Source organism: Astyanax mexicanus, chromosome 2, assembly GCF_023375975.1.
Source record: "Astyanax mexicanus isolate ESR-SI-001 chromosome 2, AstMex3_surface, whole genome shotgun sequence".
NCBI classification, from domain to species: Eukaryota; Metazoa; Chordata; class Actinopteri; order Characiformes; family Acestrorhamphidae; genus Astyanax; species Astyanax mexicanus.
The window spans coordinates 58,282,334-58,384,928 of record NC_064409.1 but is presented as its reverse complement, the minus strand read 5'-3'; the positions used below and the strand labels follow the sequence as shown (position 1 = coordinate 58,384,928).

Here is a 102,595-nt window from a genome sequence, read left to right as displayed (position 1 = left end):
GGAGTCTGACTTATTTAAACCTTTAGTTTTAGACATTTAGTTTGGTTTGCTCTTGACTGTTAAAGTGAGTGGATAATTGTGGCCATATCGCAGCCAGATCAATAAAAAATAGCTTGTAGATGCAGATTGTAGATGTTTAGATCCTGGATCAGGATTTAAAAAGATCTTAGAACAATTAGAAATCAGCTGTTTCACTGTCTGCCTAATCATTTAAAAGTGGAGAACACTTAAAACAACTACCAACCTGGCCATGGCCACAAGATGAGTAAATAAGTCTCCAGCAATCCTAAAACATCATTACAGGACCTACAGGTAACTCTTGACAATATCAAGGTACATGAATCACCAAACAAGTTCACTTTTCATGTGAGGCATGAACGAGTAAACACTTGCTGCCAAAATGAAAAAAAAAAAAAAACAGGGAAAGGCAAAATTTACCAGGCTATATTTATAACAGATAAATGCAAAGTTAAATTATCTGAGTACAGTAACAGAAATAAGAACCTGAAACCTACTGTGAAGCATGGTGAAGGAGGTGTCAAGCTCTGCGGTTGCTTTGCTTTTAAATTCATTATGAATTCATATCAGAAGGTGCTTGAGGAAATTGTGTGACCATTCATACAACCTCTGAAAAGGTAGAATCAAACAGCTGAAAGAATTCTGCATGGAGGAGTGGGAAAATGTCTCTCAGTCGATCTCAGAGATGTTATAGGACGTTGTAGACAGTCATAGTAAACTACTAATTAAGATTATTTTAGCCAAAGAGGGAAATACAAGTTTTTAGAGCATAATAAGTGCAAACTTTTTTTTTCATAAGAATTTGCAATTTATGTTTAAAAGTTATTTACTTTTTAAGTTTTATTTGTTTATTTATATAAGCTCCATCTCTCAATACTGGTCAAAAGAAGGTCAGATGTCAGTATGATTAAATGTGTTTCAAAAAACAAGGTTTTCATGGGGTGACCAGAGGTAGAGGTGGGCATATGAGCTGGGCAGTGTGAACAGAGGACTGTACAAGGTCACACACACACTCAATGACAGAGGCTTGAGAAGAAGTGACACGTGAGCCCCATCACACACACAAAAACACACACACGTGTCCCTCACACACACACAAACACGCACACACAATCACGTTCATCCTTATAGACAGACATGACATTAGCTTAAATCATGTGGGCAGTGCTGCGCCAAATGGCCACCAATACCAGCGTCACAGGGGAGAAGAGAGGGAGGGAGGGGGCTGAGAAACTGAGGGAATGAGTGAGGAAAGTCATAGCATGAAAGAGAGAGAGAGAGAGAGAGAGAGAGAAAGAGATAATAATGCAACCATGTCCCATGTTATTATTCTGAGTAATCCTATCCTCTGTGCATTTAACCTTAGCAAAGCTGTGCTAAACCCCCCCCCCCCCCTCTATATATATATATGTATGCCCACCACATCCACAGGCCTAAATACCATCTGTTTCCCCTCCACACAGTGGGGCATCTCCTCCATCCCCTGCTGCCCCCCACTCTCAGAGCCCCAGGAGGGTCTGCTGTCCTCCTGTCCAACTATTTGTCCAGCCTCTGGAGGTTAGCTCTGCCTCACCTTCACCCCACACCACAGTCATTACCAGTACAATGTGTGTGTGTGTGTGTGTGTGTGTACATTCAGTAAACACCACTCAACACCTCAGAACAGGTTATTATGAATAGGTGATTCCTGCCCCTATGTGATGTTTAGCTCTTGCGGGTTGTTTTGAGAGATGTAGGTCAGATGACTTTTGCTGCAGTATGGGATCTTACAGTGTGCTAATACTGCCACCTTGTGTTCACATTGAAAGGGCGTCACACTAATCACACGTTTTTAGTGCAGTACTGCATTTGTCAACCTGGGATAGCAATTATATATTATAAACAGTACCAGTCAGTTTGGGCACACCTTAAATTCAGTGTTTTTTAATTAATTATAGATTTTCTATGGCATTCAAACTTATAATTAAAAACATTTAATAAACAAAAAACTGTTAAACAAACCAGAATATGCTTTATATTTTAGATTCTTAGATTAGAGTTTAGCACATCTTGGCTGTATTTTATCAGTCAGTTTTATAAGGTAGAGTCCCTGATGTGGTTTTCAGTTAACAGCTGTGCTGAACTAATAACTTGTAATAATATGTGTATATATTAAATAATAACGTTCTACTTCCCTACTCTCCATATATATATATATATATACATATATATGTGTATATATAAAATAATAACTTACTACTTCCCTACTCTCCTTTTATATATGTGTATTTATCTTGCTATCTATTTCATTCATATTATTTTCTATCCTTATTTTATTCTTATTTTACATATATATATATATGTAATATATATATATAATATATATATATATATATATATATATTTTACATAATAAATGCTCTTGGGTGTAACTAGACCGTGAGATTACGATTACAATTTCGTTCCACCTCATGAACCACATGTGATGCAAATGACAATAATGTGTTTGAGAGCATCAGTTAGAGTAGACTTGGTATACAGTGAATAGCTCTATTATCTGCACAATGTTCTAATTCATATTATTGCAAGAACTACTCAACTAAGTAAAGGAAAAAATACTTAAAATAAAATGAAGCTCAGTCAATCCGAAAACGTTTAAGAACTTTAAAAGTATCCTCAAGAGCAGTCGAAAAAAGACAATCAAAAACATTATGATGAAACTGGCTCTCATCAGGACCGCCCCAGTAAAGGAAGGCTTGCCTCAGATGCGGCAAGTTAACAGCATCCCTAATAAGACCCACTTAAATGCTTCACAAAGTATTTCGCTCTTTAACACTTTTAAGTTACTAAATTATTTCTTATGTGTTCCTTCATAGTCTGGATGACTTTAGTATCAATTTACAATGAAGGAAAATAAATGTATAAATAAATAATATGCAAAATTAAATGCAAAGTGTGTCTAAATTTTTGACTGGTACTGTATACTTATATTACACGTTATTCCTTAAACATCTTGTAAATGTGTATTCATATTGTTTATACGTTTTTACATTGTGTTAATATTTCACATTGAATGCAGCAATTAAAAAATGCCTCTGAAAATACAGAAAAAAAATTAGAAGGTCTCTAAATTTTGACATTTTGGATATTTAATATGGAAAATTATGCAAATATTGTTAGGCCATATTACATTTTCTTATTCTATGTTCTCATTTTATCCTCCAATCAAATATAACTTGAATATATACTGACATGCCAAAAATCATAGGACACCAATAAGTAAATTGATCATGAAATGTTACCAATGTTTTTTGACAGGTCCATTTGACCAGGTTGTTTAGCTGTATAAAACACAAAAACACATTTGTGCTCAATAATATTACGAGGACGCGACAACACAACACTTGTAGAAAAATGCCTGCTACATTAACTTTGTTAACATGTTTAATTCTAATATTTTTTGAAGGTTGATAATAGATAATTTTCTTTGTGTATAACAGGAGCATTATCAACAGACAAGTCAACAGAGAATGTAAAAGAACACAGTAAAACTAAGAAAAATTAATTCACATTTGAATAATAATGAATAAAATCAAAATAATGTGTAATATCAAACACATCATTGCTGTTTTGTTTTCTGATGTAATATAAAACCTAATAAAAAACCCTGAACAAAAAAAACACATTATTTTCTGTAATATTTATCTTTAAAATTAAAACTTTACAAGGAAGGAACAAAAACATGGAAGTCAAGATCAAGTCATTTTAAAGCATTTTTATTTCTAACTATTAGTCAAAGTTTAAATCTTAAGAAATGTGTTAAATAACCTTACAGAAAACTGACATTAACCTTAAAATGAGACACAGCAGATTTACAGTTCAGTTTTATCTACAAAGTATCTCACTGACAGTGTGTAATTATTTAGTTCCATCATTGTCTTTTAAGCTCCCCATGAAAATGAACTATTACATGGTGTCAGGAAGCTCAAGAAGACACTGAGCTCATTTTCCTCTGCAGTCATTTTCCTGTGCAGTTCAGAAGATGTAGAAAGGTGAGAGGTTAACTGACATGGTCAGTGATTTTCTAAAGCCAGGCTAATCTTACACGCCTCATACATGTTTAATAGGTCTCAGGATCTCCGCCTCTTTCAGTTATGTGACACTAATGGAGTACAGCAGACACCCTGCTTTAATTCAGCAACAAATCCCTTGATCATTCATAGATAACATGAATTAATAAAGAACTGCATTTGTTTCTGCTGCTGAAATATTTACTACCTGATTATATCAATTTTCCTACAACAAAACCGTTGGCACAGGCACATGAAAAGCTCTTCTTAGTTTGACGCCAGATTGTTTGTGAGTTCTGGAAGCTCATCAAGGGCTAATCAGTTCACCAATGCGGACGTGCCTGGAAGACTGAAACCATCCTTTTGTCAAATTCCAATAGAATTGAAAAAGCTATACAGAGTTTTGTTATATATCTGTTATATACACCTCTTTGTCACATTTTTATTTGTATTGTTGTATTTTTGTATTGGAGCTAATCTTTTGGTTGTTGCTTGTAACCCTGATGATAGGGAAACTATAAACCATTCCTAGACACTTATGACTGAAGAACATATTCTTCTGATGATGTTTTAGCAGCAGGGAGTCTGATAGAATGGAACTATTTTATCTTACAGACTGTTGATATACAAACAAATATTTTTTTCTGGTCTCCTTATCTTAAAATCTAACATGAAAACAGTGATAGAGGAAATAATATGGTAATGTGGTATATTCACAGTAATTCATCTAGATGTCAGTTTATGGCACTTCACATTTGTGTCTTGTTGCTTAACCTTTGTGTGGTGTTCATATTTTTGTTACTCGTTTACTTTGTTACTTGAATTTAATTCAGCAAAATTAAGCAATTTTACATTAAAATGCTTTACACATGCTTGCTTCACCTAAATTGCAAGCAATATAAACAGCTTACATGGTTAATATTTGCCCTTTACCTTTCTTATGTTACATTTCTTTTAAAAAGTACTACTCTTTTTTTTATTAGTTTTTTGATAAAATGTAAAAGAAAATGAATTCAACTCAAGATATGAGTAGAAAATTTGTTAAGTTTCAAATGAAGCAATGTTTATTAGCCCTTGGCCAAACATACTGTATGTAATATAAATGTGTGTGTGTGTTGGGGGGGGGGGGCACAGTGTGTGTTTATCGAAAATGTGTTTTGATATATGTTTTTCACAAATGAGCCAATGCCAATGAGTTTGAGTTAGAAAAAATATATTTTTTTGTATCATTTGATGAAAAATGAAAACGGGTCCCACAGACCCGAACACCACACAAGGGTTAATATGCAATTATGTAATTTAAAGGAGAGGAGAGGAGTTAAAGTAGAGCACATTCAGAGCTTTAAGAAATCTGAATCTGTTTATATGTGGTTGCTGTATGTTATCAATACAACATAGATTTCTAAGAGCAGTTTCCACTTAAAGTGACAGTGTGTAATTTTGGGGGATTTGGGGATTTAGAGACCTCTGTGGTGAGAATGTCTAATCGCACAAAACATGTGAAAGAGTAGTTTTTAATGCAGGATAATATACATAAATTGCTGAAATTCTAAAATTATATGTTTTGAGCATACTGTTTTGTTAATTTTGTTATTTATTAAAATACTGAAAATGTTCAGAAAATGAAATTACATCCAATAAACCTACCAGACCACTATGTTTTTAGAATAAATGTACTAAAATGGGCAGAGATTGTTGTGCCAGTACACTAAAGCTATTACTTAGGGCATTTTATAACCACCCAACTCAGGAACAATGCTGCTTTTTTTTAAGAATCTTAGGGACTACTGCTTTAAGGTGATTACTTTCCGCCTTGAATCAAACTTTTAAGAATTGATTTCCCAAGAGATTCAAAGGATATGCTCATCGATTAGTGGCTTTCACCTTCCGCCCTGTGATGATTTATCTACTAAGGGCTATCGCACAGCATAACACACCTAATCTGATTTGTCTAAACAGCTTCATGATGAATAAAGTTCAGGTTCAGATAGCGCATCATCAGCAGAAGCTGTGATACAGGAAAACAGGCCATAATGGAGCACCTCTCCTCTAACCTTCTGATGGCTCTATGCCTGGACTTCCGCCTGTTTCCAAACAGAAGCGCAGAGATGCTCTGGCTCGTGCGAGTCACAGTCCGGTGCATTAAGCATCCCTTTGACCTCAGCCACAACAGCAAGCATGTTTACATTATGTAAGTACAATACTATTTTCTTGCAGGCCAGCCTTGTTATAATGACCGCCCGGGGCTTAAGCCGTCAAAACTGGCCGTCCATAAATAGCTGACGTGTACATGCCTGTCATACTGGCTGAGAGTGGACAGCGTCCCACTGATGCCCACATCTGCATCCGGCCCCGTCCGGCTCTCATCAGCCAGGGCAATCCGAGCATCCACAAATAAACGAACAAAACTTCTGAATCAGCTTCTATTTTTTTATGTTCTTTAGCTAAAGAATTTAATTATAAAGCGAGTGACCTGGTCTACAAAGCTATTTTAGATGCCCTCATTATTATAAACATATAAATAAATAAAGCAAGGCAGGCTAGTCTTCAGAACTATAATGAGATAATGAGTAAACTCTTCACAGTCATAAAGAGTGACACTAGAGAACATCCTCTGCATTAGGCTGGTCGATGGACTCTCAAACCTCCTGACATATCGATTATTTAATATAACATAATCTCCGTCCACTAAACTCTGCACACAAACACACCTGCAGCTTCACATCCATAGGCAGGGCCTGACTTCCATGGAAAATCTGTTTTTTAAGAAATTATGAATATTTTATGTAGGTTACAAAAGTGTATGGTTTGTTGGAATAAAAAATGCTAGTAATTCATAGTATTAATTCTTCATTGACTTAATGTACTTGACCTATTTTTATTATTTTTATGGTTTGCTTAAATTATGTTTTGTTAACGTACAGTACCTTATTTGCATTATATTAAATAAATTCCTATTTTTTTAATCTATATTATATGTATCAGCTCAGCTTAATTGTAATTGATTGTCACCCTCCTTAAATAAAAGTACAAATATTTTCTCATGTTTATTATATATATATATCAAGATTCCTGTATAAATATGTAATTTTTTGTATTTTTCCTAACACTTCTATTCTGTCCCTTGCACTGCTATAATATTGCTAATTTCTCTGTTGCTGGGCTAATAAGGATTACTTAACTGTCTCTCCTGTCGAGGGAAAGCTTTGTTCAAAATTTTGAAGCACAGGATTTGATTGGATTCACAACAAGAGTATTAGTGAGATCAGGATGTTGGATGATCACAACCGCACCTCATCCCCATCTCCCCAAACTCATCCCAAAAGTACTGGATTTAGCACCATCATTCCAGAGAAAACAGTTGCTCCACAGCTCCTCAGCTCAAAAATTCTAGTTTTAAGCATACATGTAAGTGGCAGCAGGTTCACTATATAAAAAAAACACAACTTAAAATTGTTTTCCCTATTATGATTTTTAAGTCAGCTAAACAAAAAATATAAAACTATAGCAAATTAACTTCCTTAACTAACATTATTAAGTGTTTTGTTAAAAGTTGCTCTAACTATAAATGTACAAAATTTAGTTGAACCCTAGTTCAATCCAACTACTTTTGCACATGCTCAGTTGAATTTGGGGGCAGTTGAACGGGGTCTACTTAGCAAATATGCAGGGGCTTTCACCTGATGTTGTCTGTTTATCTGCTCCAGAGAGTCCTATTCTATAGGCTGTACTTTTCTACTGAGACTAGACTGTGTGAAACACAAAGTAGCTGAAAACATTCATTAGATGCACAAAAACATGTGGACGCAGTGTTTACAATTTAACACACACACATAAAGACTAACTATTCTGTGTGTAAAGAGCTCTCACTTTTACACTAAACAGACGATGTTCCTGAGAAACGTCACACTGAATCAGGCAAAAACACTATCGCTCTCGTCCAGGCTTAGAGCACTTCCTCTCGTCTGTTAAATACCATATCTAACCAGTGAACAGACTAAAACACACACTCCTCTACAGGATAAACACAACGGACACATCCTTCACATAAAAAATGATGCAGCATTACTAACATTGCAATACATGCAACCTTACTGATAAAGTCTTTAAGGAACTTAATTCTGTTACATTACATTTACATTACATTACATTACATTACATTACATTTGGCAGACGCTTTTGTCCAAAGCGACTTATAATATTGAAGTGCAAATAATAGAAGAGGTTAAGTACAAAAATAATAGAAGTTAAAAATAAAACATCTATAGATAGGGCCTTAAGGAGGTCAGAGGGAAATAATGGGATAGAGGAGTAGAGAAGAGGAAGAAGGAAATGGGGTTAGAAGTAGTTAGTGTGTTAGAGGTGTTAGGAGAGTAAGTGCTCTTTGTAGAGCTCTGTCTTCAGGAGTTTATTAAAGATAGCGAGAGATTCTCCTGATCTGGTAGTGGAAGGTAGTTTGTTCCACCATTGGGGAACTCTGTATGAGAACAGTCTGGATTGCTTTGTGTGAGTGTTTGGCAAAGCGAGGCGACGTTCATTGGAGGAGCGCAGCGGCCGGGAGGTAGCGTAAGCCTTCAGGAGCGAGTGCAGGTAGAAAGGAGCCTGTACTGTCATCACCTTGTAGGCGATTGTAAGCGCTTTGAATTTGATGCGAGCAGCAACCGGTAGCCAGTGGAGCTCAATGAGCAGCGGAATGACATGTGCCCGTTTTGGTTGGTTGAAGACCAGACGTGCTGCTGCATTCTGAATCATCTGTAGTGGTTTTACTACACAGGCCGGGAGGCCAGTTAGTACGGCATTGCAGTAGTCGAGTCGTGAGATTACTACAGCTTGTACCAGGAGTTGGGTGGCCTGTTGCGTGAGAAACGGTCGAATTGTTCCGATGTTGTAAAGCGCAAAGCGGCAGGATCGAGCAACCGAGGCCACATGGTGCGTGAAGAGAAGCTGGTCATCAACCATAACACCCAGGTTCCTAGCAACCTTTGTCGGTGAGAGAGAGAGAGAGTCGATGGTTATGGCAAAGTTGTGTTGAATAGAAGGTTTTGCTGGTATGACCAGAAGTTCAGTCTTTGAGAGGTTTAGTTGGAGGTGATGTTCCTTCATCCATGTGGATATGTCTGAGAGACACTGTGATATTCGTGCAGAGATTGAGTGATCATCGGGTGAGAACGACAGGTATAGCTGAGTGTCGTCAGCAAAGCAGTGGTAGGAAAAACCATGTGAGCGGATAACCCGACCTAGAGAGGTGGTGTATATTGAGAAGAGAAGAGGTCCCAGTACCGAACCCTGGGGAACCCCAGTGGATAAGGAGTGGGCTGGGGACAGCCGTCCTTGCCATGACACCCTGAACGAGCACCCAGTGAGGTACGATCTGAACCATCACAGCGCATTGTCTGAGATCCCCATGTTCGAGAGTATAGTTAGGAGGAAGTCATGGTTGACTGTGTCGAAAGCAGCCGAGAGGTCCAGCAGAATGAGCAAAATAAAACTTTTGGCTGAAGGCTGAATATCGGATGACAAAGACGTTGTTTGCACAGGTTTTTATTTATTTTGCCACTTTTTTCATTATTAAATAAGAAAAAGCGATTAAAAAAAACACAATTAAAAAATATTTATTGGACACAAAACATTATTAACATCCCAGCAGACATCAAACAAAGCACAACGCTGTTCAGTACAAATTATTTTCTTTTCACTTATTTAGCGGAACAATGAATGATGATTTTAAGTTGCTGAATATTCAGTGCATCCCTAATTTCTCCATTTGTTGTGCCCTAACATCTATTACAGAGCTTTACTTTAAGCTAATAGCCAATTTGCTATCTTCCTGATAAATAATTAATATTAATTAAATTTTAAATAGACAAAGACGTTGTTTAGCGTGTTTAGTCAAGAGAGGGTTGATGTCAGAATTTTTTTAGCTTATTTAGCACTGCACTGAAGTACATGTGTACTAATTACTAATACTATTAGTAATTATTAATACTAATGAATTTTTGGTATGAAATGTGTAGTATTAATAAAAGTGTAAAAGTTGAATACACGCTGCAATCCATGTTACATACCCTGTACTGGTCATTTCTGAGAGTGGCTACGATGGACATTATTATCACCATCCAATGAAAAATGGAGAGGAGGGGCTAATTAAATTTAAAACAATATTAGAGAAAAAATGGAGGATATAGATGCAATTGCAGCAGCAATGGCAGCGGGAGATTCTGCACTGAATTATGTGGGCATAATAATTGGTAATCAGTAGCTTTTAGTAAAAAAAAAACAGTTTAGAACATTAATACTGTATTTATGTACTAATCTGCCAAACCTATACTAGTATGAATAATATATAGTCTATATACCATGTCATATTAGTGGTTAGCACACAGTTGGGATGTAGCCTATAAATATATTTATGTCACGCAAAATGTTATTCACATATTTGTATTATCATACCTTCAGTGCAAAATTAAAAGATGTAAGCAGTAGTACAGTAATACATTATCTTAGGTGACTACATTTTGTAAAAAGGCTAAATGCATTTCATTCATTCATTAATTTAAGCAGTGATCATCAGTGAGACGACATGGGAGAGAACAAGCATCTGATGGGTAAAAGGACACGGGTATTTTGGCACTCTGGTGATGTCTCCGACACTTGCGTGAACTGTGAGTCATGGAGCTTTAGTGGCTATTCGCTGGGACGTCCTCTGTTAGGCGTTGATTAGGCCACAAGTTTATGACATGACAAGACCCTGAGTCATAAAATAGCATGATAGGAATAGCTGAATACTGCACAACATCATGCAGCGGAGGATTATGTGAGCGGAGATGGTAATGCATAGTGTCACGGCCCACTCAATCACATTAACTCGCCTGGAAGTTTTTATTTACCAGCAGAGCTCTGTGAGGTTCCACATTTCTCCCAGGCAGAAAGTCAAAAGCTTAAGAGTGAGAGCACTATTTTCTGGCATACAGTGCACACTGCTTAATTCATTTTTTTTTAGTTTTTTCATTAAACATTACAATTATAATACTACATGAAAACTCATTAGTCTAACCAGACCCAATGCAGAAAACATGCTAGGCAATGTTGTGATTCCACTGGGATGTGAGTAATAGCTGTAAAAGTGTTAAGGAGCTTCAAACTCTCAGTACTCTTCCGGTCTCCTCTCAAACTTTATAGCACTTTAACTACGCTGAGTCTAATAGAGAGTGTGTAGTGAAGGTAAGAATCATGTGAGTGCATTAAAAACACACTATTTAAAATTTACTTAGTATTCTGTTCAGTGACAAAACATTAAATAGGGCACCCTAGATCCAACCCAGATCCAATCTTGGCATACAGTTGTGTCTCTGGCAAATATGCCAATGATTACATGTGTAATTTTATTAATTCTATTTCAAATATTTTCCTATTTTCTCCCCAATTTTCACAGACAAATTCTAGTAACCGATGGCAACCTACATAAACAGGATTCAAACCAGCGATCTCCTGATCATAGCGGCAGCGCTTAGCCTACTGGACCACTCAGAGCCCTACAGATGATGTAATTTAGTGGCAGACTGCTGTCCCAGTATATATATATCACTCAGGCTATAAGTCTGACTTCACTCAGCCCAGCAAACTAAAGACTCTGTGACACTTTTTTATTCTGGCAACTCTGGACACTCTATTGACACACCCCATTTTTAGACACACTCTCAGTCTTGCTGATTACATTAACATTATTTTTTACCCTATTTTGCAATAGTGGTTTATTCACTGTTTATCTGCTGTTTACATATCTACAAGTTTGCACTGCTAAATTATTATATAACTGTATATAATATTATGTATATAATATTCTCTTTGGCTGACATCAGTCATCCTCACTTTATGCACATCAACTGGTGCTCATTGTCTACTGTGTTCAACTGCATTCTTTATATTTTATTTTATGGGTATCAATAAAGTATCTATCTATCTATCTATCTATCTATCTGTCTGTCTGTCTGTCTGTCTGTTCTTAAAGATTGATGCGGTATAAAACATCTCACAGAGGTGTAGTGTACCTCTTGATGCAAGATCATTACCTGCCACTATGACACACTTGAAGACATGTTGTTCACATTGGAGATTTTGACAGGGGGCACATCATTGAACTGAAAGATGCAGGATGGTCTTTTTGACCAATACCCTGCTGTCTAGGCTGTCTGCCATCCAGCCACCATAGTCTTTGTTTTTAGTGGTGTTGTGAATAAAGAGCCCAGACTGCTACAGACTGAAACCATATCAAATATTTGCCTCTTGGTGAGCGTTTCAATTATGCCTTTACTATGGAGTAACACTGCCCCAACTGTTGGCATGATGATGTGGGGAGCTATTGCATATTACAGTTGGCATACCTGTCAAGTTTTGGACTTAAAAATAAGGGATTTTTTCCGCCGCCCCAACAGCCCAAACGAGGGAAAAAAAAAAAAAAAAAAAAAAAAAAAAAAATATATATATATATATATATATATATATATATATATATATATATATATATATACACACATATATATATATATATATATATATATATATATATATATATATATATATATATATATATTATATATATTTTTTTTATTTAATAGATTTAAAATTGAAATTGAAGGGTGCACAAATTTACAAAAAGGACATGGATCAGATATATTCCATAAGTAAATAATAGTCCTAAGGGGCCTACACAATTAATAATCTTTCATTAATACTTCTTTCTATCGTTCAGCCCACTCCTGATCAGTTCAGTTAATTTCAGCCCTCTCCACATTTTCTCTCTCTCCAGCTCAACCATCTCTTCTACCCCTTCTAAATAATACATTACATTACATTATAATACATTACACCACAATACTTGAGATTTAAACAAATTCTAACAAACCCTAAAACTAGCCCTGAACTAATAGAGTTTGGAAATGATAGTTATTGGCTGATCAGGCACATCAGGGCAGGGCATTATTTATATATATGTAGATTTTTCTCAAACCCTGAATATCTATCTAGCTAATTCTAAAGTTAAGCTAACTGAGTCACAAGCTGTATTTTATTAAACACACAGTGGGTTTAATTTATGTTTTGATTCAGAGAAGAGTCTTTTTAACCAGCTATCAGAAACAATCTCATCACAGTTTACATGGTTAATTACCTTTCTTTTAGAAAAATCTCCGTATATCCAGGTTAGTTTTAACGACAGCTGCTCCGACTAGCTGCCTGAATTCACAGCGAGGGGAGGGGCGGGGCTTCCCGCACACTAAACTGCGCTCCGCAAAACCAGCTAGCTGATTGGCTGTTTCTCCTGAAAGGCGGGACTTTCTCCTTGAACCGGCACCACGATTGGTTAAGAGACACACAGCGGTCAGTGCATTGTCGCCTGTGGCCTATATATTTTTTTTATTTAGTATAATACGGGAAATTTACGGGAAAATACTAATACGGGAGGACGGCGGGAAAGAGGAGTAAAATACGGTAGTTTCCCGGCCAAAACGGGAGACTTGACAGGTATGCAGTTGGTCACCCCTAGAAGTGATACGAGGAAAACTAACAGCTCGCTGATATGTGTATCACATATGTTACCTCTAGTGGCAGGGATTCCAGTTGTACTTTTCAGCAGGATAATGCTCACCCAGACACAGCAAGGGTTTGTCTGCTACATTTCCTCGCCCTGCCGAGGTGCAATACGTCCAGCAGATTCAGCAACCTCTGGGGAGTGCAAAATCTGTGGCTGAATGTGCCTGAGGTTCTCATACAGAAATGTTCTGCCTTATGCCTCCATGCCGTTCCTTATTTTGAGTTGAGGCTAGAGGGTACGAGAGAATAATTGTATAATTGTGTAGATTTCCTAATAAACATATCCTTTCACACTAGGATTGTAAGACTTTATTTTTTATCATCATTACATTTATACATATTTTGATTCAATCAACTCCATCTTGTTTTCCTATTTGTTTTCCTATTAAGTGTACATAAGATTGACTAACTGGAGAATGCAATTGGGATGTGGGTAATAGCAGTAAAACGTGTTGAAGAGCAATAAACTCTCAGTTCTTATCTGATCTCATTTTAAGGTTTATCCTGAGAGAAAAGTTAGCTAAATAGTACTCTGCCAATACACTGACTGAGTCTAATAGAGAATGTTTAATGAAGGCAAGCATCATATTAGTGAAATAAAAACATACTATTTTAGAAAATGTCCAATACCACAGACATTTCTACAGGTTTCCTACATTAATCGTACAGTTAATAATTAATATTACTTACTTACTGTCAACTACAGACTGTTTGTGAGTAACAGGAATAGTAGCAAATACTATATTACATGTAGAAATTTAAATACAAAACAATGACTCTGACAACTGAATTTACTGGAAAACAACCAAAATGATTAACAAAAAAAGCTTTGCATGAAATACAGGACCAATATCTTCACAATTCTTAGTGTTACGTTGTTTAATACAACTTTTAGACCACCTACTAAACCAAAGCATCTACTGACCAACTGAGCCTAGCCAAATCTCCTAGTGCATCACAGTTTGAGAACCAGTATAGTAGCAGACGTGTCAATTAGCCTACCTGAAAGTTGTGGTGCTGCTCTCGGCCAGAGCTCGGGTCTGGACTCCAGCTCATGGTGTGGAAGTGTGGAGGACTGCTCTCTGGGGTCTGGAGGAACAGGCTGCAGCTCCAGCTCCATCCCAACCGGAGACTGACACTGACATGGAGGAGTGAAGCGCTGCAGCAGCATACAAACACTAGCGGACACACACACACTCTCTCTCTTTCTCTCTCTCTCTCTCTTTCACGGGGTGGGGTTTCATGAGCTTTAGAATAAACTTTCCGCGGGGCGGTCTTCCTCAGACAACACACCTATTGATTTTAAGTTCTCATGTTAATAATGCATCTGATGAAGTGCTGTATCTCCAGCGTCTGGTTTTACTACTGGTGTCTGTTTTAGTCAGAAACCTTCAGCAATCATACACGAGTTATACTTCAGATACAGTGGTGCTTAAAAGTTTGTGAACCCTGTAGAATTTTCTATATTTTAAATATGACTTAAAACATCATAAAAAAAGTCCTAAAAGTAGATAAAAAGAAATCCAAAGAAGATAAACATAGTACATTTGGTGGTTTATTTATTGAGGAAAATGATCCAATATATCTGTAAGTGAAAAAGGTGCTGTGACACAATAACTGCAACTAAACGTTTCCGGTCACTGTTTTATCAGTTTAGTTACTGTTATTCAGGCTTGGAGGAATTTTAGAACATTCCTGTGGGATGTTTTTGGGTTTCTCCACATTAACTGCTCTTTTCAGGTCCTTCCACAACATTACCATTGGATTAAAGTCAGTACTTTGACTTGGCCATTCCATTCCTTAACCATTCTTTTGTAGAAAGGCTTGAGTGGTTTGGGTCATTGTCTTGCTGTGTGATCCACCTTCTCTTGAGATTCAGTTCATGGACATTCTCTGATATAACTCCTTGCTTTTGGCGTGATCTTTGTTGGTAGACCACTCCTGGGATAACAATGGTAATGAATTTCCTCCATTTGTACACAATCTGAGTCCAAACTCTTTAGCGATGGTTATGTAACCTTTTCCAGTAATTATCCAATAGGAGGCTCTAACCTATATGCCTAGTTAAATTCAAGTGGTGGCACAGGTTTTCAGTGATGGATTTTATTAAGACCTACACTACACCACCATTAGCAAAAATCAATACACAGCCTCACCGTCACTATTAACCTCTGTACACTGAATTTAAAAACATTAAAAACATTAAAAGTGTCAATTGTCTTGTAAACATCACTGATAAAATCAGAAACGGCCCACAAATGTCACTGCCATTCTGTCGCTCGTCATTTTTATGGCACATATAAAAGCAGCACACATGCGATTCAAGTGTAGGGTGTGATTAAAAGCATTTTCTGTGGTGTATTTTTTTCTGATGCTGATACAAGTTATCTTTAATCTTAAAAGTCCTGCCACAGTCTGAGCATCCAAAAGGCCTTGCTTCTGAATGGAGAACCACGTGTTTGGAGAGGGTGCGGCTGTGGCGGAAGCCTTTCCTGCACACAGGGCACTGGAAAGGTTTCTCTCCAGTATGAATGTTGCGGTGCTCCAGTAATCCTCGTTCCTGAGCAAACGATGAGCCGCAGTCAGTGCAGATGTGAGGACGCTCACCTGCAGAAGCCAACAGGTAGGAGTTAGGATGCTGAGAAATTGTTGTAGGGGACCTTTACATGTTTATGAGCAGGCAACAAATAAATATAGGACACTAAAAGGGCACTAAAACTACATGCTGGGACTAAAACCTTTACTAACACATTTACCTATGCTAAGGGAATATAAGCTAATTATTAGCACTAATTCACTTCACGCATTATTAATAATAAGAACTGAAATATAGTGGCACCAGTCCAAAAGCACAGAATATGCTCAGGATGAGTTACAATTTATTTTACAAAATATTTTTCCTAGCTTCAAAGCTTTTTGAGATTAAAATGTACACACACATAGGTAAAACATGCACAAGTTTAATAAAGTCAAATATTGGAGTAATACAATATACATAAAGCAAAGCAAAAACAACATAAAATAAAAACTATAAATAGATCAAAATGTACCTGCCTTATTGTAACACTAAAAAGTATAAACCAGTAATTAAATAAATAAATAAAAAAATCACAATATCCTGGGTTATTCATTCCTCATTGAAAAATAAAAAACAGGACACTGTTTTTATATTTACAGTCAAGACCATAAGCATTTGGACAGAGACATTTTTTGTAATTCTGCATCTGCACACCAGCTTAGCTGATTAGAAACTAACCAATCAAGATGTGACTGAAATAGTACTATATCTCAATAGGTAATTTTAGTAATTGCTGCCTCTTAACGTACTCCCTCCTCCATGTTTTCAGGATTAACACTAATAAGAAGTATCACAACTGCTTACTAATAAGTAAGTAAGTAAATAAGTAACTTGCATGTTTACGAGCAAGAAATGCCTTCATTAATTTAAATACAGAGCCAGATGAGACTGAGAGAAAACATAAACAAACATATCTAAGAGTTTTGAAAAGAGCAACATTAATTTAGTATGTAGAAGGAAATTATGAGTTCATGATCTGAAGCAATACACCATCATCTGCCAAACATAGGAGCAGCAGCATAATGCTTCCCAGTACATTTCACCCTCCCATGGCCTCGTATGACATTTGGATCATGTCCACATGCATTCAGTGTATTATAAGCATTTATAACTCACAATTCATTCCAACAAATTACACAAGCTTGCTTTTCATTTAACACAAAACCTTTATACAGTACCAGTCAAAATTTGTAAATTTAATATTAAAGACATTAAAGCTATACAGCAACTATTTTGTGAACAAAAAGTGTTTAACCAAAATATATTTAGCTTTGAAGACAGATTTGCACACTTTTGGCATTTTAATCTCAATGTCTTCATGAGGTAGAGTCACCTGGAACAGTTTTCTCAGCATCTTGAAGGAGTTCCTGGAGGTGCTGAACAATAGTTGCTGCTTTTCCTTCATGCTGTGAAGCTCCAGCTCATCCCAAATCACCATCTCAGCTGGGTTTAGATCACTATGTAATAATTATACATACATTTTAAAGAAAAAAAAAACATCAAATGAGAAGGTGTGTCCAAACTTTTGACTGGTACTCTATATGAAACAACAATACCGCTGGTATTATGTGATTTTGTTTTCCTTTTTTTGCAGTTTTAAATCACTTTCTTGTTAATTCTGCCTTTCCTGCTCTTCAACAGCTTACAGGTGTTGCTGCTCAAGGAAAAGTGGTTTTATAAATCCAGTAGGACATGAGTTTAATGTTACAACTGTTGGGATGTTTTTCAAAGTCAGGACAGCGATATATCCTGCGGTGATTGATATTCTATCCAATTTACTTGTACTATTTTTTAAAAATAACCTCTGCGACTTTGAAGAAACTCTTTTTACATGACAAGTGTCTAAGCATCTTTAACACAAAACACTAACACTCACTTTTTTTTGTCTATGTTTAAGGTATGGGAGTAAGGTTATGTTTCTATGTATATTCTTTCATTTATTTTTTTGAAAGGCAATTAGTTTTGGAAAGGCATGTTTTCAATATTACTTTAGGCTCTCCTGATGTCTTTAGTCTACATAATAAGAAATAAAACGAGAGTAGTATTTTGTTTATCGTGTGACTGATCTGCAGGGTCGGTGTTGGGAAGTTTACGTTTATGTTGCAGTCTATTCTAGACAGGTCAACTGGTCCTGAATAAAAAGGTTACTCGACGTCTGGTTTTATTAATTGTTTAGAACCAATAATCATCAAAGACAAAACTATAACTGAATATCTTAGACTTTATATAAACACAAAAGAAACAGCCTTATTATTATCTATCTGAGCACTATTTGCAGTGAATGTGAATTCAGATTTCTGTCAGATTTGCTTGTCTGTGTGCACAGACAATTCTAACCAGACACCACTGGTCCCGATCATTTAACTGCTTCCATAACATATTCCTGGTACATGTGACACTGAGGTTTGAATGCCCACAAAACTTTGAAAATAGTATGCCCCGTCCATTTGGGACCCACAAACAGACCACACTTAATCATAATTAATTTATGTCACAATGCGAAACAAAAAATGTGGTCATATGACAATTATGATTTTGTTTTATGTTGGTTTTTTTTTTATAATGTTCTTTAGCCCTTATTGAAACTTTGGCATTGTAACAACCCTTTTCAACTTCTCTTCCATACCTGTGTGTGTGCGTTGATGGCAGCGGAGATTGAAGCGGTCGCGGAAGGTTTTGTTGCATACAGGGCAGCGCAGCATTTTCCGGTGGATGCGGAGGTGGTTGGTCAGCTGGGTGAGTGTAGGGAAGCGGAGATCACAGTGCTTACAGCCCAGGCTCTGTCCAGGAGTGCACCTGTGTCTCTGCAGGTAGTCAAACCTCTTAAACTTACTACCACATGTGGGACACTCTAACGCATGTTTCACTGGCGCTTCTGGCTTGTGGTGCTGGACTTGTCTGTCACAGTTCTTATAGGCTGACCTGAGTGAAGGCGTAGTTGATTTGTTACCGTAACAGGTACCAGGAAGTGACATTTCATTAACGATTGGATGTACAACTTCAAGATTCAGAACAGGCTTGGTGTCTACGAGCATAGGGTTAAACACAGCTTCAGAAAACTGCTCCTCTTGATAATGCTCATTCCCACCACTGACTTCCAGGCTGAAACCAACTGGATGGAAGATGGTTTCTGTATCCTGTTTCAGACACAGCTCATTAAAGCTGACTGGTTGATGCTCCCTGAAATGAATTTAATACAAAGAATTATAAAACAATACTTTATAATAACTAATATAAGACAAAATTGTAAAAAAGCTCATTTTGTGAACACAGTGGACAGAAACTTAAATCACACTTGATTTTAAAACAGTAAATATATACTGTCGTATTTAAAATGTTCTGCACCTGCACCAAATTAAAATGCACAGTATAGACAAAAGTATTTGGACACCTACACATGCACTGCTTCTTATTTAGCTATGGGTAATTATAAAAATAAAATTCTAAATTCTCTGTTGGGGGGATTGCTGTTTTTTTCCTACATTTTGTAGGATTTTATTGTACTGAGTGACAAAAGCATTAGTGAGGTCAGGATGTTGATTGATCAGCACACCACCTCAAACCCAACTGATCCCAAAGTATTAGAGGGTGCATCATCATTTCAGAGGACACAGTTCCACTGCTCCACAGCTCAATGATCAGGGTTTACACTGTACCCCTCTAGCCAACTCCAATAGGGTTATGCTTAGCTAGCCCAGGGTCTCCTATTCTGTTGGCATCACTTTGAAGTGGGTTCAGGTGGGGACAGGACTGGAAAGTCACTAGTCCAATTCCTTGGACTGGCAGGAAGTGGGGAGAATAATTGGATATTCTGTCCAATACACAGATTTCTGACTACCAAGTGTAAATGCATGTGCTTAAATTTTCATCCAGCAACAATCCAAGTACTAGTCACATGAAGTATCAAGGTGTAAAACAGGGTCCAAGAGTAAATTTGGCCAGAGATGCAACTATTAGTGTAAAAAAAAAAAAAAAAAAAAAAAAATCATTGTTTAAAAAAATGTTCTAAAAAAAGGTTCCACTAACAAACCAATAAATCTTCATACACTATGTGGCACACTAATCTGTGTAGGTGAGTATGGAAATAGGACATCTTTCTTATGGTAACAGAACAGAGATCAGTAGAAAAAAATTGGGCATCACTATCGCACACAAACTGCCAAATAGGCCTGTCACGATAAGATTCCTTTTGAGGGCGATATATTGTCTCAGTTAGTCCACAGTGTGTATGGAGGCACAGTTATTGAAGCATGACTGACTAAAATACTATTCACTTTTCTATATATGAACAAACATACAAATAAACACAATAGACGATATCACGATTATCAAAAATTATTGGTCATATTCATTTACTGTATGATAAATCGATATTGCAATTATTGTGACAGGCCTACTGCCAAATAATCACTGCCAATTTTCTGATGCTACCATGCAAGACGCTACCATGCAAGACGCTACCATGCAGCCTTACCCTGAGTATCCATGACCAGTCTCGGTCTGTGTTTCGCAGACTTGTCTGTCTCTCTCTGGTTCTTCTTGTTCAACCCTGTTATCTTCCATAAAGCATGCAGCCATGATCAAAGCCTCCTCCAAGTTCTGTGGCTGTTGTTTTCGTGTTTTTTCCTGTGCACCTGGCGGGAGCAGAGAAAGGAACTTCTGAAGGCTCACTCTTCTCACCACCTCCTCAGAGCTGCACCTTTCAGGCTGGAGCCACGTCTTGGCTGCCTCCTCCACCTGAAGCTTTAGGTCCCGCAGACTCTTGTGGGGATCATACTGGACTTCACTAAAGTCCCTCCACTTCTGAAGCTCCGAGGCCCATGCCTGCTTCCTCACATCTGCTTTCAAAACTTCATAATTGAGCAGACTGGATGGATCATGTCCCTCTTCACGCAGTGTCTTCACGCACAGGAGCTGTGCTAGCCGAGAGCCCCACTGCTCCTTCGGCAGTTTGCTGCTGTCCAGAGCTCTTTCAAATACGGACAGAGAGAGCTCCAGATCATCTCCTCTCACGTCCAGACATGGCCGGGGCAGCTGAGGCAGGTCAGAACGGTCTGGTTGTAAAAGGTGAGCAAGAAACTGGGCCTGGATATCTCCCTGAAGAGCTACAGCTTTTTGGAGCTGAACATGGAGGTCCAGTAAAGACCGCAGACACCGGATAATATCCATAGGTTCTTCGCTTGGACACTTGGAGCAGAAAGAAAAGAGGAAAAGCTGATGAAGTGAACTGGAAAGACAAAAACTGTGAACAAAGAAATGTGCATTTTTATGTACAGCTCTGGAAAACAATTAAGAGACCACTTCAGTTCCTGAACCAGTTTATCTAATTTTGCTATTTATATGTGTATGTTTGAGTAAAAAGAACATGGTTGTTTTATTCTATAAGCTACAGACAACTTCCCTTCTTAATTCAAGATTTAAAAAATGTCATTTAGAGCATTGATTTACAGAAAACGAGAAATGGCTGAAATAGAAAAAAAATATGCAGAGCTTTCTGACCTCAAATAATGCAAAGAAAACAAGTTCATATTTAGAAAGTTTTATGGGTTTTGAAATCAATATTTGATGGAACAACCCTGTTATTAATCACAGCTTTCATGCATCTTGGCATTTTCCCCTCCACCAATCTTACACACTGCTTTTGGATAACTTAATGCCACTCTTGGTACAAACATTCAAGCAGTTCAGCTTGGTATTACAGCTTGTGATCATCCATCTTCCTCTTGATTATATTCCAGAGGTTTTCAATTTGATAAAATCAAAGAAACGCACAATTTTTAAGTGGTCTTTTACAACAGGCAGCTTCTCCAAGTGTCCTGTAGGAGATTTTAAAGCCCTCAAATTTTCAGAATGTAAATATGTTATTTTATTAAAGAGAAAACGGGTTTTGTATCACCTACACCTGTAGTCTGTATACAGGACAAGGCATTTAAAGAGGTCGTAATATTTCTAGAATACATTTATAATATTAAAAATAAAAAGAGCATTAATAAACTCTAATATTAGAACTAACGTAACTAGCTGGTTAACCAGGTCTTTCTCTGCAAAGTTTATAACTACGGCCTTTTGTTCAAAATCTAAACAGGTTAACCAGTTTTAACAGCTTCACCAGCCTAAGCTGGCCGTGCTGTTTGTTCAGCAGGTACAACAGGACTGCAACGGTTTTCTAGCTACTGTAGATTACTCTACTGTAAATATCCTTTTCACACGATGTAAATTAAAACGGGTAATCCCGTTTCAGATCAGATCCTAACGCAGCTTATGAAGGAAGCTAAAGGTCGCAGTTATGTCGCTAAAACATGGAACAACAGCAGTGAGGTGAGGTTAACGTTAGCTAGATTAGGTTAGCAAAGGTGAACCAACCTGTCTCAGACAGAAAGTGGGAAAACTCCACAGCAACAGAATTCAGAGGCGCAGAGAAAGACGACTGTAGAAGCGTAAATGCTGATGATGATGAATTACGCCTGCATTAGTAGAAACAGTCCAGATAATTCCGGTAACGTTACACCTTTATTAACCACACACGCAGCTCTGCTGCTTATTCTCCGCCTTTCTCTCTCTCTCTCTCTCTCTCTCTCTCTGTCTCTGTTTTTTTCTGGACCGAAAGTGTAGTACTGCCCTCTACCGACAGACTGCCAGAGAATGGCGGCTGATAAACAGGGGAGAACAGAGGTGGTGCTGTTTCCCAGTTTAAACCATAGATATCTTATATATCTTGTATAATAAGATGTCTATGGTTAATCAGTCTGTTGAGGAGTTAATTTATTTGGAGTGTTTTGTCCATTGGTTTGGTTTCTCACAGGCACAGACCTAAAGCTCCGTGAAATGAAAAAAAAGAAAAGAAATGAATTCGTTGTCGAAATGATTATAGATTTTAAAAAAACACTTATTAGGTTTTAGGTAATTTTACAGAAAACTCGCAAAATTTACTGATGGTCAGTGATGGTTTGGAGAGCCATATGTCATCTGCTGGTGTTGGTCCACAGTTTTATATCAAGTCCAGTGCAGTGTTTTCCCGAAGAAATCTTACAGCACTTCATGCCTCCCTCTGCTGACAACTTTTATGGAGATGCGGATTTCATTTTCCAGCAGGACTTGGCAAACTGCCAACACTGCCAAAAGTGCCAATTGGTCTTATTTAATATTCCAATTTTCTGAGAAACTGATTTTTGGGTTTTCATTGGCTGTAACCCATAATCATCAACAGTAAAAGAAATAAAAAGCTTAAAATAGATCACTCTGTGTGTAATACACATTTTGAACTAAATTACTGAGGTAAAGTAACTTTTTTTAATGATATTCTAAGTTTTTGAGTTACTGGTAGTGAACGGTCCCGTTGCTCCTCCCGCCGCTGTGTGGCGATGTCTCTCTGCGACCCGCTGGTGTAACGGGACCACCAGCTGTCTAACAAGTGTCGACGGTTCACCTCATAAACAAACGCTGTTATCTAAGTTCAGCTTCAGTAACTGCGACTGGAGTACAGTTCAGATGCCGGGCCGTGTTCAGAAGAGGTGTGCTGATGGTTTAAATGTAGTGTTGGTGTAGGTGGACAGTGTGTTATTTAGTGTGGGGTATTAGGTGTAGTCAGTTAGGGTTAGTTGGAGCTGCTGTTTACATTTCTGGCTAATCCTGTAGCTGTAGCAGCAGCAGTCCCTCCCCACCCCGCTTTACTGCTCTTCTGGATTTGCTTTACATACTGTGGCACAATACTGTAGCTGGTAGCCGCCCCTGTTACTTAGCTGAGCGCTGTCATTAACTTTGGTGGCTGTTAAAACTTGTCTGACTGTCTGATCCGCTGCTGCTGCTGGAAACTGTGGGATATTATCGGAATACCAAGTATGGGGATGTGCTTGCCCTGTCTGGGTGGAGCAGCAGACGACGTTGTGGTAACGCCGGATCCTGTGAGTACAGTTATAAAACCCTGTGTGTGTGTATTAATGCAATATATTACCTAGCTAGCTTTATATTTCGCATCTGTATGTATTTCGAATCAAACTGCACATTTTATGGGTCATTTCCATATTTTTATGTAGAATTAAACTAAATTTCTTCGTATATTTTGATGTGTTTGTAGCCAACCCTTGTATTGTATTATTGTATTATTTTCCATTGCATTATTTCTATTTGTATTGCTGTCTGTAATGTGTGAAGGCAATTGGGATAACTAATGACAAAAAAGGAATGTGTCTCACTCTCTCTTTCTGTCTCGATCATTCTGTCTAGTTTATTTCTTTCTGTTTATCTATCTGTCTGTCTTTCTATCTACCTTTCTTTCTGTCTGTCCGTTTGTCTTTCTGTTTATCTGTCTATACAGCAAATCGTCCATACACCAATCAATTTCTATAATTGAGTGGACCTCCCTGATAAAACTTTTTTTTTTTAAATATATACAAAAAAATTGAATATCATTAAAAAGTTACTTTATTTTTGTAACTTTTTGTTTTTATGTATAGATGTATTACACACAGAGTGATCTACTTTATATTTGATAATTATGGCTTACAACCCAAATTTTAAAATCTCATAAAATTAGAATATTATATAAGACCAATTGGTACTTTTGGCAGTGTGGGCAGTGTGCCAAGTCCTGCTGTAAAATGAAATCTGCATCTCCATAAAAGTTGTCAGCAGAGGGAAGCATGAAGTGCAGTAAAATTTTTCGGGATTTTTTGAGATGCTTAAATTAGCAATAGACAATAGTGAGAGTAAACGTTGACTCTCATTATTTTGTATATTTGTATCATGTAATGTTACCTTAATGTGTTAAATATTGGTCAGATCATTTATTGAGATAAAATACTAATACTATAATAATAATAATAAATTATAATATCAAAAAAATCTTTTTTTTTAAATGTGCTTGCATATCTATCTTGCTTGCATTGTAGCATATGGAGTTGTAAAATATCAGCTCTGTTACTGTCAAGTGTAATAATAACATTAACAATTTTATGTAACATAATGGCTAAACCATAACATTTGTAGACCACATGTCATAACTACAACTATTAATATCACTTGCTTTTCTCGTGTTATTGCTGAGTCATTTTCATTCTCTCAACTGTTACAGGAAACCAGAAGACATCAGTTGGCAGAAGCTGCAGAAAAAAGACAGAAAGAGGTAAATGCAAATGCAATACAACCTGCAGCTCTGAAAGTGTTAAAAGTGAGCAGAGAATCTAAAAGGCTGACATGCTTGTTACTAAATCATTATCTTTTTATATTAATTTCATATATTGTTTGTTTAATTTTACATGCTTGACACTGCTTACACATACACCCAAAACATCATGTTAACCAAAGAACAAGTACTTTGCTCCAATGGAAAACATTGTGCTCTTACCTTGGTTATTGTTATGGCCATGGAACTGGTGCCATCATCCAATAGGCATAGTTTACATGTACTTTGTCTGTGATGAAAAATAATTATTAAAACTTGTAAGGGAATTTTAATTAAGGAAATATAGCACTGTATAAATTGTACATGTAAATTCCACATGTAACTCTGTTTTACACACATTGAAAAGAATAGCTATTCTTTTTCAACCAAGTCTCAACCAACCCTGAATCATAATCACTAAAACAGGTAATAGGGAATTAGGAAAAATGTTCAGCACGTAGGGGTCCTCAAATACTAAAAAAACTCCTCAGAGATTTACATTTTACAGATGTCTTCTAAGAAGCACAAAGCTCAAATTCACATTATCCATCACATATCCTGTTAGAAAACTTGAGAGATTGCCTTTGGTTTGCCCCTCATATACATTGTGGACCCCCTAGAGATTTTCATCAGTGCTCGCTGCTCGTCGAGCTGCTAAAAAAGCAGAACGGTAAGTAGAGCACCATCTTTTAATCCCTCCACATTTTTGGAGTCTGTGCCTCAGGCAGTCAATTCACATTGATTTTCTACACTGGCTGAAATTAACCTGGCTGCTTCTGTGATATTGTCATACTAATGCTTGTAATAATGGATTTCGTTTTCATTTTCACACTTGTTAAAGATACGTGTAAACAACAAGGTGATTTTTGTTGTTGTGTAAGTGAGTAGATATGCTCAGCAGTTTTACAACTTATTGCAATATGATGTAATATCATAGTGGACCAAGTACACAGCTGTTTGTTGTTTTGTGCTGCTGTAACAAAAAATAGCATTCTACCACACAAAATTTCCCAAGCTGTGTTCCTTGCACACAAAATGCATCGCTTTCATCAGCCACACCCTCAGCTTGCTTCTGATGAGCACAAAACACTGAGCTGCTGAATGTCAAGCACTGGCTAACAAGATTTTAGAAAGGGTTATGATGGGAATTTTATTAAATTTGTTTTAATAACATCCCCTTTGTTTAAAAGAACAACTGTACATTCTTACATTTCAAGGGCATCCCTTGAATGTGAAGAACCTTTAAACTAAAAAAAAAAAATCATACACACTATAGACTTACAAAAATGTTTACGTCTATTTTATACATCTTAACTGTCGCTCCCAATGTAAGTTACTTTTATTTGATCTTTACTGTGGCATAGATCTACTGTAAACGTTTATTCACATTATTTTGTATACAATTTTGAGAAGTTAAATCAACAGTTAATGTGATTGTGTTAATTATTGGTCAGATCCTTTATTTAAGTTTTTTATGTGTTCTTTACTGGGGCATCCACTAGAGGGCAGTTTAGAACCAAACATTTCTGAAAAAGCGAACATGGCGATGGTGGAAAAGGTTTCGTTCATTTCCTTCACAATTCACAATGATACTGATTTGTTCAGTCCATATCCATAAGCTTTCAGAGAACGTACACAAATATGGACAGACACAAATAAAAGCAGAGTATGAGCAGAAGACTCCGTCAGAAAAGTGTTTCTTTTATTCTTAAAAAAAAAAAGCTTTATAAGGGAAATGTAATCTTGTTTACAGTACCAGCTGTGGCCTGAGGAATTTCATCAAGTACCGTCCTATGTCTTTCTCTGTCCCTGCAGAGCACATACAGAGGCATTAAAAACCCAGAAGCCGTGGAAAGGAAAAAGAAAAAACAGGAGGAGATGGAAAAACAGGCGATGAGCACATCCCCCTCAGGAGGTGGGGGGCTTAAGGTAAGCCATGTCAAAAAGTGTTCTATGATACATTTTGGATTTTATTCTACTGTATACTTAATACTTTTTGTAAAATGAACATAATTTAGAACAGCCCAAAAGTAGCAACTAAAAAACTTTCTTAACTTTTAATTTAAATCAATTTTAAATTTTAGAGTATTTCTATTTGTACTTTCATCATGAATTTTTTACACCATGCAAAGGACTACTGCTCGATTGAACAATAAGTCAAAGCTAAAAAAACATAATATAAACATTTTGTATTACAGCGACTGTAATTATTATGTATTATTTGTAATTCTTCTTTTCTCACTCTTTTCGCAGTGGCAGGTTGGCTAACAAAAGGTGAAGAGAAGACATCTAGTGTGTGTCAGCTTTGAGTCCGACTGCCTGAGCAGCAAATCCATCAAAACAAGAAGGCTTTTTTTTTTCTCTTTTTAAATACTTTCTTATAAAGCAAGCTAGATAAGACTGAGAGTGTAGCATCTAGAATTGTTTTGCCAAGCTTTCTGCAAGGTACATCATTTCAGGTCTCCTTGTTGGCCAGAGCTCTTTGCAAGACATGCCTTCTTCTCTAACACGCCAACATGTGCCAGCCAATGGATTATGTGTGAGAACTAAGGGCAGTAATGCTTGGGTTTTAATACACTCAATGTTTATTTATATATTATGACTACTGAGAGAGCATTCAGTCACTACAACAGTTTTCTCCAGCTCAGAAGCTCACGCACCACAGTGCTTTCTTTACATATAGAATTTTCTCATGCTTGACTTCAGCTTACCAGTTTTTTAAGCAATGGTTCCAGATGAATGTAATTTTGAAATATGTTTATATCACCTAAAAAAACACGTTTTGTAATACATTTTTCTACTGTTTGTTCGGCACATTCAGATACGTTGGCGTTCAGTTTTCTTCTGCAGTGGTTTGGTTGAAGCATGGCAGTGCAATATAAGTTATTGGTTGTGTTTGTTTTGTACAGCATGTGAAAGTGTGATTTCTAATTTAACAGAGTGAAGGTGACAGTGTGGATAGAGGATTTTGATGGTTTAAACTGGTCAGTCTGAAATTATAGCAAACACTTTGTGTGACAGTAAATGAAGTGATGATGGTTATACTTGATTACTTTAAAGGTTTTTTTTCTGTTGAATACAGCACATGGATTTTCAGCATTTTATGATTTTGTTCAACTCATTTTGGAAGATATGAGACCTGCTTCTTAGTTAGGTGAGCTGTGCTCTAGGTCTAAGTGCAAAGACTTGTGTACTACAACACAGCAAGACTGCAGCTGAGATGGAGCTGTTCTATTAATGTTAAATGGTATTCTTCACAAGATTGCTTTTTCACGTGTATTCAACAAAAATATGGCTTGTGGGACTTTTTACCCCTCAATTCCAAACCATGCTGCCGTTGTCAATACTTAGAGAGGTCCTTACTCTTCAATTAAAAACAAGATGCTGTGCCACTTTAATACTTTCATGGGTCTGAATAAATCCCTTTTATTTTACTCTTATTCTCATGTTTTCTTTAATGGTGCTGCACAAATTAGTGTTTTACACACTCATCCACACACAATAAAAAAATCTATATAAAACATGTTGGGACGGTTTTGAAAATGCAATTTATTTGTTTGCAGACAGCGTGAACCCAAAACATTTCATGTTTTGTCTGGTCAACTTTTTATTTGTTAATATATATGGATTCTGCAACAAATTCCAAAATCAGTTGGGCCAATAAAGCATTTACTAATTTAGAATGTTGGGCTTCAGTTTCACAACACTTATTAGACATTTTGACACAGAGAACACTAAGCAGTGCAGTGTTACAGGTGTTATTTAAAGTCTTAAAGCTCACCTTCCGCGAAAATCCGATTTTTCTTGTTTTTTGTGGAATACAGTAGGTCTCTCCGAGTTGAATGTGTACACCTGCACATTAAACTGTTTTGCAGCCCCCATTGTCTGCAGGAGCTAAGCAAAGAAATCCCCCCTCCCCCCTCCGAAAAACGGGTGAATTTTGAATTATCTTTCTGCCTACGTAGGCAGAAACTCACAGACCAGCCCACCTTGGCTCGAGAAACTCCCAGAGGCGGAACTGAAGCGACGCAACATCACCGCTCATCAGTTAGGAGGTGGGAGGCAGTGAGCGGCAGAGCGGTGGAGGGGCGTCGCAGTGCTCCTAGCCAATCAGAGGAGAGATATTTGCATGCTGTTTGCATGTATGAATATTCATGAGCAAAGCTGGAATCCGGTCATTTTGGACACACCCCTAAAACAGTCCATTAAAAAAGAGCTATACAGAGACACCTGAGCACTTTTTTTTTACAAAAACGGCTCACATGTCATTCATTCATACTAGAGACCACAACTAGACATTTTAAAATGAAAGAAAAAACGATGGAAGGTGAGCTTTAAGGCATGCAATAGCCTGAGGGTTTCCATGGTCACATTTTAATTTGTCAGTGTGCCTTATAATCCACTGCGCCTTAGGTATGAATTTTACCAGGTCAGGTTGTAAGGAGCAGTGAAGCCACTGATAAATTAACTTATAGAGTAAAAGAGAGTTTGTGCGGCTAACTGCACCTAGATAGCACTGCTAACCAGCTGGGTAACGCTGCTAACTGCAGCTGGCTATGCTGCTAACTGTGGCTAACGTTCACTCTTGGACAAAATATTATAAATCTAAGCTTACTGTAAATAAACGAAAGTGATTCAATCACACAAATAACCAGTTTTCAGGAGATGAATCTGTGTGGATTCAAATTCAGCACTCGTTGACTCGTTTTTTTAAGAATTACAGTTTTGTTTACTTAAGTGCTTTCCGATTAAAAGGGAGAAACATGGCGTCACCCTTGCTCACTTCTGTGTAGGCGTCCTTACCAGTGTCGCTTAATGCTCCTTATAATCCGGTGCACTTTCTGTATGAAAATAGATCAGAAAACAGACGATCATTGATAGTGCGGCTTATAATCTGGTGCACCTTATAGTGCGAAAAATACGGTAATGTGTGCAGAATGTGGTTTTGCATTGTCTTGTTAAAAATGCTTATATGTTTCTCAGAAAAGATGTCGTCTTGAAGGCAGAATATGTTGCTGTAAGATATTTATGTACTTTAATGCCACAATCACAGAAGTGTTGTTACATAACCTATACCATGACAGACTTTAGCTTTTGGACTTGGATAATTTGTTTCAGGTCTGGTCTGGTGTCTTAGCACATTTTGTCCATTTTCATAAAAAATATCTATATAATATAAGATAATATTTCGCACATTAAAGTTTTAAGTTGTGTTTGTGAATGTAACTCTGTATTGTAGTGTTTGATGGAGGTCTGCCAGAGTAATTCCTCATAAATTGGTTCTATCAGCTATAGATCAATGACTGTTCTTGCTGCATGGGAGATCATGGGTGTTAGACTTAGGCACGTTAAAGGAAGTGGGATTAAATGTGTGAAGACTGTAATTGGCATTTTATTCACACTGTCTGATTTGGAGTTGTGCACATTTCAGCCAGTGGAGGTCACTGTAGCACAACTGTGCAAGTAGGGAGAGACACTTCTCTAAAGTCAAGTCAGCCAGTTCAGATCAGTTCCCAACGTTTATTCTCAGGCCTTATTATACAGAGAACAGAAAAGTTTAAGTTAACACATTTACCCCAAATCAGGCACACGCTAAATTCTATTTAAAGCATACACTGTATATTTGATTATCCTTGCAACTAGAGAGAGAGAGTGGTCATTACTTTACATCATCATTCCTTTCTTATACAAATGTTACAAATAATCAAACAAAACAGTACAAGCTAAATAAGAAAATCATCTGCTAGGAAATAAGCAACTGCCAGAAAATACAAATTGCATAGTATTGATATTATGACTTCATAATACCCTTAATAATATATAAAAACAGTATCATGGATATTGCTAAATATGCAGGAATTACTGTAAATGTATGTACACCCATCAAGGGAGATATTAAGAAATGAACCAAATCAGTCCTGAATTCAAAAACATGATGAGATGACAAACTTCAAGCATTAGTTATACAGACATTTCAGCAAAACAAACTAAAACAAGCTGATAGACAAGTAGAATAATAACAAACAAAAAAAACACCATAATCTAGACTAAATATATCAGTTTATACCAGTTTAGAAGTGATCGTCAACAAATCATTGCATAGTATTCTGAGATGTGAAAATAAAATGCAAATATCTAAAACAGTCTGAAACGATCTTAAACTTTTGAATTCCAGTCTCTTCTCTAAGTGCATTTTCACACCTGCACATTTGTTTAGTCTGGATAAAACAAAATGGTTTGTTGGTGTGATTTTTTTTTTTTTTCCGGGAACAAATGTGGATACAGTAATCAGATACTTTAGGTTTGACCAATAAGCAGAGAGAAAATACTCACATGGTCTGTTGTCATGCATTTTGGTGCACTTTAAGTTTATAACTGCTTTAACTGATTCAGGCTACAGGTGTGAAAGTGCTCTTAATATCAGACGTATTGTAGTTCAGAGCCTCTGTGCTTGGATGCAATATGACGAATGATCTAAATCAGTCTAGAAGCTATCACTAACCATAATAACAATCTATGTTGTGTATTTATACACAAATGCAAGTAAAAATCTAAAAAAAAAAAAAAAAAAGACAGATTGTGTTTGACTAGTCAAGAAATCATGTCTACCACCAGCTATGCACAGAGGAAGGCCATATTCTGAGGATGAGGGTCTTAAAATTACACACAAACAGAGAAACATTGCTTCTCAAGTTTCTTAAGACATGGTAACAGCTGTGTTTGATACACTCATCATCAAAAAAATGTGAATAAATCAAACAACAGAAATGAAACAGACTGTCACTGAGTTACTGTTACGAGGTAACCGCATGGCCTCCATCCACATGGTTGGGCAAGTGCTTGTAAACGCACATGCTGAAAGCTGTGCACCTCAGTCCAGAACAGTTTTGCACAGCTATTTCCAGTTACAGCTGAATTCAAGTTATTAATCCCAGAAACACGCTCTTATTTACTTTATTTATTTTTTTAAGAAGCCTGATTAAAGGGCCGATTACTGTTGTTTTGCTGTTTTCCTCTGGTTTTGAGTGCTCGGCACTGACTCAGCACTTGATCGGTCCGGACGCGAGACAGCGCGCGGGTGGGGGTGGTGACGTCATTGGCCCTGCATTGTTTAATATCATGATATATATTGTCAAAAAAGAACATTTTCAATGTAAAATGTTTCCAATATCGTGCAGCCCTAACTGATACTATATGTATTTTGCATTCTACAACTCCATGTTGATATGTCTATCTAGACATGCACCACTACTTCTGAATGCTTTTTTAATCATAATTTTTTTTTTCATCTTTCTTCCGAATAGCATTAAAATCCAACAATTCCTTCTGGGTGCAACATTTTTTTTAATGATGAGTGTATGTCAGTGAAATACATTACAGAGAGGAGGTCCACCTGATCAAATAGTCTTCACTTTTGCCTTTGCCCTTTACTTCTTGCTTTTGTAGTGTGCCGCTACCACCAGGTAGCTATCGGGGGTGAGGTCTTTAATGCTGGGGGATTTGTTGGAGATGGGTGAGATCTTGCCCTCCACCCTTGAGATCTGGAGCATACGGCACGGGTCATGCTTCAGCAGGTAGCTCTCAAAGGTCTCCCAGCCTCCACCCACACGCACCATCACGTGCTTATTGTGCAGCATCTATAGAGAAGATGAGAACAGAGAAAAAAAATGTGCTTATGTTTCCTTATTCAACATTTTGAACAATTTTAGAGCTCTCAGCTTCTAACCAAGTGACGAATGAGAGATACGCTATGTTACCCTTGCTTTTATACTGTATACTTATTACATTTGTGATTTATCATACAGCTAGAACCAGTACATTAGAAGTACTCAGTAAAAACCTCTCTCACTTCAACACATACAGACACACCAAGTCCCTGAATTCACTTTCGTTCTCTCCACACCTTTACTCGTTTCTTCACACCCCTATATTGGTTTACTGTCACCTGGCGCTCCCCAGAGGCGCATTCCCAAGAGCCATGGCAATCTCTCTCCAAATCCAATAAAGCAGAGGAGGAATAAAAGGAAGGCCACGCTTCTCCCAGACCGGCTGTTCACATGCTTACACTCCCCTGAGGCCCTGACCCTGTCGCTCATTTGCATATTACAGACCCTCCTCCCTCTTTAGCTTTCAGCTGGTTTGTGTCCATTTTTATTTTTTAATTATACAGCTCTGGAAAAAAATTAAGAGACCATTGCTATTTATAGATATATGCTTGAGTAAAGGGAACATTGTTGTTTTATTCTATAAACTACAGACATTTCCCCCTGAATTTCAAATAAAAAAATTGTAATTTAGAGTATTTATTTGCAGAAAATGAGAACTAGCTGAAATAATAAAAAGATGCAGAGCTTTCAGTCAAAAAATGCAAAGAAACAAGTTTTTGTGCTCCTTCTCCACTAGTCTTACACACTGCTTTTGGATAACTTTATGCCTGGTGCAAAAATTTATTAAAAATGACTTGTGATCATCCATCTTCCTCTTGATTATATTCCAGAGGTTTTCGATTTGGTAAAATCAAAGAAACTCATCATTTTTTAGTTCCAGAGCTGTATATAAATACAATTAATAGAGTATGGTAGAGTTTATTGGTTTTATAGATTATTTTACACTAATAATATTTAATGCTATTTTAAAATTTCTATTTCTAAAAAAAAGACAAACATATGTACATATAGGTCCGTATTTGTTTTATTAATATCTTAATTTTTAATAATAGAATCAAATAATCTCCATTATCCATTCCTATCGGTTAATTAATTAAAAAATGTACTTTATGTCAAAATGCAACAGCCAGCAGAAAAAAGGGCAAAAAAGTATTTACACAACAGTGCGACTATAAACATTTTTTGCATTTCCTAATGAATACATTTAGCTACTAAGATTCACCCATTGATGCGCACACACAGGCACACACTACCACACAACTTGTCTAGTTCTTTTAGATAAGTATTACCACTAGAACGCATTGCCAAAAGAATAGAAAGAACTGCCAATGTCTGGAGCAGATAAACCTTTTGACACCATGCTTAATGCCAAGCATGGGATAGATGAGTATATATGGCTCTGCCAGCACTGAGCTGTGTAGCAGTGGAACTGTGTTCTCTGGAATGATGGTTCTTCATCCAATACTTTTGGATTGAGTTGGGGGGGTTGAGGGAGATGGGGATGTAATCATCCAATATCCTGACCTCAGTAACAAATGCTCTCACACTCAAAGCAATGCTCCAAAATGGACTAGAAAGCCTTCCCTGGACAGTACAGACAGTTACTTAACTCTTTTTAAATATCCTTTATTTCTGAAGAAACCCTTATATTTTTATTCAGTATAAATAATGCATATGAATGATGGGTAAATAAATGCTTAAAATATTTCTGATTCGGCAGCATGAAATCACTGAATAAATCATTTTTAAAAGATACACAGCCACACATTGCATCTGTACCCATCATTTCCTCAGCATCTCCTCGTTTCTGGGTTGCCACCCCAAGGACACAACTTAAAATGCACTCAATCTACATAAATCTGCTGAATGTTACTGAAGCACACTCTTTTTCATAACACAGCTCGCATAAGACTGACACATCAATGATGTTGTCCCTACCCAGCCTGGAAGCCTTGCCAATACGTGCATCCTTTACACGAGCACACAAGTGCAAACAGCCATCGATCCCCCTGATTAAACTTTCATAACGCCTGAAAATGACAAGCTATCGTTTCTGCCCTTCAGTCCTGCAACTCTTCTGAAATAAGACGCTAACTGAGCAAAACACTGCTGTGATACACCCACACCTCATCAGAAATGAAACCCAGAGGGGAGGCAGCATACAAACAAACAATAACAACGACAGGGGCCGTCTGAAGGACCACAGCAGCACAGAGAGGGTTTCTCTATACTCTGAGAGGGGTTTATACAGCCCTGCGGGGTATAATAACATCAAACATTCATAAAGCGCTTAACAGGATGAGGGTGCAGGAGACCAAGAGGTCAGTGGTGGGACGAGCCCTAAGGCTCTTCAGTCGCTGACATAATAGGCTTTGGGTGGAGAGAAGAGATTTCAACCCCATTTTACAGAAAACAGCAGCAGAAATGGCTGAGATATTGAAAATTTTTCCTTTAAACAAACACTGTAAGGCAGCCTGAGTCTGTATAATTGCATTACACTGCAGAATTGATATAACAATCTGTGAATATGCCAACCCACACACACATGTCCACACACCCACACACAAACAGTCAACAGGGTAAAAAAAAAAAAAAGAAAAACGCTGAGAGAGAAGGTTATCAGTGAAGGTCAACGTCTTCATCTTCAGCAGTTCAGCTGCTGCTGATAAATACTTCCTGATGTATAATCTTTTACTGTTGAGTTTGAATACACAAGACAGACCATAACAAAGCAAACAGTTTCCACTTGTCTCTGGAAGGCCCGAGGTCAGGAGTACGCCAGCAGCTTTGTTAAACTGAGCAGCTCACTTTAACCTGACGGCTAAATTAAAACACTGTTTTTAAGCCGTTTAGCATTATCTTGTCTTTGGGGTCAATTTGACCACATTCACTGACATTGTTTTTGTACTTCATATTTACTGACCTTTTAATTTAACAAGAAGGGGTGTAACAAAGCATCGTCATGCAATGCATCGCATCTATTAAAAAATTGGCAATGGGCATCATGGTCACATACGATTCCATGTTCTGTTCATAAAATGTTATGCAGTTGCAATGAACTCCAGAAGTCACAATTCTCCTAGTGAAGGCCAAAGAACCAGTGGGCATAAGCAAAGGGTATATCATTCATTTTTTACTAAACCCAATCACACAAGTGCCTTTTTTTTATGTTGTGCACTGCACAAGTTTTTACTCTCGTAGTTGGAAGAAATGACAGATCCTCCATCCAGCCCTCACAAGCCAAAGGGAACAACAGATTTCCAAAATTGCAAGTGAAAAGTAAATTGTTTGAAATTTAAATGCAGCCAAATTTAAAAAAAGTCATAAAAAAATAAATACTTTAGTAGAAAATCACAAAAACCTGTTTAAGTACAGTAATTAATGATATTTAATTTGTTACTGTCCACTTAGACAATGATAAGTTCACTCTAGACTGCCTAAATAAACAAATTATTAATTGAGAAATAAAACAGCACAATAGTTTAGACACAAATGTTTAGAAAAAAATGTCATTGTTCATACACTTAAAAAATAAAGAGAAAAAAGGCTCCTTATTTTTTGTAATTTAAAATTTGTTTCAAATATTGTGAGAAAATCAAAACGTAAATCGAATCGTGCGCAGAGTGCATTGTTACACCCCTTTAATGAGGATAACAGAGAGAACACAAAATTAACAAGATAATATATTTTCATTAGGAATCCACAGAATACTTAACACCTAAAATTATTCTGCGGAAAAGAGCAAAAAAAGTGATTCAAATGTTTGGACAAATAAATTAAAAGAATGACCAATTTACAGAACAATCAGGTTAGACAGAAGCTATTTTAAAAATAGCTTATTTTCCAGCTGAAAGATACAATATGCAAGAGCTGGAATAACAACATAAAAGCATTAGCATTTGTTTGTTTATTCCAATAGACTGACTGCCTTTTTCTATGCACATTCCAAGTTAGCTTGCTAGCTACATGTGACTTGAATAGCACTGTTTATATAAATCTATGATTAAAATGAAACTACTAAGGTAAATCGATATTGAAAATAGGTAGCTAGATAAATGTGTAGAATAGCACAGATGAATACAATTAATGATAAGAATATCCTAGCTTACTGAGCTAAATGTATGGTAAAAATTGTACTGCTGAGGAAGACATATGATTAGAATGGCACTGCTGGTAGCTAGCTATCTAAATGTGTGACTAGAATAGTACTGAAATAAAGTCATGGTTAAAAACAGTGCTGCAATGGTAAAGGTAAAAGTGTTGTGCTTTGTTGGGAGCTATGTCTTCTGGGATTTTGAAAATGTTAGCTGTTAAGTGTAAATAAATATCTGTAACAGATTATTTTAGTTTTGTAGCTAAAATTAGCTACAACATGCTTTAACACTGCTAACATGTTTAATCAAAATAATTTTCTGTAGGTTTAAATTATGAGGTCAAATTGACCTCAAGGATAAGGAGCTTTGGTATATTTAAGGATAGCATGATTGTTAACTGAAGGTCTGTATGTCTTGTATTACTACTGCTTTGTCTTTATCCTTCCTATAAATGCAAGGAGTGAATGCTTGTTCACACAGATGAGAATTTAATTGCTGTCTCCAGCATAAAGACATAGCTACAAACCATCAGAAACTCTCAGAGAATAACAGATCCTGTCCTTGAACAGGAGGCATTGGAAGGACAGGAATTTTAATCGCTATGTGAACTATTTGAATAGGAGTGTATGACTGCATTGCATTCACTGTCTTCTGTTAAAAAAAACTCAATGGCTCGGCCTTGGTTGCTGGGCAACGCACTGGGTATGTCTGCAAGGTATGATGGTAGACCAGCTATGAATGTTTGGGTTATATACACACAAATACACCCACAATATTTGATGGCATCGTATGTTAATGTGTGATTCTGAGGGCACCTGAAGAACATCAGTAGGATTGGAGAGACTCTGAAGAGAGAAATCAATTGTACTTAGTTGACATTTTACGCGGTGGTCGATGCTATGGCTTCCATAAATCAATCCATTACTTTAATCTCTATTGATTAATCTCCAGTAGGTGTAGACTTACACAGATCCTCCCAGGCATGCTGATCCCTGTACAGTTACTATAGGATAACATTAGCTAAGAAGCATGTACACATTGATCTATATACACTCTTAAAAATAAAGCTGCTACAAAAGGTTCTTCAAGTGATGCATTGGATGAAATTAAGAAGAATTTACGATTTAAAGAAAACAGTTGAGATCTAATAATGAACTAATATAAGATAGAATAAGTATAATAAGTATAATACATATAGATTCCTTCTGAATGCCCTCAGCCAACACATAGGTTTCAAACATATTTTAATATTAAGTTCATGAATATAATAATTTAAAACAAAGTTGTCTTTTTGTCTGATCTATACTTACTTTAATGTATTTTACAGACAATTGCTTAAAGGACAGCATCCAGCAGTTGCCTACACTGGGTCTAGTGTTTTACTGTTGCAGGTGGAGATATAACCTTTGTGCAAATACAATGTATTTATTAACCTGTCTGTTTGTCCATCCATCTGTCTATTATGCATCCTTTTCATATTGCTTTTAATTCTTACGTGTTATTGTGTAATTTTCTTTTTACTACTTTGAGCTGCATAAAAATGCTCAATAAGTACTTTTAGATCAAATGATTTGTAGATTATGCAAATGCATTGATTTATCAAAATACCAACAGACACTGCTCTGAATAATCTACTGGTCAGGTTGTTACTGGAACATAAAAAAAAACATTTTTCACATTTCAAAATATATTAATTATTCATTTTTATTTTTATTATTTTTTTTTTGCATTTTTTTTTTTACATTTGTACTGTACAGGCTGGTTTTATGATAATAAACTGGGTTAAAGTTATTTAAGTTATTAAATTCTGAAAAATTAAAAAACAAAAACAAATGCTGTGTATCCATGATGCATAATCTACTAATTAGGGTAATTATTTTTAGACGTGTTAATTATAATTGGATAGAACTCCTCCAGAAGTTTTGCATTGCAATATTAAAGTTTTGATGCATTGTTAAGGCTCATTCACTCCCTTTATGTATGAAAATCAATATGTCTGTTTCAGATGTTGCAACTGCCCACACACTTCTACGCATCTTTAACATTGGCATGGTGGTTAAGCAATACATCCAGTAGAGGGCAGTTTAGAATCAAAATCGTGTTTCACTTAAACTTTAAGCTAAACTGCTCCACAAATTTTCAGTAGTTCTGCTTCATTCCATCTGTTACCGTAAACTTTCAGAGGACGTGCACAAATACATACAAATAAACATATACCGCACTCTCGATCTATATCTGCTAAGCAAACATGAGCCTTTACTCCCTTAATCACTTCATAATTCATATATGACATTTCCAGTAGTTACCAAATAATTTACAAGCTTTTCTGAATAATAATGGATCTTAAAATTAATACTTGAAAAATGATGGTGAATTAAAACAGCCCAGTGAACGGAGGCTTTCATACTCCAAACTCATTTATGCTGGTGTATAAACATGATGCATTGCCATTGTCACACTGTTCAATTAAAGCAAAGCAATAATTTGTGTGCCTCAGAGAGCAGCACCATACTAATTGTGTCATTATGAACATGTGCGCTCACACACACGCCCACACACACACACTAATCTAAAGGGATCTGAGTGGAGCTGATTGAGGTAAGTGGCATTTCAACTGTGTTGACTGCCTGAAACACTGTCTAATCTGATTTAGAGCGGTGATTGAGTGTGCCAGCAATGCTAGGAAGTTGAGTGTGTTTAAGTGCCTTCCTGCAGAAATGTTAGCTAGCGTAGCCCGTTACATTTCAGCACATCACAACAGCTCCTGATAGGAGCTATATTTAGTCCTGCATCTACACTTCAAAAACAACCTCAACATCAAATACAGTCAGAGTAAACCCCACACACAAATTCCCACCCCAGCGCAGTCATTACTGACAGACGCTTCCTCATTTCAGCTCCGCTTCATTAAAGATTTACAGAGCTAATTTCCCTGCTCTGAAGCTCGGCCAGCATCACCATCATCATCATCATCATCATCTCCTCTCCAGCGCAGCTCCCAATGTTGCTGTTAAGCTATGAGTGAAGACAATAGTGGCAGCCACCTCCATAAAGCAAACACACACACACCCACACCCACACACACACACTCACACTCACACAAAGAGGACATTCTGTACTAAACCATCCACACTCTCTGGGGTGTGAGGCCTGGTTGTGCGTTGCCAGGTAACGGAGTTCCCATGGGTACCAGGACAACCTCACTAATCACAATTTGTCAGGTGGCAGTGTATTACTGTCGGTGGTGGGATGCTCTCTGTGTGTACTTCTGCCAAGGAAGCTTCTCAAACTGGGGTCCACAAACCAGTGAGAAGAGGCTAAAGAGGAAATCTAAATGATAACAGTACTGCTAAAGTACCAATGCTGGCAGTGTTTAAGATAATAATAATAATAATAATAATAATAATACAGTGCAAAAATCTATTTTGTCTTTAAAAACGTTGTATTATTCTGCAGTAATCTTTGCTTATTTTAACGCATTCTATAAGAACAGCTTTCATTTACTTCAATAAATAATTACATTGTTGTGAAAAAGTGTTTGCCCCTTCATGATTTTATTTTTTGCATGTTTGTCACTTTTAAATGTTTCAGATCATCAAACAAATTTAAATATTAGTCGAAAACTACACAAGTAAATTTAAAATGCAGTTTTTAAACAAAGGTTTTTATTATTAAGGAAGAAAAAATTTAAACCTACATGGCCCTGTGTGAAACAAATTTGCCCTCTAAATCTAGCAACAACTGCAAGCAAGCATTTGCGGTCCCTTGCAATCAGTCTTTTTGAAATTTTAAGACTTTAAATAGGTCACTCAACAGTCTTCACTTTGTTTTTCTTCAGCCATTCAAAGGTGCACTTGCTGGTGTGTTTGGGATCATTGTTCTGCTGCAGAAGGTTTTTTTTTAAATGGGTGGCAAACACAGGGCCATGTAGGTTTGATTTTTTTCCCTTAATAATAAAAACCTTCATTTAAAAACTGCATTATGTTTACTGGTGTTGTCTTTAAATTTGTTTGATGATCTGAAACATTAAGACTGACAATGGGGGCAAACACTTTCACACAACTCTCCCTCCTGCTCAGATTGCACAGTATTGTGTTGAATAGCTTTTTGCACCTCTCTATACTTTAATTTATGTTATTTTAACTTATTTCTTTTCATTGTTATTCTATGGACACAGTATGTGAATTTGTTTTTATATTGTTCAACTGGTCAGTTTATAATGATCTGTAACTCTTAGTGAGTAACAGTTTCTCTGCTTATGAGTAAAAGCACAGGAAGCACAAACCCGAATAAAGAGTATCTTCTCCCCGACACGATAGCGGCCCTGTGACTGACGCTCCACGCAGAACTTGTTTGGACATTTACATGGAGGATCTTCAGCAATGTGCTTTACCTAAGCAAACACAGAACACACACAAGCACATTTCAAATTACACCAAGAAAGCGTGTGTAATAACTTCAACATATTTGACCGTTAACAAAAATGGAAAAATCGATTTCCCTCGGATAATAAGGGTTTAGTAAATGGAACTGACATACTGTAAAACTCAAGCACAGTTGGTCTTCCATCAAAAGTAATTCTGGCAGAAACAAAACACACCTGACAATAAGGCCAATTCCAAAACCCCAATAGTGCTAGTGAACAGTCTGAACTCATTTTAATTACAACCTGAAAATAAAACACAAACCTACCAGTGAAGGCCATTAGGGTTATTGGCAATGGATACTTTTGAAAAAAAAGAAAAGAAAAGAAAAAAAGCTGTGTGGTATAGTAAAATATTATATTACTACATTTAAAGACATTTTCTGGATATTCAACGTTTATTTCAATGTTTGACAATAGTTTTTGCTGCACATCAACAAAGCTTTTTACACTTTCAGTAATGAAAGGTACAATTGAGTTAGTGTTTTGTAGGCATTTATTTCCTCGATGTGCTATAAAAAAGCATATTGTCAATACAATAAGAAACTGTATCACAATACAGTAAAATATCATCATATTGCTCACCTCTAGCTTCAAGCATTTGAACATCAAAGTACGACACTGCGAAAGGGTTGCATAACTGAAGGTACATGATTGGGATGCACAATGATATTAGAATTATATTGGAATAGGCTGACAATAGCTTTTTTTAGAATCATTAAAGTATTTATTGTATGTGGTAAAAGGACCATGTACAAAACTACTTGATAAAAGCTTTTATTTTTATTAAGGTTATAATACCAGAGTGTCTACTCTCTCTGTAAGTTATGAATGTGTATAATGGCATTAACATCAGCATCAGCAGATAAGTAATTACATGTGTTACAGTTCTCAATGCACCCTTAGCATGTGTTCTAGGGACCATGTTACCTGCTGAAAGGCTAAAAACTAACGCTAGGCCAACCAGAGAATGGAGTAGTCTCAACCAGATACAATCTCAACAAATCGCAAGCCACACACTGTGTGCTTACAGGACCCAGAGGGGACAGCGAATACTACTCTGTCCTTCTGTGAGCCATCAGGGGGACATAAACCAGGCAATAAAATAAGAGCTAATCTTCTTTTTTCTTTCGCAAGGCCACCAAAAAAGAGGGTTCTGAGTGATTAAATAAATCTGAGACAAAATAACCAGGTTGTCAATAGGTTGTAAAACACAATCTGGGTATTTTTCTACATCAACCAAAGTCGAATACTTTGTGTTTATAGACTAAACAACAATTAAAATACCTTGTACTGTACAACCTTCTATCAGCAGAATTATAAGTTAAATTGAACTGATTTAATGGATAGCTATAGATTTAAATATGGATTTCTATAGCCAAACTGATATATATTTGTGCACATCTGTTAACATTTGTATCTACATGTACTATCCCTTTGTATTTATCTTCATATTGTATTTTTTCTTTGTATCCCCCCTCTCTGGGGGTAGTTTGAAAAATTGGGAGAATTAAAAAAAAAATAATGTAAAAAAAAATATTTGTATAGTCAATTATTTCACACTAACTGAGAACAGGTTTTATGCAAACAGCTGTCCCTGTCAACACTATGGTCCAGTTATTGGATATAACCCTGCACTGCATGCTCCAATAGAGTTAGTTCTTGCCAGAGAATAGCAGCTAAATTAGGCCTCATACTCACAGCATCATCCAGAAGCTTGCCAGTGCTTTTCTTGCAGGAGGAGCATTTGTTGGGGGAAGAAACCTGGGTAGGAGAGACGGGGGAGGGAGGGGGCTCAGGAGCTTTCTCCTCCTGCTCAATCTCTTTCTCCAGCTTAATTAACCCAGGTGGCTCCACCTTAAACCTGGCACACAATATTCCACACATGTAAACAGATCTCAGGTGTCAAACAGTGAATAATGAACTACAGGAGCTCCTGTAATGAGCTGAGAAACAGGCCTGGGGTTCACCAACCTGGATGCTATCCTCCCCAGCTCCAAGAGACAGAGGCAGACCTCACGTGGCTGTTTGTGCAAAACTGGAGGACATTAAACAAATTAATATAACATTAGATTTGTTTTAATATTATTCAATTTATTTATATATGTATTATTTAAATTGAAACGTTTTACACTGAAAAATAGCACAGAAATTGATGATGAGACAATCAGGAAAATGAGCAAGTATGCAAACAGTGGGGGTGGGTGGGCGGGGGGTGTGCATATGGAGCTAAATGACTTCAAAACACACACTAGGCCTAATTTACTGTAGCAAGTACCATGCATGTAGTAAACTGTATGCCTGTTGCAATAAAACATTATCGACTATTTAAGTTCTAATTGTTTAGGGTATATTTTTAAAAAGCGCAAAAATAGTGTTGTTAAATAATAAAATGGTGTCTTTGCGTAATTTTCCTATTCGATTATCATTATATCAATGACAGAAATTATCTTAAATTTACAGTAATATTGTTTATCGCAATTATTTCTGTAACAATAAAGCTCTAAAAAAAAAAATAAGAGACCACTTCAGTTTGTGAATCAGTTTCTCTGATTTTGCTTCTCATAGATATATGTTTGAGTAAAATGAACATTGTTGTTTTATTCTATAAACTACGGAAAACATTTCTCCCAAATTCCAAATAAAAAAAAATTATTTAGAGCATTTATTTGCAGAAAATGAGAAATGGCTGCAATAGCAAAAAAGATGCAGAACTTTCAGACCTCAAATAATGCAAAGAAAAAAAGTTCATATTCATAATGATTTCAGAAATCAATGTTTGGTAGAATAACCCTGGATTTTAATCACAGTTTTCATGCATCTTGGCATGTTCTCCTCCACCTGTTTTACACACTGCTTTTGGATAACTTTATGCCACTCCTGGTGCAAAAATGATGGCTTGTGATCATCCATCTTCCTCTTGATTATATTCCAGAGGTTTTCAATTGGGTAAAATCAAAGAAATTCATAATTTTTGTGGTTAAGTTGCTTAATCAAAAATAGTTTTTGTATCAGGCCTAACATCATGCTTATGATTTTTTCATCATGCGAATATTACTCAGTCATGAAAAATTCCTTGTCGAGACTCTGGCTACATTGCCCATGCTAAGTCATTCTGCATATGTTAATAGCCACAGTAAATCAGACCCAGTGTGTCACAGGAACTGCTGGAAAATGGCGTGAAAGAGTGACGCTCAAACCACAGATGTGTGTTTAACAGTTCCACTAAAGCACCTGTTCTCCGAGTGCACATCTGTCCTCTGTACACACACAGTACTTCATTTCCCATAATTCATGATTCAAGGCCATGAGTGAGTAATGTGAGTCAGGTGACACAGAACACCATGCAGTAAACACATCAAGAGCTCCATCTCCTTTTCAAACCTCAGTGCATCCCACCTGAATTTCCTGTCATCTCCTCGCATGCCTTCAGCTTTTTCGGCGGAAAATAAAGTGGAGGAAAAGAAGAAGGGAATGAGAGATTCATCTTCGATGGGTCTTTCCTAGGAGCTGTAATTAAATCCGTCTGGTCGTAGTCTCATCTATATGTATAGTCTGCAATGATGAGCCAGTTGGCTGCAGTTAAAAACCTCACTGAATCTGTATTTGAACAGCGGCCCGACATCAGGACAGTCGACACAGTATACACCACAGATCAAGTTCAGTTCACACAGTCCGGCCCCTCCGCTGGCCCGGGGGGGTCCGACAGATTCAATCGAACCATTGAAGCAGGAATGACGAAAGCAGCCAAGTGTTCACATCTCATAAAAACATGGCTTTCACCAGCAAAATATATGAACACACACACAAACACATATACAGACAAAGCTTTCACTGTGCAACTGCAGAAGGGTAGAGAGAGAAAAAAAAACTCTCTGCATTCAAAGGAATCAGTTCCACTCGCCTGCCCTACTTTCTATCTCATCTCTCTCTCTGTCTCTCTCTCTCATTCTCTCTCTCTTTCACACACACACAAACACTCCCCTATTCTGTCCCTTTTCACCTGTCTTTTGCTTTCCTCTCCCTCCCTCTCTCTCTTTCTCTCTCTCTCTCACACACACACTCATTGTCTTTCTGCACCTTTATCTCACTTACACTCTCTCTTTGAGCCACTGCTTTTTTTGTTTTTCTAATTCTGTCTCTTACTCTTTTGCTGTCTCTCTAACATTCTCTCATCTCTACCTGTCTCCTGCCTTCCTCTCTGTCTGTGCTTTTGTCTCTCTCTCAATTACACAAACAGATTTTAAGTTCTGCATCTCTACCTGTGCTACCTTGCTTTCCATTATATCTGTCTGCCCCAATTCCCCCACCTCCCTCTGCCCCTTCCTCTCTGTCTTTCTGTCTATGCCCCGGTCTCTCTCTCCCCATGTCTGTGTCTCAGCTTCTTTCTCTGTGACCTGCTCCCTCTTTCTGTCTGTGCTTCTCCCCCCCTTTCTCTCTCTCTCTCTCTCTCTCTTTCTCTCTAATATGGTCTCTAATATGCATGTCTCTCTACCTGTGGCTTGGTTTCCTTTCTCTGTCTGCCCCTTATTTTCTGTCTCTTACTGGACTCTCTCTCTCTCTCTCTCTCTCTCTGCCCCCTCTCTTTGTCTCTGGCTCTCTCTCTCTTTTTCTTGTTTCTTGCTGGACTGTATCTCTCTCTTCCCAATTACATTTCTCTAGAGCTTCAGTGTTTTTTTTTTTTTTTCAAAATATCCATAGCTAGTTTGTAGAGACTAGGATCAAGAGATACACCAAGTACATTTACATTTTACATTCCCATTTCTTGCTTCTCTCTGTGTCTGCCCCTTGTTACGGGTCTCTTGCAGCCCTATTTCTCACCATGTCTCTGCCTGTCTCTTTTTTTGTCTTTCTGGTCAAACTGAGAGTTTACAGCAGCTGGACAGAGAGAGCAGAGAGACAGATAGATACAAGCGTATAGTTATATAATTAGGCCATACACCAGAGAAAACTGTGGAAGAGATAAGATGCTTTTCTCTCTTTTCTTCTTATGTTCATCATCAGTTCTCAGTCGTCTGCTTGGAAAAGCCCCAAGGTGCACAGACTGAGCAGTACAAGGGCTACTTCTGTGCCACAATGAAGCACAAAGCTACACTGTACAGGTGATCGCCATCTGCCATCTACTGTACACTGGCATGTTTAAAATCATGGGTAGATTGCAGTACGTAGATTGTTTAGTAAGTGTTACCTTGGAAAAGGCCACACCTGTATAAGTTGTGAGGTGTTATCTTGTGAGTGAGTTATAACACTCAACATGAATTATCAGAGTTTGAGCGAGGCCTGATACTCTTGGGGACATTGGGTACTTTCTTTCAGGTTGCATTAATATGTTTATCAAGATGACGAACTCTACAGTCTGTCATCTAATGTCCATCTGCTTCATAACTCAAACAATCACGACATCTATCAGGTCTTTGACTTTTTAACTTTTACAGTGGATGGTTTAGTATTACTTACTTACCCAACCCCTCAGATTCAAACAAGCAGGTTTCTCCAACGCCCACCTCTCGACACCATGACAGGAAGTTAGCAGTGTTATCCCGGGCAAAGAAAGAGCCGGAGGGAGCACTTGCCCTACATGGGATCCTCCGATTGGGGATTGGCTGAAAAGAAAAATGTAAGTGTCTGTCAGGAGTTTAACCCAAACAAAGGCTCTGTTGTTTCAAACAAAATAACATGCAAGTTAATGATAGTAAACAGCAACCATTCACTATTGTAAAATCACAAAAACATTCAAAATACTTTATTATAAAATAAACTTTAGACCTTACTGAATTAAACGGCCAAACTTTCTAGTTGTTCACAATTTTTTTTTTCAATTGAAAATCTTCATTCAAAATGCTGTGCAGTTCAGGACTAGGATTAATCCCTCACTGGAAAAACTGACTCTCTAAAATAAATCTTAAGAATAAGATTAGCCATTTAGATTAATCCACACTTTACAGGTCTAAAAACTCACTTATACAAACTTTCTTTCGAACAGTGAGTTACTGGGGTGATTTAGTGGTCGAATTATCCTATATTTCTTGTTATGCATTTTAGTTTATTTGTGTTTTAGCACTTTTTTATTTATTTATTTTTATTTATTTTATCTCTTTTTTATGTTGGCTATTAAAATGTTATTTTAGTGATTTCTTTTAGCTATGATTTGGTTGTATGTATTTATGTGTAGTCATTAGACTTTTTCTGTGCAGCACTTTGGTCAGTGTATGCTGTGTAAAGAGTGCTTTACTTTACTAAAGCTTACTTACTTACTTACAAAATTCAAACTTTCCTCCTCTTTTTGCACTTTCTACTTCTATTTTCCCTCCCCCTTCACCTCCACAGACATTGGCTAAGCAGACATCACCCTGTAACCCTGCGGTTCTCAGCCTCTTTCTTAGGGTCTGATCTCTGTCTGATCTCTTCCCTGTTACCCAACAACCCTGTTTAAAAAGCCAGGACTTACTCACACCTCCTCTCACAGATCAATACTGAACATGACAGAGAGATCAATGGAGCAATGAAGGCCTGATCAGATGCAGACGTGCAAAACGCTGGGAACCAAAACGATATAATGTCACTTAATACAGCACTTACTCACACGCAGCGTGCAGATTTATGCAGCATATGCTTTCATACAGGATATGTGTGTCTGAGTCTGTGATAGGTATGGTGATGTCATGCGGGAAGAATGAAGTCTACAGTGGATCAGATGTTTCTCCAGCTTTTTTTTTTCCAAGAACTATTACTCTGGCTCCCCCACAGTCTTCTACAGCAGTGTCAGTATGTGTGGTTATGTGTTCAGTCTTCATTGTTTATTATTCAGTACCATTTGAAGGCAGGCACAGTGCCAGTCAAAAGTTTAAGGACACAGTTTTTTCAAAATGCAATAAAATGCAATGTGTAATTAATGAAAATCTTGTTTTGTTTTTGTAAGTTTTCATTAACATACCATCATATTAAATATAAAGCTGTTTATATATTTTTTTTTCCATTGCAATACCTTGGACACTCCAGAAATAAAAGTACAGCTGATACAGAGCAGCAATCTGAAACCAGTGTTTTATTATTGCCCTCCTGCTGCAATGGAGTACAGATATGTGATATACAGTCTAGTGTACTGTAGAGCAGATGGTCATACACCATCTTTTTAAGGACTGTCATTTATTTGTTTCATTGTACTGCTCCATCACATTTATAAAGCTGCAATGTAAAAATTGTCTGAAAAATGAACATTGATTCATTCCATCTGGCCACTTTCAGTTGAATATAAATAAGCTCTAGAATGCATTTATTCTTTATTATACTTTGTTCTTTAATGTATAAAGTATGTGCCCAGATATATTTTCACGTGCTTTTTAAATCCCTTTTATTTTCTCCTAGAATAAAACACAAAGCTTTTCCATATATGGTGGGCTTGCACAAAAAAAAAAATCAAGCTGATCATCAAGGTCGTTAAACTGATGGGTTATTTTGGTCATGGTGGCCAACCAGGTAAGTTGTGCTGGCCAGGCTTTTTTTTCCACAGGAATGGAATAGCCAGTAAACTAGCTTTAGCTTTTAGCCTATTACAGATAATCACTCGCTTGCACCACTGCAGGAAAAGTTAGTCTCAAGCCTGGTTCACGTAATAATCCATTTTTTTTCTTACTTGTTTGGTGGTGAGGTGCCTGCCTCAAAAACCTCAAACACATCATATTCTTGTGAAGTGGCCATTGCATTTTACCATTTCAAAGCTAGAGTTGTGGAAAATTTTCCACTAATGGATAAGTGCAACTTTGGTGGGGCAGATTGTCCTTTTAAAAAAAAGACAAAAGTGTTTGTCAACAATATCTCAGTTTCAATCTACTGAACTCACATTATTCAACTATACTAAGGTAATTTAAAATGTTCATTCCAGAGACCGTTTAAATAAGGATAATGCTGTTGCCTATATCTATCTAATGTAGTGGATTAAACAGAGGATTCCTGCATCGCTTGGACACACACACACACACACACACACACACACACACACACACACTACCCCCACTTTATGGTCTATAAGGAACTTCAACCCCCAGAACACTCTAAAAGCCTTGGAGTTATCTTTTTCAAACAGCCTTAAATTTCAAAATGACATTTCCTGACTATTTCTTCACTCAGCCTCGCTCGAGAACCCTAAATGCAAGTCAGGGTAAACATTTTTAAATTCTTTTTTGACATTCCTTCAGACGCTGTCAGTCGTAAATCTGGATTTAGGACCATTAATGTTTAAACATCTGGAACTGTGCACAATTGTGGTTTTGCCAACAGCACAATCACCAGGACAAGGACGGGACTACGGGACTTGAGAGAGAGTGTCAAAACTTAATTAATTCCTTGGAAATTGTTAATTCACCAAATATTATACCAATTTAGGGGTTTGTGCCTAGTTATTTCTACAATCACTTAGAAATAAGATTAATGAAATTAAGAGAAATGTTCTAAGCTTGGAAATTCCATTTGACCGTTTGTAAGTGTGTCTCTCTCTCTGTTCACCAACCTCCCCCACCGTCGTAAATTCAGACAGGCAAGGACCAGCCGCTTATCTGAACACTCAGCAGAGAAGAGGAATTTCTCACTGAGAAGATTTTGCTTAAAATACATATATATTGACTATATAAAAAAGGTGTTTTATAGAATGTTTACTAGATAATGGTATATGTGTCTGGTATATGGTATATGTGTTTGGATGTGTCCTGATTAAATTCTCCTACACATTCAAGTCTGAATCAACAAGGTTTAACTAGCATTTGATAATTTAGCTTTATTTGGTTATCAGTGGTTTAACCATGTATTATCTTTTAAGTGATTTAATTGGGTTTAAATAATAACATGACTCTTGATCTCTTTCTGACAGAGTACCATCCATCATTGTATTCCTAAGATTATCTTGAGTATTACAAAACTGTTTGTGGGCAAAATATATATATATTACATTTATTGTGATTCAATTGTAAGATTGTTTGTTTCCTGAATTTATCCTCACAAACTGATATGCTGAAAAAGGTATTTTGATCCACTGTTTAATTGAGTTTTCTTTTGGTTTGATCTATTAGAAAAATGCTGAAGCATGTTGACCATGTGAGGAGGGGGGGGGTTTATGGCCCTTTGTGAATCCCCACCAAAGTTTGAAATTGCTCCTAGACCAATCAAAACACAGACATTTGGGCCACAGGGCCAATCATAGCTCAGGGGCCAAACAGGCCACAGAGACTAATAGTAAACTGGGCAGACACAGTTGAGAGTTGCCAGTTGAGTTTTGGGAGTTCAGGTCAGAGCAGTTGGAGGAGAAGCAGTTAGAGAAGGAGTGGGAGAAGGAGTTGGAGAAGATGAGTTGAGGAAAACAGTTAGAGGAGAGAGGTTAGGGAGCCCAGAGATGGAGGAAGGATAGACTGTTAGTTTAGTCATCTTAAGTTAGTTTTCTTAGACTAGTGCATTTAATCTTCAAGTATATTAATATTAGCTATCCTAGTTAAAATATCTAAGGTTATTTTACAATCTACGAAGCCAAGCATTATTCCATCTAAGTTTAGCTAAAGTACAGCTGAAAAAGAGATCCGCCAGATCCAACCCAGAAATCTGCGGTCCGGAGGCCACCAGCAAGCCACCTGAGAGCGAAGGGATTTCCCTGTGGGTTCTAATGGGGCTCCGTGCTGACACAGGAAGTCCACCCACCCTGCAGACAGGCTCACGTGATCCTTTTTCGGGGTGAAGCAGCAGACGACCAACCCAGGCGGACGTCACCAAGGCCCACTTCAACAACTCAGAGTAAGGCAGAGCTGGGTTTAATCTTTCGGCAGATGGTGTCTGTTGGTCATGGTTTGGTCGGGTCTTTAATAGAGCGTCTTTAGTATAGATGACTCATTTTGAGTGGCTTGGTTGGAAATAAGAATTGGTTTCGTAGACTTAAAATGCCTTAGACCCTTATTTAGAAATACTCACTTAATAGTTATATTAATCTTTATTCCTTTCATATCAGCATTATAACGTGTTTGTTCTTTTATTTCTCATTTATCATTCTACACTATGATTTGATAGCTAATGGCTACATTTATGACTTTTTAATGAATTATTTACTCATATCTGTGTGATTTAATAAATACTTTTATTTTACAAAACCTGTCATTTCAGTGTGTTTTTCTGGATAACTTGGTTATGAAAATTTCTGTCACCTGTAGAAACCACACCCTGAGATGTCTTGTGTTATTAATTAATTTGATTAATTAATTAATTAATTAATTAATCTAATTAAATTAATTTAATAACTGGCGCCCAATTAAAAATATTTCAACATCTCAATTAGCACCAGGTATTAAACCACTGAGCCGCTACATAATTGGCTCGCCAACGTGGGGCAGGATTATATTCTTATTGGTTCTCCGCCGCGAGACCAGAATATATACACATTTCATAACCAGTTCCAGAAAATAGCGCTGTAAGTTGCAGAATAAAGTGTATTTTGTTTTTATTGCTAAATGCGTTAGCTGCTGGCTAGCTGGCCTAGCTGGAGTTAACTGCATAAACCCAGCGTGTTAGAAACACACGCACATGTTCTACACGTGTTTTTGTTTACAATTCAGGACTGGCCAGTCCCCTGTCTGTGTCACGCGCACAGTCCCCCGCTGTGTGTGCGCGTCGCGCGCACGGTCCCCTGTTTGTCTGTATAACGTGTACAGTTATGTGTGTGGTATGCGAGCGCTCTTGAAAACATTACGCTTATTTGTAAAATAAGCTTGGTTGACACACCGCCGTGTGTGGGCAACCTTAAACCCGGGTGTATATACGTGTATATACGTGTGTACTTACATAAAGTTCGAACTGTTTCCGGTAAAATAGACATATTTTGCCAGTGTTGATCTGATAAGGCCTTCGCGCAGCCCTGAGTCGCGGATCTCCGGCTCATCGACTCCGCGCTCCAGTTAAAACTGCCGGTTTTTGCGCGAAATCCGTAAAATCCTGCAGTACTGGACACTTCCACGTGCGTAAAAGAGTAGCTAACTTTTACGTAACACCACCCTGAGTGGCAGGAAGTCTATTGTGTGCGTGATTAAACTAACCACGCCAGGATGTAAATCCTCTTTGCTCATCTTGTGAAGTGTGTTGCTGCTGTGTTAAACTTTAGGACAGCCGAGTCCTTCTCCTCTGCTATTCACAGTCGACTGAGTCAGTCAAATCTGCTGACCAGGTCCCAGACCCAAGGGGCGGTCCTTAACGTGGCATCATCAGTGGGCGTGACCACTCCCACCAGTCGGCCTCTGCCACCATCTGGTGGACAGCCTGACTATTTACACTCAAACTCAAAGGGTGTTTTACTACCCCTCACCACTAGGGGGGGGGTACACTGCCACATCGCCATCTGGTGTTTGATTTGGTTAACTGCATACAGTGCAGAAAGGTGCATCTCATTTGTTTGACCACCAGAGGGAGCCACTTAGCCACATAGCTGTGTCGCCACCTGGTGTTGTACTTGTGTAATTGCTATCATCCTGTAGAGTACATTTAGTGTTTCTGTCGCCAGAGGGTGCCAATTTCAAACAAACTTTTTGTTAAGTTAATAAAGGGAATTTGCATTGTGGTGGGGTTAAATGGTTTGTAAATAAGTAAACAAATAACTGCATTCATTTAATCGGTTAATATTAAATAGTTAAATTTAAGTTTCAGGTCTGCTCTCTCAAACATTACTCTTTATGTTACCTTGAACCAAGCTAAATAGCTATCTCCATTGAGTAACTAATCACAACATAAAATAATTAACTGGTCATTTTAATCAATTTGATTAAGTAAAGTTAATTAAATTTTTGTTAATTAATTATTTTCAATTTAATTCAACCATCTTCAAATAAATTAAGCTTAATTATTGATCGATTAAGATCAATTATTAATAACTGATTGAAATTAATTAATTAATTAACCATTAAAAGAAAAAAAAAAAAAAAAAAAAAAAAAAAAAAAAAACCTATCCAGTTATCAGTTACTCAACCATATACCCAGCACACCTGTGCTTAATACATAGTTAAATTCTCCCATCCTGTACATAGTTAATAACTATACCCATATTTAGATTTAGACATTGTGTATAGTGCCCTACAGTTATTAAACTGTTCACTAGCATCACTGACAACAAATCTAACTATTCTTTTAAAATTAATCTACTAATTGTAACCTTAGGTCGCCCATTTTTAACAGATTTTCTTCTTAGAAAAGGCACAATGCTAATTGATTCAAACATAAAATAAACTTGTTTGTCATCAAAATTGTTTGATTCCACGTGCTTTACGTAAATCAAAATGTGTGCCACCGAAAAAGCTCTTTTAGAGCTTACAGCTGGTCTACCCCCAGGACTTACCATCCCAGTCCAACAAATGGACAGTGGGGGTCTCCATGCACTAATTGCCAAAAGCCTCAATGAGTGTGTATCTAAAATCCTTGAGGGCAAGCAACAAGTGGATCCGATTTCCCTAATACTGTGGAAACAACTGCTGTTGTCACAGGATCAACTTGCTGCTTCCTCCAAAACCATTCAAAATCTCCAAGCAGAGATTGTGACTTTAAATGATAGAGTTGCAGACCTAGAGAACAAAACTGTACAGTCTGAAATGAACCAAAGAGACCTCAAAACCGAAGTGCAGCTGCTTCAAAAGGAAGCCAACATAGCTACCCAACTTGCAGCTCAGTCACAGGAAAAACTAAAACATGCTATTGCAAGACAGGTTGAGCTACAAACTGAATTAGCACATGCTAACAATGCAGTCAAATTAACTCGAGACCAAACAGAGTTAACATTTGAGCTGATGATGGAGGGAGACTCCCCCATCAATCCAGCTGGTAAATCAGGAACCCCTGGGGTTCCGGATCCTAAGCAACAACCATCCACAAATACAATCCCTCTAGTCTCCCTTAAAGGTGCTGAAGCGCCAGTAGAACCAAGGTTCACTCAGCGTTCCCAGCCACATGGGACCTCTGTGCAACCTCAAGCACCCTCTGATAGAGATTTGGACAAAATTGCGCGTAACATCCCACGCTTTGAACCAGAACCGGACGGTTCTAATGATGTCCACCAGTATCTTCGCGACATTGACTTCTTCTTACGCCGTTTCCCCAAGGCCACGGTAGATGATAAAATCTACCTCATTAAGGTGTCCTCTAGTCGGGAAGTTGGACGTTTCATTGAGCGCCAACCACCCCAGGTTAAGAGAGACTATCCTGCTCTTTGCAAGGCTTTGGAGAATGAGTTCTCCAACCACCTTGTTCAAACCGGCCTTGCTGCAGCTCTTGCAATAAAGCAGAGTCGCCAGGAAACACCCCTACAGTACTATCACCGCCTCAGGCACGCTTATTTCGGCTATAGAAATGAGCCTGGAATGGAGGAAGAGGAAGTTTTCAAAACATTGTTCGTGAGAAACCTCCATCCCTCCACCAGTCACTCTTTTGGAGTCGCAGCCTGCCCTCGTACGCTAACAAGCCGGCAGCTGCGTGATTTGGCTCTCAGAGGATTTGCTAAGTTCCAACAAAACATTAATAAAAAATCAGAGTCAAATGACGTCCTGATAATTAATGAGCAGTCCTCCCACGTCAAGCAAAAAGGGGCACACAAGGCTCCAATGCCACCTAAGACCCAGTTAAACCACAAAAACCAGAGAGTGTTCCACTCTTGGCGTCGCTCGTCCCTACATTGGGCCCAGCAAAGTGACCAAAAGCCCCCCTATCGAAGGAAAGGTAGGATAAAACGCAGTTGGAATGGCAAACACTCACAGCACCATGCTCGAGCACAGAGCTCCAGCAAACTTCAATCTCCGCTCAGGAGAAAGAGCCCAAAGCACCACAAACGTTGGTGTCCACCTAAAGGGCACAAGGATGAGACATATCCAACTAACCTGAGCACTAAAGACGGCAGTCTGCTCAGACAATTTCGTAACGAAATACGCAAGCAGGACAATGCTGAATCTGAATTCTTGCCAATTGTCCATGCTCCAGATCAACCTGCTTGGGGGGGTGCGAAATCCATCCACTCCAATGCAGCCTTGGTTGTACAGCCAGACGCTGAAGACAACCACACTGAGGAAGCGCCTTCCCTCAGCCTGGAGGATCCACCACCTAAACAATTCTTGGGTTTCTTAACCAAGAAAGGTTCAACACCAAAATTCTACCTAGCCACCTGGCTGGAAGATGTGTTCGGGTATGAAGCTCTTTTGGACACGGGGTCAGACATTTCTTTAATGTCAAATTCACTTTTTGACCAGGTGAGGGCGACAGCCCGCCGAAACAACAAAGAGATACCTCTGAAAAAGTGTGCTCTTCACCTTCAACCATATTCGCACACTGGTATCACTCTGCATTCTGCAGCCCTGGTGCACGTTGACATCGGTCCAATGAGCCTCACCCATCCAATTCACATTTCTCCATTGGAGAACGTCCCATTGCTCTTTGGCAAAGACCTCCTTGACCGGTTCAAACCATTGCTTGACTTTCAGCATCGTAGAATCTGGGCACAGGTTTGCGAACCCCTGCCCTGTCCTAAGGCACAGGATAGAGTTCAATGCTATCATGTTGCTAGCAACATTGAGCCACACAAGCTCATTGAACCTTCAAATTCCACGGGAATCAATGAGAAGCTCACTGTCAGGGTTCTGAAACCACCATCCTCAGAATCCCCTACCATGATTCTAAAACAAAACACCTGTTCATGGGCATTGACTCCCTCTACGGCTGTAGATGAGTACAACCCAAAAGCTGGAAAGTCATTCACTCTTAACACAACGGTCAACGGTGAAATCTTTGTTCCATGGGCTGACAAGTCAGCTGTTCACAGACCACCTGCAGGTTCCTTGCCACGGACTAACTGTGATCCTCTGTTCGTGCACCAAAAGGATTGTTCTCTTCTTGTTCCTGCACCAGTGGTTCCAGACAAACACAGTCCCTTGGATTCTTATGAATGTAAAAACATTCCCACCATCTACACAGATGGATGTGCTTTTCGGAATGCTCAAATCAAATGGAAAGTTAACATGACAATTGGTGCATGTGACAACACTTCTTTCAGAACACTGGCATTTCACCTTGAGCCACTTGCCACTTACTGTGCGTCTTTCAGGATGCTCAAGGGCCTGTTTGTTTATGCCCCAGATACACACGCTTCATCTTCATTCGTGGTGCCTCAGCGCCATGGGGGGGAGAGCCTAGCCCAGGCCCTCGATCACCCATGGGTGGACCACAAAATGATGGGGGAAACACACCAAGCATTCCCACAATTGACATATCTGCCACTTGTTGGAAAAAGGCTAGTGTGTTTTCAGCCCCAATCTTCAGAAGATCTGTGTGGTATATGGCCAATTCCACAAATGGATTGGGTCGAAAGACTCATGAAATTTGTCCGAAGGAACAAACGTCTCATCACTGTGGCAGGTGCATTTGCCAGATGGGGGGGACGTCCCCCAGACCCTATTGAAATGGCTCAGGCCACAACTTTTTCGCTGAACCACACTTTCTCAGGTGTTGGTATATCTCACCGTTCTAGCGGTGAACTGCGGAAACACCCAAAACTGGGAAAAAGCACGCTTGGATACCAACCATTGTGCTACACTGCTGACAAGCTACTGGTGAGGTCCCAGCACAGCACTGGCAAAACAATTCGCGAGCTCAGGTCTCATTGGTTTGGTCCTCAGGCAAAGGCAGACAAACTGCCTCGCATCTGGAACCAAATCCCGCATCGTCAGTGTTTTATTAAACTGATTCTCAAACAAGTTCACTGTAACCCAATTAAACTATGCAAAAGCCCCATGGGACAAGTCGGGACCAATAATGCCCTAGGTTAAATCATAATACTGGGCCAAATACTTAGACACACTGAGTGTTCATTGTCCACCATTTTCTGGCCTGACGCAATTGTTAAATTGAGAACGTACCACACATTCATTGTCTGGAACTCACCTATCCGAGTAGCATAACCCACAACAAATTGGATATTTTGTTAAACCTAGAGTTTGAATCACCATTTCAAACCATTAGCATAGCAGTATAATAAATACGTGGAGAAGGGGGGGTGCCAATTTTTTTTTTCTCCTCTCTTCAGGTGCCCAAAACATATTTTGTTTCCCTTCTGACTACGTTTGCTCCGCTATATTGTTCTCAATTGTTGACTAAGTAGTGGCTAATTATTGAAGCATACCTTATGGGTAGGTTGTCTTGATAAAGTTATAAAGGAACAAATAGCTAGCAAACTATTTGTGACCCTTTCATATGCTTGTTGCCACACTATCACATTAAATTAACTATTTTATTCAGAACCAAAAGCCAATAGCTACAACAAAAAACTGATCATCAGAGAAATTGTATATCCCTTAGACCAAAAACTCTGTCAGCGACCTTGTAGTAGATTGTCTTAAGAAAGCATGACCAACAAGACACCAATTGCATGAAAGATGTACCCTAACATGCTCTGTCTACAGAAATCCACGTTGACATCGACCGATGACCCAACGTCCAGTGGCCCATCGATCGATGGGGGGGGAATGTAGTGGATTAAACAGAGGATTCCTGCATCGCTTGGACACACACACACACACACACACACACACACACACACACTACCCCCACTTTATGGTCTATAAGGAACTTCAACCCCCAGAACACTCTAAAAGCCTTGGAGTTATCTTTTTCAAACAGCCTTAAATTTCAAAATGACATTTCCTGACTATTTCTTCACTCAGCCTCGCTCGAGAACCCTAAATGCAAGTCAGGGTAAACATTTTTAAATTCTTTTTTGACATTCCTTCAGACGCTGTCAGTCGTAAATCTGGATTTAGGACCATTAATGTTTAAACATCTGGAACTGTGCACAATTGTGGTTTTGCCAACAGCACAATCACCAGGACAAGGACGGGACTACGGGACTTGAGAGAGAGTGTCAAAACTTAATTAATTCCTTGGAAATTGTTAATTCACCAAATATTATACCAATTTAGGGGTTTGTGCCTAGTTATTTCTACAATCACTTAGAAATAAGATTAATGAAATTAAGAGAAATGTTCTAAGCTTGGAAATTCCATTTGACCGTTTGTAAGTGTGTCTCTCTCTCTGTTCACCAACCTCCCCCACCGTCGTAAATTCAGACAGGCAAGGACCAGCCGCTTATCTGAACACTCAGCAGAGAAGAGGAATTTCTCACTGAGAAGATTTTGCTTAAAATACATATATATTGACTATATAAAAAAGGTGTTTTATAGAATGTTTACTAGATAATGGTATATGTGTCTGGTATATGGTATATGTGTTTGGATGTGTCCTGATTAAATTCTCCTACACATTCAAGTCTGAATCAACAAGGTTTAACTAGCATTTGATAATTTAGCTTTATTTGGTTATCAGTGGTTTAACCATGTATTATCTTTTAAGTGATTTAATTGGGTTTAAATAATAACATGACTCTTGATCTCTTTCTGACAGAGTACCATCCATCATTGTATTCCTAAGATTATCTTGAGTATTACAAAACTGTTTGTGGGCAAAATATATATATATTACATTTATTGTGATTCAATTGTAAGATTGTTTGTTTCCTGAATTTATCCTCACAAACTGATATGCTGAAAAAGGTATTTTGATCCACTGTTTAATTGAGTTTTCTTTTGGTTTGATCTATTAGAAAAATGCTGAAGCATGTTGACCATGTGAGGAGGGGGGGGGTTTATGGCCCTTTGTGAATCCCCACCAAAGTTTGAAATTGCTCCTAGACCAATCAAAACACAGACATTTGGGCCACAGGGCCAATCATAGCTCAGGGGCCAAACAGGCCACAGAGACTAATAGTAAACTGGGCAGACACAGTTGAGAGTTGCCAGTTGAGTTTTGGGAGTTCAGGTCAGAGCAGTTGGAGGAGAAGCAGTTAGAGAAGGAGTGGGAGAAGGAGTTGGAGAAGATGAGTTGAGGAAAACAGTTAGAGGAGAGAGGTTAGGGAGCCCAGAGATGGAGGAAGGATAGACTGTTAGTTTAGTCATCTTAAGTTAGTTTTCTTAGACTAGTGCATTTAATCTTCAAGTATATTAATATTAGCTATCCTAGTTAAAATATCTAAGGTTATTTTACAATCTACGAAGCCAAGCATTATTCCATCTAAGTTTAGCTAAAGTACAGCTGAAAAAGAGATCCGCCAGATCCAACCCAGAAATCTGCGGTCCGGAGGCCACCAGCAAGCCACCTGAGAGCGAAGGGATTTCCCTGTGGGTTCTAATGGGGCTCCGTGCTGACACAGGAAGTCCACCCACCCTGCAGACAGGCTCACGTGATCCTTTTTCGGGGTGAAGCAGCAGACGACCAACCCAGGCGGACGTCACCAAGGCCCACTTCAACAACTCAGAGTAAGGCAGAGCTGGGTTTAATCTTTCGGCAGATGGTGTCTGTTGGTCATGGTTTGGTCGGGTCTTTAATAGAGCGTCTTTAGTATAGATGACTCATTTTGAGTGGCTTGGTTGGAAATAAGAATTGGTTTCGTAGACTTAAAATGCCTTAGACCCTTATTTAGAAATACTCACTTAATAGTTATATTAATCTTTATTCCTTTCATATCAGCATTATAACGTGTTTGTTCTTTTATTTCTCATTTATCATTCTACACTATGATTTGATAGCTAATGGCTACATTTATGACTTTTTAATGAATTATTTACTCATATCTGTGTGATTTAATAAATACTTTTATTTTACAAAACCTGTCATTTCAGTGTGTTTTTCTGGATAACTTGGTTATGAAAATTTCTGTCACCTGTAGAAACCACACCCTGAGATGTCTTGTGTTATTAATTAATTTGATTAATTAATTAATTAATTAATTAATCTAATTAAATTAATTTAATAACTGGCGCCCAATTAAAAATATTTCAACATCTCAATTAGCACCAGGTATTAAACCACTGAGCCGCTACACTAAAACATATATACAGCTCCACAGACCACTTAAAAATGATACATTTCTTTGATTTTACCAAATTGAAAGCCTCTGGAATATAATCAAGAGGAAGATGGATGATCATAAGCCATCAAACCAAGTTGAACTGCTTGAATTTTTGCACCAGGAGTAAAGGCATAAATTTATCCAAAAGCAGTGTGTAAGACTGGTGGAGGAGAACTTGCTAAGATACATGAAAGCTTTGATTAAAAACCAGAGTTATTCCACCCAATATAAGGGTTTGTGTTTAACTAATGCATGCTATAGAAGACACATTGCTGAACATGAAGCAAAGTATTACTAAATATATCCAGAGTATCAGCAAACTGCTGTTTTTTGTGTGTGTGACAATAATGATAAACATTTAATTGTGACAGGCAATGTATATCCACTAGGGCACTACTGTAATGGGTACATCTTTTAGTGTGCTTATTATTTTGGACTGTCTATAGCTACACCTTTACACAACAGCTGCCAGGTAATTTACTCCAGCATAGCTTTGCGCTTTATGTTAAGAGTATAAAATTTTATAGCCGGCCCATTAAGCCTGAAAGGGGTCCTGCTGTAACTACATCAAATTATTGACCGAAATGAGGCATGATGCTGGAAAATAAAGAGCAGCATGAAATCTGAAATCTGTCATTACATAATAAACAGTTCAGCTGGAGTGAAAAGCAGAGACAAGAGAAGCACTGTATTGGGGCAGATGAGCACTAGAGTGACTTCTAAAGTCCTGTCATGACTCAGAGCACTATGTCGTGTGACTTTACACATAAACACTGGCTTTCATTACCCTATTACCAGTAAATAGTGAAATACTGGGTATCATTCCAAGACTAAGATTAACCTGAACTACGTGAACATGAATCATGTCATTTTATTCCTTACTGTCAGTCGGTTTCATCTCACTCACATCTCACTCACAAATCACTTTTTCTCAGCTTTTAGATTCTGTATCTCATTCTCCTATGCGGTCTGCATGATCAATAGACTCCAACATTCCACCTCTCTCTTTCTCATTTCTCCCTCATTCTGTCCCATGACTTCAAATATTTCCACACATCTGTCCTCTCCCTCTCTTCCTCTTTTACTTTCTCTCTCTCTCTCTCTTACTCTTTTTATCTCCCTCTCTTACTCTTACGCTCTCTTTTACTCTCTTACTCTTTCTATCTCTCTCTATTAGTCTCTATTTTATTCTCTTACTCTGTCTATCTAGCACTCTGTCTATCTCTCTCTTACTCTTTCCCTCTATCTTCCTCTCTTACTCTTTCTATCTCTCTTTTACTCTTAGTCTTTCTGTCTCTTCCACTCTTCCTCTTTCAATCTCTCTTACTCTCTCTCTCTCTACCTCTTTCTATCTCTCTCTTTATCTTTTTTAAAGACACTGAAATGAACAATAATGAAATATGTTGAAATAATCAATACAATATGATAGTATATTGTGTTAGCTTAACCATTTTCAAAGCTTGCCCTAAAAGTAATCATGAAACCATATTACTGCCCTGGATCTCTATGCCAGCCTTATAAAATCAAGCCAAAAAATAACAGTTAACATCACAATCAATTAGTACATTTTAAAGATCTTATTGTAATGTGATAAATTTTGTTACTCTGATACACAATATTCTTAAGAGGGTAGTTACTCATGTGGACGAAATTGTGAATATAAAGTTAAGAGTAAGTTTAATTTAGAGTATAGTATTTTAGGGTTTTTTCACATCTGTAGTTGGTTTCTTTGGTCCGAATCAGTTGGCGAGTTTGTTTACATGGAGCATTTTCTCCCTCTGTTTGGTTTGGTTTTACACTGGTATAAACCTAAACGCACCAAAATACGCACTAATAATCCACCATGATCACATTGTCATCTCTGATTGGTCAGAGCTGTCTGACACGGAAGCAAGAAAGTAAATGTAGAGCTTATTACCACAGCTATGAACAAACGCTGTTTCTGTTCCATGCATGTGTGGTCTGTGCTGCATTCACTACTCGCATCTGCATGACTTCATTTATTACTTGTTTTTCACAGTTCACAGTGTTTTTAATATGACGTGCAGTGCAGACGTACACGTAGTAAACGGAGGCATGCGGCTGCGAGTAGTAAACGCAGCACAGACTGTGCGTGTAAACAGCATTGAACAGAGAAGTTGTTTGTTAATAGCTGTGGTAATTAGCGTTATCTGGCTAATATATCAAATTTAACTGCGCCTTATCGGCAGTTTAGCTCAAATAAAAGGAGTATATTTGATGACTGGGTCTTATTGAGAACGGATCACATTCTCACCAAAAGTTAATTTGGGACTGGGCCGAAAATGTCTCTTCTATCTGGTCTTGGTCTGGGTCTTTTGATCCACACCGGAGTGTGATTACTGTTTTCACACCTGCTCAATCAAACCGCACTATGGTAAAAATGAGTCTGTTTTAACTGGACCAAATAGTGCTGGTGCTCTTATATATAGTATAGTATTTATATAGAGGTTTTTATAAATAATATCTCAGTGCCAAAATATCTCGATAAACATTCTACATCATAAAACAAAAATACTATATTTTTATCATGTCACCTACCCCACTGCTCAGGTTATACTTCTGAGGTAAACCCTTGCATATAAAACTCAAATAGGAGAACAAAAAAAACTTTCTTAACTTTCAAAGGAAGTGAATGTAAAATCATTGTCATTGTCATTTTGGAGCATTTATATTAGTCCATTCATTATGAATGTCTGACACAATGAAACAATCAACTGTCAAATTGAAATATGTAAAAATTATGAAAAAAAAGCAAAAATTGATTATCCAAAGTTTTCTGTGACAGTGATGATAGACAATGATATACACAAATGATTAAAAAAAAAATCTAAGTACTTATTTCTGAGGTTTCTAAAGAAACACAAAGTGTGAAATCAGTGATTTTTTTGCTACTCAGACTGTAGTTATACATGCGTTTATCTAATCACTAGTGATCTTTGTGCTTTAAAGAACATTCTTTGTTCTAAAAACCTCTTTAAAGGGTTCATTAAAGCATCGTGGTAATCAACAGTTTCAAAATCAAGAACCCAAAAAAGCTCCTCAACAAAACCTTTAAAAGGGATGATCTGTCTGCTGAGTATTATCTGATTATTTTTTTAATGGTGTCTCTAAAATATCATACTGCCAATCTAACGAGCCCTCCTATTACAACAGGACACAGCTTGGCACCTATAGCATTAAGAAGTGCATGTAAAATTAAGCCGTGATAACAGGCTGCTTTGGGATATAAAGGTAGAGTAAAGGTGATATAATATGGTGTAGTAATGATGTGAATGGTGTGGCTCCTCTGTTCTGTTATTCTTGAGGGGTTTTAATAGCTGAACTGTAGGGAGTCATAACCAGCATGAAAAAAGCCCATTACAGAGACTCTGAAGAAGTTGGGTTTTAGCCAACCAAAGCAGAAATATTTTCTTAATTTACCACCAAAAATCTCCCACACTTAATGCCTTCCCCATCTGGGGGAGTTTCGGAGAAAAAGTTAACGACTCCTCACTATCGTTAGCCGGCTCTGTATAAATCAGCACATTCAGCGATTTTTCCGAAGTTCACCGTCCCACAATGGCGAGTTTTAGGGAGGAGATGGCAAGTGGCCATAACTTCAGACAAAAGTCTTTGTGTGAAAGAGCTCCACACAACAATGTCCAAACGCTGCACACACACACATCTCATGTCAGGCACCTGAAACTGAGACACTGGGATCAGTCCAGTCTTCTTAAGCTAGGAAAACACACAAGACTTGAAAAGGCAAGATGCAGTCATCCAAGACATGCAATGAGTCCACCAATACTGTTACTGTTAGATTCATAAAATCCAACACTGCACTGGATGGATCTTGGCATGGGATAAGTTAAATTTCCATAAAGCCTCATTGAGCGAAGCCCAGGATTTGCGAGGAGCTGAAGCATGAATATGTAATGTCACACTTCTGCTATAGATGGCGTATGTAAGGCTGTAAAATGAAATAATTTAGGCATTCAAAAATTCAAGAAACCACAATTTAAACTCCCCTGTAAAACTCAGTCCAGTAGAAGCTATAGGTGAAACCTATTCAGTTCTGCATGGCTACATTACCACTGCAGGGTGTCCATGATTGAAGTTACAGAGTTACACACTGCTGTATTTCAGGTTTTTTACTGAGTTGAGGACAGTGCATATGAAGACTAACAAGAAAGGCATGTGTTGTCCATGTGGTCTGGGATGTGGAGGTTAGGAAGTGTGGCAACAGCTAATGCCACAGATTCCAAACACACTGATCAATATTGATCAGCAATACAAGTATGTCATTTTATGCCAAATGATGGTGCTTAAAGTGCTGAACACAAATAAACAAGTTGACAAAAAGACTTATTGGTAGTGATGCTTCAGATTTAGTTTTTTTACCCTCCTGTTGTCTTTATGTTTGCTAGTTTTCTGTTCCCAGTCAAAAATGACATTATAGCTCATATATACACATACACACACACATGGCCTTACAAACCTTTATTGACTATTTCTTTACAACAAACAATCAGATTAAATATATTACTGATATACAAAAACATATAATAAGAATATAATAATAAAAGTCTACTTTGTGCTGTGTCAAAGTTTAGTAAAATAAAAATATTTGTTTTAAAACCATACTTTTTTTTAGTAGTGGCACAAAATAACAGAATTTTATGTTGTTGGTCAAAATGGACTTTGTCAGGTGATTGCGATGGTGTTACTATGTGGTTGCTAGTGTAGTTGTATCATCTGAACACAAGAAGGGTGCACAAACCTATTAATCCCACTCAATATCTGTGGTGATAAAAATCTGTAATAATCTTTAATCTCAGAATCAGACTAAACAGTGTCATTATGTTGTAGGAGTGAGCGATATGGCTCCAAAATAATAGCATGATATTTCATAGTATTTTTGCGATAACAATATATTTAAAAAACATCTTAAAAAAAACACTACTACAACAAAATAAAAGATGTAATACTATTATTGCATACAATATGATATAGCACACCCCTAACTACAAGAATTCTCAGTAGATTGTAACAGAAGTTCATCCACACACCAAAGCTTTAATTAAACACATGCGTATGAGGATGTGGGGACAATGTCAATCTATTATTATTATATTATTATGCGTCTGTTTGAAATTATGTGCATACATAAGATGTATGTGTTTGTAAATTATCTTAATTCTCCTAATATATTTCCAATCCAATAGTCATTTAGCCTTATACAAGGCCTAGATTATGTATAATTAGATGTTTAGAAATAAAAAACTGAAAGCTCAGTTTAAAAAGCACAGCAGTAAGTAAAACTAGAAATAGGTAATTCTAGTGAATGGAGGCTGAAAGAGAGCTCCCTGGGCTTTACTACAGGAATGAATAGACATTTGGAGCATTGGAGGGTGGTTACCTTGCCCGGTGGCGACAATTCCCCGTTGCTTTGCCTGAATTTCTCCTGCAGTGTCTCAGCCAGCTGACATAACAGGAAACCATTATCTAGCCTGTCCATGAAGCTGTCTGCTGTGATCTCCACACCTGGAAGAAGAGGAAGAGTGGGAGAGAGAGGCAGACAGAGAGGGATAATTAAATAAAACGAGAAAAAGAAGATACTCTCATAGTGTTTGAGCTTTGCTTTAATATTGTCAAATTTTATTGTTTTCTTCTGCATTCCTCTATATTTTATTTTCTTTATTACACAGAACTCACTGTTCACTATGGAAAACATTATATTTATTTTAAATAAAAGAGTGAAATGTTGTTATAGTTTTAAAATGTATTGTTTAAACTCCATTCTGCAAAGTCCACTAGCAGTAACCTGCAAAAAAAAATACATTTTATATTATTTCAATTAATCAATCAATCAACCTTTACTTTGACTCGGATGCACATTGAGGGCAACCCTCATTTTCAATGTAGCCGAGCATTGACAGAAACAGGGATTTATGAGAAAATTATAGCTAAATTAAATTATTTTAAAATAACAGTAAATAAAATAGAAAAATAGAAAAACAATAAAAACAGAATTAGATTAGAATAAAAAATATATATCTATAAAAAAGCAAAAAGATAAAAAGAAAATAAGATTATACAAAAAAAGACTTACAATTATCTAAAACTAACATTTGCATAATACAATAAAAATACAAATAAATAAATGAACTATTTAAAATAATAATAATAATAATAATAATAATAATAATAATAATAATAAGGAAACAAATAAAAAGTAAATACAACTCTAAAAGTTAAGAATAAATAAGATTAAGTAAGATTAAATAAGATTTTTTAAGCATTAGTTGATGTCTCAAAAAATAAAAAAATGCTTTATATCTGCATATTTCAGACAGGACAAACATACTTTTGTCATGTTTCATGAAGTCTAAAGAATGCTGTACTGACCTGTAAAATATGCGTGTGCAACCTTGTGCACCGAACACAAACGTGATTTCCGAGTCTCTTGTCTTTTGGACGGACACTTAAAGCCATTCACAATCATTGCCATCATAACAAACACTGCACTTTCCACTGTGGTATTACCTTTTATATTGCATTGTGTGAAAATGCTGAATTCTCACACAATTAAAAATATATATAATACCCCATCCATCTGGCACATGCTATCTATCAAGACTCGCTATAACTCTGACCATTTAGTTTGCCTTGCCATGAGCACACTGACCAGGGTTTAACCTCCCTCAGGCGATAACACCTCGCACCCTATAGAGGTGTGGGAATTCTCAGGCACGTGCCCCTAAGGGTTTGTGCACTGTATAATAATTTTTCCAACTGTTATTCTATGATTTTTATGGCATTGAAGCATGTCGATGACTGAGAAAGAATACAAAGAATACAGATCTTAACATACTGTATGTCCAAGAACACATACACATACATATCTCAAAACCTGGTAACTTTACAGAAAAAAATCCATTCAGAATACTACCAAGTTTAAATGACAGGTGGTTCAGACAGAGATAATATATCAGTCTAAAAGGCACAGTAACAAAAACAGTCTTTGTAATTCTAACTCATAAAATAAGTTGGAAAACTGTCTTATAAAAACTGTGACAAAGTGGAGCTCAGAAAAAAGGAGAAAAAGAAAAAAAGAAAAAACGAAAAATATATGATATGGTGCCTATTTGAGTAAAGTACCCTTCAGGGCCTGGAATATATTGATGAATTGCTCTGTGTATGAGGAAAAAGGTACTGGAAGCCAGTGGAATACTGCAGCCTGTGATGCGCCAAGATCTGATGTTAACTGATAAACATGTGTTCCAATAAAGAGCAATAAGCACAAACAGCAGCGCTGATGCTTCAGCAGGAAACAGCTGATTGCCTTTTTGCATAGTAGCCCGATAACACACACATGCACACACATACACACACACACATGCACCCACACAGATACTACACTGATCAACATGTGGCTGCTGCTCTTGACTGGCTTCCAGACGACCATTCCTTCTCAGTTAGATCACCCTGAAACCGGAGGTGGTGGCAGGGGGTTGGGGGTGTCTGTGGAAAGAGAATATTTTTTCATCTTTTCTTTTTCTAAAAGAGGGGGGGCGCATTAGTGGTAGAGGGGGTTTAGATGTTTTAATGAGTTCCAAATGTGGTAAACGAGGCCAGCACAGGGAGAGATTGAGAGTTTGTGAAATCCCCTCCGTTCCCCTCCCGCCTAATCTCCTCCCCTCCTCCTCCTCCCTCCACTCAGTCTCCATACAGTGAAGCAAAAATAAACCCTCCCACAAAGAGTGGCTAAGAAAACCAAAGGTCCCTACTGACAACCTCTCATATACACAGAAAAATCAATAAATCTGACTCACACTAAACACTCTACATTACCAGAAATGTACCGCAATTATTATATAGAGTTATTTTCAGCATTAAGATAAAACATATAGCTGTACGTTTTAAAAACAGATTATGAGAACGGCTCCCAAGTGATGCAACTGATGTCTAAACAGAGGCCCTATAATAGACAGGTCACCATATTTAGTCTCTGAAGAAGCTTTTAGTTCCATATAGGACAGCTGGCCTCATTTTCTCTAGGTGATCTTCTCTCAACACTGGCAATCAGAGAGGCTAGTCATAGCCGAGGTGGCAGTAAGTGTTTTCCTCCAAGTGCATATAGATGGAAGCAGGTGGCTGGCTATATTTGCATATAAAGCTATATTTGTAAACTGAATTTAATGTAAATTAAATAAAACACACGTGTTTGCAGTTGGTCTTCTTGGTCTTATTTAGTTACTTTTATTAGTAACCTGCTCTTCCCCAGACACGAGGCTTACACAGGTTGCCAGGTTGACACACAGTGGCAGGTGAAGACAAGTGTTAAGCCCAATTTAATTATTTTTACTTCTGCGTGCAGGTTTCAGTAGCTCTGCGTCACTCTGCAGTTTAAACTGTAAAGGCGGAAATGTGTGGGTGGGAACGCGAGGGCCAACAGACCAATCACAGCTGAGGCTGTCCGCATCACACAGAGCGTAGTTACATTTCCACAGAAGTGCGTTTCGAGCTACGGCATAGGGTGCTCAGTGAAGCATAGGCTACAGCGTAGGTTCAACACAGAATTACAAATTGGCCTTAACTCTGTAGCTCACCAGTAAATATATATGCTTCAATGTCCAAAATGCCCGTACCTACTACACTAGCGGAGGTGGTAAATTACGCAGCTATGGTTATCAACCTTACTGAAGCTCAGTGAATACCTGTTCAGCAGTAAAATTCATTCAAAAGTCATTTCCATGGCTACAGCACACTGTTTGCGTAGTGTTGTCTATACCTGGCAACCCTGGGACAGGGGAAATGGCAGTGGAGAGATTTAGAGGCTACATTCTACATAGATTTCCTTGACATACTGCAGAGTTCCAATAAAAAAAAATACAGCTTTGCTGACAACAGCTCTCAGTGCTTTAACTCAGCATGTTTTCTTAATATCTGATGATACATCCTGATCATGTCCTGATCAAGTTTATACAGAAAATATAATCCTTAATTTAGGTCATTTAGAAAAATGCTTAGAAAGATATACGTAAATGCTGAATGAGGCCCAGTGTTCCTATTCTATCCTTTATTATTATGAAAATGATTTACCAATTAAATTAACCCATAGACTGTATATAGCTGGACAGAGCATCGTCTCTTAAAAGTGAAGCCACCACAGGTCGGGCGCCCCCTGCTGTTCGGCTGCAGAAAGCTTTGTAACTCCACCCATCCCCATAGGTTTCAATGGCCAAACAGACAACATTCAATCATGTTTTTTTCTAATATACTGTAATTCTACCTCCATTATTTAAATGCAACAGCTAGTGTAACCTCTGCTTATATTGTCAAATTTTTATATCCCCACAGAATTCGGTTTTTAAAACTTTATTCGGCTCTATTCAAAAAAGGTGTGGTTATTGTAAAAGGGCTGCTTATGGGCAGGACCAATAACAGACCGTCAGCTCCGCTCCGCCCCGCTCTGCAGTCTGTGACCGCGAGGCAGCCCTCAGGGGCGGGGTTATTTAAATGAGTAGGCAGTCTCTCCACAGCCTTTCTCCCTCCTCTGGTCTCTACTGCGCAGACTCTGGTCTCTGAATCGCCAAAATGGCGGAAGATTTTGGCTTCATTTTCATTGAATGAATGGGAACAGCGACACGGCGTCCATCTTTATATACAGTCTATGAATTAACCTAATTCACTGCAGCTGAGCTGAAATATAGACAGGAAATCTGCCACTTCTGCACAGAGTGCCCCCCTTCCCACACACACACACAAACACACACATTGAACAGTCGCGGTGTCCCCAGCTGTGCTCACACATCATACTCCTCACAGACATCTGAAGACACATATCTGTCTTTATATCCCATTAGAGGTGACCACATACACCACTAATGAGTTTAAAGGTTCAGGAAGACACTTGCAGTGCAGATGAGCCCCTGCAAGTGGTTTGCGTGGTTCGCTGTGGCTCCAGGCTGACCAGAGGCACTGCTTCTGCCTCTGCTGGCTGTGCACACACTGCCTGCTGCCAGACATTCCATGGACGTCCCACTCCACACACACACAAGCATGCGAGCATGCAAGGGGAGGCCAGAGCCAAAACCATGACACACCACAATTCTTCTTCTCGTAATCTGTGTAATGCTCCTGATTCACCACTGGGTTAGAGAGCAGTCAAAACACTGCGTAAATGCTGGGAAATGTGTGAACAAAGGCCACACGCATCACCAAGATGCAATACATGACAGCGGAGTGTCAAGGGTCAACCTTCTTGCTTAAGCAGGTTGTACGTGACCTTACCTGAGACAAAGACTGCAGCAGGACATGCAAGATATGAAAACGGTTTGAACACTGGATTCCATTTCAATACTTCCACCTTAACTTGCATAGCCAAGTCAGACACACTAATGACAGATGGTTTATCGACAGAAGTGCTATAGACACAGGGGACGGAGTGGCTACTGAGGTAATCCAACTTCCACTGAGACGACAATGAGATGAGATGAGATGAGTAGTATCAAATGCCAGTAGAATAATACAGCATTTCTAAACTTAAATATATTCAGTAATTCACTCTTGGTTGTTTCATTACTTTTTTTCTTCTTTTTAAAGTTCATTGCTATTTAAATCTAAAATAATGACTTTAAAATAATGATTTTTAATTATTATAGAAATCTGCAATAGAGAATAATACAGACAGCCGAGGGGGCCCTACTGTAACCACTCTGCCAACAAAGTAAAATCGGACATCCCACCTCTCCTGAAAAAATGCAGGAGTCTCCCACATACATTACATTACATTACATTACATTACATTACATTTGGCAGACGCTTTTGTCCAAAGCGACTTACAATATTGAAGTGCAAATAATAGAAGAGGTTAAGTACAAAAATAATAGAAGTTAAAAATAAAGCATCTATAGATAGGGCCTTAAGGAGGTCAGAGGGAAATAATGGGATAGAGGAGTAGAGAAGAGGAAGAAGGAGATGAGGTTAGAATTTGTTAGAGGTGTTAGGAGAGTAAGTGCTCTTTGAAGAGCTCTGTCTTCAGGAGTTTCTTAAAGATAGCGAGAGATTCTCCTGATCTGGTCGTGGAAGGTAGTTTGTTCCACCATTGGGGAACTCTGTATGAGAACAGTCTGGATTGCTTTGTGTGAGTGTTTGGCAAAGCGAGGCGACGTTCATTGGAGGAGCGCAGCGGCCGGGAGGTAGCGTAAGCCTTCAGGAGCGAGTGCAGGTAGGAAGGAGCCTGTACTGTCATCACCTTGTAGGCGATTGTAAGCACTTTGAATTTGATGCGAGCATCAACTGGTAGCCAATGGAGCTCAATGAGCAGCGGAGTGACATGTGCCCGTTTTGGTTGGTTGAAGACCAAACGTGCTGCTGCATTCTGAATCATCTGTAGTGGTTTTACTACACAGGCCGGGAGGCCAGTTAGTACGGCATTGCAGTAGTCGAGGCGTGAGATTACCACAGCTTGTACCAGGAGTTGGGTGGCCTGTTGCGTCAGAAACGGTCGAATTTTTCCGATGTTGTAAAGCGCAAAGCGACAGGATCGAGCAACTGAGGCCACATGGTGCGTGAAGAGAAGCTGGTCATCAACCATGACACCCAGGTTCCTAGCAACCTTTGTCGGTGAGAGAGAGAGAGAGTCGATGGTTATGGCAAAGTTGTGTTGAATAGAAGGTTTTGCTGGTATGACCAGAAGTTCAGTCTTTGAGAGGTTTAGTTGGAGGTGATGTTCCTTCATCCATGTGGATATGTCTGAGAGACACTGTGATATTCGTGCAGAGATTGAGTGATCATCTGGTGAGAACGACAGGTATAGCTGAGTGTCGTCAGCAAAGCAGTGGTAGGAAAAACCATGTGAGCGGATAACCCGACCTAGAGAGGTGGTGTATATTGAGAAGAGAAGAGGTCCCAGTACCGAACCCTGGGGAACCCCAGTGGGTAACGAGTGGGCTGGGGACAGCCGTCCTTGCCATGACACCCTGAACGAGCACCCAGTGAGGTACGATATGAACCATGACAGCGCATTGTCTGAGATCCCCATGTTCGAGAGTATAGTTAGGAGGAAGTCATGGTTGACTGTGTCGAAAGCAGCCGAGAGGTCCAGCAGACCTGATAGCAGCTTCTAGACACCCACTAATTACATACAGTATCATGAAAATTGTTTTTTCTAAAGAGTGAAAAAGAGAGATATAGACAGTGACAAAAAACAGGCTTTTTCTGTGAGCAGGACTCATAATCCATCAATCTATCTACATAGTCACTGCCACTGTATAGCAGTTCAGTTCAATAATATGTATCGTATCATTAAAATCTTGCCAATACACAATGCTACTTTAATAGTGCACTTATAATGGGGTATGCTGTACCCATTTTGTGACCAAAAGGCCTGTACGACATTCTCAGCAATCAAGTTTTTTTTTTAATAAACTAGCATCTGCACAGAACCTAAAAGGAAGGAACTAACAATGGCTTACACATAAAATCCCACTGACCCCTGCTTACCCAGCATGCTAGTGAGCCAAAGCGCCAGGTCCTCCTTCATAGGCAGTAAGCTGGCCTCATGTCTGCTGGCCAGCCACTGGCTGTACTGCTGCAGGTCAGTCAAGCCGGGGCCAGCCGGCTGCTGCTTTGGGCTCAGTGAGCTACACATGATGCTCCTTCTTTACTGACCTATAGAGATAGAGACAGAGAAAAAAAAAGTAGGTGGGTGAGGCATAAAAAAAACATCAGACAATATATAATCATTTCTTCAATTCTTCATACTAATGTGAGAGTATAGAAAATAAAAGAATAAAAGACAGAATTGCAGCATGTGGTTTTGCACTTGTTGAAGAATCCATGGACATTCTTGGAAAATATGTCCACATATGTGGTCCAGAGCATCCACTTCTTCTAAAAAAGATACAATACACTGATTCTTCTGAACACAGTACGTTTCCACTGTGTGGTGGTTCATCCCAGTTGCCCCTGAGCCCAGAGAAGTCAACACCATTTCTAGGCATGGTAAACATTTTTGGTTTCTGGTTCACACAGTAAACGTTTTAGCAGTATTTGTGAATGTAGTGCATTGAAGTCTTTGATAAAGGTTTGTAAAAGTAATGCCTTGCCCATGTGGCTTGCACCCTTGCCCTTTACACACTGAAATTTCTCTGTAATTCTTAAATTGTTAAGCTGACCAGATAAAATATGAAATATATTGGGCTCACACTGTCAGCAATTAAATAAAATGCAAAGTAGGAATGTAGGAAACACCACATTTTGTCTCATTTTCTGATTTGGAGTTTGGAGTACATAGTCATAGCACATACAACCTTGCTTTAAATGCTTAGTACTAGAATCATTTGTCTTTATTTGTGGTTTACACAAAGTAAAGCCTTGCAAAGCTTTTTAAAACAGTTTAACACTATTTAAACTATTTAAAACACTTCTAAGTCATACACAGATGAAGGTAGCTCTTTCTGTTTAAACAGAGTGTAAAATCACCACAAGGGTCATACAGAGGTCAGGATCTGAGAGCACATTTCATTGCTGTCGGAGTGCTCTTCACTGTAGAGCCACTGTTAAACCCTTTTCACGTTCCCATGACTATCACTACAGCTTTCTTTCCTCTGATCATCCTCTCTCACTCCTCCTCTTTCTTCACAGGCTTTGGACTTCCTCCTCTTCTCTCTCATCACTTTCCAGGTTAAGTCTCACTTTCATATGATTTTTCCCCCCATGTTTTTTTTTCTTTTATTTTGAGGACTGGATCCAACAATGGCTTCTCTGAAGGAACATGCAGTCCTCTCCTAACCCAAAGGGTCTTCACTCAGTAACATGCTTGTGTGATTAACCAGAACTGAGCATGTCTACTGACAAGCTATTTCAAAGTTAGTTGTGACTTTAAGTTGAGGTCTTTTGGGTGAGTGACCCTCTGTCTTTCTCTCTGGGCTGATCACACTGTACAAAGAAGACAGAAGCTAAATGACTGTTCACATGTTCTAGTGCATGGAATATACAAATGGCATGCCAAACCTTGGGCACCCCGTAGAGGATCAAAAGGATTTATAAAGGAGGATTAATAAATCTCATTTTTATCATTTTAAAAGTGACTGGAATTTGTTTTGCTATTTACTGTATTTTCTTTTAATTGTTTGTTTGCATGCACCAAATGTTTTATTATTACATTACTTTATTTTTGTTATTTTTATTGTTACAATATTATTATTTTATTCAAAATCATGGGTCTTGGTAAGTTACAGTGTACAAAACTGTTTCCACTGAGTTACAGTTTACAATTGTTTTCTGATGTACTGCTAAATGTATTAAACTATATATTTATACTAAATTAAACTCTTCTTTAACATACAATATTCTTAAAATGAATGAGTAAAAAAAATATTATCACAAAATACCCCTAAATATTGTGATATTATTTTAGGGCCATATTGTGTGCTATTGTTCAGTATATATTATATGATCTATTCTGGTTTTGAACACTAAAAGTGATTTTTTTTTGGTCAAATAATTTTGGTTGCTAAATATTTTGTGCATTCCTATTGTCAGTCAGCTGCACTGCAAAATATCCAATGGCAAAATATATGTAAACTGAGACATATATTGTTATATTAAGCAAAACAATCTGCAAAAGGGGTAAGTAATTGCAATAAGTCCAAAAATTATTAAAGAAATCCAGCAAAATTTGCCTTAAATTTGGACAAATTTGTGTTTTCAGAATTGATAAAATAACAAACAGCAGAGATCAAGTTAAGGTCTAGAAGACCAAGAAATTGTTCAGAGAACTGTTTGTTATTTTGCAAAAATAATGTTTGCTTGCAAAAGACCAAAAAGATTTAACTCTATTTAACTATTTTACTGTGCAGCAACCCCTGTACAAATGTGACCTTAATGGAAACATTTTCTGCATCCTTACAACAAAATCCAGCATCAGATATATTGGATAGCTACATTTGCAAACAACTCGCAGAACTTGAGTGTATACAGGGTGGACTGATCGTGTTTTGCATGTGTGTTGCAGCCAGTTGCACAGGTTTCAGTGGTAAAGAAAAGAGTGGATTAAACAAAATACAAGGAAAGTATGTAATCAAACGCCATGTTATCTGTAAATAGCTGAAAATAGAATGGCTCCTACAGTAGGATTAAGATCCTACAAATGACTTACAACTGAATATTACAGGCTTTGCTAATAAACACTATAAAAAAGTTGATAGACCCAAGTATCTAATAGAACTAGCAGCTTTTTAAAAGAAAGAATGGTAGGTCAGTGGTAGGACACGGGACATTCTTCAACACTGTGCAACTATACTTTTTCTCATAACCTCCTCATACACAGAAGCTCTATTATACAGGCCATAACACACAGTGGTGAAAGAGAAAGGAGAAAGTGAGAAAGAAAGAAAGAGAGAGGAAGAAAGAATAAAATAAAAAGAATGAGAGAGTGAATGAAAAAGATAATAAATAAAAGAAAGAGGCAGAGAGAGAGATACAGAAAAAAGAAAGAGAGAGAGAAATACAGAAAAAAAAGAAAAAGAGAGAGATACAGAGAAAGACTGAGAGGCACAGACAGAGAGAGAGAGTGGATAAGATAGACAAAGATCAATATCAGAGTTCTCCCTCAAGGGGAAACTGGACGCTGAAGCTGAAGTGTTGCCCATACTGGGCAGTATTTGGCAGGTCAACCCCGCTCTGGCATGCAAGTGTGTATCCTGAAAACATTACGCTTTTCTCAGGCCTTTTAGAGCCACAGCAACAATCTGTTGACTGTCACACAGACCACCTCAAACCATCTGACCTGCTTACCATCCAACAGAACATTGCCTTACCCGCCTGTCTGTTGTGCTCATGTGAAATTTTAAAGACGTCATAGTCGGCTGTAGTGTGGCCAAGAATCATGTAAAAAAACAAATAATTTCAGACAACACAGTTTCACTGTTCCACAGATCAATGGAGGGATTTATACCCCCTTACCTTCCATATCTTCCAGTATACATGGTTCCACTCACTATGTTCATGTTTATCTGCTCCAGAGAGTCCTGTTCTATTGGCAATACCTCAGTTAATTGACTAGATACACTACCTGTAATTTCCCTCTTACGATCAAGTCACGCAAGATACCACAGATCAAACATCATATATCAGAAGTTTAATTTAAAGACTGCACCTACTGCATCCTTGTTTGTTCAAACAGGAGACAATTACACTGAAGATACGTATCTGAGCAGGATGTTACATTGCCTTAAGCAAATAGAGAAATGTCAACCTGTCTGTGCACATAAAATCTACCTACCAGTACTAGTTTAGTAGTTTTAGATTTAAGTTTTAATAAGTTTTAAATTTGCCTGTTGAATCTTTCAGTAAATAATTTGACTAATAACCGTCCCATTACATGAGATTATGTAAAGAACTTCTACTTTGAAAAAATGTAACAAATAAAAAAATTAGAACTATGGGTGCATCAAAAATGGGATGTTGAATGATTACTGCCCCACCTCTTCTTCTCAAACTCAATCAGCACAATCTTTCCACACTGTTAAATGGCTGCCCACTTCAATACCGATGTGCTTTTTTTGTTTATGACTTTTGCATAATGCTTTCCCAGCCCTATTTATGAAATGTGAACCTAGTCTGACAAGAAAAAAACACAACAGTTTTTGGTAAGAATCACTGTGAATAGTTATGAAATAAAAAATTGTGGTCTTTCTCCGTCATTGCATGTGAAACCTAGGGCACTTTGGGATAAATAACTCTCTTTCTTTACTCTAGTTTTAAGATAGTCTTGGGTTGAAAGGCTGAACAGATGGTCTATGGTCTATCCACTAATTTTCTATGATGTTGTGGTCATGTGACAGTGAAGGCTGTTTCAAAAGCTTCAGTTTGTGTATCTTTGTGTATGGGAGCATTATACCTCCCTAGCCTACACCTGGCATTAGTCATGGTGACAATAGGTTCATGTTTACCTGCTCCAACTGGGCGTATTTTATTGGGAATACTTCTTTAGTTATTAGGAGCTATTATAATTTGTATTAAACATTTCAAGAGATATATGAGTGTAACAAATTTTTGTCTTGAAATTCAGCAGAGCTTTACATAATGTAAAGGTCCTAAATCTGCCCACCAAATCCACAGTAGCTCCACCACAGTTGTGAGCCTTTGTGAGTAGTTTAGTTTATGTAACTCTACAGAACATTCAAACATCAAAATACTACAGTGCCAATATCCAATATTTCCAAAACACAAGCTAAACACAACTGTCGTAGCATATTCATATCAAGTAATGTACTGAGAGTATCTACCGATAAATAAAGAAACATAAACATACATACTTAAACACCAGGCCTACACACAAGCAACTGGAGAGAGCAGCCAACCACAGCCAAAAGGCCAAAGGTCAATGTCCGTATTGAGGTCCAGAAAAAGGAAGGGAGGGCAAAGCTAAAGCAAACAGATTATGACTATAAATAGCAGTCATTTTATCACTAATATCTTTTCCTTTCTTCTGTTAAAAAGACAAGGAAACTGTATCTCATTAATTTTGAAACATTGCTGTAAGGATTTGATAGTGAGAAGAAGGTTAGTGTGGTTAGGATGTTGGGTGATCTCCACCCTACCCAATCTCTACTTCTCAAGTCATTGTATAAAACAGCATAATTCCAGAGAACACAATTCTACTGCTCCACTCACATTCATGTTGTGTATCTGCTTCCTATTGTTGTTGCAATACTTTTCTTTATGGACTAGACAAGCTGTGTGGGTGCATTTTGCACATATGTGTAATGTATATTAGCTAAATGTGTTCATTAAAAGAGGTGTCCACCACAATTTGGATATTTATAGCAGCACAGGTAAGGCTTCAGAGCTCCACCATACTCTCTTGTTTAGCAGAGACTGTTTCAGTTACCTGAGCCGAATGCTGTGTCATTCCCAAAAGGAACAAAACCTGCTGTGTGCTGCTGCTGCTGTCCTCACAGCACCTTTACTGTGGATTCAGCACCACAAAACTGGGTGTGTACATTTTATTCACATAAACATTTAAATCATATTCCTACTTATTTAAGATGAAAAAAAAAACATAAGAAAGAAAAAAAACGTGAGAAGATACCTTTTAATACATTGTTTATGAGCATTGCAAATATTACTGAGGCCATATAAAATATTTTAATGTGCTTTTTAGTTTATGACCGTTGCATAATGCTTTCCCAGCCCTGTTTAGGAAATGTGAACCTAGTCTGACAGGAAAACAGTTTACACGTTTTTTGGCAATGGTGAAAATCCCTGTATATAGTTATGAAATTAAAAATTGTGGTCTTACTCCATCATTGCATGTGAAACCCTGAGCACCCTTGGATAAATAACTCTCTTTCTTTACTCTAGTTCTGAGATAATCTTGGGTCGAATGGCTGAACAGATTGTTTGTGATCTATCCACTAATTTTCTATGATGCTGTGGTCATGTGACCGTGAAGACTGTTTCAAACGCTTCAGTTTGTTTATCTTCATGACAGATTTAGTGGTATTTTAGGGCTTTTTTACCTGGATGTAAAGACACTCAGCTTCAGGCATTAAACAGACGGTTTAAGAAATGTTTGTTGAGTTTTCTTATTTTTTGTAGAATTCACTTTTCTCTCCATCCATGCAGTACTACCAATACCAATGGGGTAACACACAACCAACACAACTCCAAACAAGTTAGGTCCACCCCCTTTGTTCACGGTTGGCAAGATGTTCTTTTCATGAAATGCAGTTTGTTTCTTTCTCTAAAATATATGCTGACTGTGATCAAATAGCTCTATTCAAAATTAATTAGTCCAAAGCACCTGTTTCCAAAACTTATCTGGCTTGTCTTGGTGTTCAGCAGCATACTCCAGACACTGGGTTTTGTGAGCAGGTAGTGAATATGGTTACATAAGTCTTGCTGCAATTTTATGGGGGGTTAATTTGCCTGAATTTTTATTACCAGCACACAATCTGTTTTCTCTGTGTTCCTGGTCTTCTAGATTCTATCCCGACCTTCCCAGTTCCCTTGAACTGCCATTTCTAAACAACAGTCCCACTGTAGAAACCACAAGCTGCTTTGCTGACTTCTTACAGCCTTCTCTCCCTATTTGTGAGCATTGATTGCTTTGATGTTCAGGGCTTTAGACAGACAGTCCTTGGTTACTGTGGTTGTTGCACACAGCTATATTTGGATTGCAGCCTAGGATAACCTAGGCTGCAATCCAATTGCAGTTGTATACAAAAGCCTAAATACAGATGTCCTAACTGCTGGAAAACTGTCAGGTGACATGTCACAGTGTTAATTATTTGCATTAGGTGGTTTTCATGTTCAGGGTATTACTGCCAGAGAGTTGAATGGAAGTGTTTAAAGGTCAATCTAGTTTCTATACTAGTCACTACTATTACTTTTTACTGCATGTAAATTTTACACATTTATCCACAATCAAATTCTGATTTTTTTATTGTTTTGCAAAAATATATAGTTCTGTGTGACCAATAAACTATTTTCTATTTTGTTATTTGTTAAATGAAGCAATTAATGAATACAGTTAGACTATTTTAAACAATTTCTGGAGATGAGTGCTGTAACAGATATGGACAGTAATGAGTTAAGAATGAAATATGCCTCCAGTCTCTTATTTCATTGCTTCAGAAAGTTCATAAGCTCCCACCAAATACAAAGCAACAGAAGAGCACAGAAAACACACTATGCTTTCTTTGTTTACAGAATTCATATCAACTGAAAACTCCTCTGACAGACACTTCAAAGGTCAAAGTTCAAAATTTGCTTGAACAAGCATCAGGATGTAGACAGCACCATCCTGTTACCTGACTACCTGCTGTAGCACACAGTTTAACAGACTGGGTTTAATTCCTTTTAATGGGGTTTCTTCTTTTATAGTCATTGTTAAATGCACAATAACTGCTTAATTGCTTACTGCTCACATGAAAGGAGAATGCAAAACTCCCTGCTGCCTTAAAACAGTGAACAAAAGGTTACAAAAAGGCTACATATTCAGTTTTTAAGACAGCATGTGTTCAATGCATTGTGCCTGCTCAGTTTTTACAACTTTAATATTTCAGAGCTGCTGCTATGCTCATCTTCTCCTCAATGCTGCATCTATTTCTGTCACTTTTACTGAAAAGCCGCAAGTGTGACATGGCGGATTAAACAGAGGCTGTTAAAATTCCCTAACGTACTCCCTCCCAAACACATCAGTCGCTGCAATATTCAACAGATCTTTACTTGACCACCCATCTATAGAAAGGTTTCTCAGAGGAGGAGAAAACAATTCTGTTATTGAGCTGTGCATGCATGACAGTGATATTCAGATGAGGAATTTTACCAATACAGGCTTGATACAGCTCAAATATACACTTCTGGTGTGAACAGAACAGTGTACTATATAAAGTCTGGAAATGCCTTAATTAAACTACTGCTACTGGAAAATGTGACAATTCTAAAAAAAATTTGGTTAGGTTTTATTGAAGCTTCCCTCATTAGTAGGTTAAAATAATGTTCATAATGTTCTTAATTACTTAAAATACATGATGAAAAATATAAAAAATATTTATGGTCACAAACTTCCCTTACAGATTAGCTACTTTGACCTCCTAAGAACAACAATTTGGGTTGATATTAGGCACAAGAATATGTAAATCTACAGTGAATTTACTAGATATTTAGTTAAGTTTAAATTAATTATAAGGTTAAGTCATATATATTATTAATTCTGTTTACATAAGGTTTTACTGTTTTTTTATACCATTTTCAAACTTTTATGTGCCTGACTAGATTATATCAAATATTATAATTATTAATTATTTTATTTATTTAGAAGTTAGTTAGTTAAGTGAACAAAATAAGATTTACAAAAACAGGTGACAAAATACATTACGTTTTAGTTGTAAGATTTGTCTCATAGCTTACTGCAAAACCTCAGAAGAGCAAAAAAAGGGGGATATTTTGCACAGTTTTATTTTGTTATTAATTATTCGTTTGAAGTTAAGCAAACAGTTAACTGAAATAAAAACTGATATTAAGTCAATAAGTCAATAAATCGATAAATGAATCAATAATAAGTAAGTTTTGAGAAAGTCACTGAATCTCAGCTCTCTCAGTGCGGCACTTGCACTCACCTCCGGACCGCCCGGCTCTGTGAGAAAGCTCAGCCCGGCTCAGTGCGTGTCTCCGGCTCTCTATGCTCATGCTGCTCTCCCGGGCTCTGGCTCCAGGTTCCCCCCGTTAACAGCAGGCAGCGGGGCTCCCACTGACATGGCAGAGCCGCCGCGTGTCTGTGCTGGGTGAGGGCGCGCGCTCTTTCTGTCTCTGTGCTGAATAGTGTGGGTAGCAGGGCGCTGCTGCTGCTGCTGATAGAGGGAGGCTGGTCTGATGTGCTGCTGCTGCCGCTGCTGTTAGAGCACTCCACTCTTCCACTGTTCATTCCTCCACTCCCTCTCTCTCTCTCACTCCCTTACTCTCTCTCTCTCTTTCCCACTCCGGATGGCAGCTCCGGCTGTCCATTCCCAGTGCAGCCCCTCACTGAAAATGTCATGCTTATCTGTGGTAGACAGAGACAGTAGCACATAATAACATTCTTGAAGTAAAACATATTATTTTGCATTAAAATTAATTAATGTCATTTTGTTGCCATTCCCATTAGATATTGTTTTAGATATGTTTTAAACTTATATGTCAGTAGTTAAGTTAGTAATGAGGGGAGTTCCATATAATATTAATACTCACTGGACACATGGTTTATGGAGGCTTTTATTTTGAAAACCAGCCCACCTAGGTCTGTTTATTTCCTAATCGTGCTTTAAATGTAACAAATATAATGTGTGGCAACACTCATGAAGGTGTGGGAACGAGATTCTAACGCATGGCCACAACTTAATAAAGCAAGGGAACAAGATCCTAACGTGTGGCCATGATTTAATTAGGTGTGGGCATGAGATCCTAAAGTATGGCCACAATTTACTAAGGCAGAACAAGATCCTAAAATGTGGCCACCACTCATTAAGGCATGGTAATGAGATCCTCAGTCCTGGCCCTATAAGTTGTCCCCAAGACTTAATTATCTTGTTCCCACGCTTAATAAGTTGTGGCCACACATATTTTTTTTACGTCACCTTACTGGCTCCCTGCCAGACAATATATGACTTTGAAACTTGTTTGTCAATTATTCATTACTCTGCAAAGACTGAACATTTTTGTATCTAGATATTTCTTTATAGAGTGTTGCCCATCGTGCTCCTCTTGGATATATAATACAGAAACATAAAGTTATCCAAAAGCAGTGTGTAAGACTGGTGGAGGAGAACATGCCAAGATGCATGAAAACTTTAATTAAAAACCAGGGTTATTTCATCAAATATTGATTTCTAAACTCTTAAAACTGAAAAATCTGAACTTGTTTTCTTTGCATTATTTGAGGTCTGAAAGCTCCGTTTTTGTTTTTTTTGTAATTTCAGCCATTTCGTATTTTCTGCAAATAAATGCTCTAAATTACAATATTTTATTTGAAATTTGGGAGAAATGTTCATTTTACTCAAACATATACCTATAAATAGCAAAATCAGAGAAATTAATTCAGAACTTGAAATGGTCTCTTAATTTTCTGCAAATCTACAAGATCTTCAGTCTTTGATAAATTATCTTTAGAAAGAGTATTTTAGCATGAGCTAAATCATGGTGTGTTTTAGTTTGGCTAAGCACAGTCTGCATTATTATATACACTTACTATGTTGGCTTTTATTTTGAAAAACGCCTCACTCTGTTTGTGCTGCAGGAGGCGGGAATCGGCTTGTTTACCTCCTCCTCGTGGTCTTGTCTCGTCTAGTTTACGGAAAAGGTCTTGGTTTTGTCATTTTTAAAGCATTTTTATTAGTCTTTTTCTGTGTGGGTTAAACGTGTTTTAAGAAGGGAAAACGCGGCGTTTTTACCTGAGTTTAAGAGTGCTTGTGGGGGTGTTTTAGCCGCTTAGCCTGAGGTGGAGCGCAGCGCCGCATGGAGGCCGTGCTGAAGAACCTGGGCAGCACGCTGGAGGTCCTGGCCGTGTCTGAGACGGAGTTTGTGAGGGAGTGGGACGCTCGGACGGTGGACAGGGCGTTCCAGTGGGCGAAATACTGCGAACATGTCTACAATCGCTTCCACGCTAACCCCTCCATCCGGCCGGTGCTGGAGGACTGCCTGCGCCTGACTAATGAGCGGCTGTCTGAGGGTTTATCCGGACACCGCGCTCTGAGCCTGGCTGATTTGGCTCAGTGCCGCCACAGGTTATTTATCGGGCTGTTAAGAAACCCATTGGCTCCCCACTCTGTTTTTAAATCACTTTTTGACAACTGCAGACTGTTTGAGGATGATGGAGACACAAAACCAGGCAGAGAAACTCATCTGGACCTTTCTGAACTAATTATGTGCAGATCAGCCTGTAAACTGCTGGGCTCTTTTCAGTTGAACTCACAGGAAACTTCTGACATTAGCTTCAGTACCCAGGTTCAAGGTCTCATGCTTCTACAGCGCCTTCACGCCATACAGTGCCACCCAGGCAATGACAGCTACCTCAGGAAACTGATGGACACTTTCCTTCAGGACGTTGGACAAGATTTGGACCATTTATCTGAGGTCATTGCAGCTTGTCTACTAATAGAAAATGAGACCAGTGAGGAGCACACTGCAGCTCAGGACTTTCTCCTAGACTGGCTACAAGACCATCATCAAAATCATCATAGCTTGCTCCAAACAATGTGTCAGTCTTTGCCTCTTCAAATGTGCACCAAACTGTCCCAGAAGCAGAAAAAATTCAGGCTTATGTATTGGGAAGTATTAAAGCAATGGGCATCCTCCATGGAGTATGATGTGAGTGGTGGAGTATGGGTGCAGCAGTGTGACACCTTTCCCTCATTCAAAACATTAGTAAACCATTTGAAGTCCATATGGAGATCAGGTTCACCATTAAAAGAGGAGACTGAGAAAGAGCTGGTGGTGCTTAAACAAGTAGATGGGGACTTTGAGGTTCAAGGACTGAGTGTTTGGACAGACCTGCTCCTTCAGCTTAGATAAATGTGTTTTTCTTTTCCAGCTTTTACATTGTTAAAGCAGAAGGTTAAGTTCTGTGCTCTTTGTTTGTTCTTTAATTGACTGGTCTTTAATTTACACTTTATGCTATTTATTTTCACATTTTGCCTGACATTATCTTGCAATAATTGTCATTTGTTTAAAAAGTTCAGTTTTAGCAATCTCCATACATTCCTCATTGTAATGGATTGTGGCTTCAGCAGACAGGGGGAGACAATGCTCCTTACACATTCTACTACATGCACATCCTATCAGATTACAAGCCTGCCACAATAGAAGTGTGGCAGACACACGTTTTTGTAATTCATGAAGTGTAATAAAAATTGTTAATTGTTATTAAACAGATTTTTTTAAATACTGTTGAATACTCTTCTAGCTGTAATCCTGATCATTTGGCATAAAATTGGGGGCGCACTCTTGTTGTTTGACAGTATAGGTAAAAAGACCAAATGATTTTTACAGAATAATGATGTTGTAATGATGCCATCAAATAAAAAAACAAATTAACATTTACTCTTTTCAATTTACACAATGGTGAAAAAGTGGCAAAATTAATGAATAATAATTTCAGTGCATCCCTATTCTAAACCAGTCAAATTAGATATTTTTTTAAATAAAATGAACATTTGATCTTTTTAAGGATATGACTTAAGCTATGTCTTTTTTAAGTGAAAATGTTATATCTATCCATTACAAAGGAATTAAGTTGAGGGAAATGCAGAATTGAATTGGGAAGCAGGGGGGCATGACAGATGGTGGCATCACTCATCGCCTTGGCAACGGTTGGCATTAGGCCTCTGAGTCAATCTTAAAAGGGAAGGAAGGCCGAATGGTGAACATGCACGTCTCTCAAATTGGTCCCTCGAGTACAGGCTGTCGCGTGCTCCATCAGCTAAATTTCATCTGCTCCTTCGATTAGGGCAGGAGAGAAAGTGAGGCCTTGCACGAGGTTGTTCAGTATTTAATGATTAATGAGGTCGCTTGAGCCTGTCAGCACCCGTCGTCCAATAACAACGTGGGGAACGTGAAATCTCACACACGGGAAGCACGTCTCAGCTTCAGTGAGGTTTCACTGAATTAAATAAAAAAAATTAAGCATGAGAGTTTTTTCACTCTTGTCAGAGTTATTTACTCTCTGCTGATCTGTGGATTAGCTCAGCATGCAGTATTCTTGTGTAGCAGATTCAAGCAGTCAGTAAGCTAATTAGACTTTGTTAGAGAGAAACTCATAAAGATGAGTGGCAGTGATGCAAATAGAACTACTATCTAATACTGTTGGACACATGTTATATGTCAGATTAAAAGTCGCAGAGTTGGATTCAGTTTAATTACTGTCAAATGTTTTACATGTATACGGTTTAGATTAGGGATGCACCAAATATTTGCATTTTTTTCTATTTAAATTGCATTCTTATGTGACTTAAGTAGCCCAGAAGAGGTACATTTGTGATTGGAATTGTATTACTGAGGTACAGTTATGACTGGAAAAGCACTGTTTTTTTATGTTAATGTATTGTGCCTAGTTGGATTGTCTGTTAAGTGTTAAGTAGGTTAAGTGTTCAATAAATATTTTTAAACCATAGCCTTTTCTTTAAAAAGGAAGACATATAAATTTAAGCTATTTAATTTATTTAGTGGTAAAAACATAAGTGTCAGTATGTGTGTAATGTATATTTTATATGGTCTTGCTGTGGTTGTGCTATAATTTATTCTGCTGATGGAATCTGAATCTGCGCTCTAGAGTTGCTGCTGTATCTCTGACACACCAGCAGACGAAAAGTGTTTTTTTTTTTTTCCCCCGTTTTCCTTGTCCTTGTCTCCTTGGAAACCATGGGAACGTGTTTTCTCAGCACAGATATGTCGGGAGGAAGCAGCAGGCCAGAGCAAACACCAATTTAGCATAAAACTCAGAAAATACTGATGAAAGTCTGGCTGTCCTTAGGGGACCTCAGTTTGCAGATCTCTTTTTCTCCTTTTGTTCATTAAGAGGTAGATAATTATTGTAAATGTTAGTGCTGAACTTAAAAAAGGAACACAGAGAGAATACATACATACATAGGGTCTTTTTTTATAGCATCCCCCCTAGACCAGTGTGTGCTCCTAGAGTTCTGACAGTCGGTTGGTTGGTTGGTCTAGGCTTTGACTGGTACTCTGTATTTCCACATTGCTAGAGTAGCATCATCTTTTTAAAATTTATTTTCTTCTCTTTAGGTGTGATTCACAGGTCGATGGTAACGCCCTGGGGATCCTCCTGCTTCTCATAAATATGTGCATAATTTAAAGTTTCATGATCCCCACACTGTACAGCAAGTTCAAATCTCATGCAACTATGGTTTTATAATATTTGTACAGAGAGCATACATACATTTATGAAAATAAGGTTAATAGATATATACATTCACGCGCATTAATACATCATCAATGCAGAAATCTATTATTATAGAGACATATTTGGAGATACAGGGTTGCCAATACCCTGCCTCTACAAAATGGCTTATTTACAAGAGAAGAATGTAACCTCTTCCCTTCAGTGGAAATCAGTGGAAAAAAGCCATTTTGGAGCGTTTCCATTCATCATCCATTACACCTGGTCGTTATCTGTATAAGGCCAAGTGTCCTAAAAAGGCAAGTGTAAACACACCCACAAAGAAGATACATTTAGAGCAGATACAAAACATACCACTTAAACCACTTCAAGAAGTCTGAGACAGAATTTAGCCACATTAAAACAGTAAACATATTAATCTCTCCAAGACCCATTCAACAGCCAAAACGTCTTTTAGTACAACTGAACTCCTTCCCAATTCTTAATGGTATTTCTGAGTTAATCGGGCTAAAACATCAAGTCTTTAAACTGGATTCAACATCCAGATTTCACCATGGACTCCATGGACTGTCAAAGCTTTTACCTTTCCTTAAGTTTGAAGAAATGCACCACAGCATCTTAAAGCAGCAGTCCTTAAGAATTTTTCTTTTAAATTGAAAGTAGTAGGTTGTATTTATGAGCGGGAAGAGGACATAATACTATAATAAATAGCATCAATGTGTTCCTGCTACTATTTTTGCAAAGCCACCTATATTAATTGTAAAAACAGGGTGTCTGGTAGGTCTGAGGACATTTTTCTGGCCATAACAGCTTTTGCTGGTTACCCAAGCAACCACTGTGCTGCTAATGGGGCTCATAAAAGATCAGAATGGCAAACTCAGTTTTCATCTGCTCATTCATGCAGTTTTAAGCTAATTAACTGCAGAAATAGAACTGAAGAGAGCTTGCAAGCTAAATAAGAGTGCAACAGAATCCTCACTAAACTCACAAGATTCATTCTAAAAAGAGACTGCACCACTATGCATAATTTAAAAGTACATTTTAGCATGTGCAGTTGCTGTGAGCAAACTAACTTGAGAATGATGAGGCAGAAACCTCCTGCCAGTAATCTTAAGCACTGATTTTTTTAAAATAGCATTGAATATTGTGATATTATTTTGGGGGCATATCGCCCATCCCTAGCATATCCCATAGCATATCCCAAAGCATATTTAACATAAATACAAATTCAGTCAGTTAAGCCATTTTAGGAGGGCATGGGATCCCTGTCTTTCATTAATATGGACTGACGAACATTTTGTCTTCCCCTAAATTGGAAGAAATACACAACATGACACAAAGATGCTAAATGACTAGACAAATGGTTGCCATGTAATTTGGATTTAAATTTGAATAACTGGAAATTTTGACTGTGAAGTGTAAATATACATGCGGTAAATTCTTATCAGGATATAAGCCAGATTCTAGTGTAAACACCATGGGAAAAATAATGAAAACGGGTGGATGAAGATTTTTGCATGATAGTGACAAAATTAAACGCTCATCTTAAGTAATAAAATCACACTGTAGTACCTCACACACCCTTTATTCTAATTTAAGCCCTTTCGCTGATTTGCGGAGCTTGGCGGTGTCTCAATAAAGAAGGAGGAGGGGAAACACCAACAAGGGAATGGCTCGTTAAGCTTGCGATGAAAAACCAGCTCACAGAGGCGGCGTCTATCCAAGGGTCAGTGGTTTCAGTGCAGCAGGGAGAGAGGGGATCTATCAATCAGCCCACAGGAGGATAACACAACTGAGCCATAGACAAACACATACTGCAGCGTGCAGCTGTCATCTGCTCCTCATTTAACTAGCAGAGTCCTTTACATCAGGCCTGCGATCTGGGGACTTGAGGCTTTCTCAGTGTTGGTATTAGGATAAGGATGTTCATGATAAATCATTTGTGCCTTCTGTTTAAAAGCTGAGGACAGAATTAAAGGCTGGGTGCAGAGGTATTAAACACAGTGTGGCCTCTTTGACACCTACCTCCTGGTAGCTTGGATTGCTCAGAGTTGTGAATCTTACCTAATAAGGATCCAAGATCCAAGATAGTTGCTTTGATTTGACTTGCAGATGGTGCCAAGTTAGAAATGAGAGTGAGAAAGCTCAGCAGCAGTCAGACTGTGTGACTCATGTCTGTTCCTCAAGTGAAATGACTTTCCTGTTATTAGCAGCGACACTGCATGCCTAGTGCTGGCTGATCACTCATTTACACCTGTCTCACCATGTCAGTTTCTCACACTGCTGCAGAGAGTGCTATCGGTGGAGACAAGGAGTTAAGAAAAATGACAGAAAACGAGTGAAAAGGGAAGATTAGATGAAGATCTATTTTGTTCTGAAGACTAGGAACTCGTTATAACGCCAATCCAGTTTGGGTTTGAAGAAAATATTGATATCATAGTGTATTGGAGTATTTTGTTTTGCAATACTCAGTCAAATTACAAAAATAGTAAGTCTATTATTATTAGTTTACATGTAAATATTGGCATCAGTGGTTCGTTTTTAAATGTCGTGTTTAATAGCCTTGCTTTCAGTATCACAATATTATATGGCAATGTATTAAATAGGGACGTGCCATATCCCATCGTACGCAGTAATAACACCAACATTTTTGAATATTGTGAACGATATCATAACCTGAAATATCATGCCACATCACCAACCCCTAATTATCACATCAGGGTACTACTACTTTTTGCTGTTTTTAGCAAACGAAAAATTCACACTGTTCTCATTTCTGATGATATATCTACTTAAGACAGTAGATCTGGTATCATTTAGTTTACTTTAATCCTGGATATATGGAGATATGTGGAGTGCATTATTAGTATCATGGCATTCTGGATCATTGACTTCTGTTACAAATCTGATAAAATTGATCAAATAAATTGTATTATCTCACTTAGGGGTGTACCATATCATATTGTATGCAATAATAACATTTTATATTTATTTTGTTGCAGTAGTGTATTCTTAAATTATTTTTTTAATTCAGTGTTTTGTCATATTGCCGAGAGTATTATTGTCATATTGCCCTGATATTATTTTAGAGCCGTATCGCCCACCCCTAGTATTGAAACATAATCCCTTATAATGTATCGTGATCGTGATCAAGCCAATGCACACCATTACAATCCAGTGAAATTGAAACAGCCACATCCCATACCAATATTTTCTTGTAGTCTTGCATTTAAGATTATGAATTGAATTCCCATACAGTTATCAAGACTAATCCTGGACTAATTACTAATTATAGTAGTGGAGAATCTCCATTTAAACTCTGCCTAATCCCTGCCAGGGAAACCAGTCCCATATGACAGCTTGTTGACACAGATGTGCAAATGTGCACACACAAACACAAACACACACAGCTTGTCTAGTCCCTGTTGAAAGTACTGCCAATAGAATACGACTCTGGAGCAGATGAACACAAACCAGGTGTGGGCTAGAGGGGCATAAATCCATCCCATCATTAAGCTTTGGGGCAGTGGAACTGTGTTCTCTGGAATGATGGTAATTCAAACGATACTTTTGGGATGAGTTTATAAGTTGTTGCCTAATGCAATCAAATTTACACAACTATGCTCATGAATATTGTACAAACTATACCTGGACAGTAAAGACAGTTACTTCAAAAAAGGAGAACAAATTAAGGAACATGTGTCCCATTATTTGTATCTATATAGTATATGAGGCTAATGTGGCTAATAAGTATATGGCCAGTTATTAAATTTGTTCAAATCATCTAAAAAAATCAGATACCTGCTTTATACTGTAAGTGTTGATCTCAGTACATTTTTCCATGCTTTTGTCAATTACAGGTACAGGCAAGTATGTGTTATACAGTATTACAAATCACACAAGAGACTATTAGCCATTAGTTATTACATAATAGTAAGATATGGTTTGAGAGAAATGCATATGGGATGATTTCATGAACTTTTTTACATTAAGCTTGCCAACCTCCAGTGGTCCAGCAGGCTAAGCGCTGCCGCTATGATCAGGAGATCACCGGTTCAGATCCCATGTATCTTGCTATCGGCTACCGGAGTCCTGAGGGAGCACAATTGGCCTTGCTCTCCCCTCACTGCAAAGGGTGATGTCGATCAGCAGAAGGCATCTGTGAGCTGATGTATCAGAACCGAGTTGCTGCATTTTCCTCCGAGTGCGCTGTAATGCTGTTCAGCAATGCTACATCAACAGCAGTTCGAAAAGAGGCAGTGAATGACTAAAGAGTCGGTTGGGTAACTGGCCTTGCAATTAAAAAAAAAAAATCTGATTAAAGGTCCAAGCTTGCGTTATCGAATACATTTGGGCTTTTCTATAGAACCATTGCTTTAGTAAGTGAGTCATGAGCCATGGGGTGTGTGTGTGTGTGCGTGCGTGTGTGTGTGTGTGTGTGCTTATATGTTAACTAGCTGCCTATGTTGTGAAAATGGGCCTAGAGCAAGCGCCTGAATTCTCTCCTGCACCAAATTCACACTTGCAGAATAACAGCTAGCCTTCTGTTCTCCCTCTCTCTCTCTCTCTTTCTTTCTTTCTCTCTCTCTCTCTTTTTCTCTCTTTGTGTCTTGCACTGTAGTTACAGTTTCATCAGCCAGCTCAGAGCACAGGGTTCAGCTGGCAAAAATGAAAACACACCAGACAGCCCTGCTGACGGATACCTGCACTCCATAAATAGATATCATCACACAGCTGACAGTTTCTTCCACATGGTGGCAATGAATGAGAATGGCCTAAGGAAATGTCTAGAGCAGTTAGAAATCAGTGATGTATTGCCATTGCAATTTTTGACATCATAAAGCAGGAACAATTAAATCCAGAAAAGTTCATGTACCTGCACAGGAAGGTCATGTCACTTGAGTTTCAAATTGAAATATTTTTAGTGGGAAGTGGGAATATTTAGACATTACATTAGGACAGTAGCTTGTATGTCCGGTATTAGGGAGAAATCAGATTTCTATGGTTGACTAAAAATTTATGTAAAAGGATATGTATTATATGTTTTATTGTATATTTAGTCCTGGGGTCCACTGATAACATTTGTAAATAATGCTGGTTGGGTTTAAATTTCTGGACTTTGGTTACTGTGATTTTTAGACTAAATATATAAATTAATTATGTTCTGGTTGGTTGACTAATATTGTGCCTCATTAAAAGTCTAAAACCAGTTCAGCTAAACACAATGTTTAATGTCATTAATAATCAGTTAATTCAGGTAATCAGGTAAAACTGCTGAAGACTAAATAGGTAGATATGCTGTGAGTAAATATGTTGTTTTTCATTTAATTTTCATGACATGGTCCCTATATTACTATACATGATCTAAAAAGATCTTACATTCTCTACATTCAAGTTGAAAGTGATGCATTTTTCTTGGTCACCGTAGATGCAAAAACCCATAAAACTTGCTAGCCAACTCAGGCACTCAAGTTCCAAATGGTGTTGAAAAACATGCCACACGACTCTTTGCGTATAGACTGTGGACATTGTGGTGGAATGATGGAACTGCTTTGTTGTAGCTGATGCTGTCCCTTCTTGCAAAGAGGGAATTAAAGCTGTTAATAAAACATTAGTTTAAAGGTGCTGTATATGATGTTTCTCCACACATGGCTTGTTCTCTGGTCTGTTTAAGCACTGATGTTAAATCAGATCTTTTTTTTTTACTTTAGGTGAGTCCCTTTCATGTATGATTTTTTTGACTGTGAAATCAGATAAGGAAAAAAAGATCAGATTTGATTATATAGAACAAGGCAGGACATATCATTTTGCAGTTGTCCCACCGATTCACACACAATTCATAAGAAGTGTGTGAGCCTGCGCATCTGGAGACTTCTGTTTGACGTTCCCTCAGCAATTTAAGAACCTTGTTTGTGATGAGATGCTTTGGGAAGCCCAGGCTTGGTTATTTTTGATGCATAAAAAGAATGAAAAAGGGTCATGTAAAAATGACTTACATCACACAAAAGCAGACTTAAAAATATGGGTACAAAAATAACAAGAAAAAGAATATGAAGTGTCACCTATTTAAAACAATAAAAAAATGTTATAAAGGCTTTTAGAGGTAAAGCTTTGCTTCAGTAAAGAACAAAGAGTGTTTGTGTTGCTTGTTTTACACAGTGAAGGTTACAGATAGCGTCAGTCTCTCAGCTATTTGAGATTATTTTGGTCTCCATTCCTCGCTTTCTTTTACTCGCTACTTACCAGATTCTGTTGTACTGAAAGACTCCTCCTCTTTCTTTGTCTCTTTTCTTCGCTCTGCCCACACCCATGTGTGTACGCCTCCATGCTTTCGCATGTGTGTGTGTGTGTGTGCGAAAGTGTTGCTTGATGCAGTGCTGCACTGGTTTATCTGGGTTTGCCTAGGTGAGAGTTATATAACTGTATGTCTAGACAGAAGTGAACATCCAGTGCATCGGCCTACAGTGATACTCTCCACATTCAGATATGTGCCTTGCCTCATTATTTTCTTATGGCCACAATTTCAGTACATTTATGTAACCATGTAAAATTATTTCTAAGGCATTAAACGGAGAAGATACACCAAGCGCCGCCGCTTACACCTAATGAATGTGCCAGTGCCGAATGTAATTTTGGCTCGCTTCCATTTATTCAAGATTTCCCCCAGCAGCCTCTTCCAAATCACATTTTAATCAAAGGGAGTGTGAGGGGTAGCATTCATTAAATGTAAGCCCCTTGCCCGCTCACGCTTTCCTCCATACACACACTCAGCAGAGCCCATCTGGTCAGGGCTGAATAGAAGAGCATTACCCTTGGGACTTGTACCCTCTTCTCAACATGTGGCTATGCTCTCTCTCTCTCTCTCTCTCTCTCTCTCTCTCTCTCTCTCTCTCTTTTGCTCTCCAGCGATTTCTCTCACACTTTTGATCACTGTGAGACAGGGAGAGGTAGGAGGGCTAAGGCCACACCTGAGACCCTCCAGCACAAGACTGCAAATGACTCTAATCCAATTCATGTCACCACTCACCATTCGTCACAGACAGAAGGATTATTGGGATCTCTGACTAAACAGTTTAACGGTCCTGTGTCATACATTGTCCTGTATTTTATTTTTTAATGTATGACATCTTTAGGGTATTATGTTCCCAATATCCTAATATCCATAATTTATTTTTTAAGCCCACTTTAATACCTTTTTTATATCTTGGAATAACACAATCACATTTTCCCCAAAAATACTGTAGTTTGATTGTCAGACAAAAATTGCTCAAGGCACAGTAATATAATGAGAGTTTACTATATGAAATATAAACCTCAATCATCTCAATGTTCTGTCCTCATTTAAAAAAAAACAGTACTACAACACAGGACAATTTAAGAACCTCTAAATTGTTATATAACATTTTTAATTCATTTTATCTTACAATGTATCCTACAAATACATGTAAATATACCCAGCCCACTACATTTAAACATAAAGGCTACTTAAAGAAATTATGAAAGTGAGACTAAAAAGAATAAAAAAGAAATAAAAAAGTTAGAAGCACATGTGCTAAGATAAAAGCTACTATTTTACAAACTGTCTACAATCTTTTCAGCTAGCTAACTGCACACTGTGCCAAGAAGACACAGAGAGGACAGACAGCAATACGAACCATAAGATTCAGGCTAAGCTAGGCTAGGCTAGGCTAGGCTAAGCAATGCAGCCAGTAAAAGGACAGCTCAGCTTTTTTTTTTTTTTTTTTTTTTTTTTTACAAATAATAAAATTAAATCAGTGTTTTTCATTTTTAGAGAAAATACAAAGTTGTCAATAGGCTTGTAAAACTGCATATGAGTGTTTTCACCACAAATAATGTAATAGAATGTATACAAGAAAGTAACAATACAATACAAGAAACTTACAATATTCAGTATACAATGCATTCTGTGGTATAGTTAAAACCAGGGCCGCCGCTCTGCATACGCAGACAACGCAGCCAGCGTTAGGCCTCAACCATTTTGCAGTTGCAGGGAGCCAAATTGACTGAGAATGAAATGTGTTGAAATTATGACATTATTAAATTTAAAACCCAATGTGAATTATTTATGATACGCTCATCTTTTTTGTCTTTAAACATTGCATGGGGCACCTACTCTACTACTTAAAAGCGGCACGTTATTATTTTTGTGCATAATATAATGCCCCCACCTGAAATAATGCCCCACCGAGCCGTGCCTGAAATGGCACGGCTCGGTTTGCTCTGTTGGTTGTTGCCAGATGTGACATTTTCCAGTCAAATAAATAATCAAAAAATGCATGGAGGCGCTAAATCTTGCGCATGTTTAACCATTTTAAAAGTGTATGTGGCCATTCTATACAAAAACTTGTCCAGTGCAATATTTGTGTAAGTTAAAAACTTAAAATAAAATAAACAAATAGGATGAAAAATCGTAACTTATCTGGCAACCTTAGTCCTGACTAAAGTAGCAACGCTACTTGAGTTTGGCAGGAGACAAGTTCACCGCGCGAAGTTGCTACTAAATGGTAATTCAACTATGAAGCGACGGTTTGAGTCTGGAGCTGAGAAGAAGAAAAAGAAGCAGAAAGATGAGGCCCATGCATCCCTTTCTGGTGAGTAACTTCGATGATAAAGGTTTAAATAGTTTTGATTACTTCATGTTCAGTGGTGTTGCCTGAGCTACGTTGGCTTTGCTGATTTGGTAGCTTTAAACGCTTAACTAGAAACTAATCTGGGTATTGCAAGGCACGTGGCACGTTTGCAAATAGTAGTAGTGTAGTTTGAAGATTTTTAGTGACTTTATTAAAAAATTAATAAACAGAGTAGCCTACCTATTGACTAATGCCGTCAGTGCACTATCCAAATGGTCTGTATGACAGCAGGATCAGACAGCTCTATAGATTCTGACAGGCTGATATAAATACACCACGAATATAAACGATAATTTCATAACCTTTAAGGCTGGCTTGTGTAAATGACGTGTCCACTGCTTAAAATAGACATGCATCGTTTCATTTATTATTTATACATTATAAATAGTACTCTTGTGCTGTTCTTCACTGTTATTGGCCTTACTTATAACGTTGTAAATATTCACAGTTACATGTGTAATTTTAATAAATAGTAAAATTTTGCGTAAACCTTTTGTGTTTGTGTGTGTGTGTGTGTTTTTTTTTTTTTTTTTGGGGGGGGGGGGCCTCCCTGACCAGCTATGCTTAGGGCCTCCAAAACCTTAGCAGCGGCCCTGGTTAAAACCAGCCAGGCTAATACACTTCTTATATTTTGTGATTTCATGAACTAAGTTGCCGTAGGCTTGCTATTTTTTTCATTTGTATAATTAAGTATTTCACTGGAGGCTTAGCCTACAATGTGGATATATGCAAATGCATTTGTTTTTATAAAACCATATTTTTTCCTTAAGAATTACATTTTTTAAAGCTAAAGGTAAATAATAAAAGGTAAATAATACATTAATAATAAGTTTGTTTTTTAGATATTTTAAATAATTAAGCAAATACTAATTTAGCTATAAATTCTTAAAAATATCAAGCTATTTAAAAGTGTCTGAGAATTCCCCATTCATCCTGTCATGTTGGGATAACAGGCCCCTTTAAGAAAGTAGTCTTTTACATCAGTGACATCACAATCTTCACACTGTTTTAGTTTCAGTGAAGACACTTTCCTGATAGCAAAGAATATTATTTTTTAAAGTTGTATATTTTAAGATTGATGATAGTAAAATGACCAGTAAATAACTTGATTTAATATTGCCTAACAGACATTGATTAATGTTAAAATTCACTGCAATGTTCAATTCAATGCATTAGTGACCAAAAAATTGCATTATTAATTATATGGATTTGACCTAATATTTCTTATATTGTCTCCATACCTGAGGTAGCTGAGGTAAAGCTTAAACCATCCATCCCTTTGTGGAAAAATATCTAGGTAATTAAAAATGTGAAAAAAGCATTAGAAAATCAAAATGTATCTTTAAAAACAGAAAAAGGTCATCATCAACATTTCGAACATTAGCAACTCTAGATCATGAACATTTTGTATCAAAATAAATTAATTATTTAGAAATTTTGGGTCGTTTCAAGACACTGCTGCAAGGATGCTAACCTCTCCTGAGTCCTGTGAGATTTTGGTAACTTCACTCTCTCTATAAAAAGGGGACTGATGATAATGTTCTGAGGGTTCACAGCCTCCACAGAGTAGTCTTACTCCTCTTAGAGACAGAAAACTGCAGTGTCAGTGCCCAACAGCTTGCTGTTCCTGCAGGGACTTGACTATTTTGGGATGGTGTGAACAAGATGGGGAAGGGGGAAGTAGCTCCCACTTCTTGCAGATGAGGTGATAATAAGTGATGAAATATTCATTTTGCTTCAGTCAGAGAGAACAAAAAGGTTTTCTAATTCAAGTGATGTAGACATTAAAACACCACAAATCAAGCGTCTCCCATTTATTACAGCTAATCTTTCATGAAAGTCATTTTTTATATTGAATCTAAATCATATTTTGGTATCAGGTTAAATCTAAGTGATTAAATATATGTGGTAAATATATACTGGGATAGCAAATATGAAATGTTACTTCAGGGGACATCTAGGGAATGCCCACACCTGTACAAGTAGTGAAGCGAAGTGGCAAGGTGTGAATTAATGCTAGTATAATTAACAATGTTTAAGAATATAAAACACTTTCTGGACAATTTTTTTATTTTTATTTTAAACATATAGCCTTAGTGCAAAACACATAAAAAAAGGCTAATTGCAGACAAGCAGAGGCGCTCAGGTGTGCGCAGTGCTCACTGCAGAGTTCCAGAGCTGCGTGATTATAACATTCAACAAAAAGGAGTGTCTAACAGAGTGGACAGTGGTTGGACACAGTGTTTAAAAACCCAAGCAGCACTGCTGCATCTGATCCATTTGTACCAACACACTCCAACAACACACATTAACATGCTACCAAAATGTCAGTCTCACAGCAGAAAATAAGACCATAACATCTCTTGTGCAGCATTTTCGGGTCAGGTCTCGGGTCTGGTCAGGTTCGGACAGAGAATCTAAGCTCTAACGTGAATCAGAGTTTGAGCGAGGTCTGATTGTTGGTGTGATGGATGGAACATTCCACTGTTCAGGTGTTTACCAGGAATACGTCCCAGAAGCCATTACTACCCACATTGGACAGCACAGTGAGTGGTAATTATTGTGACCAGTGGCATCCCCCCAAAATGCAAAAGTCTTGGGACACTATTGGGACCGTACTGTTTCGTGTCCCATGACATGTCCTGTTTCACGGCATGTTAGTGTTTAATGACAAGAATACAACAGTGTTCAGAAGATGGAAACATAGAACTGTATATAAAATGTACAGTGAAATTTAGCCAGTCGCCAAATACCATAGAGGAAGCTGTCTGGCTCCTTCCGTTCTGCATGATTCGTACCCGGACTACTTCAGGCATGCCACAGGGAAGAGCAGGAAGGAAGGAGAAAAATAACTAGACATCCACAGGAATTACCTTCTAGGTAGTACTAGTCATAGCTGCATACATCTGGGATTAGGATGTACTGTGCGGACAACAAAAAGCAGCAATACAATATTAAATATAATTGCAGACATACCTGAAACTTTCTTCTTGCAAAAAAGGGATAAAACTTTATAGAATCAGGAAGAATTGCTATACTTTACTGAAGTATACATTTACATTTGCCGAATTTGTGTGTACATTCATGACAATAAATTAGTTAAAAGATTTAATATGATAGTGAGGACCATATAGATAAATTTTGGGACACCCGCTTATTTATGTTTTCTTCTGAAATTAAGGGCATTAAGATTTTTAAGTTTATTGTCATGGTTGCGGCAGGAAAAGGATGCAGGGAACGAATGCAAATGCAATAATATTTATTAACAAATAAATAAACAAAATTTGAAACAACAAAGAAACAACATGCAACCTGAACAGATGCAAAAACATACAAGAACCGACAAACTAAAACTGAAGATAAAGGGCTATATATACAAACACAAGACGAGAAAGAAAACAGGAAACACCTGGGGAAAGGTAACGAGGAGGGCGGAGCTACAAATGAGCACTAGTTAAAACAAATAAGTCAAAGACACTGGAGGAACACAGGACTATCTCTACTGTCCAATAAAGGCTTTCTTGTAGATTTTGAAGCATTGCTGTTAGGATTTAAGTGTATTAATTTTCAAGAGTATTAGGTCAGGGACTAGATAAGCTGTGTGAGAATTTCACATCTGTGTTCAATGGTACAGTTTACCATAAAGCTCTGAGATGGCAGAAGTATGTGAACAAGCATTGTCCTGCTGTAATAGCACACCAGAATGTGCGTTGAGAAAAGGGAGGGCCACGGGTTCTGCATAAACCAAAACCTACAGGACTATCCAGTTGATTAGGAACCTCTACAACTCTATATGCATGCATAACGAACTACTTCTGTGTATATCTAGATCAATAAATATTGAGCCTGTCTACATACAAAGTCTACATTTTTTAATTTTTACTTACAAATAGCACTGGAATCCAACAATGCTTTCTGGGGGAAGCTATTGTTTTGATGGGTGGTGAGTGTATGATGACTTTGATTCAAAAGAAAGTCCCAAGTCTAAAATTCCAGCCCTGAGCCTTTACACCAGACCCTGTTATGGTGCCAATTTGTTTTTCCTTCACTTTGCTGTAACTCCTCCAAGGCCTCCAGCGCTGTTAATAATAGCAAATTCATGGCTAGATGTGAGACCGGGTGTATTTATTAAAAAAGGGTTGGGGTGGGGGGGGGGGGGGGGGTGGGAGGTGGGTGGCCAAAAGAATAATCATGTTCAGACCATGCTGAGCCCTGCTGAGCTCACGCCATTAAATAGTCATTCTGGGTCTTGATTAGAACGCTCAGTCCCCTAGAGATCCATGGATACCCCTTAGCACCTGCCCCCCTAGCCTAGCTCTGGCTCATCTGTTACACAACACAACCCAGACACACACACGCACATACACACACACACAGCCCAAACAAACACACTCCATTTTTTTACCATCATAAAGGCAACCCCAAAGTATTTGGTAACAACCAATCGTTTACCCCAACCTGTACAGTAGGCCTATTATATCACAAACAACACAAGAGGTAGATCATTTAAAGGACCCTAACCAGCAGCAGCATCAGCTGGGTGGATATGTCAGCAGGGCAATAGGCGTGTCTTGCGTGGCTCGTTAGCTGTGGGAAAACATGTTCAGGTTGGCTGGAGACAGGATTGTATGAGCTGTGACATCAACACACACACACAAGAATGAGGCAGCCTTGGTCATTAGTGTGTGCTCGCTTGTCTCGCAGCCTTGATCCGCAGTCAATCACTGCCTATCTGCTGAATACATTTTAAACCAGTTCAGCAAAAGCTACAAGGTAACAAACTAAAAAAAGGAATAAAGAGAAATAAACCAAAAATTAGAAAGAAGAAAAACACTGAGTAAAAAACTAAGAAAACCAACAAGCTAACAGACGTGAAGATGTAAAAAAACCTAACCGATAAAGCAAACAGGAAACACAGGTCTATAAATACAGACACAAGGCTGGAAAGGAAACTGAGAACACCTGAGGGCAGGTAACGAGAAGGAGGTGGAGCTACAAATAAAACACAGGTGAAAACACAACAGGGCCAGGACATGACACTGTCTCATACTTTACATCTGCTAGGTGGATCAGGAGTGTCTAACAGAGTGGACAGTGAGTGTACGCAGTGTTTAAATCCATTCGTACCAACACACTCCAACAACACACATTAACATGCTACCACCATGTCAGTCTTACAGCAGAAAATAAGACCAACCAAATAATAATAATAATACTACAGTAATATGCTTATTGGAGCTAATCGGACAATAATGAGTAGAGAGTGAAGGGGTGGGGCTGTTGATGTCATGGCCAATTGGTGTACATCTTAAACTAAATCCTTAATGCATGAAAGGATCTGTAAGGAAACCACAATACATAGAAACTGACAGATATTACATGTATTTATAAAGATATTTGGCACCCAACCCCCGTGATTGCCCACTTCCTTTCAGTAGCTGATTACACCCCTTAGCAGCAGAAACTGGAACCTGATACTTTTTGTAGGTGTTAATTAGTGTTTCACAACACTAAAGAGCAATTAATACTTCTCAAGGCATCAACACGAGTCAACGCATTGTCTATGGCATCTCTGCATTGCCTTGCAGTTAAAGCCATAGGCAGAAATGTGTGGGTGGCTCCATGGACCAATCACAGCTGCTGTTGTCTGCGTCACATGTTGTGCAGTTCCATTTCTGGTGAGGTAGGGTCCGCAAACACACGAAGGCTACAGCAGAGGTTTGATGCAAAAGTATAAATGGGTCTTTATGGTGGACTTTTGGCCCGCTCCCCTATCCAGTTCAAATTGAGAAGTCTTTATTGGCATTTCAACCAAATACAAAAGCAAAGTGAAGTGAGACATTGATAATGAAAGGTATAGAGGGCACAATGGTCATATCAGCTGTTCTCACTGTGCACTACGGTTGCTATTTCCAAACCAGACATTGATGAAGCTGTTTATGATGTTCCCTACTGTCCTTCTATAAAACATGGTAAAGGTGGGGGCAAAGAAATTAGCATTCCTCAGTCTGTGTAGGACTTTCTTGAGTACGAAGTATTTGTTGATGGACCAGCTGAGGTTCTCTGCAATGTGAACGTTGAAGGAAGGAATGTTGCACTCTACAGCAGAGCCATTTACATTCGGCAAAAAGTGATCAGAGAGACGACCAGCCATCTCTACAGTTTTGAATTTCACAGATTCAGAGACAGGTTGTTGATTCTGCGCCTCCTTTCTGTATGCAGTCTGCTGAGTCATTTCTGCTGAAGAGACCCACCATGGTTGTGTCATCAGGTGATGTGAGTCGTGAGTCAGCAGAGTGAACAGCAGTGCGCTGGGAAAACACAGCTTTGAGGGGTATCATTGCTCATTGTGGAGATGTTGGAGATGCTGTTTCCACTTATGACTTGCTGAAGTCTATCTGTCAGGAAGTCAAGGAGTTGGAGAGGGGCGTATTTAGGGTCAACTTCCCAAGCAGATGCTGAGGGATTATGGTTTTGAATGCAGGAACTGAAGTCTGTAAATAACATTTTTTGTCTTTATTGTCCAGGTCAGTGAGGGCCAGGTGTAGTGTGGTTGAGATGGTGCTATTCGTTGAACGGTCGGGACAGTATGTAGTATCTGCAGTATAATTGATTTAGATTGTCTACCTGTTCCCAGGTTCACGCAATCTGCTACAGCTGGCAGGTCATTCAATGTTGCTGTCCCCGCTCTCTGGAACTCTTTACCTTTAACTGTTCACACATAGCGCTTTTCCACCAAAAGAACTCTGGTTCTTGAACCAGTTTCGTTCAGACTTATAAGAACCATGGGGCTTTTCAGCAAACCAACCTGTGTTTCCACCAGTTTTAGTGGAACTGTCAAAAAATCACATCAGTAACCTGTAATGTATGGGTTGCACTGGTACGCTGCTGTGACCAAATTCAGCTACCCAGAATTCTCAGACGTCCACAGATGTCGTCACGGTTCGCGCTGAGGAACCTAGAATTCTTTGGTTCCCGCTGCAAACGAACGTTGTTGGTTCCGGAACC

General features: G+C 38.0%; 4 protein-coding genes across 9 annotated transcripts; 2 read left to right on the top strand and 2 right to left on the bottom strand.

The window, feature by feature from the left end:
* Nucleotides 1-15,197: 15,197 nt before the first annotated feature.
* On the bottom strand, nt 15,198-22,813 carry LOC103042382 (zinc finger protein 397). Of its 4 annotated transcripts, none has more exons than XM_022672190.2 (4): nt 22,597-22,813; nt 20,708-21,475; nt 18,860-19,413; nt 15,198-16,262 (listed from the first exon to the last, which is right to left on the bottom strand). In XM_022672190.2, the coding sequence occupies exons 2-4, from the start codon at nt 21,400-21,402 to the stop codon at nt 15,994-15,996; spliced, it is 1,518 nt and encodes a 505-aa protein (XP_022527911.2). In that variant the 5' UTR covers nt 21,403-21,475; nt 22,597-22,813; the 3' UTR covers nt 15,198-15,993. The 4 variants fall into 4 exon arrangements, 3 of the variants coding, with proteins under 3 accessions (XP_022527911.2, XP_007228285.3, XP_007228287.3); XM_007228223.4 differs by having other exon boundaries at nt 20,708-21,420; nt 22,597-22,812; XR_007437843.1 differs by having other exon boundaries at nt 16,186-16,262; nt 17,567-19,413; nt 20,708-21,420; nt 22,597-22,812.
* A 787-nt stretch (nt 22,814-23,600) lies between these two features.
* On the top strand, nt 23,601-28,827 carry LOC103043106 (small VCP interacting protein). 2 transcript variants are annotated; one of them, XM_049474638.1, is made up of 4 exons: nt 23,601-24,134; nt 25,304-25,354; nt 26,014-26,063; nt 27,209-27,322. In XM_049474638.1, the coding sequence occupies exons 1-4, from the start codon at nt 24,072-24,074 to the stop codon at nt 27,288-27,290; spliced, it is 246 nt and encodes an 81-aa protein (XP_049330595.1). In that variant the 5' UTR covers nt 23,601-24,071; the 3' UTR covers nt 27,291-27,322. The 2 variants fall into 2 exon arrangements, with proteins under 2 accessions (XP_049330595.1, XP_007228288.2); XM_007228226.4 differs by lacking the exon at nt 26,014-26,063 and adding an exon at nt 27,647-28,827 and having other exon boundaries at nt 23,610-24,134.
* A 2,066-nt stretch (nt 28,828-30,893) lies between these two features.
* LOC103043407 (growth arrest-specific protein 2) lies at nt 30,894-82,077 on the bottom strand. Of its 2 annotated transcripts, none has more exons than XM_007228227.4 (8): nt 81,670-82,077; nt 73,040-73,207; nt 65,949-66,073; nt 47,039-47,180; nt 43,552-43,615; nt 43,279-43,441; nt 41,440-41,547; nt 30,894-33,030 (listed from the first exon to the last, which is right to left on the bottom strand). In XM_007228227.4, exons 2-8 carry the CDS (start codon nt 73,185-73,187, stop codon nt 32,821-32,823), a joined length of 960 nt encoding a protein of 319 aa, XP_007228289.2. In that variant the 5' UTR covers nt 73,188-73,207; nt 81,670-82,077; the 3' UTR covers nt 30,894-32,820. The 2 variants fall into 2 exon arrangements, with proteins under 2 accessions (XP_007228289.2, XP_022527912.1); XM_022672191.2 differs by lacking the exon at nt 81,670-82,077 and adding an exon at nt 44,977-45,010 and having other exon boundaries at nt 73,040-73,174.
* Nucleotides 82,078-83,298: 1,221 nt separating this feature from the next.
* Nucleotides 83,299-86,190, top strand: fancf (FA complementation group F). Its single transcript, XM_007228228.4, has one exon. The coding sequence runs from the start codon at nt 83,540-83,542 to the stop codon at nt 84,593-84,595; it is 1,056 nt and encodes a 351-aa protein (XP_007228290.3). The 5' UTR covers nt 83,299-83,539; the 3' UTR covers nt 84,596-86,190.
* The last annotated feature ends 16,405 nt before the right edge of the window (nt 86,191-102,595 follow it).

Bases quoted from the DNA above. Each gene is read 5' to 3' on its own strand.
- LOC103042382 (XM_022672190.2), bottom strand. From the start codon at position 21,402: ATGGATATTATCCGGTGTCTGCGGTCTTTACTGGACCTCCATGTTCAG. The intron at 19,414-20,707 runs GTAAGGCTGCAT...AATTCATTTCAG, and splicing joins ACTGGTCATGGATACTCAGG to GGAGCATCAACCAGTCAGCT. The intron at 16,263-18,859 runs GTATGGAAGAGA...TGGCTTCTGCAG, and splicing joins CCATCAACGCACACACACAG to GTGAGCGTCCTCACATCTGC.
- LOC103043106 (XM_049474638.1), top strand. From the start codon at position 24,072: ATGGGGATGTGCTTGCCCTGTCTGGGTGGAGCAGCAGACGACGTTGTG. The intron at 24,135-25,303 runs GTGAGTACAGTT...CAACTGTTACAG, and splicing joins TTGTGGTAACGCCGGATCCT to GAAACCAGAAGACATCAGTT. The intron at 25,355-26,013 runs GTAAATGCAAAT...TGGACCCCCTAG, and splicing joins CAGAAAAAAGACAGAAAGAG to AGATTTTCATCAGTGCTCGC.
- LOC103043407 (XM_007228227.4), bottom strand. From the start codon at position 73,187: ATGTGTAGCTCACTGAGCCCAAAGCAGCAGCCGGCTGGCCCCGGCTTG. The intron at 66,074-73,039 runs GTAAGCAGGGGT...CTCTTCTTCCAG, and splicing joins TTGGCTCACTAGCATGCTGG to GTGTGGAGATCACAGCAGAC. The intron at 47,181-65,948 runs GTAACCACCCTC...TTTTCTTTTCAG, and splicing joins AATTGTCGCCACCGGGCAAG to CCAATCCCCAATCGGAGGAT.
- fancf (XM_007228228.4), top strand. From the start codon at position 83,540: ATGGAGGCCGTGCTGAAGAACCTGGGCAGCACGCTGGAGGTCCTGGCC.